The sequence below is a fragment of the Macrotis lagotis genome, chromosome X, assembly GCF_037893015.1.
Source record: "Macrotis lagotis isolate mMagLag1 chromosome X, bilby.v1.9.chrom.fasta, whole genome shotgun sequence".
In the NCBI taxonomy this organism is placed as follows: Eukaryota; Metazoa; Chordata; class Mammalia; order Peramelemorphia; family Peramelidae; genus Macrotis; species Macrotis lagotis.
In genome coordinates, this window is record NC_133666.1 from 254,544,122 (window position 1) to 254,688,300 (window position 144,179).

At 37.5% G+C, this 144,179-nt stretch overlaps 1 long non-coding RNA gene across 2 annotated transcripts; it reads right to left on the reverse strand.

The window, feature by feature from the left end:
• Positions 1 to 61,011: 61,011 nt before the first annotated feature.
• Positions 61,012 to 90,789, reverse strand: LOC141502387 (uncharacterized). Of its 2 annotated transcripts, none has more exons than XR_012472509.1 (3): positions 90,589 to 90,789; positions 77,165 to 77,242; positions 61,012 to 62,188 (listed from the first exon to the last, which is right to left on the reverse strand). It is a non-coding gene; the product is annotated as an uncharacterized LOC141502387 (long non-coding RNA). The 2 variants fall into 2 exon arrangements; XR_012472510.1 differs by lacking the exon at positions 90,589 to 90,789 and adding an exon at positions 89,798 to 89,886.
• Between the last annotated feature and the right edge of the window lie 53,390 nt (positions 90,790 to 144,179).

Genomic DNA, 144,179 nt, shown 5'->3' on the forward strand with positions numbered 1-144,179 from the left:
TACAAATAAGGAACTGAGACAGTTAGGTGACTAGCCCAGGGTCACACAACTAGAAAGTGTCTGAATTTATGAAGTGGTGTCTTCTCAAGTCCAGTACTCTATCCATTAAGTTACCTAGCTGCTCCAACCAGAAGTACATCCGTGATTATTCCTTTCTGTAGATATCAGAGTCAGTCATCCCCTACCTTCATTGACCTATATTCCAAGAACATTGCTAAGAACCTATAGTCTGAGACAGTGAAGAAAGCCTGAAAAGATTTCTACTGAGCCTGGAAGGGTTACTTAAAGGAAATAGAATAATCTGGGTGGATAGATTGATAACCAATTCCATGATGTGACTAAAGTGATATACCTGAATGGAGTTAACCTCAAAGTAGGAAAGGCTAATGAATGATGATGTGGGATAGGGGTGGGGAAGGGCAGCGCAGGGAAAATTTAGAAGGGTGAGGAACAAGAAGAATGGCTATTTCTCCCTCTCCTGGCCCACAGTGTATGAATGGGGAGGAGGAAGGAGCATGAAAGGTACATCTAGTACTACAAATGGTATCTAGGAATGAAGTATCTTCCAAGGGGAGCCAAGTTTCCATGATAGCAAGAAAATAGAGAATCGAATCATGCCTACAAAGTATATTTGCTAGGAGGAGCCTGACAAATGAAGGATCAGAGGTACATGAACAGAGTGTGTTTGTGTGTGTGTGTGTGTGTGTGTGTGTGTGTGTGTGTGTGTTTAATTTGGAATAAAACATAATCCTACATCTTCTTGGCTGGAATAAAAATCTTTTTTTCTGAAAGGTTTCAAGAATTTCTTTATAGAGTACAATGAGTTAGAAGATCATAAATTAACCTCTAAATGGGAAGTATTTTATTTGCTTGGTAGGGGCTCCTTGCCATTACAAATATAGAAACTGAATATTTCTCAACCCACATGGACAAATCTCTCCCTGATGATGGTGAGGAAATTTGGGATCATACTAGAACAATGATGATTATTCCAACATTTGGCTGGCAAAAAGAAAAAATATGTTATGCGGGGGGGGGGGGGGGGGGCAGAATCTCCTCCCAAGTTAGATTACAGCATAGCCATTGCCAACTTTGTCCAGCATACTAGAAAATGTAGACAGCCTGAGCCAAAAATGAATATCCATGGAGGGGTTTAGTTCGTTCTTTGTAGAATGAAAGAGGCAAAAGAGTATTACTCATGACCAAATACCCCCCGGTCTTGGGCTATTATGAAGCAAGTCTGGTGGAGTTCCTATACCATCCCCTCCAACCTGCAAATCACCAGCTCTTTGATTCATATGTTCTATACCCAGAGTTTATGAAGAAAAACTTCTGAATAAGTTTGGGTCTAGATCATGAGAGATGCAAATAAAGTCTCTCCCCAGATCCCATATAACCACTCAGGGTAATTATTTAAAGAGAGAGTGGTCAGGGATAAGGTGATGATGAGGATGATGTTTGTCCTTCATTCTTTTCATATTTTAGGTTTTTTGCAAGGCAAATGGGGTTAAGTGGCTTGCCCAAGGCCACACAGCTAGATAATTATTAAGTGTCTGAGGCTGGATTTGAACCCAGGTCCTCCTGACTCCAGGGCTGGTGCTCTATCCACTGCACCACCTAGCCGCCCCTTGTCCTTCATTCTTGAAGAAGATCATGCCATCAGGGAGTTGACACCATGACATGCCCATGAATTGTATTTGAGTGAGGGGCTGCTATGCTAAATCACCAACCTCGCTTTTTCTAATTGTGGTTGAATTGGGGTTCAGGACTGGCTCTTCCCTTGACTGGACATGTGACTCTAGATAAGTTACAATCTGGGGCTCAGATTTTCATCTATCAAATGAGTCATAATAATTGTGCAACACACCTTGCAGAGCTATTGTCCTGTTAGTCATTCTTTTAGGGGGAGGGAAAAGTCCAATTGAAAATTAGGATTTTCTTTAATTATTAATTTAAAAAATATGATTCTGAGAAGGGGACTATAGATTTCATCAAATTTTTAAGAAAAAACTGATTTATGTATTACTACTCCAAGTTATTATGACTAGTTTTCCAGTTGATACAGTCTAAATAGAAACCAAATCAAGATGTGTTAAGAAAAGAATATCAGTATTATAATTTAAATATCCTGATTGTTTTCCCCTATTTATTTTCCAATTACACGCAAAGGTAGTTTTCAACATTCATCTTTTTTGCAAGCTTTTGAGTTCCACATTTTTCCAACCTCTTTCCTTACAATCTCCCTACCAATGAGAACAAACAATCTGACATAGGTTGTACTTGTAAAATCTCATTTAACATATTTCTATATTAGTCAAGCTGTGAAAGAAGAACTAGAACTAAGGGGGAAAATATGAGAAAGAAAAAACATAAAAAGTTTTTTTAAAAAGTGAACATATTTCTCTGCATTCAGAATCCATAGTTTTTTTTTTCTCTGTAAGTGGGTAGCATTTTCTTAACATGCCTCTCAGGAATGACCTTAATAATTTAACCAATGAGAGGAGTTGAGTCTATCATAGTTGATCATTTCACAGTGTTGGAGTTAATATGTACAATGTTCTCCTGGTTCTAGTTACTTCACTCAGCATCAATTCATGCAAATCTTTCCAGACTTTTCTGAAGTAATGTTGCTCATGATTTTTTACAGAACAATAGCATCCCATAATATTCACATACCATAGCTTGTTTAGACATTCTCCAAGTGATAGGCAATCCCTCAATTTCCAATTTTGTGCCACTGCAAAAAGAGCCAATATAAATATTTTTGTACATGTGGGTCCTTTCCCCTTTTCTATGATATCTTTGGGATATAGACCTTAGTAAGTGGTATTCCTGGAATAAAGGATTTACACTGTTTTGTTGCTCTTTAGGTACAGTTCTAGATTGCTCTCCAGAATGGTCGGATCAGCTCACAACTCCACCAACAGTGCATTAGTGTCCCAGTTTTCCCACATCCTCTCCAATATTGATCATTTTCCTTTTTTGTCATTTTAGCCAGTTTGGAAGGTATGAGGTGTTACCTCAGAGTTGTTTTAATTTGCATTTCTCTAATAATTTGGAACATTTTTTCATAATTCTATAGATGATTTTAATTTCTTCATCTGAAAATTGCCTGTTGATATCCTTTGACCATTTATTAATTAGAGAATTACTTGTTGTTCTTGTAAATTTGACTCATTTCTCTATATATTTTAGAAATGAGTCCTTTAATCAGAAACAACTAGTCATCATTCTTATATGTATTATGTGATTCTGATGTCCCCATATGAAGTGGTCAGGATGGCATAATTTCACCATCATTCAGATTCTCAGCTAACCCTGAGATAAGATGAGACACATATTGAGAAGAGTATAAGTCTCTGGAGTAAAGAATATATATATATATTTGACCCAGCAAGAAATAACCTCAAGGGTGAGAAAGGTGAAAATGATAGAGAGGTAATAGGAAAGAAGAAATATACAGCCCCTGAGAGGCTACAGGGTTACATCCATCAATTGAGACAGGGGCAAAATACATTATGAGTGTGGGTAACATTTGTTTCTATTATGTTTTTCAAAATACTTGTAGGCTTGGTTCTCCCCATGAGAAGAACTAAACACTGAGGTGGTGGGGGCAGGGAGAGGCAGTCACTAGCCACGGTTACAAAATAAGCATCATCACCTCTCCCTGGCAGTTGGTTTAGATTTCCTAAAGGAGGTAGACCCTAAGAGAAACTGTGAAACAAAGGAAGGAAGTGGAAAGTAGAGATGGAAGGGGGACGAAGGAAAAAGAATGGGTCCTAAAGAAGTATTGAATGACTGTAATGCATCAGTGCCCATTAGGAAAAAGGAAAGTAAAGCCATTCCCCCTAGCAAGGGTAGCTCGAATAGGGTGGGGAGGTGGTATGGAGGGAACCAGACCTTAGTAAGACATGCATTCTGTAGCTTTGTGTGAGAAAGGAAGATTATCCATCCAAGCCAGTCAAAAACCTTCAGGTCTCTTAAGTCATTTGGATTTGTGCAGCCCATAGCTCCTCGTAAATGCTTTCTGAGAATTCAGCCTTGTCACAGGTGATATGAACCCATAAGTTTGTAATTCATGAGGCAACGGAACAAATGAAAATCAAATGAAAAAAGGCAGGAGAACTCCATGCTGTGTGTCAAGAGACAGGGGAAGCAAAAACATAACCTTGTAATGAAGTGATTGAAAGATTGTTAAGACATCCCATGTACAAGATAAATCAGCAGCTCAACAACATGATTGCCTGGTTCCCTGGCAGACGGTTTCCGCTAGGTGAACTCCTCCTTTGCAGAAGAAAGCAATCTTGCCCTGAGACAAGACCAATCTTCCTGTGAATTGCAGAGGAAGTGAGAAGTGCCACTCTGGATCAGGAATGGAAAGTACCTGTCACGCATGTTCTCACAGCTTCCCGTCTCTCCAAGTGCCTGGATGCCAGCCCAGAGAATTGCTTCTTGCATTTATAGCTAATCTAGCCCTACATTCAAGAGGAAGGTGGAATATGAGCAGGCAGAGACTGGTCCTTGGTACCCACCACTCCCAGGGGATAGCAACTCCACAAGCCATATGGTCATTCAGTCAGCCACATTGTCATCAGGGGAGACCTGAGCAGATGTCCCCAGAGGATTTCTCCTGCACAAGTGGACTGGACCACTGGCTACTCTCAGAAAAATTCACCCTCTAAAATGCAAATGGTATTGTCTTGGCACCTAAGTGGGGATTGACTGATGATAAAATTGAGTGTGATTTCAAACAGACCATTTCCTTTGACTACTTCAGGGAATGGCTATAATGAGGAGTGTTTTTAAGACCAAAGAGAAGTAGAGATGGTCATTAAGCCTAATGAGTAGCTGAATGTGGATAGTGTTTTAGAAGTATTTGCAACAATTATATTATTATTTATACATTTCCATAATAAGGCCTTATATCCAAGGGAACTCAGATTGCTTTACAAATATTATTTTCATAATACTTATAGCATCCATGGGATACAGATTAGAGACTAATTTTATTTGCTCTTTTCAGACACATACAAGAAAATTAGGCAGAAAGAAGTTTTCTATCCAGGTCACTCAGCCAAATGAGGTAGAGAGATGGGAATGTAACCCAAGTTCTTAGTCTCTATCGAAAGAGAGCCTTCATGAAGTAGACCAGAGGCAAAACAAAAGCTTCCTTATCAATATGGTCATGGTAAAAAGAGGTATAAACCAACACTTTGATTTTTCACGGTAGCCAATAATTGGGAGCAAAATAGGTGACTATCATTTGGGCATACATGCATGCAATGGACTATGGTTACACTGTAAGAAACAAGGACTTTGCAGAAGCATAGAAAGACTTACCTGAACTAATGCAAAGTAAGATAAACAGAACAAGGAAAAGAATATACACAAAGACAAAAATGTAAATGGAAACACTACAATAACAATCAGATCTAAACACTGCAAAATTATTATGACCACATAAGTTAGTGGACTTCAGAAAAACCTGAAACGACTTACATGAGCTGATGCTGAGTGAAGTGAACAGAACCAGGAGAACATTATACATGGAAAAGCAACATTATGATAGGATCAACTATGAAGGATACAGCTCTTCTCAGCAGTTCAGTGGTCAGGTACAATCCTGAGACCTGTTGAGAAAAACACAATCCTTATCCTGAGAAAAACCTATGGAATCTGAATTTAGATCAAAACATACTCTGTCCACTTTTTAAAATTGTTTTAAATGTTTTCCCCTTAGTTTTAATTCTTCTTTCACAGTATGACTAATATGGAAATATGTTAAACACAATTGTACATTTACAATCTGTATCAAATTGGTCACTGCCATGGGGGAGAGGGGAAGGATGGGGAGGTGGTAGAAAATTGTGGAACCCAAACATTTCAAAAGAATGAATGCTTAAAATTATCTTTGCATCCCTAACTGGAAAAAATAAAAAAATAAATAATTTTTAAAAATTTTACTTGACCCCAAAGAAGAGAGATGAGATGTAATGTTGCTGTTACCCTCTTTCCCAGATTCTTCATGGAGGAGGTGAACCATCCTTCTACAAATTGTACTCTGGAGGTCCTGGATCACCCTGAACCCTTCTTATGCCTCAGGTCTTCATTCTGCGAGCTCGCTCCAACCTTTGAACTCATACACTGGAAGAACTCTTCTCCCTTGCACCCTCACTCTTTGGTTAGATATTTCCCCCCAGAACCTCCATTTAAAGAGAGTGCCCAGTCCAATACAATGTTTCTCATTTCTCTCCTACCTTTAATCAGGACTTCGTCTACCACACCTTATACCATTGTCTCTATCTACTCCACCTTCCTTTTCAGCCTCTTTTTCTGTGTTATCTTCCCTCATTAGAATGTAAGCCCCTCAAAAGCAAGGAATGTCATTTGTCATACTTGCATTTGGATTCCCAGTACGTGGCTTAATGCTAGCTTAACTGACTGACCACATGAGTGGAACACTGTATATAATCTCAAAATTGTCAATATGTTATTTTTGATGAACTTTTTAACTTTAAAAAAAAATCTTTATTGTAAGGGATGGCTATATGGGAGAATATGGGAGTGTAGGAAAGGTATGAAGGAGATAGAGAATGACACAAATATTTAAAAAAAACAATTTTGGCATCACTGATGAGGGAAGAGATATTGAAAAGAGCTATCCCCCTGGAGGAGGAGGTCAGGATTCTGACTACTTAACTCCATTGGTGGAAGTTCTTTAAAATAATGACTCACATTTATAAAGGGCTTTAAGATTTGCAGAAATCTTTCCTTCTTAAAAAGGAAGGTAGCACAAATATTTCTCCTTTACAGAAGAGAAAATTGAAGTCCTAAAATACTATATGCCTTGCCCATAATCACCCAAGTAGTATCTAAGGTAGAATTTGCACCCAGATCTCCTGATTCCAAATCTTACACATTCCTCATTATACCAGGGTGCCCTCATAGGTATTAATCAAAATCCTTTTCTCAGCTCTGTACCATTCATAATTCATCATCTCTGCTCTCAAAAAGACTATCCATCATAGTGAAACAGGGGGATCCTAAGCTCTTGACTTTGAAAAATGAACAATACAGATCTCAAAAGTCAAGGTAAAGATTCACTCAACAAAAATGGGAAAGTGGAAAGAGGTCTGCCAGAAAATAAGTTTAAACTAAGATCTCACAGACTATACCACATTAGACTCCAAGTGGATGATCCAAATATGAAAAGGGTACATCAGGAGAAAAAAAATAAATGAGCAAGAAAATTTCTTTTACAACTCTTAACACAGGAAGAGTTCATTACCAGATAAGGGATAAAGAGGCTGATAGATGATAAAATGGAAAGTATGATAAAATGGAAATTTTGATGGCATAAAATTGAAAAGTTTTGAATGACCAAAATAAATATGGGTAAAATTAGAAGAGAAATAGTTAACTAGGGAAAATCAGTTCCTCTGATGAAGTTAGACATGCAGATAATTCAAATCTATAGCAATATTTCAAATAATTCAAATATATAAAAATGATACTAATTCCCCTCACATAAATAATTGAATGATATGAACAAGCAGTTATCAAAAGAAAAAATTTAAATGAAAACCCCTCTGAGTTTTCAACTCAGATCTATCAGACTGACAAAAGTGAAAAAAGAACATGATCACTGTTGGAAGAGCTACAGGAAGACAGGTACTGTTGGCAGAGTTGAAAGATCTATTGATTCTGGAAAGCCTGAGTCACTAAACTCATACCCTTTGTCCTTGTGATATCACTAGTAAGCCAAAAAAATTAAAGAAAAAAGAATATAAATTTAAGAAAATATTTATAGTAGTAGCTCTTTTTGACATAGCAAAAAATTATAAACAAAAAGGATACCTACCAATTACAAAATGACTGAAAAAAGAATGGTAAACAAACAATGAATTGTCAATGTACATTAAGAAGAGACTAGGAAGTGTGTCAGAGAAACCCAGGACACCATGAATAAACTAATAAATGAGGTCACCAGAATCTGGAAAATATTTTCTATAGTAATAACAATGCTAAGAAAAGCAACTTTGAAAGAATTCAGAGTTTTCATCAATGCAATGTCCAACCACAACTAACGAAAAAAAGAGTAATGGACTCAAGGTGCCAAATATGACATATTTTTGGGCATGGAAAGTATATGGATTTGTTTTGCTTGACTATGCTTATTTGAAAATGCTATAAAATAAATGCTAATCATTATTGTCATATTACAATATTCATAGTTTTTCTTTTTTTAATTTGGGGAGAGAACTTAGTGACAGTTTTGCTTCTTCCCCTCAAAAAGGAAAAGAAATAAAAGAAGATTTTTGAAGTATTTTGTAGATTTCACAGAAGAAAATAGAAGAAACTTCAAAAGGAAATGAAAATGAAGACAGCTTTAAAAGTTACATGTTGAATTTATTATATGCTTTTTAAAAAGCAAGCTATGTGTAGTAGAGCTTTATATTTTCATTTATAATCTCCCTTTTCAATTCTACCTTATATGGAAAGACTGGAGATAGGGGACTGAAATTCAATAAGTTCAGAATAAAAGAGATTTTTTTTTAAAGCCCAGGCTAAAGGCCAGTGGTATCAAACTCAAATAGAAATATGGGCACTAAACCATACCTAAGAATCTGTGTAAATTGCATGTTGACTTAAAAAAATTTAAATTATCATTATTAATGTTTTATTGTATTATAAATTAATTTTAAAAATATTTCCCAATTCCAATTTGGTCTAGTTTGGTGGACTCTAGGGAGTGTTGCCCAAGTTAGAAACCTCTCCTGTGGACAGTCATTCGGAAAAGACAGGCAAAGATGAGTGGAGGGGGCAGCAGTGAGGGAGGAGGTTCTTCCAACTGGAAAGAACATTGAACTTGGGAGTCTGAAGACCTCAGTTCAAACTCCAACCTTGACTTACTACTTGTATGATCATGGATAGGTAAGTCATTCACTTCTTTGGGCCCCGATTCCTCTATATAAGAAAAAAAATCTGAGCTTTGGCTTTATGTTGTGTTGTATTTCAAAGGCACTAAGTCTTATATAAAAACCTTCAACCCATAAATCCCTGTCACTATCACTAACATTCCTCAGAATCCATGTTACTTTTTGGTGACTTTTTTGTTTGTTTGTTGGCTGGTTGGGTTTTTTTGTTTTTGTTTTTGTTTTTTGATGACTTCTTATCACCTCCAAAGCTACTCTTGGAAATTTATTTGAACCTGATTTTACTCTACAATTCTGGTATTTATAGCTCCAACCTCTCATGTTAAGATGATGACAGAGCTGAATGAATAAAAATTATTTGAGGGAATATACACATTTTCCCTTGCAAGGTGTGACCTAACTATGAGGACCCTTACCCTGGCTTTGGGCTTCCCACAGGATTTAAAATCATAGATTTCAGAGTGGGAAGGACCTCAGACATCAGTTATTCTAACCTCTTCATTTTATAGATAATGAGGCCCAGATTGGTATGGGGACTTGTTCAATGTCATATTGATAATAAAGAGAAAAATCAGGCTTATTCTAATCATTATGCCACTGAATGTTGGGGAAGCAACCTAGGTTGACAGAATAGCCCAAGAATCTTCCAAGATTCCTGACAGCTCATGCCCCTTGGCTTAGTTGCAGCCTCAGCCCACCCACGGTGGGCTATCCTTGCCCAGCTATTCTGCAATGTCAATAGGACAATGGCATTAGGACACCCACCCACAGTGCATTTGTTTACTCAAGTAAATTTAGAAGTTAAACTGGTTTGAAACAAGACAAGAACATAATAGGTAGAGACAGGCTTCCTCCTGTTCTATTGACCTTTATTTGGAGAACAAAGGGTTTTAGAGAAAAATACACACACACACACACACACACACACACACACACACACAAATATCTAACACCAGACCTAGTCTTATTGCTAGGAATAAGATAACATTCTTGAAATAACTGCCCTTTCTGCTCACTTGCCAAGAAAAGGGCTAGAAGAAGGTTTCTAGTTTTAAATTTTAGACTCCAATGAGGGAATTTGATACCTAAGCAGTCAATCAGCTATAGAAAGTATCTGAGACCTTTGAATTCAAGTTTCAAACCTACTGCTTTATCCACCAAACCACTTAGCAACCACAAATTGAAGAAATTAAGGTTGAGAGAGTAATGTGACTTGCCCAGGGTAACACAAGCTAGTATGTATCTGAGATGAGATTAGAACTTGTCTACTTGACTCCAAACCCAGCAATCTATCCATTGCACCTCTTAGCAAACTCCTCTTTTTACAGAAAAGTAAACACATTCAGAGAGGGAGAGGGAATTTCTCGAGGTCATGCAGATGTGTAACAAATTGAAGAAAAGAACCCATCCCTGACCTCAACCATCACCACCACCCCAGGTCCAAGGCTCCACCAAGTATAGCTTACTACCTTTCATATCCAAGAACAAAATTCTCTATCCATTCTAACTTCAGTAGACAGAGGTGCTATAAACAAGACATAGGTGGATCGATATAATATTACTGAGGAAAGTCTACACATGTTTTTGAATTTTCCTTCCCTCTTCTGTAGGCTTTTCTTGGACTTAAATAGCTCCTTAACTTCCAAGTAAAGAATCTGCAAATGCTTCTTGTCATAAACAAGCATATTTTTATTTAATATTTTATTTTTCCTCAATTACATGTAAAAACCATTTTTAACATTTGTTTTTAAAATTTTTTTGAATTCCAAATTCTCTTCTACCCTCCACTCCTTTTCCTCCCCTGCCCCGTTGGGAAGGCAAGTGATTTGATATAGGTTCTATACATGCATCATATTTCTAAAATGGGACTAGGACAAAGCAGAAGGAAATGAGCTTTCCCACTGGTATATTGACATGTATTCAGTTAGAGTGGGCTGGATGTTTCTATCAATGGAAAATAGCTGTCACAGGACCAGCGTCCACCTAGGAAAGCAAATAAGTAGTCAGTATTTGGGGGGGGAATGATCTCTGTGAAGATAATTCCTCAGTATGCTGCATGCAGGTACATGCATCAGGAGAAAACTTGTTATTAAACATTTAATTTGTGAAGACCCAGTGATAACGGATATTAATCACGTGGGTATTGTTTGGCTTGGACTTTCTCAAGTGAGATTGAAGTTGGTAATCGGTGCTTCGTTGACAGTACAGTAGCTAGAAATATGCACAAGCAGCTAATTCTGAGTCTCTGCATGGTGCTTTTTTAAATTGAATTTATCTTGAGTGTGCTGGTACTTCCATTTCTATTTATAAAAAAATCAGAGCGCCAAAGGAAGCCAAACCTAGTGAGCTTTAACAATTTAATACCCTGGGGAAGGGGGAGGGGGGAGGGGGAGAAGGAGAGGAGGAAGAAACCCTCTAATCAAATATTATAGATGCAGTTTATGGAACAACCTGTACCTTGTGAGTTGAGGAGGGGACTGGAATGGGGTTGGGGAGGTGGATTGGGAGCATATTGTGTCTTGTGAAGTGCAGAGGAGAGGAGCCAGGACCATTCTTAAGTCATCTCTGCTCCTGGATCCATTATAAGGAGATAGATGGGTGGACAAACAGACAGACAGATGGGCAGAAGGACTGGCAGGTGGATGGATAGATGGACAAATGGATGGATGGATAGTTTGATGGACAGGTGGGTGGATGGACGGATGGATGGATGGATGGATGGATGGATGGAAAAATGAATAAATAAATGGACAAAAAACGAATGAAGAAATGAATGAATGAATGAAAAGGTATATATTAAACATTTACCATAATCTGCAAATGATTGTGCTAAAAGTCTGGGATACATGTAGAAAAATTAGATAGTCCTTGTTCTCAAATAGTTCCCTCATTAATAGACAGTATAAAAGTGAGGCAGCTAGGTGAACAGTGACTAGATTGTTGGACTCCCCTGGGTTTGAATCCTGCTTCAGACTTGTATATACTAGCTGTATGACCCAGGCAAGCCAATTAATTTTTCTCAGTCTCACTTTCTCACCTACAAAATGGGTCTAATAATAACACATATCGGAAGACAGAAGGCTGTGTGAGTTCTAAACTCCAATCCTAAACTTAGAGTTGTACAATCAAAAAACATTTATTAATCTCCTACTAAATACAATTCACCATGTTCAATGCCGGGAAAACAAAGGCAAAAATAAAAAAAAAACCCTTTCACTTTCAGGTTCAAATATAAAATCCTATTTGACTTTCAAAGCCCTTTATCACCTGACTCCTTCCTACGAGTCCAGTGTTCTCACACTTTATTCCTTACAAATGATTTCAGGGTTTTTGGCCAGCTGCCATGCATATCTGGACATTCTCTTTACACACCTTAAAATAGCCTACTGGTTTCCTCTACTTCTTTCAACCCACTCATATCTGCCCTTCTATGAGTGGCCCTCACCTCACCCCACCCCATCCCACCCCACCCCCAGCCCCTTGCCTCTGAGATCACCTTCCGAGGACTCAGGGTGTGTGGGCACTTTTGCTTGTCTGTGCCCTCCCTCCTTAGACTGGGGCCTTCTTGAGAACAAGAAATGAATTTTTGCCTTTTTTTGTATCCCATTACTAAGCACAGCTGTGGTTCACGTGTTCAGTCTTCTCTGACTCTTTGTGACCCCATGGACTTTAGAACACCAATGCTATCTATCCATGGTGTTTTTCTTGACAGATACAGAAATGGTTTGCCATTTCCTTCTCCAGCCCATTCACCAGTGAGGAAACTTAGGTAAACAGGGTGAAGTGACTTGTCTAGGATTACACAGCTAGGAAGTGTTTGAAGGGAGATTTAAACTTAGGTCTTCCTGATGGCAGACTAAGTTCTCTGTTATCTGAATCACCTAGCCTTCATCTGGCACATCATGAGCTTTAAAAGTCAAATAGGATTTTATATTTGAACCTGGAGGTGAAAGGTTTTTTTTTTAATTTTTGTCTTTGTATTCACATCCTTTCAATTGACTAACTACCCTCAAGGAGCTTCTAAAGGAGGAGAACAGAACAGAATTTCGGTGGTTATGAAGTATGTATATGATCTGAACCCCACTGAGTACAATTGTCTGAACTTCTTCCTCCTCTATGCCTCAGGAAGTAGGAAAGTTAAAAATATCATTTACATTTATATAGTGATTACTGTATTTTATTACTATTTATATATTTGCTGAACATTACAATTATTACCTCATTTGATGCCCACAATGATCCTGGGAGACTGGTGATCTTATTCCCATTTTACAGATGCAAGAACAGAGATGGACATAGGTCAAGAGACTCACTCAGGGTCATACAGCTAGGAAGTGTCTGAGTTTGGATTTGAACTCAAGCCTTCCAGACTCCAGGCCTGGCATTCTATTCACTAACCTAACCTTTAATGCTCCAGCCTTGGGACAATTATGCATGAATCTGTACAACTTCAAGGCCACGGATGACAGAAGGAAACATGGCAGGCTGGTCTATGCTAGGCCAGATCAGGCTGGACCTGATCCCAGTAGTCAATCCCCAAGATTATATTTAGGATACGAACAATTTCCTTCAGCTCTGATGAGTAAAAATGAGACAGTGAAATTGTTTTTATGTTTATGAACTAGAGAGAGAGTTGGCAAACTTCTCTAGTACCTTTGCCAAGATCCCAAAAGGGGTCATGAAGAGTCAGAAACAACTGTTGAAGGGAAAACTCATCAAGTAAGCATTTATTAGGTACTTGTTGTATACCAGAGACTGTACCAGACATTAGTGATATAAAGTCAAAAATGAAATGACCTCTGCCCTCAAGAAGTTTGCATTCTATATTGAAAGGAAATCTGTGCACATTAAGCTTATGCAAGATGCATATAGGTTATCCCAAAAGTCTTAGTGAGGTTTAAGCTTAAAACATTTTAAGTTAAGCTTTAATTTTTGTTTCAATTGCATATATCAGATATGAGAAAGAGCCCATGATGAGGGATTCAAATTGATACCAGGTTAATAGAACAGTAGGAATCAAGCCAGTTGAACTACGTTTCCCTGACAACATAATGCCCTGAGATAGATTCTGCCAGAAGTCTGGGGGTGTGTGGGTAATTTCTCTGTTCTGTTTACATAATTAGAAGAAGTTCTTAGTTGCTGATTCTTAATAGTCAATGTTGGTGGGGGCCTTAGATGTCATCAAATTCACTAATTGTCAATTAGTGAAATTGTCTGTCATCTAATTGTCAATCTATTTATCCCATAAAGGACTTCATTTACATTAGATAAGCATTTGTTAAACTTCTTGCTTAACATGCCAGACAAAATTTAAAAGCCCCTGACCTCAAGAAGCTTCCTTAGGGATGCCCTCTACAGCATCCCTTAAAATAGTCCCTCCAGTCTTTATGTCTTGGGGATCCAGTCTTAGGGGTTCACCTACTCAGCTATCAAACACTGAACTGAAATATACTTCCAGGGACCACCATTTACAAATCCTTGTTCTACCTACTACAGCAGCACATCTCAAACCTTTTGGTCCCAAGACCCCTTTACACTCTTAAAAATTATTGAAGACCTCCTCTTCCTCCATCAAGAATCTTTTGTTTGTAGGAATTTATTGGAGTCAGCTCCTACTGCTCACCAAAAAGTGACTGTTACATTTTTCAGTGTGGCTAATGTTAGAAGAGGCAGCTAGGTGACTCTGTGGATAGAGCGCCGGTCCTGAAGTCAGGAACATTCAAGTCCAGCCTCAGATGGACCCTGAGTGAGTCACTTATCCCTGTTTGCCTCAATTTCCTTCTCAGAAAAATGAGTTGGAGAAGGAAATGGCAAACCACTTCAGTATCTTTGCCAAGAAAAACCTAAAAATCTGTTCACAAAGACGTGGACTGACTAAAATGATTGAACAATAGAGCTTATTTTTTTGTTTGTTATCAAGAAATAAGAAAGTGATGGAGAAAATGTTAATAATGCAGATTAAATATGAAAGTCTAGGGGGAGGAGAACAACTCCATCTCCTCTGGAGATCTTGTTAAACATTTGCCTGATTATTGCTATTGATATTTACCATATTGCAATTAAAATGTCATTGTATTATAAAAAGTTTTGACTTTGAAGAGCTCCTGAAAGGATGTTAGGGGATCCCCATACCATCCTTTAAGAACTGCTTCTCTAGAGTAACATGGAATAAGTTTACTTCTTGTTGTAGATAAAGAGTGCTGATTCTAAAATCAGAGGAAAGGATGGAGGGAGGGATAGACAGAGGGAAGGAAGGAAGGAAGGAAGGAAGGAAGGAAGGAAGGAAGGAAGGAAGGAAGGAAGGAAGGAAGGAAGGAAGGAAGGAAGGAAGGGTGGGAGGGTGGGAGGGAGGGAAGAGAGGGAAAGAAGGAAGAAGGGAGGAAGGAAGAAGGAAAGGAGGAAGGAGGGAGGGAGAGAATGAAGGAGGGAGGAAGGGGGGAGGGAAGAAGAATAAATGAATGAGTGAAAAGGCATATATTAATCATTTACTATGAGTCACAAAGTACTATGCTAAGAATTGGGAATGCAATTAGAAAAAGTAAAACAAGCCCTCTTTGCATCATTCTTTTTTTTTTTAGGTTTTTTGCAAGGCAATGGTGCTAAGTGACTTGCCCGAGGCTACACAAGGCTAGGTAATTATATTAAGTGCCTGAGGTCAAATTTGAACTCAGGTCCTCCTGACTCCAGGGCCAGTGCTCTATTCACTGCACCCCCTAGCTGCCCCTCTTTGAATCATTCTAATGAGGGACACATTTTAATGAGGGACAAATCCCATTTGTGTGACACTGGGCATCTTAATCTCCCTGGACTTTATGCTCTTCTTCTGTAAAGTGAAAGGGGTGGACTGGATGGCCCCTGAAGTTCCTTCAAGCACTAAAAATCATGATATTATAAGCTCTGAGCATCTGAGGGTAACAATCATCACTGTCTCCCACTGTGCACTGCAAGACTTCTTGTCTCTAGGATTTATTCATATATATGTATATATACATAAATATGTTTCCCTTATTCTTCATAGGGCATGATTTTTGGATCTTTCATTATTATGACTCCTTTTCTCTGGATGTTCCCTAGTTTGCCATTACATCAAAGCAGAATACAATATATATATATATATATATATATATATATATATATATATATATACACTAGATTTCTACTAATGCTACCTAAAATTGTACTGTATTTTTTCAGGACAGTTATTTCAAACAATTGGCTCATATTGAGTTTACAGAGCAGGTAGATGGCACATGCCAGGCAGGAAGACTCCTCTTCCTGAATTCAAATCTGACTTTAGACACTTACTAGCTTTGTGACTTTGGACAAGTCACTTAACCCTATTTGCCTCTGTTTTCTCATTTGTCAAATGATCTGGAGAAGGAAATGGCAAACCACTCCAATATCTTTGTTGTTGTTGTTGTTTAGTTTTTTTGCAAGGCAATGGGGTTAAGCGGCTTGCCCAAGGCCACACAGCTAGGTAATGATTAAGTATCTGAGGCTGGATTTGAACCCAGGTACTCCTGATTCCAGGGGTCAGTGCTCTGTCCACCGCACCATCTAGCCACCCCTTCCAATATCTTTGACAAGAAAATTCCAATAAGTGGTCACAGAAAGTTGGACATGACTGAAATGACTGAACAACAAACAATTCTTTAGACATTTTTCAACTAAGCTCCTTTTAAACCAGGTCTCCCCTTTGTGATTGATTTTTTAAACCTAAGTATATCATAGTTTATTTATTCTCCTTTAGATTCATGTCCTTGTTTGTGAACCTATCATACCTAACCATTAATTTTTGGTATCCTTACTTTGTTATCTGGTATATTGGGTAGCCATCATCGTATTTATTTCAGCCCATTGTTCTGTCATCTAATGTATATGTTATTCCCTCCTCCCAGTTCCCCAACTTTGGGTCATCCTTAAATATGATATGTATGCCCTCTTTGTTATCACTCAAATCAGGATAAACATTGAACAGGGCAAAAACCCAAGACAAAGCTATATGGCACATAACTAGAGTTTACCCCACAGATAGTCTATCCTACAACTTATAGAAAACTATTTATGGCTTAATTTCCATACACTCTGCTGAGAAGATGAAAGAGAAAATAAGTTTACCATTCCAGGTAATGTAATCCAACCAAGAACATATTCAGAACAGAAGCTAATTTCTCTTCCTTCCCTTCAAATTTAACATATAATCAACATTTATTAAGCTCTCACTATTTGCTAAACACCAAGTGATTCGTTGTAATCAATCTGAAAAATCAGAAACTCTTATTTACTATGTAACAAGTCAGACTAAGGGCTCTAGTTAGACCATTTACTCTGAGGTTACTAGGTTAAGGGGATCATGGAGAACAGCAGTGTTGGTAAAGCTAAAGGATCAATCACTATGAAGAGATAAGATTGGACAGTTGTGGAGATGTTGGATTGTATGATGTCATAAATGGCTGTTGGAACTAGGCAACAGGAAGCCACAGAATACTGTTGAGCAAAGAAGTGACATAACCAAATGGATTTATGCTTATATGATATTGCAGTGTTTCAAATTGTGTCTGACTCTCTGTTACCCCATTTGGGATTTTCTTGGCAAAAATACTGCAGTGATTTGCCATTTCTTTCTCCAGCTCATTTTGCAGATAAGGAAACTGAGGCAAACTGGGTTAAGTGACTTGCTAAGGGTCACCCATTTAGTAAGTATCTAAGGCTTGATTTGAACTCAGGTCCTCCTGACTTCAGGTCTGGCATTCTACCCACTGTACCATCCAATTGTCCTCTATATATTATAAACTACATATTTATTGAGGATGCCTTAAATAGGATTCCCATTTAGATTGGAATAGGTAACTTCTGAGCACTCTTTCAAGTCAGAGATTCTAGGACTCCTCTCCCTTGGATATCGATTCAAACCAGTGCCACAAGGTATTTTGGACTCCTCAATCACAGTATTCTTGATATTCCTTTTTCTGACAAGGACACAGCCTGCATCACTAACATCAAAGCAAACAGCTGAAAGGTAAAAAAAAAATGTAATCTACCACCTGGGTGTTATGTCTGTGTGAATGCCGAGCAACAAGTTAGAAGCCTGATTTTTTTCACTACCTTGGCTGCATGTTTTGACAATCTGTAAACATGGACAATATCTGTGTATTATGATGTCAAACACAGCCAGTTTAGGAACAGCTGGAAGTGGAAGGTTAGGGTATATTCTCAGAAATTTTTACCACTAACAGTAAAGATTCCCTCTTCTCCCCCAGGAGATGGAAAGTCAGTACCTGGGTCAATAAGACCAAAGTTCAGGACCTGCTTTTGACACTGTATTGACTGGGTAGGACCCATTTAAACTCAGTGCCTAAGGCAACTCTCTTAAAACTATAAATTAAAGAGAAGGTGCATATCTGCCTTGGTAGAGGGATATTCTGAAGGAGGCACCTTGCACTGATGAAACTCAAGATCCAGTAAAAGATAAAATGACAAAAAAATCTAAGAAACTCCAACCAAATTAGCATTAGAATGAGCTTCACTGCTAAGCATTTTTTTTTGGGAGTCATAACAGAGAGATATATTAAGATTCACTTTTTATTGGACAGACATTTAAAGACTGCCCCTGTGAAAATATGCTTACATGATTACATATGTATAACTTAGATTGCTTATTGTCTTGGGGAGGGAGGATGTTAGGGAGAGAAGGAAGGAGAAAAAATTTGAAACTCCAAATCTCATAAAAAATAAATGTTGAAAATTATCTTTACATTTTTCCCAAAAAAATGACTACTCAGAGCAGACTATCATTTTCCTCTTTCCTCCACCAAGTCTCTTTCCATGGCCAAATTGTACACAGTTGTCCAAGTATGACAGTGACAAAATTAAATAGACAACACCCTACTTTGGGGAGCCTAAAGCTATTAGAGTCCAGAATGAGGAAAATGAGCTTTTCAACAGCTAATCTGTAATAGAAATCAACTCTGTTCCTACTTCTGACCAGTGGGGTTTGTCAGGGTCCAACTCTCCAAATGAACAGTTTGTAGATGCTCAGATGCCAAGCTAACCATATTGTAAGGAGGTGGGAGGAGGCACATGTGTGCTGTGGTCGGAACACGGGCAATTAATACTGAAGTGTTTGCTGAAACAAATGATCGGCAAGAATGGGAACCCAACTTGAAGGGTGCTGGGGTGGGGGTTGCAAAAGGTTGTCAAAGGAGCTTGGCACCAGCCTGAGGGTCACAAAACAAAACTGTCAGTCAGCAGGCAAGGCTACCCAGGATGGACGCCTGGATAATTGTGATTGTGCTGGGACACATGGACAGTTTTCATTAAGATCAAGACAGCATGGCAGATGGGAAGAGGTCTCTGGGGCCTGCTCCTGGGGGAGGATAGATGGGAGAGAGCTAGTGTGTGTCTGTGTGTTTGTATGAGACTGTGTGTGTGTCTGTATCTGTGTCTCTGTGTGTGTGTGAGTCTGTGTGTATATGACTGCGTGGTTGTCTGTGTGTATGTGAGTCTGTATGTGTGATCTGTGTGTATGTGTCTGTGTGTGTGAGTCTGTGTAGGAGTCTTTATGGATGGAGTCTGTGTGTGTGTGTGAATCTGTGTATGAGTCTGTGTGTGAGTCTTTATGGATGAGTCTGTGTGTGTGTGAGTCTGTGAGGGTGAGTCTGTGCATGTGATTGAGTGATTGTGTCTGTGTGTATGTGAGTCTGTGTGTGTGATTTGTGTATGTGTCTGTGTATGTGAGTCTGTGTGTGTATGAGTCTGTGTGTGTGTGTGTGTGTGTGTGTGTGTGTGTTTTCCGGACCTGGGCACTCAGAGCTCCTCTCTTTTAAGGGGAGCCAGGCCTGAACAGACCAAAGAGGCAAAGCCAATATGTCCTGCCTGAGTCACTTTCAAGCTGGAGAATGTGAGAATGCAGTAATGAAGCCCCAGGAGAGGAGACCACAAGCCGGGCAGAGGGGAGCTCTCCCTCCTCACTAGACACTTCTGGGGGCTCCTTGCTTTGGGCCCATAGGGCAGAACAGAACAGGCTCAGCTGTTCTTTATTCTAAAAGTGATTCTCTCATTTTTAGGTGGGGGGAAAAAAGAGATAAATATTCACAAAATGTAATTAATGGCAAAGTACTAATCTATGCAAAATAAATTGGGCTAGAGAAAGGCTTAGTTACTGTCACCGTGGTGATGTCGGTGTCATAAAATAACCATACTCTTGATACCACACGTCTCAGTTAGAGGAAGATCATAGAGTGAGAATCCCAGAGTTCAGGATATACTCAATTCCCTGAGGCGTGTCTTAATGATTTAATAAACCTTGGAGTGAGTAGATGCACTTCTGTGTGCTGGAGAAGCCAGTCTATGTATGCTGTCAGAACCAGAGAGTAAATTGGAAATAGTTAGAAATGAGGCCTGGAATTTCATTAGTATGGGGGACTCCTGCATGAGAAAACTCCATTTCCCAATGAAGGTCTACAGCTTCTCTGAAACTCCAAGTTTAGAGAATTGCCCTAGAGGAAGGAAGGAAAGGAGGAAAACATTAAGCCCCTACCCCGTGCTAAGGGTTTTACAAATACTATCCCATTATATCCTCACAACAACACCAGAAGATTGAGGTTATTATTATTATTATTATTATTATTATTATTATTATTATTATTATTATTATCATCATCCCTGTTTTACTATTGAGGAAACTAAGGCAGAACAAACTGAGGTTAGGTGACTTGTCTGGGGTCACACAGCTAATAAGTGTCTGAGCTCAGATATAAATTCAGAAGACTTAATGTCAGGCCTGGCAGTCTTTCCACTGTGCCAGCTATCTGCCCAGGAAAAAAAAGGGAAATGCCCTCATCAAGACAATGATATAAATAACCAGGTGTTCAGTCCTCAGGCTCTTTGTGACCCCTTTTGGGGTTTTCTTTGCAAAAAACCACTGGTTCCTTACAGATCTGAATCCTTTCAGTACAGGAGAAGGGGAAGGAAAGGAGGAGCTACTTAATCTGTGAGAGAAGATCATTGTGTTGGTTCATTTTGCCTGTTTTAATTTCCCCCCCCCCCCCAGAGGAGGAAGGGGTGGTATATATGTAAGCGACTATGATGTCAATATAAAATGTATCAATAAAACGTTATAAATGGCAATGTGTCATCAAGAACAGAATTTTAGACCTTATGAAATATATACATTTCTAAAAAGAAACGTTAGTGTCCTACCCATCCTCCCACTACTGCACATGAAGGTCCTTTGTATGATAATTGTGCCTGGAATATTTGAAGAGGTTCTGTTGATATTGGTCCAAATTACTCCTAATTTTGCCACTGAATCTCCCACATACTCTTTAAACCTGGGAAGAGTAGTTGATAATGGAGGGCTGATAGAAGATTCAGTCTTTGCAGAACCTATCTGAATTATATTATCTCAGCTAATGACTGGTTTCCATTCCTAGAACAGGACTTCCCCAACAGTGCAGTCCTGAGCAATCTGGCACTATCTAGTCACCATCCCTTCTCTTCTATGGACTCTACTGAACAGAAGACTGTGATAAATGAGGAGACAGGACACCCCTGGATTATACCATGGGAAAGCTGGTATTGCTCTTAGGGAAGGAACCATTATATTTTTTTTTTTGCCTGGGTAACCCATTTTGACTGAACAGGCAAGGCCACCCATGCAAAGCCATTTATTTCTTCACTGATTCAATTCCTTTGCTTACAAAAAGTCATGACCCCTATTGCTAATAGTAACAGAGAACTTCTTAAATTTCCAGTATATTGCCAAGGCAAAACAAAAAAGATCTCTGGCCTTCAAGGGTTCCCTCGGAACTCTTTGCTCCATAATGTGATGAAAGCAGGATACTAGTCTGAGTTCAGAGCAATATAAAAAAATTAATTTTAAAATTTCCCCAATTTCATATAAAATTTTTAATATTTTGAGTTCTAAGTTCTCTCCCTCAGTACCTTCCCTGTCCCCTTATAGAGACAGCAAGCAAGTTGATATAGGTTATAATGTAGAGGCATGCAAAACATTTTTCCACATTATGTTATAAAGGAAACATACATACACACAAATAAAAAATGAAGAAAAATAAAGTTTTAAAAAAAGGTGTGCTTGGGGGCAGTTAGGTGGCACAAAGGATAGATTACCAGACCTGGAGTCAGGAGAACCTGAGTTCAATTCCGGTCTCAGACACTTAATAATTACCTAGCTGTGTGACCTTGAGCAAGTCACTTAACTCCATTACCTTGCAAAAACCAAAAAAATAAAAATAAAAATAAAAAGGTATGCTTGTCTCTGCATTCAGTCTCCATCAGTTCTTTTCTCTGGAGATGGGTAACACTTTTCATCGTAAGGTCTTCAGAATTTTCTTAGATCATTGTATTGCTGATAATAATTGTCACAGCTGTGCCCCCTGGCTACATATATACTTCTAATTGTCCTAATAATGAATTATCAGCACCATCAACTTAAAAAGGATTATAAACAGTTTAACCTTATTAACTGTCATAAGATTTCTCTTTCCTGTTTACGTTTCTACATTTCTCCTGAGTTAAAAAAAAAAATATATATATATATATATATATATATATATATATATATATATTTGAAAGTTAAAATTTCTAGGCAGCTATTCAGCTCTGGTCTTTACATCACTAGTGCTTGAAAATCATATATTTCATTGAATATCCATTTTTTCCTCATTTCCATTTTTTTCTTGGTTGTTATCCTAGCTCCTTTGCACCATGGAATATCATATTCCAAGTTCTCCAATCCTTTAATGTAGAAACTGTTAGATCTTGTATTATCCTGACTATGGTTCCATGAAAACTGAATTATCTCTTTTTGACTGTTTCTGATATTTTCTCCTTGACCTAGAAACTCTGGAATTTGGCTAAAATAGTTCTAGGAGCTTTTATTTTGCAATCTCTTTCAGGAGGTGTTCAGTGGATTCTTTCAATGTCTATTTTTATCCTCTGGTTCTAGACTATCATGGCAGTCTTCCTTGATAGTGTCTTTTAAAAAATATTTTTCCAATTACATATTAGGATAGTTTTCAAAATTCATTTTCTTGGTCAGATTTTCAATTCCACATTTTTCTCCTTCCCCTCCCCCCCTTGGTAGTGAGTAATCTGATATAGACTATACATGAACAATCATCTTGGGAAAGAAGATTCAGAATGAAAGGAAAAAAACCTTGAAAAAGAAAAAATATACAACAAAATCTAAAAAGTGAAAATAGTGTGCTTTGGTCTGCATTCAAGCTATGTAGTTCTTTCTCTGAATTTGGCATTTCTAGCACAAGTCTTTTAGAATTGTCTTTGATAACTATATTGCTGAAAAAGACTAAGTCTATCATAGCTGATCATCATTTAATGCTGCTGTTGAGGTGTACAATGATCTCCTGGTTCTATTGGCATTACTCAGCATCAGTCTATGTAAGTCTTTCCAGGTTTTTCTGAAATCTACTGCTCATGGTTTCTTATAATAGTATTCCATCACATTCCTGTACCATAATTTGTTCAGCTATTCCCCAAATGATGGCCATTCCTTCAATTTCCAATTCTTTGCCACAACAAAAAGAACTGTTATAAATATTTTTATACATGTGGATCCTTTTCTTTTTTTATGATTTCTTTGGAATCTACCACAGACCCAGTAGTGGTATTGCTGATCAAAGGATATTCAGTTTTATAGTCCGTTGGACAAAGTTCCAAATTGTTCTCCAGAATGGTTGGATCAGTTCACAGCTCCACCAGTAATGCATTAGTAACTTTCTTTAGTCAGGAACTTTCCTTGCTCTTTGCTCATTTTGTACCTATTTCTTGATTTTTAGCTCTATATTAAAGTGGGGTTCTCCTCTCAGCATGAAGGGAACACTATCCCAAGTTTCAGATCTTTTCTTGCTAATGCTCTCAGAAGCAGTTCTGGGTGTCTGTAAGCTTTCAGTTCTTTCAAGGTTATAAGATCTAAGGAAATATGTAGTCACTGCTTTCCTGGCCTGTGAAAAATCACAAGCACTCTTTTCCACCTTGAAACTTTGACCAGGCTTGCCATTCCCCAAGGCCAAGACTGTGAACCAAGATCCGTGTATCTTCAATTGACTTGGACTCAAAAGAGTCCTTCAACCAGTACCCACAAAGGAGCCCCTGAGAACTCTGGAAATCACTACTGCCACACTGATTCAGTCCTCTCCAAGACATACTACTAGTTTGCTAGGGCATAACCTGCAATGACATAGCATGTGACTGGCATGCATTCCACTCTCACCCTAGTATGACAAACCTATCCTACCTACTTTTTAAGTTGTGTTGGGCTAGAAAATTGTTTCATCCTGTCCCTTTATTGGATCTGCCACTCCAGAATTCATTTTGAGGCATTAGTTAAAAGTTATTTGGAAGGGAATTTGGGAGAGCTCAAGTGAGTCTCCCTGCCTTTTCTCCACCATTTTGGCTCTGCCACACTGAAGGCAATTTGGACTGCTAGAGAGTCATGAATCTCTAAATCCTCTAATCTAAGGTTCTTAGGAGCATATACTATTCCCCAAAATCAAATTTAATTTTTAAAAAGATTTCTACTCAGGTTTAAAAGATTGTAGAAGTAAGGATAGTTATAGTTAAGAGAGAAGAGATGGTTTCTGGTGATGCTGCTTCATGTCTATTTCTGGGGTCCAGTCATGGTACACATTAGGTTCTTAGTTAAAAGCTTGTTGGTTGTTGTATAATTGAACATCTCTCCTGACAGTCACAGGGGCCTGTGAGGAGTGGGGAGAACAATGAGCATGGAAAGAAAAGGGACTTTTGAGTGAGATTCTCAAGACAGAACTGAAATGAATGACAAATAAGAACAAGGTCCTCTATAAATTGTACCAACCACATCAATCTGTGACCAAACCATAATTTCCCCAAGGTAAAAATGCCCCATTTTGAAAACTTCTCCATTTCTAAGTTTTTTGTCATTTCTTTTTTTCTTATTGCTTCTATCAGTTAATTAAGAAATTTCTTTTTGAAAAATCCCAGTGTTATTTTGAGATGAACTAAGTAGAAAGGCAATTTATCTATATTTAAGTCTCTATCCCTAGGGAAATGAAAGCTCTCCAGGAGTTGGGAGAGGAAAAGCAGACATCTCAGTTCTGGGTTGGAAATGAAGAAACTTGAGTGTTAAATTGGAGGCAGGGTGGGCCAGCTAAGTGGAAAGTAAATAGAGTATTGGAATCAGGAGGGCCTGAATTCAAATCCTTCTACAGACTCTTACTACCAAAGTGGCCCTGGGAAAGTAATTTAACCTGATTGTCTCCCCCAAACAAATAAATAAATAAAGTGGAGCAGGAAAAAGAGTTAGGGGACTTTTGTGATCTCATCCTACTCTCATTTTCCCTTTTGTGTTTATATTAAGAGCATTAGCACTAGCTTCACAATCCCAACCCCTTCTGCCATTTAAGTTAGAATAATTTTTCCCAGAAAGTCCTGGGCCTTGATTAGCCCAGGGGATTAAGGCTCAACTTGTAACTCCCTTGACTTGCCTTTGGTTCTATGGGCTTGGTTTCCTGTGGCCTAAGGGTATGAAAATACCCCTCTAAATGAATCAGTGCCCTTCAGATTTGGCAGATGTCCCCAAATTAGAGAAGGCACCATATCTTGCCCTGCTGAATGTGTTTCTATATGGAGATGAGGGATGCTGTATCTACTCAAAGTAAGGATGGGAGTATGTTTGTTGATTTTCTGGCTATGCTATTCCATAGCATGGATTGTTGATTGTTGTATAATTGAACATTTCTCTTGACAGTCAGAGGATCCCGTGGGTGGGGGAAAGTAAATGCTCATAGAAAGAAAAGGGACTTTGAACTAACTGTTAAATGATCTACCAGTGGATCATTTCATTTCAACATTGAATGTGAAGGAATTGTGGGCCTCCTTGCCCTAAAAGTGTCTCTGCTTGGACTTATTCTGGGTAATGAATCATTGGGATCTTAGACACCATCTGGTCCAATATTTCCATTTTATAGATGAGGAACTAAGGTGTAGATGAATGAAATATCTTCCCCAAGGTCTCTGGTGGTAAAAGGGAGGGATGATAATTGAATTCATGCCACCTGACTCCAAATCCAGGATTCTGCTTTTGGAATATAAAAGGGTCATCTTTTTCCCTTAGGCTAGAGGTTCTTAATCTTTTGGGTTTTTTTGGTCCCAGACCCTTTGCAATCTGGTGAAACCTGTGAACCTTTCCTCAGACTAATGTTTTTACATGCAAAAAACAAAAGATGCAGGATTATAAAAGAAATTAATTATATTGAAATATCTTATCAATTTTTTTTCCATTTAAAAGTTCACTGAATCCCTAAAATGTATTCACCAACTCTGGCTTTTACAGATCTCTTGGTCTCAGATATACTTTCTACACTCATGTTTCTGTGTCCTGGCTGACCCCTAGATTCATAATTTATGGACCACAATTTAGATTGTTAGTCTCCATTAGATCCCTCAGTTCTGACTGGTTAAGTTCTTCCTTGCAAAGTACATCCTGCTACCTATGTGGTCATAATGGCTGCTACCTTTCCTCAAGTTTCTCCTTCAAGTGTTTCCTGATTGAAGTAAAAGTTGGTCTTACACATAGGCAGACTATGCAATAACTACCATGATAGGTTTTCAAGGGTTCTGGGTAAATCCATGTGAACCTCACCCCAAACCCTTCCTTCCCAGTCCTGTTTCTGACTTCATGGACTATCTCTACTACTGTCTTATATTGGAAATTCCTTCAGTGGTTGGGGGCTCCATGTTCAGGAACATACTATTGTCTTTGCTGCTTGCTCACCCAGGAATATCCCTCCTCAAGACCCATCCCACCCCATCCCCTCCTTCCATTGGCAAGCTTCTCCTGGAGCCTCCATTTTGTGAAGGGGCTTAGGCTGGTCTGGTTTTATGAACTTCAAAATTGTCATGCCCACTCCCCTCACTCCCCCCAAACTATGCACCTTCATTCCCTCTGCCCTTTCAACTCCCTTTTGTATATTGTTTTTCTCCATTAGGATTTAAGCTCCTTGAGGGCAGGGGGATAACATTGTATTTGTTTCCCCAGTTCTTGGGATAATGTCTAGCACATACTTAGTAATGGTTTCCTTCCTACCTTTTTCCTCCCAACCCACTACTTGAAATTACTTAGAGTTTCTTCCCTCTTGATTTTAGCCTATTAAAATGTATAAGAAAGAGGTAATAGACAACAGTAACTGTTACCATTTAGCCTTAATAAGAATGAAGCAAGGGGCAGCTAGGTGGCACAGTGGATAGAGCACCGGCCTTGAAGTCAGGAGGACCTGAGTTCAAATCTGGCCTCAGACACTTAATAATTACCTAGGTGTGTGACCTTGGGCAAGCCACTTAACCCCATTTGCCTTGCAAAAAAACCTAAAAAAAAAACCAAAGAATGAAGCATATAGCACTGCTGGTGGAGTTGTGAACTGATCCAAACATTCTGAAGAGCAATATGGAACCATGCCCAAAGATCAATAAAAACGATTATATTCTTTGGCCTAGCAATACCAACACTACACCTATATCCAAAAGAAATAAAAATTGGAAAAATATCATGTTCAAAAATATTTATAACAGCTCTTTTTGTAGTGGCAAAGAACTGGAAATTATGGGGATGCCCATCATTTGGGAATGGCTGAATAAGTTATGATTTATGAATGTTATGGAGTACTATTGTTCTATAATAAACCATGAATGATCGAACTACAGAGAAGCACAGAAAGAATTTCAATGAACTGATGAGTGAAGGAAGCAAAACCAAGAGAGAACATTGCACATATTAACAACATTGTGATTTGATCAACCTTGATGTTGGCAGCTCCTCTTAGCAGTTCGGAGATCAAGGACAATCCCGGGAGACCTGTGATGGACAACTATATCCACATCCAGAGCAGAGAAAACTCTACAGAATCTAAATGAACATTTGTTCAGTTTTTAAAAACTTCTCTCTTTTTTTCCTTCTTATCTCATGGTTTTCTTTCTTTCTCCTTGGTCTTAATTCCTCAAACAAAATAACTAATATGTAAACATAAGAAACACAAATGTACATAAACAACTTTAACCAGACTGTTGACCACTGAAGGGGGGTGGTGGTAGAAAAATGCCTAACTTACAAATATGTAAGTGAATGAATGTTGAAAAACGTTCATAACCTGTCATTGGAAAACTAAAAATATCAATCAACAACAACAACAAGAATTTCTCTTGTGTTTTTCCTTCCTATTTCATGGTTTCCTTTCTTTCACCTTAGTCCAATTCCTCATACACAAAATGACTAATATGTAAACATGTTAAACACAAATCTACATGTACAACTTTTGTTGGACTGTTCAGTGCCATGGGGAATGGGAAGGGAGGGAAAGTTGGTAGAAAAAAATGCGTAATTTATAAATTTGCAAATTAATGAATGTTAAAAAACTACCAAAGCATGTAATTGGAAAAATAAAATAAAGTATCAATAAAAAGAATGAAATATATATATGTGTGTGTGTGTGTGTGTGTGTGTGTGTATGAATGTATTATATACATATTTTTGTAAACATAGGGAAAGAGACAGATTTTGATGGGGAAAGAAATCACAAAGAATCCTAAGCATCTGGGACAGAACCAGAAGGCTGAAAATACTAAAAATAAATTTTGCCTATTTCATGATTTACTTAGGACTTGACTGTAGGGTATGGATTATGATGTCAGAGAAATTTAAAAAACATTTATTAAGTAAAATAATATAAAATGTTTTGAAGAACACTAAAACTTGCAAAAAATATCAGTTATCACTACCATAATTATTGTATTGTGTCTACTGAGAGAAATATTTTTGCTATTAAGTAACCAATTATTAAATTATAATCCAGACTTTTCTCCTTTTATTTCCTCATCCTTTCCTCAGCCCCCATTAGAATCAGCTTCTGAAAGACATGACTGATAAGATTTTGGTGAAAATGGTCCTCAATCTTGGGTGGGACCCCACCTAACTTAACTAGGAGACCTTACTTCTGTTTATAGGAAAAGAGCCCCTGTCCTTGCAACCCCTCCCCTGGAATTAGAGAGACCTAGCTAAAGAAGGAGAAAATCAACCAGAGTGGTCTGATTGGAGATGGATTTCCCTGTCCAGACTGCTAGAGGTAACTCTCAGGAGGAGCTGAAGATTTATTTATAATTAATTGTCCACCCATCAGGGTTGAGTTTCACTTCTCAAGGGTACCCCTTTTTCAAAAAGAGCCTTTCAGACTCTCCATGGTTTTGTCTCTAGTTTTCCAAGAAAAAATCACTGACCATCAATTTATTGGCTATTAATAAACTGATTATCAATTATTCAGAAACTGTCTCTCAAAGATTCATTTGTCATACTACTATTTCAAAATGGCTTAGCAAAGAGCTCTAGATTGAAAGATTTGGGTTCCAGTCTTGGTTCAGCCTATAACTTTATATTTGACCTTGGCCAACAAAATTAGTATCTATCTCTGCCTGAGATCTTTCAGCTGTAAAATGAGAATAAGAATATTACCTACCCTCAGGTACCACTGCAAGGCTGCTACATAGATCAAATGAGATAATGTGTAAAAAGTGCTTTGAAAGGCATAAAGTTCTACCAAGGCAAGGAATTATTAAATCATTCTTCTCTTTGCCCATGGGGGGGGGGGGGCTGATAGCTGGTGTTTTGGAAAGATTTGAAAGTAAGTGAAAAAGATTCATTGGCAATTCTAGTTTGAACTGTACCAATGAGCTCTAAAGGTCTGTCAGGTGCCTCTGATGATATAATACTGGATTTAGCATCAAAGAAATGAATTTCAAATTCTGCCTCTTAATACTTCTAAGAACTTGGTTAAATCATTTCATGCCTTAAGACCTCAGTTTCCTCCTCTGTAAAATGAAGAGATTAGACTAAATGACCTTTGAGTTTCTTTGTCTCTAAATCTAGAAACATGAAGTTTTAGGCAGTTATTCCTCATTTCACAGTTCAATTTGCACAATTGCATTTCAGCTAGATACTTTTATCAGACCTCCAGTTAAGATGCTATAACAGGGGACTGGCCATAAGCCCTATCCTTGTCGAGCATGTACAGAGGGCATTAACGGATTGGCCAATGGCAGTTCCCCATGTGGAAAGGACTAGGACCTCATGATGATCTATAATGGAAGCACTTTGGGGGAGGGACAGGGGGAAGCAGCTTAGGAGCATTTCCAGACATTCTGTAACTGGTTTCAGTCTGCTGATCATATGGTAAATGGTAGCCTCTTTGACTGCATTTGCAGAAACAAAATCAAAGGCACCCAGTTCTGGTGGCAAACAGCCCCACAAAGTATTAGAAGGGTACCAATAGGAATAACCAATAAGAACAAAGAACAAAAGGAAACACTAGTAATTTCTTCCATTGAGTCCAGGAAGACTGTATAAGAAAACAGAAAATATTGAATGTGGGTACTCTGAGAGGTATACTATAAAATCAGTCTGATCTTGGCTAAGTAAGGTCTAAATCAGTAGTCTTTTATCCCTGGACTTCTGGGACAATAGGAAATGGGCAGAGAGAGTAAAATAAGTTCTGAGTGGATCACCAAACAAGTATACAGGCTGGGTAGTGCTATTATGCCTCAGGGGTCCCCAAAAGACCTGAGAGAGGGTCCTTCTTGGAGTCACAACAGGAGACAGAGCCAGCTCCCTGCTGATGATGTCCAGTGTTCAGTTAACCCTCTCCAAAGGAAGCTCCAGGAGATGAGACCATCTTAGCCATCCAGCTAGAGCCTATCAGGGGGCAGCTAGGTGGCGCAGTGGATAGAGCACCGGCCTTGGAGTCAGGAGTACCTGAGTTCAAATATGACCTCAGACACTTAATAATTACTTAGCTGTGTGGCCTTGGGCAAGCCACTTAACTCCATTTGCCTTGCAAAAACCTAAAAAAAAAAAAAAAAAAAAAAAAGATGATTTAGAGCCTATCAGGGTCTTGAGCCAAAGACTGCAGCAGGTAGAGATCAGGACCAGATCTAAACTGAAACAAGGAAAGGTTAGGAATGTGTAGACTTGAGGAAGAGAGAGCCAGAAGGGACTAGTTCTCCCACCCAGTGCATTCTGAGACCATTGCTCTTAGAAACAAAAAATCCTAGATTAGAGTCTTGCTTCAGCACTTATTCCATCTAGGGGGAGTCATTTAATGTTCTTGACCCTCACCTGTTAAATGGGGATAATAATACTACCAATATCTTTGTCACAGGTTGTTACAAGAAAAGTATTTTGTAAAGCATTAAACGTGAGTTCATGCTTCTGTTGTTACTGAAAACTAGATTGGAACTCCAGACTTCAAGTTGGCCTGTCTCATGACTTTCTAAGAAAGAGAATCATGTGCTTTTGCTAAGGTCCTCTGTTATTTTGTTGTAATGATTATTAAGAAATTCAAGCAACCTCTATCCTCAGTGTTTTTATATATTTTTAATATCTAGAATCAGTGAATCAATAAGCATTTATTAAACATCTACTAGATGCAGGGCATTGTACTCGTCACTGAAGATGAAAGTATAATGAATGAAACAGATCTTGCCCTCAAAGAACTTACCTTCTGTCAGGAGAAGAGTAGGTCCACATTTGAGCAGAAGTGTGCTAGTGCCAGCTCGAATCTCCACAAGAGAGCAGATTGTTAAATTTCCAGTGTGTGCATTTAAAACTCAGAAATCAGCAAATACTACAAATCAGGGATTAGTTTATTGCTTTATTGGCTGTCTAGACTTAAGAAAGTGATGGAGAAAATGTTGGTAATGTAGATTAAACCAAAAGTACATCTGGTCAAAAAAAGCTATTTGGAGATTTACCAGCACAAAGCCACACACATGTATATATGAGAAAAGTAGAAGGAAATTTTGCAGAAAAGGCACAAGTAGTTAATGGCATCAAGATAGTCTTACTATGTAGGAGGTGACACTTGTGCTGAGCTTTGAAATAAAGTAGAAATTTTAAGAGTCAGAGGTGAGGAAGGAGGGCTTTAAAGGCATCAAAATAAAGCTTTTGCAACAAGGTGATGGAATGTTGTTTGTGAAGAGTAGCAAGAAGGCCGGTTTGGATTGATTAAATTGGGGGAAAGGTAGTAATGTATAATAAGGCTAGAAATTTAGATTGGAGCCAAGTTGTGAAGGGTTTACATGTAAAATAGAGGAGCTTATATTTGACCCTTGAGGTAATGGGGAGCTAGTGACAATTATTGAAAGGGGTGGTAACAAGTCAGATTTGTGATTTTCTTTTCCACATACAAACCTTTGCTCATAGTTCCTTGTGTTTGAAATTCCTTCTCTAGCTTTATACAGATATAGACTTCTGACTACATATGAAATTCCAACCACCCTTTAAAGCCCAGCTAAAATATTCCAGGGAAGCTAAGTAGAGTTGTGGATAGAAAGCTAGGCCTAGAGTAAGGAAGACTCATAAAATCTAGCCTCAGACACTTACTGCTGTATGAACATTAGAAGCCAGTTAGTCCAACCTCACTTTCTAGTATAGTGGAAAGAGCAACAGTCTCAGAAATAAAAAAAAAAATACTAGAGTCTTGCTTCAGCACCTGATAACTTCCTTCTAGGGGGAATCACTTTACCCTGTTTGCCTCAATTTCCTCTTCAGTAAAAGGAGCTGGAGAAGGAAATAGCAAACCTCCCCCATTTCTTTGCCATGAAAACCCCAAATGGGATCATGACTGAAAAATGACATAAAAATATTATGTCCTCTAGGCAGTCCTCTGGAAGAGGAATTTTCCCCTTCCCCCCAGAAGCTTGAGCTTCATATAGCACTTCCTAATATCTCTATAATGGGGGTCAGGGGAGGCACAGCTAACCAATGAAAGCCCAAGTCCTTAGGAACATGCATAGCATACTCTAAGTGGTGCAATCCCCTATGTGGAAACTGGGGGTGTCTGAAAGTGTGCAATAACTTGGAATGGTGAGTCCCAGCTCCCCACTTCTAGCACCTGTAGGTAGGTATTCTGTAGCTGTTTATTCATAAACACAGTCATATTGATTACAAACATAAGCCATAACTAAGCATGCACAAAGACAGGCACTAATAGGCCAAAGTGAACTCTAGTGAGGAAGATGAGCTGCTGTGGCCTCTAACTGGGGGACAGGTCTTGTCCCTTCACTCACCAAGGGGTCAGGAAGCCTCAAGAGCAGAGCAAATCTCTTTTTTCTATCTCTGTCCTGCTTTTAGATGAAGGTAATAATGGAGATGACTGCAACCTTGTAAACTTCAAATGTTCTGAAGGGCACACTGCCAAAGGTCCAGGACCCAGGCTCCAAACCAGATCTCAATCCTCCTTTGCAGCCTTGAGAGGAGTCACCTGCTTGACTCAACCAAGTAGTCTGTAGCAAGGAAGGGACTCAAGGGAGAACTGCTTTGTAGCATTAATTAAAGTTTAATCCTATTGTCTTTAGAGCTCAAGATGGCACAGGGGAGAATGTTCCCCTTGGTTTAGAGGTGTGTTTGTGCGTCTCTTCTTGCTATATCTTTTCAGCAAATATTTCTTTATAAAATCTAATTGATCTTAACTGATTAAATGATATGAAAACACTATTTACAGGAACAATGAATGGTAAAAGGAATATATTAATTAATTAAAAGGAATATATTAATTGGTGGTTGAAATTTGGGAGGGGGGAAACCAATAACATTAGAAATATAGCTAAAGTCCCTACAGAGATACAGCTATCCTCTCAGGACTCAGTGCAAAGGAATGAGGACCCTCAGAGTTTTGTCAAGTGTTTTCCCAGACCTTTAATAGCTGTGTGACTCTGGATGAGTCGTTTAACCTCTGTGTATCTCAGTTTAATCTTCCACATAAGAGGTGTGGATCTGGTGGCCTCTAAAGTTCCTTCCAGTCCTAAATCTATTGTCCTCTGATCTAGGAGTCTATGTAAAATTAGGCCTGCAAACCTAAACCATCAATGTATATCTTTTTTAGTCTCCTGACAGGGAACCATTCTTAAATAAATAGTTCACAAATTGTGGCTATTAATGAACTGGGGTGCCGCCAAATGCCACATAAAATCTGACTGCTCTAAACAGGGATAACCACAAAAGCAGTTCATTGTGCAAGGAGAACAGCTTTAATCTATCAAAGGAAGATCAACAGCTACTCTTTTATCTACCTCAGCTCTAATTAGTTTTTCAGTATTGACAATACTGGCTTCAAACCAAACCCCACCTTGGCTTTCATTGTCCTCTGAGTACAAGTGAAGGGCATATCATTTTGTTTCCCTTGTAGATGGTTGGCAGTTCCAAGCATAGGTATTAATAACACTGTGACCCAGACCGCTCTGTTTTCATCAGAAGCTGCACATCAAATGAGACACAAGCTGATGATAACCTGACATGGCTGTCAAGGAAAAGAACCTTTCATTACAGAGGTCAGTCCTAGGGTCCCTCTGTACAAATTTCTGAAAATCAGTTTGAGTCAAACAAAATCTCTATCAGGAGGTCTTAAAACTTTGATAGTAGGTGAAAATAAGAGACACTCAAGATCTGTCCTTCCTTGGAAGTTTGATAAAAGTCACAAGAGCAGAACAGGGAGTGAGAAGGGACTTAGTGAAGTCAGCTAAACTACCCCTCTACACCTGAGCCATCCTAGAGAGAGACTAGCTTTTAAAGACTTCCAGGTAATAATCTAGCTGTGTGACCCTGGGCAAGTCACTTAACCCTGTTTGCCTCAGCTTCCTCAACTATAATATAAGAGAAGGAAATGGCAAAACACTTCAATCTCTTTTCCAAGAAAATCCCATGGTCATGAAGAATTGGCCACAATTTAAATAATTAAATAAACAACAAAGGTAAGAATCTGCAGCTTCTTTGATAAATGATGACCATGACTGATGTCACTGATATCATCAGTCAGCTCCATTGACACTGGAACTGGAGTCAGGAAGTCCAAATATAGTTTTGGTTTTAGAACATTATTAGCTATTTAACCTTGGGCAAGACATTTAATCCCTCTTAGCTTCAAGTTCCTAGTATGTATATTGGGATAATAAAAGTACCTAATTCATAGGTTTGCTGTGATTAAATGAAATAATACATATAAGGTGCTCTGCAAATCTTAAAACACTTTGTAAATGCCAGGTGTTATTTCTTTATTCTTAATTTATCTAAGGCAATGGGGTTAAGTGACTTGCCCAAGGTAATACAAACTAAGTAATTATTAAGTGTCTGAGGCCAGATTTGAACTCAGGTCCCCCTGACTCCAGACCTGGTGCTCTATCCACTATGCTATCTAGCTGCCCCTCAGTTATTATTTTTTAATCTATAATTATGACTTCATCATTGTGAAGGAAATACTAGTGTGGAAACCATCAAAACAGCCACTGAGATGACAATAATACTTCCCCCAAAGATTTGTTCTGAAGATAAGATGACAGAATATTATTAAAGACTTAGAGCAAAGCCTGGGACACTAGGTAAATTAGCACTAGGCACTATGTAAATGTTAGCTAATGCTATTACTATGACTACTACTGCTACTACTACTACTACTGCTACTACTATTATTACTACCACCACTACTACTAATACTAGTATTTCTACTAATAACCATTACTACTACTACTAGTACTACTATTATTACTACTGTCAGTATTAGTACAATTACTACTACCATTATCATTTATTACTTCTACTGTCTTCAAGAACTGACTAGAGGCATTTAGAGATTAAGTAACTTGTCCAAAATCACAGAGCCAGTATGTATTGGAAGTGGCACTTGAAACTGTATCTTTATGAATTTAAGACTAAGTGCTGTGCCAACAGTTATAATCATCATCATCATCATCATCATCATCAAACCTAAATTTCTTATGTTTCATTTTAACCTCATTTCCTCTTTCTTGATTTTGTAATTGTTAGTGGCTTATGTAGGGATTTGGGTTTCTTGGCAAACTAGCAATCCATAGTTCTGTTATATATATATATATATATATGCTACTGTGTCTGTAATGCTAATTATGTTTATAAAACTGTATGTGCAAACATGAATACACTTTAAGTATATATATATATCAATGGGTTATTGAATATATAATTATATATATATACTTGCTTTGGCTTACTTTGTAGTTCTATACATTTGCTTGCAGTCTATGAACCTATATGTAATACCATGACACATACATGTAATGTCTGTCCTGTATGTTATTTAGACCTGAAGTCACTGAAACAATCTGATAAATGAGGCTCTCAATTCTGCTATAGCTATTGTATTTGTTGATGTATGTTTTCAGTGAATGGCACTTTGAGTTGATTACCCGGGAAGCTGGGTTAATCACCCATATTATGTTAAGGGCTGATGCTTATTTTGATGCTTCAATGTGTAATTGCAGGTGTCAAGTATAATGCTGATAATTTTTCAAAGGACTACAAAATTTCTTATTCTGGAGAAGCTCTGTAGAATCCTTTGGAGCTGCTTAGCAATAAAGACTACTGGAAAGGAACACTTGATGGTTCAGGCAAAAATCCCAACCAGCATTTCTCCCCTCCTTTACCACCAGAGAATTTGCTCTAACCTTTGATTAACTGGGGCCAGACTTTGACAGACAAACTAGCCCCTCATTCTGAGGAAGAGAAGAGCACAAACCACAGAGAAGAGAGCACACGTCTGAACCAAGAGGAGTACATGAGAGAAGTTACAGAGGAGGGGATGAGGTTGTCCCAGGGGGCAACAAAGTTTGAAAGAAGGGGAGCAGAAGCTTTGGAGAGCAACAACCAAGCAAGCCTGAACAAAGATGCAGTGATGAGGGCACTGACTTGGATTATGGCTGTTTGTCTAGATGCTAGCTTTGTTCAGCTCACTCAGAGAGGCAGCATACAATACTGACAATTCTTCATTCATTACTTTTCTTTCCCCTACCTTGTCCTTCTTAAAAGAGTGTTTGTGTCTGTCTTCAAAATTCATTCTTTTGAGTTTATTTACCTTTATGCTCATCCTGTCTTTGTGACCCCCTTTTGAGGTTTTTCTTGGCAAAGGTTCTGGAGTGGTTTGCTATTTCCTTCTCTAGTTCATTTTTTAGATAAAGAAACTGAGGTTAAGTAGGGTTAAGTAGCTTGTCTAGGGTCTCACAGCTAGCAAGCATCTTTGGCTGGATTTGAACTCTGGTCTTCCTGACTGCAGGCCATCACTCTATCCACTGAATCAACTAGATGCCCAGTTTAAAGCTAATTTAAAGTTATATATTTTGTTAATATACATTAATAAAAATATACATTTTAAATGTAATATGATATGGTATGGTATGGTATGGTATGGTATGGTATGGTATGGTATGGTATGATATGATACAATAGAATACAATTCAATGTAATGTACTGTAAGATAATTATAGTGTATAGTATATATATATACACTATAGTATATAGTATGGGATGGGATGGGATGGGATGGTATAATATGATATAATAATATAATATGTAAAGACAAAGATAAAAAGAGACACTAGGTGATTCAGTGAATAGAGGACCCAGTCTGGAGTCAGGAAGATCTAAATTCAAATGCAGCTTCAGACACTTAATAGCTATGTGACCCTGGACAAGTCATTAACCCTGTTTGCCTCAGTTTCCTCATCTAAAAATGATATGGAGAAGGACATGGCAAACTACACCAGGATTTTTGCCAAGAAAACCTCAAAAGAAGTTACAAAGAGTCAGATATAACTGAAACAATTAAATTGAATTGAGTTGGAAAACTAGACAAGATTCAGAGAAAGATGGTCAAGGTGGTGACAAGTCAAGCAACCATGTCATATAATTCTAAAACTCTTGTGATGGAAAATGCCATCCACATCCAGAGAAGGAACTATGGAGTCTGAATGCAAACCAAAGCATAATATTTTTAATTTTTTATGCTTTATATTTTTCCTTTTTGTTTTTGGTTTATTTTTCGCTTTTATTATGATTCTTCTTTCACAACATGACTAATAGGGAAATATGTTTATTTTTGTTTGTACACACACACAAACACACATATACATACATATACACATACACACACATATATATGTATATATATATATACATATATATATATCTATATCAGATTACTCAAGGGGAAGGGAAAAGGAAAGGAAGGAGGGAGAAAAATGTGGAACTCAAAATCTTACAGAAAAATTAATCTTTGCAAATATTTGAAAAAATAATGATTTTTTTAAAAAAAGAAACTGTCATAAAAGAAATGGTTTTGAGAACAAAGAATATTTCTTTTAGAAAAGAAAGACCTATAGTATAAAGATGTTTGTCTTCAAATATTTGAAAGGTACTCATGTGGAAGAATGATGTTTAAATATGGTAATGTTGAATAGATAATGTTTAAAATGGTAAAATGCAGAATTAGAACCAATGAATAGAAGTTTTAGGAGAGATAACATGCTCTTAATGTAAAGATCTTCTAAAAAATAAGTAATTGTGAACTATAAGGGTTGCCCCAAATGGAATAGGAAGTAACCTTTAAAGTGTTCAAGCAGAGACTGAAAGACTTCAGATGCTATAGACTGGATTCCTTCATTGAAGGTGAGGTTGACCTGTAAGATTCCTTCCAAGATTCTAAGGATCCATTTGGGAATATGTATATAAAAATAGGTAGAAGCTTATTAAGTGTGGAAAGGACCTCCAAGGTCATCATCTCTTCACCATTCACTTAATCTTCACTCTCTCACCATCAAGCTATTGAAACTGCTCTCTCCAAGGCTCCCAGTAATCTCTTGGTTGATTCATGTCCTTCATAATCAAAGAAGACCAAAACATCAAGATGTTTGGGACAAATTACAGCCTGTCCAACTGTGGCTGATCAGATCAATACAAGCTCAGAATGCTCTACCACAGATTGGGCACAAATAGTCCATATGAACACCCAGGGTGGGTACTCTAAACATATGGATGTCATGTTTCCTTTGACTTGCTTCAATTCTGCCTTCCTCATAAAGTGCAGCACCTTTACTGATGAGGGCATGCCATGCTGAGTGGTTCTGTGCCAGTGTCTCCTAAGCTATACAATCAATTCTAAAGTTCTTAAATGAGACCTTCAGGGGTGTCTTGGTATCACTTCTTCTGACCCCATCCCTCATGAGCACTTACCCTGTGTGAGTTCTCCAGAAAATAGTTTTTTGGGCAAGCATACATCTGGCATGTCCAACCCATCATAGTCATAGTCTCTGTAGTAATGTTGGATTGCTAGGCAGTTTAGCTTGAGAAAGGACCTCAGTGTCTGATGTCTTCTCCTGCCAGGTGATCTTCAGAATCTTCCTAAGACAATTTAAATGGAAGCAATTCCTGATATGCTGGTAGACTGTCCAGGTTTCACAGGCATATAGCAATGAGATCAGCACAACAGCTCTGTAGACCTTCAGTTTGGTAGTCAGTCTAATACCTCTTTTCTCCCACACTTTCTTTCGGAGCCTCCGAAAGCTGGTTCTGGCAATGCATGTGTCAACCTCATTAGAAAGGACACTGCCAAGGTAAGTGAACTTGTCCACAGTACTCAAAACTTCTCCATTTGCTGTAATCAATGGTTCCACATACGGATGATGTGGTGCTGGCTGACGGAGCACCTGAGTTTTCTTGGTATTAATTGTTAGCCCAAAATGAGCACAAGCAGCAAAGAATCAATCTATATTCTCTGTCATCTCAGCTTCTGCTGATCTACACTCCATCTGATTCTAAGAAAACTAAAATATTGCCTTTTCCAAGAGGGGACTGGAGAAAGCAAGGATAGAAACCATGAGTCAGAGAGAAGATGAGCAGGCAGGCAGGGAGTCTCTTATGGCATAAGTAATAGGAAGGAAAATCTTACTAACCCCAGAGTAGAGGAGTAAGCAAGTCTCTTGTTAAGATAATCTTTTACAGGTAAGGAATGTTTTAAGTTAGAAATTTGTAATTCTACATGGATGGATAGCTGAACTCAAAGTCTGAAAAACCAGTGTTCTGATCCCATCTCTAATATATACTGAGTGTGCCATCACTTATTATCTCAGTGTCTCAGGTAACTTTGTAAAGTTTTAACTAGTCAAGTGGTCAAGCAGGTGCTAATTGGTATTAACAGAGGGAGTTGTCTCACTGGAAATTCCCTTTGCCAATGAAATCACATATCTAACATCATATACATACATGATGTTAGATATGTGATATGTATGATGTTAGATATGTGCTATATATATACATATATACATAATCCTGAAATATAATATAGATATTCAGGACATTTTATTCTAAAATAGGCACCAGATAGAATCCTGACATTTATATAATGCTTCACACACTTTATATACATTATCTCACAACAACCCTGTGAGATGGACTTTTTAGATATTTTCATACCATATTACATATTTGTTTGCATGAACTGCGGATTCCTTGAGAGTAGGTCCTGTCTTTTACCTTTCTTTGTTTCTCCTTTGTTAATCTACTTAATAAATGCTTGTTGGCTGACTGAAATAAGATCTGTTTTTAACAGTCTATACTGAATTAGGACTATAAATAAGCATGTCTCTGTATGACATTTACCTTATAAAAATGTTTTATTCTATTCACATGGTACAGAGCTAAGTGAAACCTTCACAAATCCATTGCATTGAATAACTAATCATATTTCCAGGCACATAAAAATGATTTGGAAGATGGTGAGGATTAGATCTCTCAGAGGTGCTTCTTAGCTCTTGGAAAGTAACTAAAGCTTTCTTTTTCTCTCTTTCCCTACAGCTCATTACTGCCAGAGATTTCCTGACTATAACCTCTCTCTCTTTTCTGGAAATTTTCCCCACTGAACAAATATAATGAGAAGCTTTGTGAGAGGCCAGTCTCAATTCACCTTAGACTGTCTCCTTATCCATACTGTTCAATCTTTGCTCCTAGGGACTCCAATTCATTTGCTGGATTTCCCCATGCTCAACATTCCCTTCCCTTCCCTGATGGTAATGTCTTATACTTCTCCTGCTCTGGGTAGGTATAAACAGTGTCTCATCATGGCAAGACTATTCAAACTTTCAATGGTATAGAACAACCTAAGTCTGTGGAAGGAGTCCATGTAGTTTTTAACTCACAATCAGGATGTACAGTTATACATTTTCTCTCCTTGCAAATTCTGAATTTTGAATAAAAAATATAGTACTCACATAATCTTTTCATCCTGTTAAGGCTGTAAAGATGGTTGAATTCCTCTAAAAACTTGGGAAGAACAATTGCAGAGTTATAAAAATGAAAGGCTAATTGATTAACTATTGATATCTTCTGTTGTCAAGACTTTAAGGAAGATTTATCCTAATTATCTCTTCTCCTGATTTGATTGGTAAAACATCTGGTAAAATGAGGGATTGAGGGGCATCTAGCCAGTGCCATGGAGAAAGCACTAGCTCTAGAGTCAGGAAGACCTAAGTTAAAATCCAGCCTCAGACACTTGATACTTACTAGCTGTATGACCTTGGGCATGTCATTTAACCCTATTGTGACACAAAAATAAAAAAAAATAAAATGAGAGATTGTGCAAATAAATAGGATCTGTGGTACTCTTCATATTTTAGTTTAGAATAATTTCTTCCAACTTTTTTAAAACTTTTAAGACATGAGGCAGCTAGGTGGCACAGTGGATAGAGCACTGGCTCTGGAGTCAGGAGTACCTGAGTTCAAATCCGGCCTCAGACACTTAATAATTGCCTCGCTGTGTGGCCTTGGACAAGCCACTTAACCTCATTTGCCTTGCAAAAACCTAAAAAAAAAAAAACTTTTAAGACATGTGCAAAAGTCATACTTTTATGTGATTAGTTCGTTATGTCAAGTGGAAGAAATAAAGAAACAGCTAGTTTGAGACCATGACCTTGGTGGGGGAGGGGGGGGAATGAATGATGGTGCTAATGAAAGAAAGGGTCTGGCTTACTTCATCCTGGGGGGGGGTGGAGGGGGGGGGCTTTCACATTCCTCTAGTCTCTAACCCCTTCACAGGTGTTAGAAATCTCTTCACTGGACATTCTAAAAGATTGTCATCAAATCTTCCTTTCTTTCAAACACACCAGCAACAATGGAGCAAAAGAAAATGGATGGATTAAAAAAATGAAATAGATAAAAAAGGAAATCCCAAGTACTAAACTATTCATTCAGTAACTAAAAATAATAATGAATATGCAAATTCATGGAATTTCAGAACCTTGACATGGAGAGTCTTTTCATACCAGTATAGACCTCCAAGTGCTACCAGTTGCTGTTTCATTCCCAAGGCATACCTGCCCCTGACTAATTTTTAATCCCTCTTGTATGTACTGAGATATATATGTTTATATATGTGTGTGTTGTGGAGTATATATATATAATTCATGAATATGTGTTGCATATATACATGTATGGGTATATGTCTCTGTGTCCACATGTGTGTCTACATGTACACATGTGCATTTATATATATATATATATATATATATATATATATATATATATATATTATGTAGTCTTCCTTAAATGAATTATAAGCATCTGTAGGGCAGGAACTATTTCATTTTTTTTACAATATTCATTATCCCTGTGACTTCTTTGACCAAAGCACCTCTCTTTGACTATCCTGTTGTTTTCCTGTATTTGATAAACTCCTTGAAGGTCAGGACTGCCCTGCTTTGTTATTTGTATCTTCTGCAATTACTAAAGAATCTGACATATAGTAAGCATTTAACAAATGATTCTCATGGGGACAGCTATGTGGCACAGTAGGTAGAGCACTGACCCCGGAGTCAGGAGGACCTGAGTTCAAATCTGTCCTCAGACACTTAATAATTGCCTAGCTGTGTGACCTTGGGCAAGTCATTTAACCCCATTGCCTTAAATAAAAAAAATTTTAAAAATGTTTTTCATTCATTAATCTCTCATATCTAACACAGTGCCTCACACATAGTAGACCCTTTATACTTAGGCAGCAAAGCTGTCCAGTGATTTGAGACCCAGGAGTAGGTAGCCCTGAGTTTGAATGCCACCTCCTGGGCAAACCACTCAACCTCTTTGAACCTCTTTTGGTCATTCAATAATCATGTGTTAAATACCTATGGAGCAGGCATAAAGATTTCCTCATTTGTATCTCCTCTTAGATATAGCTTCCTCTGACATAAGCATTAATGTGGAAACCTGAGACTTACTTTCTCGGTCTGGCTAAGATTTATAGTTATTAGTTCCTGTGAAAGATAAAGCTAAAACCCTGAGGTTTCAGACTAGGGATTTCCAGTGCAGAATAGTGAAGAACTTGGATTCTACCTAAAAGGTGGGACTGTGCAAACAAATGGGAGCTGTGGTACTCTTCAAAGTTTAGTGTACAATCAGTTTTTGTTTCTTTTTCACAAGGTAAAGGTTAGATTAGATGGCCTCAGAGGTCCCTTCCAGCTTTAAGGCACAAAGAATACTACATGCTAAAGCCATGATGTGTGAGATCTCTCTGCGCTTCAGTTCCTTCAACTCTAAAAGGAAGGACTTGGACAAGATGGCCTCTGAGGTTCTTTCCAATTCTGTATTTCTAGAATCCCATATTGAAGCCTCACCTCTTTATTTAATGCTCTTTGAGCTCTGAATACTCACGGGGCCTCAGAAGCAAAATCTTGTATCATATTATAAGAATTCATTATTTTTGCCTCACACTTCCATCCTGGTTTTTGGAACTTTAGTTCTGTGCTCTGTTGCATGGGGGCCAGAAAGTCAAGTCATCAATAAGCATAAATTTGCTATGAGGCAGACATTAGGCTAAGGAAAGAGGAAGCAAAAGACAGTCCCTGACCTCAAAGAGCTTACAATCTACCGGGATGGGATGACATATAGTAGAGACAGAGAACAGGGTTTAAATATTGACAGCCAGCATTCAGAATCACTGGGATGGGGAGGATGGGAATTTGTTAATCACTGAAGAATGATCTCAGTAGTTTATCAACCTCCTTTAGTGGTAGACCTCAGGATGAAGCCCTCTCAGGGCCTCAGGTAGTTCAAGTGAGAAGACAGGTCAAGGAAGCTGAGAGAATGATATTTCTCCTCCTCCCATAAAACTCTGGAGACTAAGAAGTAGATTGCATCAGCAATAGAAATGGTGACCCTATTTTCACATATGATTAAAAATTTATATACCAACCTTGTTCTACCTCAAAAGAGGAGGGAGAGAAACTCTAGGAAGAAATTAATAATAAGACTCTACAAATTAAATCAACTCTCCCTTTGATATTCAGTGAATTCAATGAAATGATGGGAGAAAAAGGTAATGATGATAAGATATCTTGAAAAGCATGGGCCAGGAAGAAGGATAAGAGGATCTAAAGATATATAAACTACAAAAAATGTTCATGACTTTCCATAGAGAATAGTTTACTTGCTAAAGACAGTAAATGTTAAGTATGTTGAATACCAAATGACAAAATAAAAAATGAAATTGATTATATTTTATTTTTTGGGTTTTTTTGGTTTTGGGGGGGTTTTAGGTTTTTGCAAGGCAAATGGGGTTAAGTGTCTTGCCCAAGACCACACAGCTAGGTAATTATTAAGTGTCTGAGACCGGATTTGAACCCAGGTACTCCTGACTCCAAGGCCGATGCTTTATCCACTACGCCAACTAGCCACCCTGATTATATTTTAATAAACAAGAATACTCATTATTTTGGAGGAATGTCCCCAAATTAGACTTTTGTGAAAAAAAACAGATCTCCAGTTTTCCTGAGCAAAGATCAGAATTCATAAAAATCTAGAAAAAAGACTAATAATGAAAAAAAAAAGATAAGGGTTATAACTAAAACAACTGACCCTTGAACTATTTTAACCATTTTATTTACTTAATAATGAAAAAATGAATAATAAGCAGTAGAAATTTTGTTGATTGATGTAAAACAATCACCATAACAAGTAGACCAAAAGAGTCTTTAAAAAAGGAACTTTGTCAGTACACACCTAAATGACAAGCATAGATACATGGTGGGTAATATCAATACAGGTTTTGAATATAAACTTATTTAAAACATCCATCATTCAATGGATGATTCTAAGAGACAAAAGAAGCCTCATGTGGAAGGTAATGCCAATTTAAAAGAAAATCTTGGCAAGAGATCCAACAAAGTCATCCCAAGGGAATTTAAGAATGAAAATGGAAGAATAGTAAAGACACTAAAAATGGAAAACATTTTTTATAATTAACTGGTTTTTCCCCCATCAAGGAGTAGAATTATCACATTAAACTTAAATATACCAGTTTCTTATGTACTTATAGCTGAAGATGTCTAAATGTTGCTAGAGAACATGAAGACAGTAAAAAGTCAAATTGAACCAAATATATAGAGAGAGATCAGTACTAAATTGCACAGTGTTAAATGTCTACAAAATTGTGAGGACATAATACATCAATTCACAAGGTATGGGAAGTAGAGAAAGAAATCAAAGTGGAAAAAATCTCAAAATATTAAAAAAATATATCAAAAAATCTTTTATAAAAAATAATATCAAAAACCAACATGTCTTTATTCCTACTTTCCTAACTCTACAAATTTTTTATAAAATTCATCTACATGATTAAAGACATCTTTGATGAGATTATTAGTAAGGAAAAAATAGGCTTTCACAACATAATACTCTATGGTGTACCACATCTTTACCATTTCACAATTGATTAAAGATGTAAAGAAGAAATCCCATGGTGTTTATTGCTGATTTTTTAAAAGCATTTGATTTGGTAGAACAAAATGTTTCCTTAAAGGATTTCTTCCAATAAGATATTTCTTATCCATACTTAAAAATTATTCAAGATTTTCTAAAAGATGTAACAATAGAAGTAATCCTGTTTAACAGCTCTTTGATTATAAAGATCAGGTGAGACATAAAACTGAAGGACATATGCTCACCAAAGGTTCTTAAACTCTGTGACGGAGGAAATTCATTTCAGAGTCCAGATTGACCAGGGATTCCTTGTGGCTAGTAGTGATATGTGATAGATTTTCCTGTTTGTGTATGTTATTGTACCAAGTGTATCTAGACCAAGAACACTGAAGACTCTCCTGGAAGCAACTGGTAATCAATTAAAATAGTTTTTTTTCCTGATCATCCACACAGGAAATATCAAGTAGAAAAAAATTTCCATTACCCAGACTACACTGTAAAATTTATCATCATTAGCTCAATGGATAGAGCACTGGGCTTGGAATCAGGAGGATCCAAGTACAAATCCAGTCTCACACACATACTGGCTGTGTAACCCTGGGCATGTTTCTTGCCCTCTGTTTGCCTGAATCTGCTAGAGAAGGAAATGGCAAACCACTCCAGTATCTTTTCCAAGAAAACCCCATGGACAGTATGGTCCAAGAGGTCATGGAGAGTTGGAAATGACTGGATGACTGAATGACCGAACAACAACAAACAAAAAATGTATACCTGGGACAGTCATTACAAATGAGCAATGATTGAGATTCAGATAAAGGGTTGGATTTAGAGTCAGACTCCACTTTTGAATCCTGGGTCTGTCATTTACATGTGCAAGAACTGATTTTTAACTCAGACCTTCCTGACTCCTTGTCCAGCATACTCTATACTGAACAAACAAGTTGCAAAAGTTGATCATAAGATAATATTGAATCCTATTTTCCATTGACTTCTCTTATGTGAGCAAATATATTATCTCCAACATGATGATTTCTTATCTCTCCAATAATATTTTTGCTTTAACATGGTAAGATACTATTTGTATTCAAAGAGAACTAATAAATAGAAGTATGTATAGGATGCTTTGCAAACATGCATGTGTATGCATACACATGTAAACACATGTATCCATACCTATGTATACATATATTTTTGTCTAATGGCAGTTATCTCAGGGGTGAATAGGAGGGAAAGAAAGAAACAAAGGGAAAAAAGAAATTTTCCCCCTGCTTTCAAAGAACATCCAGGAGGGTCAGAAGAGGTAGAGAATTAAGTAGAAAAAAATCATTTTTCTTGTTTTCTTCTCAAATTGTTTGTGGAGGTGGAACGAATGGGGGGGCTTCATAGGGAAATTCACAAGGGGTGCAATGCATCAATAATTATGAGTCTATTCGTTTAGAGAAGATTTTGTCCCCAAGACATAATGGCAGGTGCATTTAAGAATGCCTATAAGCCTTTTTAAAATTAAATTGAAGACATTTTCTGATAAAATGTTCATTCTCAAAATGAATTTTAAAGTACAAAGTAGATAAGGTGATTTTTATTTGGGGCACAATAGCTTTAAGGTCTTTCAGAAAAGCATCAGCTTAACTGAACATAACAGTCTGGACAGAATCATCATTCAGCTCTCATTAAAGTCTGCCTCCCCTTCTCTCCCCACCCCCAAAGTGCCTAATGGCATGAAACTTTTCATTATCAAAGTTCTTATTTCCTAACACTATCTAAAAGCTATGGGCTAAAATGAACTGGTTCATCTGGGCTGAAAGGATTTACATTTGGATTTGGCATTCTGAAGGACAAATAGCCCCAGGCCCACTTAGACCAACCCACACATGTAAGAAGACACTTAATTTCTTGGTGCCTCTCAGATTAGACCTGTACCCAGGTGGACCATAGCAAGACCAGTCCTTTCATTTCCATATGAGGAAACTGAGGTCTAGCAAGATCACAGGAGTCTTCAAACCCAAGGGCCCTGATTCAAGATCTGGGGATCTTTCTCCTGCTATTTGATATAAAATGTGTAGCAGAGGCAATCAGGACTGCCAGGTTATCAACCTGACCCTTCTCATATGGATCAGTCCCAGTTCAGCCCACAGCCGACATTGTGTTGTTCCATTTAGGTGTCTTTGGATTTGGAGAGGGAGCAAATGAGGACTCCAGTCTCCAGGCTGACTGAACCTGACCTGTAAGCAAAGGTACTAGTGCCAGAAGCAGGCTTAGTGGCACCACTGCCTCAGAGATCTTAAAATGAAAATTAAAAGATGGATGAAGCCAGTGGTGGTAAGTAATGGCAGAGCCCAGAATCAGCTGCTGGCACTGGCTTCTCACTGAAAGATTTCCTGCCAGGGACTCATAGCCATGGATACAACTGACATTTCTTCCATAATCCTTGAATAAGCATGAACTGTGAGAAATTTTTGGAAATCTGGGGTGTTAAGGAAGATTGAGGTGTTGGCAATGGAGAAGCCAAGGACTGTAGTTTTGGCTCTGTCCCCTTACCAGCTCTGTCTTTGAGAGGTCATTTTCCTTCTCTCTGTTTCTTCATTGATAAAATAAGGTTGAACTAGACAGCCTGTAACATTCTATGGTTTTTATAGGAAACATAATTTAATATAATAATATATTCACTGATACGGACTCCACTAATTTGACAATTATCGTCATTGGAGCAACTAGGCTGCACAGTTAGCACCTGAAGTCAGCCTCAGATACTTACTAGCTGTGTGGCCCTGGGCAAGTCACTTAACCCTGTTTGCTTTAAAAAAAGACTTACTACATTATCTTGTCCCTGGCTTCACAGCTCACATGTCAGTAGTAGGAACTGAACCCAGGTCTTTCTGACTTCAAGAGAAACCCTTGATTTGCTAAACCATGCTGTCTTTTCATTCACATATGATTATGAGAGGTAATGGTTGAAAATAACTTCATATTCTATAAAGTTTCCTAAAATCAACAAACCAGGGAGCTCTGGAAACTCTTACTGGGCATTTGATTTACAGATTCAATAATCAGTGTTTTATGTGGAAAGAGCTTTTCTATTGATAATACTAACATGAACTGTGTGGTCTGCTTGCCTGGCTGGTCCTCCATCTCTCTCCAAAGCTGTCCTGTAGATTCAGCCCTTCTCTGGTCCCTGAGGCGAAACTGAACACAGAACACTGGGGTCCTGCTCTAAACCCATACCTAGTTCCCATAATGAGGTCCTTGTATTGTCTCCCTGTGCCTGAGTCCTAAACTTGGTTCCCTACCCAGTCATAGGGTCATAAACCTCAGCTAGAAGGAATTTTAGAGATCGTGGAGGTCTTAAAACCACCTAAAAGTCTCTGCCACAAAACAGAATGTTGAAGTCAAAGAAGGGAGGCAGAGGATGAGAAAAGACACCTGAGAGCTGAAAGGGACCTTAGTTATATTCTATCCACTGTCTAGAGGGTAGATAGGTGGTGCAATGGATAGAGAGCCAGTTCTGGAGTCAGGAAGACTCCTCTTCATGAGTGCAAATCCCAGCTGGGTAACTGGACAAGTCACTTAACTCTATTTGCCGCCATTTCTTCATCTAAACAAGATGACAGAGGAAATAGTGAACTGCTCCAATATCTTTATTAAGAAAATCCCAAATGGAGTCTCGAAGAGTTGGACACAACTGAAAATAACTAAACAACAATGAATCAACTTTCTGGTTTTAGCATCAGGGACAGTGACTTTTCTAAGGTCACATCAATCCTGGATGATGGTGAATCAGAGGCCCTTAGTCTGAGTTCCACCTCTGCTTCTCACCACCTGTGTGACTTAAGGTAAATCACTTCTCTCTGGACCTCAGTTCCCCAACCTAAAAGTGATAGAACAATGCAAAGACAAACGACTCTGAAAGACTCAAGATGAAACAGGCTGCCCACCTCTCCAAGGAAACAGCAGAGAGATAGAAATAAGTATTTATGTTTATACATATATAAGTGGGTATTTAAATATGAATATTCAATATATGTTTGTGTGTTTATATAATACATATAACATAAAGAATGAGGGGAAGACAGACAGACAGACAGACAAAGACAGAGAGATTTTGAACAGGGTTTACCTCCTGGTTCTGAACTTTCTCCACCAAGTCATAAATAGTCTTATCACCCAGGAAGTTCCACTGATCCCTGTGAACCATTCTTCTGACTGGTCAGCTCCTCCTAGGACCTCTATTTTAAAAAGTGTCCAGGTCAATCAGATCTTCATTCCTCTCTAGACTCCACTCCCAATTTTCCTCATTCTCTACATGATCCTTGTTCCATATCATCTTTTTTCCCTTTTCAGTTGGGTTTTTTTTTGTATTTTTTGTATTTTCCCTTTCCTTCCTTCTTTTCTTCCTCCCTCCTTCTTCCCTCCCTTCCATCTTTCTTCTTTCCTTCCTTTCTTCTTTCTTTCCTTTCTTCCTCCCTCCCTTCCTTCTTTCCTTCCTTCCTTCCTTTCTTCTTTTCTTCCCTTCCTTCTTCCCTTCTGTTCTTCCTCCCTCCCTCCTTCATTCCCTTCCTTCTTCCTTCCTTCCTTCCTTCCTTCCTTTCTTTTTTGATATTTTTTTATTATTAGAACCTAGCATAGTGCCTGATACACTTAATAAATGCTTATTGTCTTGTTCAACTTGACACTGCATATTTGTTAAAAGGTTCTTACTTTCCTTTTTTCCAAGCTAAAGAGGAGAGAGGAAGAGGGAACAAATTTTTATTGATTGAAAAAATAGATTTTTTAAAATGAGGGTGTTCAGTAGATTACCTTTGAAGGTTTCCTGTAGTTTTAAACCTTCTCATTTTACAAATGAAGAAATTGAGGTCCAGAGAAGTTAAAGATCCATGATTTATCCTTTAGGGCTCCCATCTAGGGAGAACATTGACTCTCCAAGCATTAGTGGGTGGTTTCATGAGTTGTTTTTGTCAAAAAAAAAATAATCACTTGTCAATTTATATCAATAGGTTGTTCACAAGGATACCACCAAGCAAAGCTGGAATTCAAACTCAGTCCTTTGACCCAAAGTTCAGGTGCTCCACTCCTCTGGGATTGTGATCCTATCTCACTGACTAAACTCTGGTCTTTATAGGGATTAGGAAATCTGCTCTTGACTATTGTCCCCAGGACTGTTCCTGGTACCTCCTAAGACCTACTAACCACTAAGGTGAACCACCTCTTTTACTCATTATTTGGTACTTCCCTAATAACTAGCTGACCCCACTCCTTCTGACATGCCCAGTTTCCAGGTGCTGGAGAACCCTAGTCCAGCTTTTTCTACATTGACCCTAGTTCGGCAAGAAAACAAGAATAATAGCAGCAACAATAATAATAACTAGCTTTTCTATTGGGCTTTAAGGTGTGCCAAGTGGCACATTATTTCATCCTCTGAATAACCTTGAGTGGCAGGTATTATTCCTATCCCTAGTTTACAGATGAGGAAACTGAGTAATAGGAAAATTGACTTGTCCAAGAAGGCAGGATTTAGACTCAGGTCTTTAAGTCCATTACTGTGTCCTGTTTTACCTAGTTCTCTTTCATATGCTGAGCTGTTTGTGATTTTAATGGTGGCAATTTATATCTCTTTAAAATTAGGCAAAGGTCTAGCAGAGTTCTTATTTATCTGTATGGTATATATTTAAAAGCAATAAAACTCCTTATTTCAAAACGTCAAGGAACTGTGATTTTTATCTTTCTGAATATTCCTTCTAGCTCAACAGATCACAGCTTTTCCATGTTTTGGTAGATGGTTTGATGAGTAGCTAAGGTTTTTTAAAAAATTTAATTACTTGGCAACCATTCCCTCCAAACTCAGTCTGTTGAAGCTACTATCATTGGATATGGAAACTTCCAAAGAGGATACAGACTGGTCAGTGATGCTCAAAGCAATAGCCTTTATCTATTTAGTGTATCCACCCATAGCTTGAACTTGAGATACTGGAGGTGAGATAGAGATAGAGAATGGGGAGGGAGCAGGGGACAAAGGGAGCAAATGGAATAGAAAAGGAAGCATCTGGATCAAAGTCAATGGAGAAACAAACTTATATATAGATCTCTGGAGGGGCAGGATACATTCATGATTTAGCCAGCATTGGGGGCAGCCCAATGCTGCCTTTGTTGAAATGATCTTCAGATCATGGCAAGGATCAATGATCAGTTGAGAGGTCCCATCCAGACCCACTTCATTCCTTCTAGTCCTGGGGTTCTTTAACTGCTTTTGATGTTATAGACCATTCTGGCTATCTGACAGAATCATAGACTTTTAAAGGCATAAAATAAAAAAATGCAGGATTATAAAGGAAACCAATTATATTGAAAAAGATATACTTTTTTTCCCCATCCAAAATCATGGAGTCCTGAAATCTATCCAAGGTCCCTAGGTGAAGAACCCCACTGAATTCGAAGCAAGAATTCCTGGGTTGTCCCATACAATTAGGATACTGATAGATGCAATAGGGTAGTGGTTTCCAAACTTTTAAAACCACATACCCCATCTATAATTATTCTTCTTTGTGGGCGGAGGGGGCAATAGAAGGGAGTGGAAGGACATGAAGGAAAGGGGGAAATTATTTTCCAATGACACCGATGAAAATGCTAAGATTAGGCTATAATTACCCTGAGGAATTGATGCTGAACTCAAAAGCCTAACTGTGGGAAGGAGTGGAATGAGTGAATAGGAATGCTGAGTTATAAAAAAAAGGATAGGAAAAAATTTAAAAGAAGGATAGGTGCAGTTATGCTGGAAATAAGCCTATCCTGGGGAGGGTGGGAATGGGTCGGATCACCATTTTCCAGAGTTCCCACTTCCAGAGTCTATGCTTGGAGGGCAAGATATTTGGGGGAGGGAAGAATCTCACTTAAACTCACTTATGTCTAAGTGAGTTTCCTACCTTCTTTTATGACAACTGCATGTCTCTTTGGTTTGTGCTCTTGCCTGACTTAATGATGCCTAAAAATCACTTAGTAACCATGTGACTCTATAACAATCACTGGGAATTAATCAATTAGCAAGCATGTATTATGTCTCTATGATGGGTCGGGCACTGTGGTAGGTGCTGAGGATACAAAGGCAAGAAGAGTACAAGTTCCTACCCACAAGGAGCTTTCATTCTACTGGGGGCAAGAGATAGATAGACAGACAGATGGACAGATGGATGAATGGATAGATAATCGCAGACAGATAGACAGATGGATGGATAGATATAGATAGATGGTTGATTGGATGGTTGGATGGATGGATGGATAGATGGATAGATAGACAATAGGTAGATTAGATAGATAGATGATAGACAGATGATATTTAAATAGAGACAGATAAATACACAAAATAAACATAAATACAGGAAAATTAGGAGGAGGTGAAAATCTGGGAGGATCAGGAAAGGTCTTGGTATAGGGGGTGGCTCTTGAATTGTACTTTAGTGGAACCTAGACATTCTAAGAGGCAGAGATGAGTAAGTAGTGAATTCTAGGCTTGGGGGACAATTTTACAAAGGTACTGAGGTGGGAAATGAAGTACTGTGTGTAGAAAGCAGCAAGTAGATCAGAGAGATAATTTACATTAAGCCCAGAAAGGTAAATTGGACATCATAAAGGTCTTTAGGCATCAAAGAAGTTGGCATTTGATCCTAGAGTAAGAGTTCTTACCATCTTTTGCAAAGGCCTAGAGGCCTTTGGCAGTCTGTTGAAGTCTATGTACCCCTTCTCAAGGGAATTTTTTAAAATAATTAAAGAAAATATTAAATTTTTGTTCAAAGTTAGTAGAAATAAAACTGTGATTTTTTTTTCCTATCTGAGTTCATATACTCCTGAAGGCTGCCATAGGGTAATAGGGAAATACTGGAGTTTATTGAGTAAGGGAATGGCATGGTCAAACCTGCACTGCAGGAAAATGATTTTTACCCTTGAGCAAGATGAATCAGAGAGAAGAAAGGACTTGTGGTAAGAAGGTTGGACAGGATGAAGTTGCAATAGTCCAAGAAAGAGATGAACAAGACCTGAACTTGAGTGGCTATCTGACTGAAACTGTGTCAAATCTTTCTCCCTTATTAGCTCTAAGATCCTGGATGAGTCCATCTAAATCAGTTTCCTTATCTATAAAAGGGGATAAAAACAAAACCTAGTATATAGGGTTGAGAATGCATGTTTTGCAAATCTTTAAGTCCTATATAAATACTATTTGTTGCTATAATTATTAATCATTCAATTTCCATATAGGCATAAATGGGGAAATGATACAAGGACAACAGATATCACAGGATTTTTTCAAAACAAGTACTTTGAAAACTCATAAAGCACTGCAAAATTGAGTTATTATCATTATTAACATAAAAGATTTTGAATTTTGATTTAAACTTGTTTTTATGGCACTTAAATCTGCCTCTCCTCTCTCCATGGATGTCAGTCTATTTTTTGAATACTTGTCCATGAAAGCCCCTTTCTAGACTAATGGACTCCTTGTGTTTAAGACCCCTTGACTTCCAATCATGACTGTCCATCTAGATTTATACCCCTGGCCTTCCTTGTTTTGGACTGATCCCTGACACCACCTAAAGCCCAGTCATCATCATCATTATCATCATCATCATCATCACTATTCTTTACAGCCTTTTCCATGGTGCTTTAAGATTTGCAAAATGTTTTAGATACATTTGGCTACAATAGGTTAACTGATCATTACATACAACCTTGTAAACTAAATGCTTCAGTCATTTTCTTTACTGTGACTTTCCTAGTGCGGGGTGCTCTTGTTGAGGAAACTTCCTCTACCAAGACAGAAAGCAACTTCTGTGAGCTTTAGTTTTATAACTACCTTGTTATTTAGGGATAAAGTGATTTGCTCAGGATCATAGCTAGATGGTGCAATGGTCTTGGAATCAGGAAGAATCATCTTCATGTGTTCAAATCTGGCTTCAGACACTTACTAGCTATATGACTCTAGGTAAGTCACTTAACTTTGCTTCAGTTTCGTCATATGTAGAATAGGCTAGAGAAGGAAATGGCAAATACCTCCAGTATCCTTGCCAATAAAACCCTGAATGGGCTTATGAAATGTCATATATGACTGAAACGACTCAACTACAACACACCACTATGTATCAGACTTGGCTCAAAAACCAGGTCTTTCTGACTCCAAAACCAATGATAGATTGGCTCTTCCACCTCCTATATTTTGGGTCTATCAGTTCTTATTTCCTGAAAGGGTCATGGGCACATTGGTGCCTAAAGTTATGATTATCATTATTTTACAATTGAGAAAAACTGAAGATTAAAGTGCTTCAATGGATCTGCCAAGGATCACATGGTTAGTGTGTATCTGAAGTATCATTTGAACTCAGTTATCCTTTCCTCCAAATCCAAAACATCTCCTGTGCTATGTTTCCTCTCAGTTCTGTCTTCTCTCAATACAGAATTGGATATTAGAAGTTATGAAAAGATAGACACACTAATACATTATTGATGGAGCTGTGAATTGATCTTACTATTCTGGAAAACAATTTAGAATTCGTTGAAGGAAATGAATAAAACGTCTATACTCTTTGTCTCAAAGATTGTACTCAAATAGGTCTATGACAGGAAAAAAGGGCTCTAAATCTAAATCTAAATATTTAAAGCAGTTGTGTGTGTGTGTGTTTGTGTGTGTGTGTGTGTGTGTGTGTGTGTGTGTGGTAGCAAAGATGCTGAAGCAAGACAGATACCCATCAATTAAGGAATGGCTACACAGATTGTAGTATATTAATCGAATGAAATATTACTATGCTATAAGAAGCAATAAATATAATGAATACAGAGATATAAGGGAAGACTTAAGTGGCCTGAGAAGTAAGTAAAATGAAAATCATATGTACACAATGACTATAGCAGGGCAAGTGGGTGGCACAATAGATTAGAGTATCTTCCTGACCGCAGGAATATCGGAGTTCAAATCCAGTCTAAGATACTTACATGCTATGTAACCCTGGGAAAGTCACTTAATCTTGTTGGCCTCAGTTTCCTCATCCATAAAAGAAGCTAGAGAAGGAAATATCAAACCACTCCAGTACCTTGCCAAGAAAACCTCAAATGAGGTTCTAAAGTGTCAGATACAACTGCACAACAAATTAGTAGAATGACAGAAATAGAACAGCAGCACAATTGAAACCAAATCCTGCAAAATTATGATTACCAAACTTAGCCCAAAGGAAATGAAATGATGACACTTTTTCCCTTTCTTCTTTGCAGAGGTGGGAAATTGAACCACTACATATAACATCAGATAACTTTGATATGCTGGTTATTTTTTATTTTTGCTTCTTTTTTAATAAAATTCTTTGTTACAGGAATGGTTCTCTAGAAGCAGAGAGAGGGACAGATCCAGTGAGAGATGTAAGTGATGCATTAAACAAAAGAGAGCACTAACATTTTTTTTAAAGTATCATTGGAATCTCAAATAAAACCCTGAAGGAGAGGAGCTCCCTCTCACCACCAGCTGCCTCCACAGTTGACTGCAAGCTAAGCTCAGCCCTAACAATGAGTGATCAGAAGGAAGAAGGAAGAGACAGAACTCAGGGAAAAGAGAGTGCAAAGTCACTTCTGCCTTCTTTCACCCCAGCCTGCAGCAAGCTCCTGGCTAGGACTTTAATCTAACTCTCTTATTCTCCTCTCAAGGTCAAAAGCTTATTCCGCTTTCTGGGAAAGGGTTTACCTAATGGAAGAATTTGGTTAGGGAGCAATAGGGAAGGGCTTCAGTCCTCCTTATCTAACTTACTCTGCCTTAGCTGGGAAGGTGAATCAAGCTCTCAAATCCCCCAGAAAGCCTTCACTTGGGACTGGACTTGTCACTGCCAGGATAAAAGAAAAGGAGGGAGAGAGAAAACTCTTGGGGTGCCAGAGGACCAGGGGCTGGAAGGGACCAGAGAACTCATCTTGCTCATTGGCTTATAAGGAAACACTCAAAGAGAGGGAAGGGACTTTCCCAAGGTCACCCTTTGATACTGTGAAATAAGCACCAGCTCCTAAGGAGGAGTCTGTTGGTAAATGTTTAATAATTATTTGGGGGTGAGGGAGTAGGTGGTGAGTGTGCTCACAACACAGGTCACAGTTTTAAGTTTAACCTCCACTCTCAATATATTCCCATCGCTTTATTAAGGCAGTCAACAAAACAGTAAATCAAACCCTGGTTTGTAGCATTTGCAATTTCTCTGATGCAATCTGAGCTGACTCAGCATCCTGTTATATTGAGTTGTCTTTGTTGTTGTTGCTGCTGCTGTTATTGTTGAGTAATTCAATCATGTCCAACTCTTTGTGACTCCATGGACCATATAAGCACACCAGGTTCTCCTATACTCCACTATCTCCCAAAGTCTGCCCAAGCTCATGTTCATTGCTTCCATGACTCTATCTATACTTCTCATCCTCTGATGCCCCTTTTTCTTTTATCTTCAATCTTCTCCAACAGCAGGGTCTTTTTTCAATGAATACTGTCTCCTCATTATGTGACCAGAGCTTCAGTATTTGACCTTTCAATAACTAGTCTAAGTTAACATCTTTAAGTATTGATTAATTTGATCTCATTGTCCAAGTGATGCTCAAAGGTCTTCTCCAACATCATAATTCAAAATCCTTGATTCTGCACACTCGGCCTTCTTTTATAGTCCAACCCTCAGTGTCATACATCACTACTGGAAAAAAAATAGTAATTTTGACTATACAGACCTTTGTCATCAAGGTGATGTCTCTACTTTTTAGTACACTGTCCAGGGGACCTCATTGAATTTCTAGTTCTGCCATTTACCACTATTTAACCTGGGACAATAATTTCTCCTCTCTGGGTTTCAGTTCCCTCCTCTGTAAGATGAGAGAATAAAATTATATGCCCTTCAAAAGTTTCCTCCAGTACTGAATCTATATCTTAGTTAAAAAAATAGAAGTAGTATTTGTATCTAGTTCTCCTGACTCCAAACTCAGGCACATCTTGGAGGGAGGGAGAAAATTACATGAGGCTGGAAACCGGAATATACGAGAGTAAATACGGACTGAGTCACAATGATGGGAATGGAAGTTATGACTGATGAACATTAGCACTTTATAGATATTTCCAGAATTTTACTATCACTGAAACAGTTGTTTTAGAAATGAGGGTTCATGGCGTACATATACCCTCACTGCAACAGAAATGATTCAACTGATAGACTCGGACATTCTGATTCACTGGCACACACCTAAATAGATTAATGAATAAGAAAAACAAAAGAATCAGGCTGCTGCTGATATCCCTAGCATACACTTCCAAAGGTGGCAAATCCATCTAAACTGGTGCCATCATGGCTTTTAGTTCATTCTTTCCAAGAATCCCTCAGCACTCTTAGATTTGTTCTAGTTCCTTATATTGTACCCTCAAATTACAAACTAGATTTTATATCAATGAGAATCTACTGGAAGGTAATCAAAAACCTTTTTAAAAATAGACAGAAACCTTAGCATGAGGAGGATTTTCCCCCTACACCTGTACAAACTAGATAGGAATTGTGGCTAATTCTACTATCAACACTGGAGAGTTGAGTATTCATCCTTTTTTTCACGTCCTGTCCAAGAAAACTCAAGTGCTCCATCAGCCAGCACCACACTATCTGTAGGTGGAACTATCAATTACAGCAAATGTAGAAGTTCTTGAGTACTGTAGACAAGTTCACTTCCCTTGGCAGTGGCCTTTCCAAGGAGGTACACATTGACAATGAGGTTGACACACACATAACCAGAGCTAGTTCAGTGGGAAGTTCCTAAGAAAGTATGGGAGAAAAGAGATATTAGATTGACCACCAAAATGAAAGTCTACAGAGCTGATGTGCTGACCTCATTGTCATATGCCTGTGAAACCTGGACAGTCTACCAGCATGGCCATGTCAGGAAAGTGAATTGCTTCCATTCAAACTGTCTTAGGAAGACTATGAAGATCACCTGGCAGGATAAGATACCAGACTTTGAGGTCCTTCCTTGAGCTAAACTGACAAATATACCAACAATACTACAGAGAGTACAACTACAATGGGCTGGACACAGAATGCCAGACGTATACTGGCCAAAAAGACTATTTTATGGAGAACTCACACAGAGCAAGTGTTCACAGCAGGGTCAGAAGAAATGAAGACACCCTGAAGGTCTCTCTTAAGAACTTTGGAATTGATTGTGCAGCATGAAAGACACTGGTACAGGACCGCCCATGCCCTCATCATTGAGGGTGCTGCTCTCTGTGGGGAAGGCAGAATTGAAGCAGCTCAAAGGAAAAGTGAGGTACATAAGTTTAGAGTCACTACCCCAGGTGTTCACATGGATTATTTGTGCCCAACCTATGGTAGACATTCTGAACTCATATTAGTCTGATCAGCCAGAGTCGGACACACTGTAGCTCATCTCCAACATAGTGATGTCGTTTTGATCTTCTTCAATAACAAAGGACAAGGAACCATCCAATCATGTCCTGTCCTTACTCCCAGGGCCCTGAGGAGCAGAGAGAGAGAACTTCTGAAAGGAGAAAAGAAAGGAACTAGCAGCATGGAATGAGTCACCAAACCTCACATAATGTTATTTTTGGGATCTCAGAAGGTAAAAACTGTTCTAACTAGACAATAATCCAGAAGTAGAGATAGTGAAGTGTGTATTTTTGTCTCTCTAAAAAGACATGAAAATACCTTCCATCATTTCTATTCCCTCTTTAAATTAATTACTGACTCATTTTTTCCTTTTTCAGTGAGTTCCTGATTGTAATTTTTAAAAAGTATATTGGTGATGCTTACAATATATAGAATTATAAATATATATATATATTTATATATTATATATTTATAATTATATATGTATGCATACATATACATATAGATAAAGAGACCTTGGAGATCAACTCTTTCAACCCCATCATTTTACAGATGCGACAACAGGTTCAGACCAATTAAGCAATGTGCTAGTAATGCAGCTTCCAAATGGCAGAAACAAGACTAGAATCCAGGTATTCTACTTTGTCAATCCAAAAATAAGATTTTTAAAATAAATTTTAACTGATTTCTTTTGTTTTTATATTGTCTAAATTTGCCTCAGCATCCCTCTTCATCTCTCTTAGAGAGCCATCCCATGTTTAAAAAAATCTAAGAAGAAGGAGGAAATGGGGCAACTAGGTAGTATAGTGGATAGAGCACCTGCCCTGGAGTCAGGAGGACTTGAGTTCAAATCCAGCCTCAGACACTTAATAATTACCTAGCTGTGTGACCTTAACAAATTGCCTTGCAAAAACCAAAAGAAGAAGAAGAAGAAGAAGAAGAAGAAGAAGAAGAAGAAGAAGAAGAAGAAGAAGAAGAAGAAAGAAAGAAAGAAAGAAAGAAAGAAAGAAAGAAAGAAAGAAAGAAAGAAATAAGATGGTCAATATACTCAGAGCTTAGAATGGTTCACAGCCTCTGATAAAACCCCCATCTCTATAAAGGAATGAGAGAGATGTCTTCTCATAGCTCTTCTTTGTAATTTTGAGCATCTATTTTTATTTTTTGTTTCATCGGTGTTTTTTTCATTTATATCACTGCAGACAATATGTATTTTGTTTGGCTCTGCCTAATTTTACCTTGCATCAATTCAGATATCTTCCTAATGTTTTCTGTATTCATCAGATTCATCATGGTTTACTGCACAGTAAATTTTATTACATTATTACATGTATACTAAAGACAGCAAGGTCACTCACTGCATCCTGAGCCATTGCCAGTCATCTTGACTTTTGTCCTGTCCCTAGACTTTGATGATTCTGGAAGAGAGAGTGAGATAGATGACATTGCACTTGTGTAAATCCAGTCAAAATATTAACCAAGATGTCATTGGTCCTTTTCAAAAAATAAAGGACAAATAACAATAGCCCAGGACTATTCTTAGCAGTAGGTACTTCATAAATGCTTGTTAAGTAAGCAAATTAACTTCATTGACATTGATTATATGTATAGACTGAAATCTTGGTGTAGGAGATTCCCTGTTATAAAATAATAATTTAATGATCTTACCCCTAAGAAACTGATTCAATCTGTAATTTTCAGCACTCTAGAACTGGAATCTGTGTGTCACATGCATTTTCAAAGATGTTTCAGATTTTCAAACTTTAAACAAATTCAATAGAAATATTGTTTTTAAACCTGTTCTGCAGTCAATTCAAACAGGAGTCTATTTCTGAGAAGAACTAAGGCAAGGATATTATCATCCATCTCTGAATAATTGCAAATTTGCCTTGAAGGGGCAACTATTTCCCTTCCAAAGATTAAACTTTGCACAAAGAAAGTCAAGTTGAAAAAAATAGAATGCCAAAAAGAGTCTAACATTCTCTGGAATATTCAGTTCTTTAGAGAATTTTCAATTTGATTGTGAATCAAATGCATTTTCATTCACTTTAAAAAGCTCTTGCCTTTCAGTGTTTTTCTCTTGAGATAACTAATGCACACAGAGATGTTAGACTCAAAGATGAGGTATTATTTATTTAAATTTTGTAAAGATGAAATCCCACTCTGAAGGCAAGTTCTAAATAACCAAGCTGCCTTTGTCCCAGGAAAAAAAAGTGGTCTATTGATCTATTTATAACAAATTCTTTACAATAAATATTGCTATGTAACTGCTGCTTTCTCTGGTGTCCATTCATATAACAATCATCTCCTATATCAAAAAATACTCTATTCTATGATAAGATAAGTGACAGAGTAGATAGATTTCCAGATCTGAAGTCAGGAATATTCATCTTTGTGAATTCAATCTGGCCTCAGACACTTACTAGCTTTGTGACCCTGAATGAGTTATTTAAACTCTCTTTACCTCAGTTTCCTCATCTGTAAAATGAGCCAGAGAAGGAAATGGCAAACCAGTATTTTTGTCAAGAAGAATCAGACACAACCGAAATAATTGAATAACAAACAAGGTAAAGATCTCCTCTGGCATGAAAATTCTCCAAAACAAAATCTGTATTCCAGTTCCAAAGTACTCAGGAAGTGAGCATCCACTCAACATCATAGCTCATTATCCCTCATCACCTCCTTAACTTTTACCAGTCAACTGGAAGTCACTTTAGTTCAAACAAAAAAAATTTAATCAAACAGCATGGAAAATAAAATGATGGGCGGCTAGGTGGCATAGTGGATGGAGCACTGGCCTTGGAGTCAGGAGTACCTGAGTTCAAATCCGGCCTCAGACACTTAATAATTATCTAACCATGTGGCCTTGGGCAAGCCACTTAACCCCATTGCCTTGCAAAAAACTAAAAAAATAAAATAAAAAAATAAAATGGTGAGACACTAACTAGTAGTGAGAACATACAAGTAATGAACACATACTTGGAGAGCATATATTTAGGGAACATGCGTGAATAGGACCCATGCAAGAAGAGGTCATGCATAAGGATCAGGAATACCCAGGAGAATCCATTCCTTCAGGGTTGCTGAAGTCCTCTGGTGGTGTCAGCTCATCACTCTCTCTGTTCTCTGATGAGCACCTTGTTTTTGTTCTTCATAGCTCTACTGGTCTCTCCTGGAAAGTTTCACTGGTGTAATTGCTGACCTATCACTTCCTGGGTTTCATCTCTTGAGGATCTGCTGCTCCTTATCTCGGCTAATATTTGCAGGAATACAGCTACCTGAAAGCAGAAGGTAACACCTCTTCAGTCATATATATGAGCTACCACACCAAGGGAAAGGACCTTGGAACCAAAGCAAGATCGAATGTGTCTTCTCACTTTCTGTGACTGGGGCTAAATCGTAGTCTATCATCTGAGACAACAATCTGACTTGGGGTTAGAAACTTCCAAGTTCCTCTCTGGCTTAAAATGAGAACGTTAGCACAAAAGTTAAAGCAAAGTAGAAAAGTTCATTCTCCTCCACTCCCTTGGACTAAATTCCTATCTTTATTTTATATGTGTGCTCATATGTACATATATAAAATAAACATATACTGTGATGTATATTTTATACACTGATAATATTTATATGTGTGATATATGCTGATATATGCTTTATGTATATAAATATATATATGAATACATGAATACATATATATGCTGAGATATATATACATATATATATATATATATATATATATATCAGCAAAAAATTCCAGTGACTTTGGTGTCTTACTTTGGTTGATAAAAAGCCTTATCTCCCTGCTTTGTAAAAAAAATTTTGGAAGAAGGGAAAGGAGGATTGTCATCACTCAGTATTTATTCAAGTCCTCTCACCTTTTCCTATCTTAATATTTCAATCACTTCCAGAAAAATATATATGAACTCCCAAGTTACTCAACAATTTAAAAAAAGTCACAAGATCCAGAAGTTTAGAAAAGTAACTCATCAAGTCAAGCATTAAGATCACCCTATGCATCAAGCAGGACAGTTAGATGGCACAATGAATAGAGCACTAAGCTTGGAGACAGAAGTCTCATAATATGAGTTCAAATCTGACTGCAGACACTTACTAGCTGTGTGGCCCTGGGTAAATCACTTAACCTTGTTTGTCTCAGTTTCCTCATTTATGACAAACCACTCCAGTTTCTGCCAAGAAAATCCCAAAATAAAGTCACTGAATCAGACATGACTAAACAACAGCAGGTGCCAAGCCCTAGGGATACAAAGAAATTCAGAGAACAGTTTTTGCTTTCACAGAGATCACCATCTAACAGGTATAGATAACATGCAAACAGCATCAAGGGGGAAAACACAGGCAGAATGATTAACTAGAGGACTATTCTTTTTTTAATAATAGTTCTCTTGCCTTTTTTTCTATGAAAGTTTTTGGGGTTTGCTTTCATGTAGACTTTTCCTATTCCTCCAATGCCTTGACCCAAGTTCAACCCACAGTAAAAATCTTTTGACCCTTCCTAGGAAAAAGGCCATAGGATTAGACATTGCCCACATGTACTATCCCCCCACCCAACTTTTACTCCAAATAAAATGTTTTTCTTCTTCAAAGATTCTTCATTCTTTCCTAGCTCCTGATTTTTCTCCTCTATATTTTATTATTCCTCAGGGCTCTTACTAAGAGTCTAGTGGATAGAGGGATGGACTCAAGAGAGGAAAATGAGCATGGATTGCATGTCAGACACTAGCTGTGGGAGTTATTTATTCCCCTCTGACTCAGTTTACTCATTTGGACAGAAACATAATTCAGTTCTTTCCTAATAACATCTCTCTCACCTCTTTCATTTGTCCAAATAGCCCAGAAATCTTCAGTGGTGGAGGTCTTGTTTCCTAGTGTTTTTTGGAAGCCATTAGCTTTTAGAGATGAGCATTTCATCTAGGTTAAAGGGAAGAGTATACACAGAAACATATCTGGGGAAATTATTCAATCCGAGAATATTAAGTGAAAAAGCAGGGAATAATTTTACTGAGATATAGAGCTAAAGAGAGCTGAAAATTCTGTGAAGTCATCTTCAATTAGTACATATCATAGCATAGTGGATAGACTGGTGGGCTTGGTTGGAGTCCTTACAGATTCTTCAAGATCACATTCAGGTTTCCTTGGCAGAGATTTTAGAGTGTTTTGCCATTTCCTTCTACAGTTCATTTGATATAAGAAGAAACTGAGAAAGAATGAAATGACTTGCCCAGGGTCACATAGTTGGTAATGTCTGAACTGTATCTAAACTCATGAAGATGAGTCGTCCTGATTCCAGGCCTTGTGCTCTGTTCACTGCACCCCTAGCTGTCCCTTCTTCAGTGCAAAAAGCTATATGATCATGGGCAAGTTACTTAACCTTTTTGTAATTTTCCTCATCCCTAAAATAAGGATATTGAAGCTAATGGTCTCTAAGATCCTTTGGAAGACCCAAATAGTTCTATATCTATGATCCTTTGATCCCATTTTGCTCCAGGTACTATACTAAACAATGGAAATACAAGATATCTCAGGGTGTCTACTACATTCAATAAGACAGGTCTTCTCAATGTGTAGTCCATGAACTTTTTTATAACATTTTTATTGGCTTACAGTATAGTTGTTTTATATGTCTGTGTATTTTATTCATTTAAAAATAATATTCTGAAAGGGTCCTTGGGCTTCACTAGACTGCCAAAGAGGTTTATGACCTAAAAAAGATTATGAACTCCCTCTATAAGTTTTGGAAAAGGAATCATTTCTAAAATATATAGAGAACTAAGTCAAATTTATAAGAATGCAAATTATTCTCCAATTACTAAATGGTCAAAGGATTTGACAGGCAGTTTTCAGATAAATAAATTAAAACTATCTATAGTCATATGAAAAAATGTTATTGATTGTAGAAATGCAAATTAAAACAACTCTAAGGTACCATTCCATACCTATCAGATTGGTTAAAATGACAAAAAAAGGAAAATAATCAATATTGGAGAGGATGTGGGAAAATTAGAAGTAATGAACTGTTGATGGAGTTGTGAATTGATCCAACTATTCTGGGGGATTAATTTGATAATGTTTTAGCCTTCATTCTTGAATAAAACCATGTCATCAAGGAAGTGATACCATGACAAGCACATGAATTGCATTTGAGTGGGGGAGGGGGGCTGTGCTAAGTCACCAGCCTCACTTTCTCCTCCAGAGCCATCTGGCCAGGTCCAGTGGCCAGATATGAATCAGAATGACTGGAAGATGGGTCTGGATGTGAGGCAATCAGGGTTAAGTGACTTTCCTAAGACCACACAGCTTCCTGGAAAAGAAGCAATTTGTCCTGAAAGGGCTAAAAACAGCTCAGCTGGAAGTGAGGAAAAAAGGAAAGTGTGGGCAAGGGCCTGAGACTCTGGATCATCCATTTCCTTCCCTCTTGACTAAAATCTCTGCTCTGCTTTTCCTCTCTGTGAATAGTAAATAAATGTACATCCTTTGTGTATTTCTTCATAGGGCCCACAATAGATGGTCCTCCATTTGGTGAATGGTATCTAAAGCTAAGAACCTGATCCTTCTGGAAGGGACAAAACAGTAAAGCAAGAAAATAAAAGCAGCTGAATTGAACAAGTGGCCCTGGCCTAATATGACTATTTATTTTAGCTATCTCCCTAGGACTTGCCCAGTTGATATACATCATGATTATGAAAAATACAGATTTGGAACACTCAAGACAGGCATTATTTGGGGAGAAGATCAGATTGACTTTACCCTGACTCCCTATTTAATTAGGATATGGGCACACTGCCTTTCTTAAGGTTTAAAGATCAGGCAGGATCCAAAATAGGTTACTTAGATGTCAGGGTCACTGCAACAGTGCTATCAAATGTCATAAGTGAGATAACAAAAAGAGTTATCCAAAAGGAGACTCTACTGTTGATTGTGACAGGGAATTCCCTATCTCTGAAAGACTTTGAACAGAAGTCAGATCATTGTTTGTAGAAAAGGCTTCTCTTCCAATTTGTACTAGAGGAAGAAGCCATTGTTGTTTTCTTTTGTAAATTAAATTTTATTTTATTTTCAGTTTCCAATTTTCTTCTGCCTTGTACCCCTCCCCTATTCATTGAGAAAAAAATAAATATTATGCACAATATACATATGGGGTGTAAAACATTTCGACATTAGCCACATTCTGAAAAAGATTAAAGCAAGAAAAATAAAGAACATAAAAAATATGCTGCATTCTAAAGACTATCACTTCTCTATTTAGATGTGAATAATAGTTTTTACTATGAGTCTTGTGAGGTTGTGGCCAATCATTGTATTGATTAGAATAACTGAGTTTTTCACAGTTGTTCAGTCATGTCCAATACTTCATGTACCTGTTTGGGGTTTTCTTGTTAAAGATAGTGGAGGGTTTGCCATTTTCTTCTCCAGTTCATTTTGCAGATAAGGAGCCTGAGACAAATAGTGTTTTTGCTTTTTTTCTAACTCACTGAATTTGAATTTGAACTCAGAAAGATGAGTCTTCCTGACTTCAGACCCACTATTCTATCAACTACTCAATCAACTGCCCTTCACTATCTTTGTAACATTGCTATTACTCTGTACATTGTTCTTCTGATTTTGCTCACTTAGAGTTGCATCACTTCATACAAAACTTCCTAGATTTTTCTGAAACCATTCATTTTTCCTTTCTTACAGCACAATAGTATTCCATCATATTCATACTTCTGATGTACCCTAACTCACCATAATTTGTCCAGTCATTTCCTCATTAGATGAGCATTACCTCAGTTTCCAATTCTTTGCAAGGGTTTTTAACCTAGGGTCCATACATCCCAAAGTGGTCCATGGCTAGATTTAGACAGTGCAAGAATTTGTATGGGGAAAATTTGCATCTTCTTTTACTCACTAACTTTTTGGTTTCCTTTGTGTTCCTCTGCACTTTATTTTATACATTTAAAAAACAGTATTATGAGAAGGGGTCCTTAGACTTCTTTACATTGCCAAAGGGCTCCATCACACAGAAATGGTTAAGAATTCCTGCTCTAGACGAACTCTAAGTATTAGTATAAATACTAACACTGGTATTCTATTATTCAATATCTTCATATTATTCTATCATAGTCATCAAAACACCAATTACTGAGCACCTTCTCTGTATAAGGCTCTTTGCTAGGTACTGAGAACACAAGGAAGCATAACATAGAAATCCTTCCTTTAAGAAGCTTACAGCTTAGTGGAAGGAGAAGTGAAGAGCTGGTTAAGAAACTTGTATTTGAGAACAAGATTCATATTTCTAGACCATAATGAAAGATACAGGATTTCCTGAGCCAGTAATAGAGAATACATGAGAAAGGCTGATAAAATACATTTGGTTGATGACTTGTAGATTTTATCAAAAGAACTTTAAAATGAACATGGAGAAGTAAAGACAAAACTTCTTACATATATCCACTAGAGAGAAAAATAAACATTATTTGAAGAAGAGCAGTGGTGAAGACCACTAATTCATAGAAAGCAATGTCTGAAATGAGAGTCATGAAAATAATGACTTCAGAAATCTAAACACAAAAAACTAGATTAATCTCACAGTTTTCACCAAGAATTAGTCACAATTCAAGACCAAAATATTATGGTAGGAGATTATACATTCTTCATTCAAAAAGAACAATGAAGAAATGTGGAGAAACATTACATATTAAGATGACAAACTCATATGAAGAAATCCAGAAACTGGATGGAAGGAAATATGGTAAAGAAGAATTGGGCAAGGATTACTATAAGGGGGATGTTAGAAAGAGAATTTACTACAGAACACCTATGTAGAAGGAAGAAATAGATCATAAATTTGAGAACTAGATCATAGATCCCAAAGATGGTTTAATTTAATAAGGTGGCAGCCCTGGAGTCAGGAGGACCTGAGTTCAAATCCAGTCTCAGACACTTAATCATTACCTAGCTGTGTGGCCTTGGGCATGCCACTTAACCCCATTGCCTTGCAAAAACTAAAAAAAAATATGGTGGATGGGGGATGAGGAGGGGGAAAAGAGGTTAGGTTTCAAATATCCAAACATCTATTAGAGTTCTGTCTCTAACAAAAATAAACCATCAAATTTATTACTTATCTTAATAACCTCATTTCTTTAAAAGGTAGAAAAAGCAATGGAAGAAACTGCTTGTCTGTAGCACCACTATTCCAAACTAAACTCATAATGGTTTGAGAAGATTCAATGAATAGCTCTCCTTTAATCCTCACCAGCCTAAGCTACCAGATAAGGTTCTATAGGTTGCACATGAGATGAGAGAAGTTTAAAAAGTGTCTACTATGTATGGTAAATTCTCTTTTGATGTTTAAGTTCAAAATAAAGAATAAAATTTAAAATTTTTTTCTGTGGGTAGACAACAGAAAAGGTTCTCTTGGTGGGGAGCCCAGTTTTATTTCATCCCACAGGAAGAACCGAGCAATGATTTGATTAGCATAGCTAGAAAAGAGACATCTCATGTGCTATACACCAGTGTAAAAGACCCTTTTGTTTGAAAGGAACATTAAACACAATTGAAGGTACAATTATCTGTTGCCTCTCAGATGATGTTTTGAGTAGGAAAATTAGGGAAGGGATATTTTATTTAGGTCTACTATATTTGGGGGGGGTGTCCTTGAAATGGAAACTACTTTGTAAGAGATGGAGAGTTACAACTGGCACATCTGTTTTCCAAAGTAGACAGTCATAGAATTGGTTATAAACTCCAGTTGTGGGGCCAAGTTTCAATATTTTAGGTTTTTGCTTTATTGCTTTCCTTTGTCATGAGAGGATTCTTCATGAAAGTATGTACAGGTGAGGTATAACTGAAACAGACAAAAAAATCTATCAATAAAATGTATTTTTAATAAAAATTGCAGCTACACAATACTTTGTAAAAGAGAACCAGCTCCTTTCTCTTGGAATAGAGAATTTAAAACACAATACTGAATTAGGAAAGGATTTGACTGTCTCTATGGAGATCAATATTTCTGACTTCATAAAAACAGCTGACAGCTACAGAGGAGAGAATTATTTGAGAATATGTACTTTCCTTCTTATTCATACTAAAAGGAGAAAAAATTATAAAAACACTCAACCACACAAGGACAAAAGGAGTTTCTATGATATTCTAAGTTAAGCTATAATTGACATTATCTCATCAACTTTGGAAATAGGTACAGTAGGTCCCCTTCCTGGATCCCTACATGCTTCCTGCAAGCTTTGTTCACATTGCACAACATTTTCCAGGTCATTAGCACTGTGCTTCTGCTGGAATTTACTGTAATTAGAGAGAGTGGTGATGCAAGATACACATTAATGACCTGGGGTCTAGACCCACAACAGCATGATTCAAGTGGGAAGGAATAACAAAGGAAAAATTGAATCATCATCAGAAATTCTCCCCCTTCCAGTTACCTAAAGAAAAAAAAAAGGCTTCCCAGGCCAGTTTGTTGTTCCAGAGAGGAGTATACTGGTCATTGATTGTCATAGTGGTTATTCAGTCATGACTGACTCTTCATGATCTTATTTAGGGTTCTCTTGGCAAAGATACTGGAGTGGTTTGTCATTTCCTTCTCCAGCTCATTTTATAGATGACATAATGAAGCAAACAAGGTTAAGTGACTTGGTCAGGGTCACACATTAAGTGCCTGATTTCATGAAGATGAGTCTTCTGATTTGAAGCACAGTGCTCTATCCACTGCACCACCTGGCAAGGACTTGGCCAAAAGTAGTTTCTGCTGTCTGTTGTGAGAATAAATTTCCATCCCTGGAATTTTGTAAACAGAGAGTAGATGTTGTGGCTCTAGTTTGAACTAGATGAATGCTAAGATCTCTTCCATCTCTGAAATTCTATGTCTGCTTTTGTATGATTCCATCATCATCTCCGTCATCACTGAAAGCAACAACTTTTATTGAGTATGCTCTCTTTGCAAACCACTCTGCTAGGATATAAGGAGGCATAAGATATTGTCCTCACCCTTAAGATTCAGTTTGCTTTTTTTTTCCTTCTCTCAAGATGGCAGACCCAAATGAAAAAGGACCCAAATAAAAAAAGGGTTAAAGAAGGAAAAGAAAAGATGTGACTGAAAATGTGAAGAGATCTCAAAAGCATGGCAGATGGAATCCAATTCTTGCCTGAAGAGGATCTGTTCTCCCTCTGACACACACAGACTGTATGACCCCAGGCAAGACAGTGCTGCCCACGATCATCCAAGACTACAAGTTACAGAGAAGGTATAGACCAGCATTTGTAAAAGATATGTCCTCGCCCAAGAATTTCCTATACTAATGAAATTACAGACCTATTTCTGATTCCCTGTCTACTGAAACATTTGGCTAGTGGCTTGCTACTGGTGATCAGACCTCTGACCATTAATCTTGTTTTTCAGCAAAAAAACTATCAGAAATTTTTCACTGCCACCTTTGATAAATTTAATCTTTTATGTATAAAAATTCCAAATCATCTTACTGATACTTCAAGAAAAAGAGACTGTGTAAATCTGGTCAAGAAGAAGGAAAGATTTTTGACAAAGAAAAAGGGTACAAGAGTACAAAGCAGCAAGAGGCTGATCAGAAAGCAGTAGTCTCTTATCTTCACAAACTACTGTTTTAAATACTTTGCAAGGAGCTCTTATTAAAATATTTGGAATAGAAAAAAGGCAACAATTACTTGAGAGATGAGACATATATGTAAAAAGAAAGAAAAAAATTCAAGCATAATCTAAATACCAAAAAAAATGATGCAATAATAAGTGTTATTGAAATTCAGAGGAAAGAAGAATTGACAGAAATTAGAATGGTTGAGGAAAACTTTAAAGAAATTTAAGCTAGATCATGAAAGAAGGGTAGGACTTAGGAGGAAATAGGGAAAGAGAGAAGGGCATTCAAGGCAAGCAAACAGCATGAGCCAAGTATTAGGCTGGAACTGAATATGGCAGGGTCAGCGACCAGGGGACTGGGAGGAAAAATAAATACTGCATTCCATTTTTGTATGCTCTGGGGCATCCTTACTTCAACTGAACCTCTCCCTGGGGACTTCACCCAGGGGAGTTCCCCAAGTATTATCAGTCAGGAATCATTTTAATCAATCAGTTTTAAGCAGCTTTTAGAGTAAAGTGGTACAATAAGAAAAGTAGCAACAAAATACCCCCTCCTCCTCTAAAAAAAAACTGTTTCAAACTCTATCACAAGTAAGTAGATGGTCCAAGGAAAAAATGGAATCAAACTTTAGAGAACGTATGTGGAAAAAATATAATTCACATATCTTGGCTGCCATGAATCCTTTTCTGCCATTTAATGTTTGTCCCTCATTTTCAAAGATCAGGGAGGTGATGCCATGACAAGGACATGAATTGGATTTGAGTGAGGAGAAGCTGTGCTAAGTTACCAACTTCATTTTCTCCTCCAGAAACCCTCTGATGTTCAGTGACGAGATAGGAATCAGGACAATTGAAGTTGACCCTGGATACAAAACAATGAGGGTTAAGTGACTTGCCCAAGGTCACACATTGCTTTTTATGACATTTCATGGCTCAAGAATTTCCTCTAATTATGGTTAAATCTTTGTCCAGGTGTCCTTGGCTTCAAATACTCTTGAAGCTGTTGTCTCAGGAGGACAGTGCTAGATGTTGATTGAAAGATTGGAAGTCCAACATCCACTAGACCCTTCAGAGCTTGCATGGTTCCCTTTTAACCAAATGGAAAGTAGGGGACAAGGAATCTCCTGTGAAGACCAGAGTGGTGGCCTTCTCCTCCCCACCCCAGTCAGTCCCTCCTTGGGGGTTTCCTACTCACCACTTTCTTCCCTATTCCCAGTTGCTGCTTTAATACAAACCCCAGAAGGTGTGATGAAACTCTTCAGCCAATTGGAATGGACTTCCTGACTGGTATCTAAATTTACTTTATCTAAAGACATTTCCCACTTAGTATAAAGCTTTTGATTGGTTAACTGATTGATAGATTGAGGCTCTGGTTCTTCTACTAACTAGTCATATAATTTGAGGAAAATCACTAAACCCAATGAGACAATATGGTGTAGTGGGTCTCAAAGTGAGGAAGATCTGAGTTCAAGTTCTCCCTCTGACACACACTGGCTATGTGACCCCAGGCAAAGCAGTGCTCTGGGCAATCATCCAAGACTGCAAGTTACAGAGAGGGTACAGACCAGCATTTGCAAAACATGTGTCCTCAACCCAGGAATTGTCTGTACTACTGAAATTACAGACCTAGTCCTTATTCCCAATCTACTTAACCTTCTTAACTCTATTTCCACATCTGGAAGATGAGCGAGTTAGACTAGATGACTGTGAAAATTGAATTTAACAAATATTCTGTAAGCATCACTACAAGCAAGTCACCTGGGAAACAAAGACAAAAATGAAAAAACTCCTGTCCTCAAGGAATTTACATTCTAACTCTGAACAGATTACATTACATGTACATAAGTAATTCAAATCAATCAATCAACAAGTCTCTATTAAATAGCTTACTATGTCCCCCACCATTATACTGAGGAGACACTGGTGAAACAAAGGCAGAATCAAAATAGTCTCAAACAGCAAAATTCTATCATGGTGGTAATCTAAGTGGAGTTTTTAGAAAATTAATCCCACAACACAGTGTTAGAGATAGCAGAAAGGAGAGTCCAGTTAAGGGTAAGCTAATTTAGAACTGAGAATAAAGGGTCATGAAAGAAGATTAATACTGGTTTGGTGATAGAATGAGGTAGGGACTAATGTAGAGAGAAAGGAAGAAATAGATGGGAAAAATCTTGTGGGGGAGAACCAGCAAGTCTGGTGTTTGAATAGTTTGGGAAGGAGGGATGTATGGAGCGGAAAGAGTCCAGGGTTTTGCGTTCAGATAACTCAGAGAACAATTGTCTCATATAGAAACAAGCTTTGCATTGTAATTATTTTTGGTCATCAGATTTGGTCTCCATACTATTCCATATCTGAGTAGAGACTTGTTATTTACACGGTCAGCAAGGACTCCTAGAGTATTTACCTCATCAATATGTAATTTTAAGATAGTTGATGGCAACTGTTTAGGATTTTCAGAGACACTAAAAAGAACCTCTCAAAAGTCAAAATCAAAGTCACCAGGTCCTTACAGTAAATGCACATTTAATTCAAAGGAAAATCACTCAGACACTCTCTCACAGTATAATTTATAACCAATTCTAACATGCTTGGTTTTCTTGTTTCCTGGTCACAAAAGATTAAAAGTAACAAATCAGAAGTGGAGAGGAATCACTAGAGATATACACACTAAAAGAAACAAGAAATGATGGCTTTTAGCAAATACCAGGATCCTATAATTTCTGATAGTAGGTACACCTGAAAGGAGAGGAAAGTTCAAAGATATTTTCAAGAACACAGTTCTTGTTAACTTTGCAACACAGATTCATTATTGCCAAATTCTGAGGTGGTTCTTGAGTCAAAGACCTAGAGGCACTCTGCAACATAGTCTCGGATATAAACCTTCACCAGGAATATGCACAGCATAGATTTTGCTGTTCTTTCTTTATTTCAAAGATAATTAGCTTTGCAACAACTAGATTGGGCCAGTCTATGAAGCAGCCTTGATAGCTTCTTCCTGCTTTTGTTCATTGACCATAAGACAACACTATAAAGACTAGTTATCTCCTCAGGGATATTAGTAATACTATTGCTGACATTCCATCCCCAAAGGTCATCTGCCATGCCTTCCTTATTATGGTCACAATAGTTAAAAGAGAAAAAAGAGATGAGGCAGAAAAAAAAATCTATAAAAGTAGACACAAAAACTTAAAAGAGACAGAAGTATAGGGCTAGAAATGGGATAGATACAAGTAATAAATGATCCCATTTACCTCAATAGAACCTGATAGCAGCACTATTTTATGACATACATTAATAAGATATTATATTATATTCTTCATACAAGAAGGCAGAAAGTAGATGATATACTTTGTTTTTAATATTTTTCCTATGACATATAAAAACAATTTTAACATTTTTTTAAATTTTGAGTTCCAGATTCTCTTCCTTTCTCCCCTTCTTGAAATGGCAAGCAATTTGATATGTTAAATATGTACAATCATGAAAAACATGTTCATTTTAGTCATGTTGTGAAAGAAAGCAGACAAAAATAAAGGGAAAATTGTATGCTTCAATCTGCATTCGGAATTGATAGATTCTTTCTCTGGTAGTAGATAACATTTTTCATCATGAATCCTTTGCAATTGTTTGGAATTTGTTATATTGCTGAGAAGAGCTAAATCATTCATCATACAATATCACTGTTGCTAAGTATAACATTCTCTTGGTTCTGCTCTCTTCACTTTGCATGAGTTCATGTAAATCTTTTCAGGGTTTTCTGAAATCCATCTGCTTATAACTTCTTATAAAAAATGGCACACTTTAGAAAGAATTTTTAATTTTTTTAAATGAACATTTTAAAAGCTAGTTCTGTATGAGTCACGTTTATCTCCCTAGGCTTGTTTCCTCATCTACAAAATCAGTAGGTTGAATTAAATAATTTCCAAATTTGTTTTTGAATGATAGTATCCTAAACTTACAGCTGGAAGGGATTGTATAGGCCACATCATACAACTCCCTCATTTTACAGATATTGAAATTATGGCTACCTAATGTCACACAGGCAATATGTAGCAGAGCAAGGATTAGAAATCATGTCTCAGACTCCAAATTCAGCATTCCAATGACCTGGAAAATTCATATAACTGGAACATTTAGAATTAGGAGTTAGAATGTAGTGGGGTTTCAAAAGATGGTTATTCATTGAAAAAGATTTCTGTGTTCATTTTACATATAAGAACATGGAAGGGCCATAAAGTTAATTTGCCAGATCCTGGAGCAAGAAGATAACAGAGCTTACTCCACTTAGTAACACACTGATTATCCCATCAAACTGGGATCCACACATAAGACCAATTTTCTGCGGCTGTTGTAGTTATTTGCTGGGGTATCAGACTCTTTCCAGCTTCCTTCCAAAAACAAGAGGGTTGTGTTCAGAATAGAAGGATAATCAGGGAAGTTTTCTTAACAAGTGGGGTATGATTGGTAGCAATAAGACAAGCTACAAGAATTTGAGTAGACTTTCTATTTGGCAGCCAACCCAGGAGTTGAAAGAAAAAAGCAGTGTCCCTAGGGATGAATCCGATTTGTTCCACACCAACTCCTTCAGAACATTCAGTCGGCAAGGAAAGTAACAGAGGGATGAGAAGGCCACAGAGTCATACTTTAATATGGTGATTAGAGCCTGTGGCCCACATTCTCAGGGCAACTAAAATCCCAGAGGAGATAGTACATAGAAAAAAGCTTCTCATTTTCTCTCTTCCCCATTTGCCATCTATCCCATTTCAAATTATAAAATCTGAAAGTTAGAAGAGACTTTACAGGACATTGTTCATTTATTTATTCACTTATTTTCTTCAATATTTACTATGTCAATAAGTCAATCAACAATCAATTGTTAAGTGATCACTCTATATCAGACACTATGCTAAGTACAAACGATAAAAGAATGAAAATTTCCTGCCAGTAAGCTTATATATATATATATATATATATATATATATATATACATAATATATAAATTTAATATAAAGAAAGTAAGTAAACTACAAGGTGGTTCGGGAAGTAAGGCACTTTGCCTAAAGTGAATGAATTTTCTAAATAAGGAATAGGGAATACAAAAAAAATTTTTTTAGATATATAATCTCTACTCTGATAGAAATGATAATGCTGTTAGTTTACATAAAAATCAGAGCTTTATCAAAGTATGTGCTGAATAAAAAGTAGTATTCTCATCAAAAAAGTTTGTTTACACTAGTTTCTTTCAGTTATTCATAACTGAAGCAATCCTATACAGTCATAAAAAGGTGCCACCATTGTTCTGGTGGCAATTATCTAAAGAGCAAGCCTTAAAGAGCATAAGAACTTTACACTATATACACCAGAAATTCAATCTGAAATATGTGAAAGAGTTTATTAACTATAAATAGAGCTTGATTATTTCCTCCTTCTATCTCACCTTTCCTTCATCCTTTTAAGAAGCAAGCACCTTACTAAGAACTCAGAACCGCCTTTAGTGAAGCAAAGTGGATCCTTTATTGAAATGTTCTTAATATCAGGTGTCCAAACAGAAATGAGCACACAAAAGGCACAAAATCATGGCCTTTTTATCTCCTGTCTAAACACACAAGTCCCTCCCATGTCCCCAGTTGGCTGGGTATTGCATAGGTCAAAGGCCTATCCCAAGTATCCAATTCTCTCCCCACATGGGTTCCATTTCCTTATCAAACCTCTCTTTCTCCACAATTTGGTAACCAGGTCTTTGAGAGTATAACACAGATATGTGAATCTTACACTTAGACTGGCGCCGGTTTATTCACCCAACCTTCTAATTCTATGATCCCTTGCTTTCCTCTTGCAAGTTGATCTACTTCTCTATAGAGTTCCCATTAAGATGTAAATTAGCTTGATTTATATCCTTCAGCCTAAATTCCTCACTACATGGTCTCTGATTCTCCATTAAACCACTTTAGTTTTTTCCTTATCCTCCCTAGCTGTTTCCTCTATAAGATTATAAACTACTTTCCTCAGTTTCCCATAACTAATATAGAAATGAAAACTAATCATTTATCACAATCCTCACATACAACACAGGGGGTGATGACATCTGCCTCTTCAGAGAGAAAGGGACACCTCACTAAACCCTGATTCTTGCTTGCTTGTCATCATCATCACCCTCATCATCATTATCATTGCTGTTTCTTCAGTTCTTGAAGAGGACCAATAATGTCACAGAGTGATATCTTGACTTTCCTTTAAGTTGGATTTAGGTAAGGCAAAATTATACAAAGTAATCTTACCTTTGTTGTTTTCCCCATGGGGGACAGAACCACATGAATAAATGAACTCAAAAAATTGAGTAATCATTTTTTCCTAGTGTATGTCTACATCAGATTTAAAGCAATTACCTGATGTGAGTATTAGGAGAATACAAAAATTGAAGAAAGAAAGAAAAGTTAGGACCATTGTTGGTTTTGACTGGGATTAAACCTGATAAAGGGGAGAAGGCAAAGCAGATCAACCCATTATACTTCATTTCTTTTCTCTCTAGCAAGAAGAATGATTTTTTGAAATGGCAATGAAAAACCAAAAATGATTAATAGGAAAATGATACTCAAGCTAGAGAGTATCTAGCTTCCCCACTATAACATACCTTATGAGCAGTCATCTAATCTTGATGGAAGACATCCTCTACTTCCCAAGCTATGAGGTAAGTAGACTGCATATCATCCTATTGAACAGAAGGAGATACAGTCTCAGAATAGGTGAAATTATTCACTGAGTGAATTTGAGTAAATGTTTCTCTGAGTCTTGGTTTTCCCACAATAACAATGGTGCCATGTATGTAGTGCTTAATATAAATGACCTCATTTGAACCTCAGAAGTCAAGAAATGCAACAATCATTTAAGTGCTTATTATGTAACAGACCTGGGAAAACAAATACAAGCAATAGACAGTCCCTGTCTTTTAGGAGTTTACATTTGAATGAATGAAGACAGTGGAGCTAGTGGGACAAGGAGGGAGAGGAAGAAGATATTCCTGGAAGCTATGGTAGAGAAAGTCTAAAAAACAAGAGCCAGACCCAGAGAGGAAGGAAGACATGATTGGTGTGATCATTTTCCTGAAAAAAAAAAAAACACAGCTCTTTGAGGAGGGTAAGCCAGTATGACTATCCTCAGATGAGGAAAGAGATTCAGAAAGGTCAATTAACTCACTAAAGATTACTGAAGGATGAAAGCCAACATTCAGATTCAGGCTTTCTGATTCCAGATTCAGTGTTCTTTATAAGTGAGCTGAGGCAACTCCTTCATATGTATCCTTCACCAAGGACCCTTAGAACTGATCTCTAGAGAGATAATGTTGTCCTGAAGATAGATGCCCAAAAAGGAGTTGGGAAAAAGCAAAGTTTAAATATTCCTACCAACAGTTATGAAGAAAGCTGCCTAATCTCTCTAAGCCAGTCTCTCCTCTGATACTGCTACCATCTTTGTTCAGATTTTCATCACCTCACATTAAAATTATTGTAATAGCCTACTGGCCGATCAGACTATTTCAAGTCTCTCTGGACTTGACTCCAACCTCCATTCAACTACTAAAGTGATTTTTCTAAAACTCAGGTCCAATAGCATCACCCCCTTATTCAATAAACTCCAGTGGCTCACTATCACCTATGCCCTTTAACATTTAAAGCCCTTCATGACCTGGTTCCCTGCTACTTTTCTAGTTTTACTATATTTGCTACCCAATTTGTATTCTTCAGTCCTGTGATACTGGCCTTTTGTCTGGTACATGAAAAAATACTCTATGTCTCAGCTCCAGGCTTTTTCTCTGATTATCTCCCTCCCTCCTCCACTTCAATTACTGACCTCCCTGGCTTCCTTTAAGTCCCAAATAAAATCTCACCTTTAGAAAGGCCTTCCTCAATCCCTCTTAATTGCAGTTCCTTCCCTCTTTTATTTCCTACTTACCTTGCGTATAGCTTACTTTGTATATATTTGCTTGTATTTTGTCTCCCCATTAGATTATAAACTCCTTGAGGACAAGGACTGTCTTTTCCCTTTCTTAAAAATCCTCCATACTTAGAATACAGTGCCTGAATCTTAGCAAGTGCTTAATAAATGTTTATTGAATTATTTATTGAATTAAATCTTCATCTGCAAAATAGGGATAATGCTTTGTAGAATAACTACCTCAAGGGCAGAGGCTCAAATCAGATAATATGTGTTACATGTATAAAGCTATCTCAAGGTGGTGGTGGGAAGAATTCAAAATTCAAAAATTTTTGTTAAAAATTGTTTTGACATATACCTGGGGGAAATAATATACATACATAAAATATATATATATATACATATGTAAATATATGTTAGTATGTGTTAGAACATTTACACATTTTAAGGAGTGAGATTGGTCTGATTCTCTAACCGACCTTATATACAATGCCTCCTCCACTATTTAAATTGATCATAGTGACTGAGCTAGTCCAGATTGTGTTATGATATCTTACACTTTCTATACAATTCTTATTGTATCTCCAGAAGCTTTCAGTAGGTTAGGCTCTCCTGTAATTTCCAGTTCATCCCTAAGGAACCCTTATATTCCCTGGGTCTAGATAAGCCTCATGGCCACAAGGCCACTCTGGCAGAGCTGAAATAGTATACCTAGATAGAAAAGGCTTCAGGCGAGCATCACTCGGGTGCCACTTCTTTAAACTTAATGAAAATCTTATTCTCAATTGCTTCTCATCCAATATCAAACAGCACTTAATGCCAAGACAAGACAGATTTAGACCAGGCAAGTTTTGTACTGGCCAAATATTAAATATCACTTAGCAGATGGATTTGAGAGACAGGCACAGGTGCTGTGTCTGTGCATATTTATCAGTGGCATAGAAACCAATCATCAGACCCTCTTCACCAAAATCTAATGTGACACAGGACAAGTATTTCATGCAGCTCATCTGATCCCCTCCAGAGAATCGATGTGATTATGCAGAGTCTCGAAGACTCTGAGAGCTCAAGACAATGAAATGTCTTATACCCGTCGACCAGTGAGTGACCAGCTACGCCTGCTTTCCCAAATGTCATCATCCCTGGATTATTTGACAGGAGAACTTGGTTGATGTCAGGAGACTGAGAGTTTTCAGATAACAGTCAACTCAAGATTGTCAGCCCTAATGGAGGGTGTGATGTGGCATAGATGATCCATAATGGTGAATAACTTCCAAAAAATATTTTACTTTGGAATATTTTCTTTATTGTATAGAATTGTATAGAAAATGCAAGATATCATAGCACTATTTGGACTAGTTCAGTCACTATGATCAATTTAAATAGTGGAGGAGGCATTGTATATAAGGTCGGTTAGAGAATCAGACCAATATCACTCCTTAAAATGTATAAATGTTCTATTTGAAAATGTGTCTAAATTTTTGAAATTGGGAAATACTTCAAAAAATTGTGAATTGGTTGATGTGGGACCTCCATTTTCCAAGGCAGATACTGTCTATCTATCAACTCAGAAAGTTACCTGAAAATGATTAAGTGACTTTGCCACAAAGAGCCAAAAAATGTCAGAGGGAGGAGTTGAATGCAAAATTCCCTTTCCAAAGTCTAACACTGAATCCACTCAGTTACATTGCCACATTCAGTATTTTTTCCTGGCCCCACTTGGGGTTTTCTTGGCAAAGATACTGGACTGGTTTTTCATTTCCTTGTCTATATCATTTAAAGATGAGGAAACTAAGACAAAGAAGGTTAAGTGATTTGCCCAAGGTCTTCCTATTTCCCAACATTCTACCCACTACACCACCTAGATGCCTTTGGGTGATTTTCTTTACCTCATCTTGATTTTAACTTACTTAATTTTTCTTTTAAGGTGAGGGTAGGTATATAGAGAGGAGGAAAGAAGGAATGATAAGAAAAAGACCATAATTCTAGTTCTTTTGAATTTCTTACTCTTTTTCTAGGAAAAAGTTAGGAAGGCCATGCTAGTTATATACAATTTATCAGACAATATAAGAAACATTAAACAAATACTACGGGCCAGACACCAAACTAAACACTGAAGATACAAATAAGGAAAAGATAGACAATTCCGCCCTCAAGGAGTTTACAGTCTAACTGAGGAAGACAGTTTGTAGAAGGAAGCTGAAAAGAGGGAGGAGGAGAAGAAAGAAGATATTCAGTGTAGGGTCATGATGATGGTAAAGTGGAATCCAAGGGGTGAAAATGGTAAGAAATGAAGCTATTTGATTTGTTAGGCAGAATGCAGAGTACTGCAGTCAGCATCAACTAGGTGGCATAGTGAATAGAGTACAGGAACTAAAAGGATAAGGAAAACCTGACTTCAGACACTTGTCTCAGAAATTTAATGGCTTTGTAAGATGAGGCAAGTCAATTAATCTCTCTCAGCCTCAGTTCCCTCATCTGTAGAATGGAGATAATGATACCTATCATAGGGTTTTTGTAAGGATCAAAAGAGATAATATATGCAAGCCTTAAAGTGTTATTGAAAATGCTAGTGATGACATTATTGTTTTCCATGAAGAATAAAATTTCTCCAACCCTTCCTTCATAAGTCAGATGGACAGAGATTGGGCATCTGATTTCAGCAAGCAGCTGAACAATGGTCAGAACAGAGAAGCTATACAGCAAACGACTGATAGGGCTGGGAGAAAAAAAAATGAGTCTCCTGATAGGGAAGCCCACTCTTACCCTCAGCCTGCTACTTTTGCCATTCTCCCATCTGGCAGTACCTGACCAAAGGGAGCAGAGAATGAGACAATGCCCAAGACTATCCAAGTCTGCAAAAATTAACACTCTGGCCTAGTTTCTGGTAATTGTTTCAATTTTCTGCTTGGCCTGAGGAGATGAGGTTTATTTTATTTCTTTTTTACCAAATCACCTCACAAGCCCAATTCTCAGCTCCTTACTCACTTAAGTTCATAGCATTCTGTCCATACTTGTAGTTTTGGTAGTATTTATTGGAGGGGGAAATTTCTGCCCATGTTTGCAGCTTTGGTAGTATTTTTTATTGGAGAGGGGAAAACAAACACCATGGCATTCCAAGAATTTCTGATCACAATGTAGTCCTTGCTTAACATGATCCTACAATAAAAGATTCATTTTTTTAAAAAGAAGTGTGGTCTCAAACAGAAATGGAGACCACTAATCCGTAAATAAGGATCCCTGGTGATGCCTATTAACTTTAAAAACTACATATTAACATTATCTGTTTTATTGTATTTTTACTTATTTCATTAATAATTTCTAATTAAATTTTAACCTGATTCAGGCAGCATTTGAGGAGGGTTATGGGCCAGATGAGGCTGTTTGTCTAACATCTCTGCTTTAAATGAACAATTCCACAAAACCCAGTTATGAAGAATTACCTTATAGCATTTTTTCCTTTATTTTCTTGGGGGTTTTTTTTAACATGGTTAAAGCAGAAATATGTTTTACATGATTGTAAATATGTAATTGATACTGTATTTCTTGCCTTCTCAATAGGTAAGGGAAGGGGGAAGGGAAGGAGAGAATTTAGAACAGAAAATAAAATAAAAAGAAATAAAAGAAATAGAATACTGTTTATACCCTGAAATCTTGCTGTTCTTATACATGAAAAGAGACTACTAAAAAGGACATCATTTTTGCCTGACTTTATTCCTGCTTGAAGCTTTTTTCCTTCTTTTTTTCTTAAGTACATCTTATTTCTGCATGGTTTTGTTCAATTTTCTGCAAGCTTTCCTATCTGGCTCACTTATCTCCCCTTATCCCTTGAAACCATCTACAGTAATTCCATCAACTGCTAGGAGACATCTTTCTGACAGTGAACAGAACGGATTGGCTCCCCGCTCCACTGCCACTCCCCCCCTGTCCGCTTACAAACATTCTGGATCCCAGAAGAATCCTCTGCTTTTTAGGTCAATGGGGACTTTCTGGACACCAGTTTTTGTTCCCCTTGAGTTGGTCCAGATCTAGCGACATATTGGTACTGCTTTTTTATTTTTGGTTTTGGTTTTTATTTTTTCCACAGCTTAGCATCCTTTTCTCAATTACCTGTAGAACTACATTTTTTCTTCAAAAAAAAAAAACCAAGCCAAATTTAAAAGATTGAGATTCTTTAAAAATTTTAAACGATTCTTTAATTGAATAACGGTTGGTAATCATAATTAGACTATTGTATATTAATTTATCATAGATTACTATATAATAAAATCATTAATAACAATTAGATTATTTAATCAAATAATTATATTTTTAATCATTACAGGCTATTATATAATATAGACTAATATAATAAAAGATATCTTAATGATAATGTGGATGTTGTCATATTATTATCCTAATAATAGGGTTGTCATTCTATTATTATCCAATGACAATGTGGTGATGTCTTATTATTATTCTGTTGATTATAGGATTATTTAATAGAATTTGTATTCCCCAAGAGTAGATTATAAATAATAACCACATTAAGAATAAGTTAACAAGGGGCAGCTTGGTGGTGTAGTGGATAGAGCACCATCCCTGGAGTCAGGAGTACCTGGGTTCAAATCCAGTCTCAGACACTTACTAATTACCTAGCTGTGTGGCCTTGGGCAAGCCACTTAAACCCCATTTGCCTTACAAAAAAAACCCTAAAAAAAAAAAGAATGAGTTAACGAAAGCTCCTCGAGAGCAATAACTGTTTCTGTTTTTTGTCTTTGCATCCCTAACTTCTACTCCGGTGACTGACACCTAGGGATAGAAATTGGACTTGTGAATTCCTTTATATAAGGAACTCCCAAGTAAGGAAAATCCTTGTACCAACAGAAGTCAGCACCTTCTTTCTAAATTATCATCTTAGATAGTTGTTTAGGTCCCCGAGAAGGTATGTGACTTGCTCAGGGTCCTACAGACATTCTGTGTCAGAGATGGAACTTGCACTGAGGTCTTTAGGAAATCAACATTTGTCAAGGTAATCTCATAAATAATAGTCATTATACTTAATTGAATACTTAATTGACATGCAATATATATATATATATATATATATATACATACATATATATATATGGATTTCCTCCTTCAATGAATAAAATTGTGTCTAGGGGAGTAATATGGAAAAAGTGGTCTTGTTTCAGTTTTCTCTGTGGTTTGAGAAGGAAGAAGTGTGAAGGAGAGAACCTAGAATTGAAAATAAAACTGAATTTTAAAAAAGAATAAAATAAAATATATAATACACATTAATCATTTTATGAGTAGTTAGATTTTTTTCCTTGGTTTTTTTCGTCTTTTTCAGTTACATCTGACTCTTTGTGACCCCATTTGGGGTTTTCTTGGTAGAGATACTTGGAGTGATTTTTCAATTTCCCTTCTCCAGCTCATTTGACTGATGAGAAATTGAAGCAAATAGGGCTAAGTTTGATCCTTGACCAGGATCACAAAGCTAGTAACTGTCTGGGAACATATTTGAACTCAGATCTTCCTGACTCCAACCCAGAGCTCTCCCTACTGCACCACCTAGTTATCCTTATATATAACTGCATATATAGAACACAGGTGCTAAAATAGTGCTCGCTGAACTGAATTCAGTCTAGATCAAGAAAGGCCAGGATCTGTGTCTGACTTCAGAATATGGAGGAAATGTTGATTAATGTGTACTTAGGCATTCATTGAGTGTTGTATCTGTCCATGAGAAGATCACTCCATAATAAATCCCTATCCTAAGATAGGATATTTTTGCTTCTGAGAAATATAAACTAATAAAGTACTTAAATCAAAATAAATTTATTAGCCACATAAACAACACATATTTTCCCATACATGCCTCCTAGTGAAGTCCCATTGGAATTCAAATAAATACAAGGCCACAGATAGGTTAAGGAAGCAACCACTACCAAGGTATACCAGTATTTCAATAGATCTGCCTCTTATTGGTGTGGGTGATTCCCCCAAAAGATATAAATATATCTGTTTCAAGATGAATTCTATTTCAAGAGCCATTTCCCAATAGACCTGAATATGCTCTAGATCTCAAAATAAATAATATATATATATATATATATAATATATAACATATATTATATATACATTATTTGAGGTTTTTAATAAATAAACAACTGACATTTATCTTATACCTTATAAATTAGAAAAGATGACCAAAAAATTATAAGTGTTCTAAGAAAAGCACATTACTACACTATTGGTGGAACAGTAAATTGGTCCAATCATTCTGAAAATTGATGCAAAATTATATCTTAAAAGTGACTAATCTATTCATACCTTTGTCCCAGAGACCTCACTAATAGGCATATACTCTTTTCCAACACTCAGGCACTCACTGTAAATCATTATACTCATAACACTTTTTAGGGTAGCAAATAACTAGAAACTAAGTGGGTGCTCATTGATTTCTGCTATATTAACATATCAGAATATTACCAAGCAGTAAGAGAGAATAAAGATAAAGAATTCAGAAAAACTGTATAATAAGAGATGCAGAACTAAAAAAAAAAACCCAAAAATTCATTACCTACTTCAAGGTAAAATGAAAAGGATTTCTAAGAGGAAGCCATAATCTGAGTAATTGAAAAAAAAACATTCTGGAGAATAGATACTTCTCCCCAGCAGAGGGGTAAGAGATTACTGAAGCAGAATGTCATACATATAGTCAACTCTGTCACAGCATCATGTGTTTTGACTTGACTGCTTCTTTTTCCCTTGTTACCATGGAGGTATCAGGGAGGAGAATGCAGGAGAATTTCCAGTAATTACTGGAAAATATAAGTAATATAATAAACACAATATGATTGTAGATAATAATATAATAAAGTAACATAAAAACTAAAGTATAATTTATTTCATTTAAAAAAGTTTTTGTTACATTTTGAACTCCAAATGATCTCCCTCTCCACCCTGCACTAGAGGATGCCATGTGATGCAGATTTAGAAATAAATGTAGAACTAAAATGTGCATACCTCTATTGATCAGTTCTTCCTTCCTAGGTCCTTTGTAGTTTGAGTATTTGTCATTGATTATTTGCAATTATTTTCCAAATAATATTGTTTATCATGTCCTCTTGGTTCTCCTCAGTTCACTTTTCATGATTCCTTGCAAGGATTTCCATATTTCTCTAAAATCAACCAGCTCATCATTTCTTAGAACATCATAGTATTCCATCATAATCATATACCATTGTTCTGCCATTCCCCAATTGACTGGGAATTGAAGTACCAGTTCCCTGCCACCACAAAGAGAGCTACTAGAAATATTTTAGAACATATAGGTTCATTTCCTTTTTGCCCTGATCACCTTGGGAAACAGACTTACTATTGATATTGTTGGGTCAAAGGTATACATAGTTATATAACTCTCTGAGCATAGTATTTTTTTAAAGCCAAACATCCAGAGGAAGAAGGAGAAGTAGAGTCTGGATCAATCTCTTCTTTGGACAATCAGTCACTAAATCACTGAAAGCTGGCAATAAGCTATCTGATTTGATATCGCCGCTAAATCAAGTCACTTATTTAGTTCATTTAAACCATAGGTTAATATTTTTGTTGTTGTTGTTGTTATCATAAACTCCTTTGGGAAGTCTAGTGAAGTCTTTGGACATCATCTCAGAATAGTGCTTTTAAATGCACAAAATAAAATACATAAGGTTATAAAAGAAACCAATTATATTGTCATATCATTATCAGTAGTACAATGGATAGAGTTCCCTGCCAGGAATCAAGAAAACTCCTCTTCAGGAGTTCAAATCTTATTCTAGACACTTAGTAACTCTGTCTACCTGGGCAAGTCATAACTCCGATGGCCTAAGTTTCCTCATCTGTAAAATAAACAGGTGAAGGAAATGACGAATTACTCCATTATCTTTGCCAAGAAAACCCCAAATAGGTTTGAGAAGAGTCAGCAGACTGAACAATAACAACAACATCCAGGAATAATAAACAGAATAAGTCTGATAGAGCCTTGTGGGGCAGGTCCAAGGTGACAGGTCTTTAAAGCAAGGGTGCTGCACTCCATGAGGATGGCAGAATTGAAACAGCTCAAAGGAAACATGACATTGGTAAGTTTAGAGCACCCACCCCAGGTGTTCACATGGACTATTTGTAGAGCATTCCAAGCTCGTCTTGGTCTGATCAGCCAGTCAGACACACTGTAACTTGTCTCAAATATAGTGATGTCATTTTGGTCTTCTTCGATAAGGAAGGACAAGAACCAACAATCCACCACTTGGTTCTCTTCTGAAAAGTGAGACTTTGTTGGCGCCCATTAATGCGTCCAAAGCATTATTAAGGAAAACAATAATTAGCCTTCACAGGAAGGAAGGAAAAACAATCACAATATATTACTTGGCCTGGCTAGCATTTCCTCCTAAATCAAGACAGCTGTTCTCAGTTCAATAAATAAACAAACCATTATGTTGAGACCTGAAAAAACAAAACAAGTGATGGGCCCTTTCAAGTGTTCTCTTTCTATAAGATCACTCACCCTTCTTCCTGATGAATAAGGTGCTAGATAACATTTAAATACTTTTCCATTGTCTTGCCATGAACAGGTAATGTATTTTCTAAAGAGCATGATACAGTAGAAAGAGAAAGACAACGAAATAGGTTCAATGCCTGGTGCTTTATTGTCTATGTGATGTGGCCTCCTCAGGGCTCAGTTTTCTCATCAGTGAAAGGATGAGTTTGGACTGGACAGCTTCAGAGGTCTCTTCCAGCTCTGGATTTATGATCCCATGGACCATCTTTAGTCACAGATGAATGTGATTTTTCAAAGAATTCAACTAAAAGGTGCTTCCTTAACTAGAAAACAACCCTTTTGAATCACAAATGATTGTGCTAAACAGTGTCCTCAGAATATTAATATGGGAAAAAGCTATTAAAATGTCATCATTAACCTTTTCAAAATCTAATTAAATTAAAATAATAATAAGTGAAGAGGCTTGACTACACAGAATCCTGTTTTCACCGGAGACCCTTCAAACCTTTGGTGCTAAGGAAGACACCTTGAAAAAGGGGGTCCAGGAGCCAGCTTTAGCAAAGCAGGCAGACAAAGAAAACAGCAGACTGTGCAAATGCTGTGATTAACTTTTTGGTTGTTGGTATTCAAGTTAATTACTGTAGCCTGCTTAAGGGCAGGGACAATTTACTTGCCTGATCACACCTAATAAGATGCATTTACAGATGGCAGCAGCCCCTCCCCATAATCAGCCAGCTACTAAGACAATCAATGCCGCCAGATCCTGTGTCCTTGGATTTTTTTCCCCTCCCAAATAAAATAGATAAAAACCCAGGAGCAGACTACTAGGGCTCAGAAAGGAGAAACTCACCTGGGGTGTCTCTGATCTTCCTGGAGCTGCATTAACAAGACCCTCAATGCCCCCTCCAGGCCCAGTGTTACAGAGAGCTCAGTTTTAGAGGAGAAATTGTACTCTCAGTCAGGAAAAACATCCTCCTTCATGATGCCTCCTATATCTTAGGATCAGCAAGCTCCAGTAAGCTATTAAATGGGACTTACCCCAGAACTCTCCCCTTCTCTTACCGAAGAATCCACTACTTTTGCTACATTTATTGGTCTCATTCTCAATCCAGAGAGAATGGTGTTTTGTATTGTTTTGGTTTTTAATGTGCACAGTTTGATGGGGCTGTGAGAGATTTTCACTTGATTGAGTTTAAATGTTTAGCATCCTCATCATTCTACAATCTAGATTGAGAGCTGATCATCCTTCATTTTAAAGATAAGAAAATTCAGAAGGACTGAATGTCTTGCCCAGTGTCATAGATGGCAGTCAAGTCAATACAGACCTCTTAAGAGCCTACTAATATCAGACACTCTGCCCTTGTCTTCTAAAAGCAACCTACTACTGTAGTGTTATTGTGGTTGAGTCATTTACAACTCTTTTGTGAGCCCATTTGGTGTTTTCTGGGCAGAGATTCTAGAATGGTTTGCCATTTCCTTCTCCAGACCATTTTTACAGATGAAGAACTAAGGCAAACAGCATTAAATGACTTGCCCAGGGTCACTCAGCTTGTAAAATGGTTGAGGTCACATTTGAACTCACTTCTCATGTCCAGGTCCCAATGCTCTAGCCACTATGCCACCTAGTTATCAGGGCTCCCCTCCTCCCACCCTCTCCCTGTGCCCATTCCCTTATTGGGCCCTCCTTAGGCAGTCCTATTCTGGAAATTTCCTAGCATTAGTCATTAAAATTCTACTATATCCCCCCCCACCCCAGACAGTGCTAGGTAACAAACTGCTTATCTGATAAGCTAAGAAAATATCTGGCTAATGAATAGCTCATCCTATTCCTTGTCCAATTCATATGAGTTTTAGATGGATCTTCAAACAAAGGAGTGACTAATGGTGAAAATTTGAGGAACCACAGCAGGGCAACTAGAGATGGCCTGGGAAGCTAGGCATTCACCATTAAGTGACTTACTTGCCCAAGGTCACACAATGTCTGAGGCTGGATTCAAACTCATCCTCCTAAGTCCAAGGCCAATTCTCTATCTACTGTGCCACCTAGCTGCTCAGAACTCTACCCCTGATGCTTAACAATTGTATGATACTGGGCAGTCACCTACACCTTATGAGCCTCCATTTCCTCAGTTAATAGATAAAAAGCATACTTTTCTGTCTGCCTGATGGTTTTCTTTTAAGGAGAGTCCTGAGTAAACTTTAAAACACTTTACAAATGTGAGCTATTTTATTAATCGTTCCAAGTTAACATAGAAGTAATATCTAATCTTCTCTTGCATGCTCCAATTATATGAGATAGTATCCCCTACTCTTTCCCCACCTTTCCTTGCCCATTCCTTTTTCCTTCCTTTTCCTTTCTTCTTTAAAATCACCAAAATTCACAAGATAATAAAAATACTTCTAGGATCTCTCATTTTATTCCTTATATGATCACTGATGATCATCTCCCACTATTAAAATGTAAGCACTTGATCCTTGTTTAATCACTTGTGACTGATCACTTATTTTACTTTGTTAAGTTTTGCTTGATTCCTTTATATTTCAGTTTTTACTCAACTTTAGTCTCTTCATCAGGAATGCTTGGAAGTTCTCTTTCATTAAATGGAAGATTGTTGAGCTCTCAACAGTTGACAGAAAAGTTTGGAAGGGAAGGAAGATAGTTCAAAGGGAAAAGATGAGTTTCGTTTTGACCATGTTGAGTTTAATATCTTACAGTGCCTCTGGTCAAGACATCTAATTGGTACTTGGAGATGTGAGACTGGAAGTCAGCAGAGAGGTTAGGGCTGGATAAGTAATTTTGAGACTCACCAATATAGAGATAATCCATGGGAGCTGATGAGATCACCAAATGAAATAGTACAGAGGGAGAAGAGAAGACAGTCCTGGACGGAGTCCTGTGGAAAAGCTACAGTAAAGGGGAATGAATTGAATGAAGATCCAGCAAAGGTGACGTAGAAGGTGGAAAGAAAGTCAAGTAATATTAGTATCATGAAAACCTAGAGTGAAGAGTATAATCAGCAGTGTCAAAGGCTGCAGAGAGGGCAAGAAGGATGGGGATTCCAAAACAATGGTTTATTGCCTATATTCTTGATTGAAAAAAATTATAAATTTCAGTTAAAGATTAGAAAAAAATGAAGATGTAATTTTTCCCCATCCAGTTTCACAAACCCTCTGAAAATGTTCACAGTTTCCTTGGGGCTCCCAGGTTAAGAAGCCCTACATTAGAGAATTTGTTTTGCTTTACTATATACATTTGTAAGAGGAGCTCTGTAACAGGGGGTTGGTTTTGTTTTTTTTTTTTTTTGAATGGGAGATGGGAAAGAGTAAAGATGGGTTCTCGTTTATTGAAAAGAATAAAATTTAATTTAAGAAAAAATCTTTGCATTAGAGCCCTACCTTGTGTGACATAGTTATCACCATTTTTTTCAAAGAAAACTCAGAAAGTTTAAGTGGTTTGTATATAGTCACTCGAAAGAACAAACAGGAAAATTTGGATCCAGGTTTTCCTGACCCCCACCTGAATAGCCTCTCCCCTGTGGAATATCTCTAGAATTCCTCTCAATTTATTTTTCCCCAGGGAAGTTTAGATAGTTCCTTACCTCAAGGAAGAAAAATACCCAAGCAACTAAGTGCCAGTCATAGATCCTCTCATGGAGCCAGTCACAGATCCTTCTCACTCCACTTTGGGAACCGGAGAGAAATCAGAGTTGTGGGCTGGTATGGTTCCTGAATCATGAAAAGTAGTGAGCCTTGTAGAACCCAGAAAACGGAGCCCATTTTTATCCCAAGCTGTTTCAGTCCCAAAGTGCAAGCTGTAGTATTTACAGCAGATTGAACAGAGGACCCAGGGAAGAGAAAAGGCTTGGAGCCAACTTCAAAAGTTGGCACTGAAGGGATGTCACAGTAGAACATGAGATCTGGGAAAGGCAGAAGGTGAAGCTGCCAGACTCTCTGCCTTCCCCTCTAAGTTAGTGTTGACCTTTAATGGGCTCTGAATGATTTCTTCCCAAATTGATCAGCCTCCAGTGTCTTCGTGGGTTGGCCTAGTTTGGGACAAGACTATCATTTCCAGGTTGGAGCTATCATTCCAAGCATTGAATACCTTTATGTATCTGTGAACTCAAGCTGACCTTAGGGATTCAGTTAAGATTCCCAGGACAGGGAAGCAAAAACAGTCAATATTTTGCTACCTGAACTATAATCCCTCCAAGGTCAAAATGAGCCGCTTCTCAGGATCAGGCAAGTAGGATTTAAAAAAGGATCAGCATTTTTGAGATTTGTCACCAGGAAGTCACTGTCATAGGACAGTGAAACAGAGAATGTACTCTGAGCCCATGGGCACATGGTATCTCTTGAAGTGTAGGCAGGTATTTCCTCCCTGCTGGGTTTAATTTCAAAATCCAGTGCAATCACTGAAAAAAAAAACAGAGCTATTTGCTCTTTCAGCTACCAATTTTCATCAGCATTCTCCAGGGACAGCAATCTTGGGCAGTCTCTTAAGTGCCTTTCCCTGCTTTTTTCCTACATGGACAACCATTCTGAGAAAACCATTTTTTCCTAATGGCCCACAGAGATCTTTCTCTATTTGGGGGGATGTTGTAGAAGGCCCTGTCCAAGAGATAGGATTTTCTTTCTCCAATCAAACCTGTCTATCAAAATTTCCCCAGAATATGAGCCTGGCTCCTGTACTTCTTCATGTTTCCCAATCCAGCTCAATTGCCTCTTTCTTTCTTTTGCGTTATTATACAGAAATAGTTCAATATTCTTATGCACAAATATGCATTTCAATTTTGAACATATATGTATGACTTTCTCCAAGTGATAAACTCATAGTGTTATCATTACAGAAAGACCCAATACCTCTTGAAAAAGGAAAAAAGAAAGAAGAAAAATATTCTTTACAAGTGCTTTTATTTTTAGCTTAGTACTCACATTTCTGCCTCTTTTCCTTTCCATTTGTGTGTATGTGAGAGAGAGAGAAATAGCAAAAGACAGAGACAGAAAGAAAAAGAAAAAAATTTATTTTTCTAAGATCCTCACTTTTAGGTTTTGTTCTGTATTGGAAATGAGTGATAAGCCTAAATAGTCACATAAATATCAGCACAGAAGGGTTTAGGTTGAGGGGTTTTTCAGCTGCCACTAACTACAGGAGGAAAACGGGAGCATGGATGTTGCTACAGTTCACACAGATAGGCCCAAGAGAATGGGATGTTCTAAACAGCAACTCCAGTTAACAGCAATGTTCTCAGCATCTCATCATTTCCATTGTAATTCCAAACAGAGAAATCCCCTATGGCCACCATGTGCACATGTAATCAATTTTACACATTATTTATGTAAAAATCTGTCCTGTTGAATATTCTGGATTTGGAAGTGATGGTTTCAAAATGAGATTTGCCAACAAAACCCCCTTTTCCCAAAACAGTGAGAATCAGCAGAATGTCCTTATTCCTCTCAATTTATTCTTCCTCATAAACCAGGGGAAAAAGGAACCCAGCAAAGTAAGACTCCAAGTCACACAAAGAACTAACCTAATTCCATTCAAAGCAAACAAAGGAAATGAGAAAGTAGAATCAAGGTTTAAACCAAAGGGGGCATTCTCAGGCCTGGGGAAACTGGTTAGTCAGAGAAACACCTAGATCAAAGTTAGGGATGAACTTCTAATGGGATATCTAGTGTTAAGTGCCTTGGAATAGAGTAACAAGCTTCAAAAACAAAACCCTTAGTGAATACTACTCATCTGAGACCAATGAATACTTCTACTGGATTTGTGATATGAGGGATTCAAAAGGAAGTGGTAAGGAGCAGCTGGCCTTGGAGTCAGGAATACCTGAGTTCAAATCTGGCCTCAGACACCTAATGATTACCTAGCTGTGTGGCCTTGGGCAAGCCACTTAACCCCATTGCCTTGAAAAATCTTAAAAAAAAAAAAAAAGAAAGCAGTAGGACCAGGGCTAGCAGATATTCTATATATGATCAGCAATATAGACTCTAAGAACTGGAAATCAGGGTAGCTAGGTGGTGTAGTGGATAAAGCACCGGCCTTGGAGTCAGGAGTACCTGGGTTCAAATCTGGTCTCAGACACTTAATAATTACCTAGCTGTGTGGCCTTGGGCAAGCCACTTGACCCCATTTGCCTTGCAAGAAAAACCTAAAAAAAAAAAAAAGACTGGAAATCATCTTCAGAGATAATAAATTCAACAGCCTCCAAAATAGATCCAAAATGCACTTGAAACTCAGGGTAGTACTCTTGCCTCTAAACTAGCATCTTCCATTTTAGGGAAGTTCAATGAAGGCAAAGGCAGTGAATTTAGAATGAAAAAAATTGAGTTCATATTCCAGCTTTACCATTTATTACATGTGTGACCTTGAACAAATTACTTCTGTTCTCTTGCCTTTGTTTTCCTCACCTGTCAAATGCAGGGGTTGGACTGGACCAGAAATCATCAGTATAGAGCTAAGAGAGACTTATCTCTAAGGTACCTTTTGTCTCTCAATCCTATGACTATAAAATGATATTTTTTAAATCTCAGAAAGGGCTATTTTAGGACCAAGAATGGTGGCCATGTGCCAAATGGACAAAATGTTACCTTAGTAAAGAAATTGGGTTCTTTTCTTTTTTGTTCTCCAATCTTTACTCAATCTCTCAACTCAAGAGTTTTCCCAATTTAATCACAAGGAAAAATATTCTTACCTTCTACACTTTCTCACAACAATCATCTCTTATATCCAATTCCACCACCACTAGGACTCTTATTACCTCCTGTCTATACTGTGGTCCTATATTCTTTTTCCAGTAAAACTCCCAAAGGAAAAAGATGCAATTTATTCTAACATCTTGAAATCTCTCTCCTATATTAGTAAAAATCTCTTTTAAAAATTATTTATATCTTTTGGGGTTTTTTTATGTTGCCTACATTTACCAATCTATCTCTACCACTCCCAGAGAACTATCCCTTATAACAAAGAATTAAAAATAAGAGGGGAAAAAAGTTCAGCAAAACTAATCAATACATCAACCAACATTATCTATAATGACATTATATATATATATATATATATATATACATATATATATATAAAATATTCCACACTCAATATCCTCTTTTTCTGCATAGAAGGGAAGAAAGGGTATTCTCATTGACCCTCTTTTTGGGTGTCAAGTCATTAGAAATCATTATAATTTCATGTCATTTAGTTTTGTTTTCTTGTTATACTTTCCACTTATACTTTTATAGTACTATTGGACATTTTTAACAATATTCCCTTCAGAATCTAAAGCTCAACACATCCAAAGGAGAATTCATTACCTTCCCCATTAACACCACCCCTCTTTCAAAATTCTTTGTTTCTGTGGAGGGAACTAGCATTGATCTATTTATATAGGTTCACAATCTAAGAGTCATTCTCAACTTTCCTTTCTCCCTCACCCCAATCTCACAATATTCAATCAGGTGTTAGGTCTTGTCAATTCTACCTGCACGTCTTTCACATGGATCCCCTTCATTCATGCATCAACACCTAAAAACGCTTTTCTCCTGGACCACTCTAATAGACACATTATGGTCTTCCTTGCCTCCCTTTCCAGAGATCAAGTTCACTTCATATAGTTGTGGTTCAAGGAATTACATTGGGAGCAGCTATATAAGGAACTGGATAAGGAGCTGACTTCAAATACAGCCTCAAATATTTCCTAGCTGTGTGAACAGGGCCAAGTCACTGAATTTCCATCTGCCTCAGTTTTCTCGGTTGTAAAATGAGGATGATAATGGCAACTACCTCACAAGGTTGTTGTGAGAATAAATTGAGATGATATTTTAAAGCACATAATAGAAAGCCTGGCATACATTAGGTACCTAATAAATGTTTCCATTGATTTCCCCCCCACCAGGCCTCAAATTTTCAAAACATCCTACACAGCATGGAATTCTGAGGAAGTGTACCTGGAATGTAGATCAAAGGCTATAATGTTATTCTGCCCTGGACTATTTCACACAAGGACCATGCTTTCCAACACTTTAGAACCCTTTCTACAAGAAAACCCCACCCATCCTCTCCATACCAAGCAAAACTATAATTTTTACCAGAGACAGCACAAACCTCCCTGAGGATGAAACATGTCTTTAAGTCAACTTTCTAACCTAAGACTGGTGGCCATAGAGATCTGATAGAGAACAGGAGGGATGAGAGGGACTGAGAGTTGGGGGGAGCAAAAGGCAGAAAGGAGTTTAGCTAGTGATTACCCTTAGAAGGAAGTTCAGGGTTCTGTGGAAGCATATCAGCTTGTAACTCTCTATCTTAAATACATACTTATGTGTGTGTTTGCACATTTTTTTTTCTCGCCAGCTAGATGTTAAGCTCTCTTATTTCTATACTGATAAAAGACTATAAGTCTTTCTGGTACCCTCTAAATTTGGCACCCCGTACAAAGCTCTAGTTGTCCCTCCTTAGTTACACTGTGATACCATGTCCACCTTGGAAGTTGTCACCTCACTCTAGTGAGATAAGAAGCACAGAGGTTATAGACATAAATTTAAGACATAAATTTCCCAAGACCAGAGTAAGTGATAGGAAATAATCTGGCCTCAAGACATTTTGCAACCAAGCATTACTTTTATCTAGAAAAGAGAACTGATTGTGGGAAAGTCAGTAGATAAAGATATTGTGAGGAGCATGTGATGGCTTTTTTCCCAGCAGCTGAGTGTGATGCTGCAAAAGCATGGCGTGTTTCCCTTAGGGCTTTTAATATGTTTCTCTTCCTCTCTGAAGTTCATTACTGCTGACTGCTCCTCTACATCCTTGACAACAGACCCTAGAAAGATCAGCACCATGGCCAGGGGTGCTGAGGAGGATCCTTTCTTAATGTTTCTTCCTTTGGGAGATGAAAGAGAAGGGGTTTCGAATCAAAGGTAAAGAACAAGAAAAAGTGGGACTCTGAAGTATGTACAGACAAAGGTGTTGAAGGGAATAGTGGAGGGCAAAAGGACTGTTAAATGGAGAGAGAAGCAGCTTCATGGACCTGACACAAGCAGCTTCTAAGTGAAAAAGAAGGAAGAGAAATGCAAGCCCTTTGCTTATCACCTGCCTCCCTACAGAGCCATCAGGGGCACAAAGTGGGGAGAGACCTGGGAACTGATCTGCACAGTGTCAGCATGAAGGATTTCCTGTTCATCAGAGCCGGTGAACTGGAAACCATGAATACTTAAAGTAAAGATAGCTACATCCATCTCAGAAGAAAATAGTGCAGCAGGAGAGAATAAGGAGATAATGAGATTCCCATTCATACAAAGACAATCTCATCATATACCCAAAGGAGAGTTGCTCTGACTCGGAGCAATCAAGTCTATGCCCCTTCATTTCCCACCCACCCCCATGTACACACACAAACATATAGTACACATTCCCTGACAGTATGCATTTGGGGAAGACCGCTAAAAATAAAAGATCACCAATTTGGAATTACACATTAAAAAGGGACTACCTCAAAGATCCCATTGTATACTCAAGGAGGTCAAAGATTCCATATACACCAAAATATTCCTATTAAAACTTTCCATAGTAGCAAGGAATTGGAAACAAAGTAGAATCCTATCATCTGGGGAATGGCTAGGTAATTTATTACATGAATTACATGGAATAAGAAATGATGAATACCAAAAATGCAGAGAAGCATGTGAAGACTTATATGAATGGATACAAAGTTAAGAAGTCAGAAAAACAATGTGTAATACATAATGACTACTATCACAATGTAAACAACAATAGCAAGATAAGATTAAATGCTGTGTAATTTTAAAGATCAAACTTGGTCCCAAAGGTGAACTGAGAAAAATGTATTTCTCTCTGTTCTTTTCAGAGTTAAAGGATTTGGGGTGCAAAATAACCCATGTGCTGTCATAATCTATTGCTATATTGATTAGTTTTGTTGAACTCTTTTATTTTTCCTCTCTTTTTTTACTCTGTTACAGGGAATAGCTTCACTCAGTATATAAGGGGAAAAGAAATATATTGGAAATTAAAGTGATGTAAAAAACATGTAAAAAACAAAAAGTAAAGTTTTTTAAAATGGCTCACAATAGTCTTTTAAGGTGTGCCAAGTAGCTAACATGTATTATCTCACTGTGTTCTCACAAAAATCTTGTGAGGGAGGTGTTATTTTTAATGTTCATTTTAAAGAATAGTAGAATTTGAAGGTAAGAGAGAGATTAAAATTCTACTATTTGGTCCCAGAAGGAAGAATCAGGAATAGACAAGGGGGGATGTTGAAAAGAAGCCAATTGAACCTAAAGGCCAGAAAAAAAGGAGCGGCCCAAAATTGGAATAAACTACCCTGAGAAGTGGCAAGTTCCTCTTCATTGGAACAGAGGTTGAGTAACCAAGTGATTATGAACATGGTTTAGTTGTGAGGGAGAAAAGGGGGATTGTTTGTCAGGTGTGATTTGGACTAACCTGATATACTTTCCATTTATGAAGTGTTGTCTAATTCTGAATTCAAGGAAAATATGCAGTTGGCCCAGGATTGCATACTAGCAAAAATGTCTGCTTCAGTATTCCAATTCTTCCTAGTTCCAACACCCCATCCACTAGAACTATGCAGATACCTCTGCATCCCTTTAGTTGTTCCAGTCATTCCCAACTGTTTGCAATGCCTTTGGAGGGTTTTCTTGGCAAAGATCCTGGACTAATTTCCCATTTCCTTCTTCAGCTCATGTTATAGGTGAGGAACTGAGGCAGATAGGGTTACATGACTCGCCTGGGTCACATAGCTTGTAAATGTCAGAGACCGGATTTGAACTTATGAAGATGAGTCTTCCTGATTCCAAGTGCCCTTTATTCACTGCATTAACTAACTATCCAACTAGTCAGATATAAAATGAGCCTCTGGGAGTGAATTTTCAACCATCCTTTGTACTGCTAAGAATTAAGTGGCTGCAGCTTTTGGATAGATGAAATGTAACCATGGCTTCCCAGAAGAGAACACAACTGAAATCTTGGGGTTATCAAGAGAAGAATGAGTCCATGACTGAAACATATCTCTCCCTTCCTTCTATCATACCAGCCCACCACATAAGGCAATATGAATGCATGATATTTCTGTTTCACACTACAGTCATCAAGTATTTATTAAACCAGAAGCTAGGGATACAAGGCACAATCTTTATTTAAAATGAATTTGCAGGGGCAGCATAGGTAGTTCCAGATAGAGTACTGGCCCTGGAGTTAGGAGGACCTGAGTTCAAATCCAGCCTCAGACACTTAATAATTGCCTAGCTGTGGATCTTGAGCAAGCTACTTAACCCGATTGCCTAAAATAAATTTTAAAAAAATTTTTAAAGATTGACAATAAAAAAGAAAGAATTTGTATCTTAATGGAGAAGACTATATATACATATATATATATATATATAATATGTAAACAGCATAAATACAAAGTGAATAAATACAAATAAAGTCATTTGGAGGGAGGGCACCAACAATTGGAAGAATGAGGAAAATCATCATTTAGAAGATGGTCCCAAGGGCGGCTAGGTGGTGCAGTGGATAGAGCACCAGCCCTGGAGTCAGGAGTCCCTGAGTTCAAATCTGGCCTCAGACACTTAATAATTACCTAGCTGAGTGGCCTTGGGCAAGCCACTTAACCACATTTGCCTTGAAAAAACCTAAAAAAAAGCAGATGGTCCTTGAGCTTCTTTTAGAAAGAAAGGGATTCAATGAATGGAGATAAGAAAGAAGTACTTTCCAAGCATGTGGGACTGCTAGAGAAAATGTGAGGGCATGAAGAGATGGAGTGGCATGTCTGAGGAACAGAGAGAAGGAAAGGAAGAAAAGAAATAATCATTTGTTTGTCAGGGTGAAGGGTTTTACAAATATTATCTCATCTGATCCTCACAACAGCCTTGGGAGGTAGGTGCTATTATTATCTCCATTTTACAAATAAGAAAATTGAGCCAGAGAGAGGTCAAGCAATTTATTTAAGTTCATACAGTTAGTGTCAGAGGTCACATTTGAACTCAGATCTTTTGGGCTCCAAGTCCAAGGTTCTATCCTCTGGGTCATCTAGTTGCCTCTAGTTTGGCTGATTCATAAGCTGAAAAATAGGGAATTACAATGAAGTTGAAAAGACATAAACCAGGTTGGGAAGAACTTTAAAGGCTAAATGGAGAGAGTTTATATTTTATCCTAGAAGCAGTAGAGAATTGATGGACTTGGTTGAGTAGGGGAGTCTTATGATCACATCTGCACTTAAGGAAAATTATAGTTTGTCAGTAGTGTATAGAATAGATTGGAGGCAGGGAAATCAGGTAGGAGACCTCTCAAGGATAAGAGATAACAAGGATCATTGAACTAGGGGAGAAGTTTAGTGATGGAGAGAAGGGATCAGATGGCAGAAACTCTGAGACTGTGTCAGGAAACCCATAAAAACCTCCCTCAAAATAAATTTCCTCCTTATTTTTTCTTTCTTCAATTCAAGTGATACAGCTACCTACATATTCATACTCTTTGCAAGAGTTTGCAAAGCACTAAGCAACCCTCTCAGAATTCTCTGAGAACAATTATTATTCCCCTTTTATATCCAAGATCATTAATTTTCACAAGTGTTTGACTGCTTCTGCCTGTGATGATGTCCTAGGGTCAGAGCAAGAGAGCACAGGGCATTTGTGGCTCCTGGGAGAGTGGCAGTTGTTTTAATAAGTTTTAATCACAAAGGTAAATTTGAATATATGTAAAGCTGGAGAAGAGTCAGAAGTATTATCAGCAAATCTAAGAGTCTAAAGGTACCTTGAGAAGCTTCCAGGCAGTACTTCCAACAAATCATAGAAACTTAGCTTGAAAGAATCATAAAATCAGAAGCAGAGCCAAGACTCATTGGAGTTCTCCCCCAAACCACATCAAATACCTTTAAATAATGACTCTAAACAAATTTTAGAGTGTCCAAACCCACAAAAAGACCAAGTGAAACAATTTTCCAACCTAAGACAACTTGCAAGATCAGTGAGAAGGGTGAGAAAGGAGCACGGTCCAGCACAGGCCTCAGCAGCACAGACCTTGGGACCCCCTGACTGAGCAGAGGCAGCTACTCTTGGAGCTCTCCACAGATGGTAAGTGGATCAGAAGGAGATTACAGGAGTCACTTTGCTATCGATGGGGCAGGACTCTGTTACTCCATACTCAAATCTGGGTTGCAGTCTTGGATCCCATCCCAGGAAGAGGAGCAGAAGTACAACAGAGCTTACTAGCATAGCAGAGCAGGGACTTTCCTCACAGTTGTAGAATAGAAAGTAATATTTATGATCATTCTAGGCCAGAGCATAGTCCAGGATAGTAGTCAAAACTCCTCCTTGCATCATAAGAACTTGAAAGAACTGAAAACATTCAGGTCCCTAGAAATAACTCTGAAAACAGCTGCCGTTTAAAAACCCCCAAAAGTTGAGACAGTGCATCCTCTAACCTGGAAGCAGAGCCCTTCCTTAACAAAGAGCGAAAATCAAGTCATAGACTGGAGAAATGAGCAAATAACAGAAGGAAAAAAAACTGACTATAGACAGTTACTATAGGATTAAGGAAGATCAAAATACACACTCGGAAGAAAATAATAAAGTCAAAGCTTCTACATCTGAAGCCCCCAAGAAAAATATGAATTGGACTCATATCATGGAAAAGCTCAAAAAAAGATTTTGAAAATCAATTAAGAGAGGTAGAGGAAAAAATGGGAAGAAAATTAGAACGAAGTGGAAAAAATCATGAAAACCGAGTCAGCAGCTTAGTGAAGATAACAAAAAAAATATACTGAAGAAAATAATAGAATTGGCTGAATAGAAAAGGAGATACAAAAGCTCACTGAAGAAAATAATTTCTTAAAATATAGAATTGAGCAAAAGGAAGCTGATGATTTTGTGAGAAATCAAGAAACATAAAATCATAAAGTTAGAACTAGAAGGGGGATTTAAATGACATCTAAACCAAACTCTTTAATTTATAAATGAGGAATCCAAGACCCAAAAAAGTTTAACTATTTTCCCAAGGTCACACAGAAAGTGTAAGAATGCTAAAATTTGAACTCAGATGTACAATTTTTTCCCACAGAGATAACCCACTCTAATGTCTTCATTTTGCAAACAAGGAAACTGATATCCAGATTAGTGAATGACTTGACCAAAGCCGCCCGGGCCATTAAGTGACAGTTGGGATTCCCACACAGGTGTTCTTACTTTGAGTCTAAAACTTGTCCTTCAACACCACAAGCATCTCTGTAGCCTTGAAAGACTCACAGACATGGCAATTCACAAAAAAACTGCACCTAGCACCATGGAAAGCACTGACAACTGCTGCCATCTTTTAAGAACAAGGAATCAAGAATCTATATTGTGAGGAAAGGCATTGAGAGATTCCTTTACTTGAAACAATTCTTGCATGCATTCTGTTAGAATGAATTGGCACACAGGCTTTGATGATTCAATTCACCTTCAATTGTTCCTTGATGCAAACAAAATCTTCTCAATATCGAAAGGAATCAATATTACAAATATGAGAAACACAATTACTGTACACAGATAATTTGATATTGAGCCTTCATATTGCTGTGGCTGGTTTACAAATTGTTCATTTTCAAGGTCATCCTGAGAGATTTCATATGTTAGTTGAGGTGTTAGCAAATGTAGTCTATCTGGTATAAATACCTAAACAAAACTACCTCAGTTTATCAGAATAATAGAGTCAAATTCTAAGCTTTTGGAAATATGAATGGGTTTACCATAGCATATCATGAAAGTATCATGGTTTAGGGGATAGAGTTGTTCAGTCATCGTAGTTGTGTCTGACTCTTCATCATTCTATTTGGGATTTTTTTTTAACAAAGGTACTGGAATGGTTTGCCATTTCCTTCTCCAACTTATTTTAAAGATGAGAAAACTGAGGCAAGCAAGGTTGAATGACTTGCCCAGGGTCATATAGCTAGTAAGTATCTGAGGTCAGATTTGAATTCTAGATGGAGCACAAGACAGGAGATCAGGAATACCTAACATCAAATTTCACAGTGTGAAAGTAGTTGGCCCAGCTCATAATGCACTAAAGCTCATTCAGAAGACAAATTAGGATTCTCTGGTGGTTGCTCAGAAACATCCTTCTCTGAATCTCAGGAACAGGCTAGTACTACAGAGTTCCTGCACAGTGCCAGCCTTTCTCTTCATGGTTCACTAGCCTTTTTCTCCTTCATCTTTTATCATATTAAAAACATCCTCTGAATTCAGATATTCATTCCACAGGATTTTGGTCTTGGAAACTACATGGGAAATGTAACTGAACTGGAAATACAATTTAATGTATCCCTATTACATAGATATTGAAAAACCAGGCTTTGTGCCAGACTCTGGAAATACAAAAAGAAAAGTGAACCAGCTCTAGCCCTCAAATATCTTCCATTTTCTTTGGGGAAAAGGGGTAAGGGAAGCAGGGAGAAATAATTGCACAGTTAAATTAATCTAGAATATACATAAAGTAATTTGGGGGCAGAAAATTGGGAGGGGGCAGGAAAAGTTTCACACAGGAAGAAGCATCTAAGCTGAATCTTGAAGGGATGAAGGAGAGTAATCCAGGCATGGGAAACAGACTATACAAGGACATGGGTACAGGAAGCAGCCAGGTCGTGGTTCAGAATTAAGATTAACAAAAGAGATCAAAGGTTCTTGGATGACTCTGAAACCTTTGACCTGTAAATTCTATCTTTCAGAAAAGTCATAAGGCACTGCATATAAAGAATGCTGAAATGGTGCATAAAAGTGCAATTGATTATATCCGGAGGTATATAGGTAAAGATTTAACTCTCTAAAAAAATTATACATAATGCATTTTTAAGTTTATTTTGGATTATTCACATTTTTACCATCACAAGTCCAGATAATCAACAAAACAGTAAATCAAACTCTGGTTTGTAGCATTTATTGATTTCTGGGGTATAAATGCTTACATTGAAAATCTAACAATTGACTCTAGTACACCCTGATTTTATATCTTAATAGATGAGAAACCACTGGTTCCTAATAATAGAAGTCATTTCTAAATCAGCTGTCAGTGTGCAGCATTTTACCTGTTAGAAAAAGGTCAAAATCAATACCAAATTAGAAGAAAAAATAAAGATGAGAATAAAGACTCTTAAATTTTAACAGCACAACTTCACTTTTTTTAAAAATTGTTGATACCCCAAAATGAGAAATGTATAAAGGAAAAGACATTGACTTTGCTTATCACTATTTCCTACAGAAGTTTAAACAACATAATCCATCCTAAGAGGAGGCCAAAAGAAAACCAGGCAGCAAGCACTTGAATTCCTCGCCAAGTGGAAAGACATGGAAGTCAAATGCAGTAACAGTTTAGAGCATTCCAAGACCAAAAAAAATATGGAAGAGGAGGGTGGTTGAGGACGAATATTACCTCATTGATGAAAATTAGTTTTCCAACAAACTACCTGAGAACTAACTAATCCAGATCATCCTGAACATTTCAGGATCCAAAAGGGGCAGCTAGATGGATAGAGAATCAAGAAGATCTGGGTTCAAATCTATCCTCACTAGCTGTGACCCTGGGAAAGTCACTTAATCCTGTTTTCTTCAGTCTCTTCAAGAGCAGCTATGGGTACAGTGAATAGAGCACTGATCCCCACTGTGCTCGCTGAGGAGATTAAAAATGGCATTTAAGAAAATGTGGTTGAGAGCAGCAGTTAGTTTTTGGAATGGATAGAGTACTGGAGTCAGAAAGACTTGAGTTCAAATCTAGCCTCAAACACTGGTAAGTCACCTAAACTGTTTCAGTTTCTTCAATTATAAAATAGGGATAAAAATAGCACCTACCTCCCAGTGTTGTTGTGAGGATCAAATCACATATTAGTATTATTATGTTTTGTTGTTTTTTATTTTTATTAATTTTGTTAAATATTTCATAATTACATTTTAATCTGGTCCAAGCCAAATTAGGAAATGTTACTGATGATCAGGGTCCAAGATGTTTGATATGTGTGAACTAAATGACTTTAAAAATCCCACATCATTTTAAAATCTAGCATTTTAGGGAGGCGAAGTGGTTAGAGCACTGATCCTGAATTAAGGAGAATCTGAATTCACATCTATCCTCAGACATTTACAGCTGTGTGACTCTTAATCACCTAACCCCAAATACCCCCCAAAAACAAACTAATGCCCTCTGGCCAGAAGCAGGATTCAAAGCCAGTTTTCTCCTTTCTCCTTTTCCACTACAGTCACTCTGTTTTCTAGGATTTTCCTGAACCTGAACTTGGTGGTACCTAGAACATCTGATCATTTCCCCAAGGATCAGGATATTCAAGGCAGCACAAAGCCAGCAAGTGCCTTCCCTTCCCTCTTCCTATTGTGCCCAACTCCTTTCTCTACTCACCCCAACACCTGAGTGCCAGAAGGAGACTTAATTAGGGACCTTGAAGGGCTGGATGGGGGTTCACGTGTGCCTTTGCTTCTATGGCTCCCAGTCCTGCTACCTGAACACATGTTCCCTGGCTGGGGCACATTCAGCAAATACAGATCTTAAACAGGATTAAAAGGAGCACAGCTCTGACAGGGAAAGCACATTATTAATCTTTGGTTTCTTTATCGCGGTTCTTCTCCTATAAAACATGGCACTTGGCTCTGTTTATTTTAGCATATTACAGCCTAGGTAGAGCCTCAAATCCAAACTAAATATATTCTTCAATGTCAAAGGGACACACAGGAGAAGCATTTACTAATGAAAGATTTATCTTTGACCTGGCAGTGGTGATTGAGCTTGTTCTGATCTCTTCATCTCTTTCTCATTTAAAAAAAAAAAAGTTGTGCCAAACTATGGTTTGTTAGAATAAAATCTTTTTTTTTTTTTTAAAGGACAGCTATATCGTCCTTACCACTGTAATCTCACTTGGAGATCATGGGCTATTCATTTTATCACTGCCTCCCAATTTGCCTTTTGATATTTTTCTTTAGTCTGTTCAAACAGTCTCATGATGACCCCGGCTCATCACAGCAAGGGTCTTCACTAGAGCCAGCCTGGCTGACACCAGCACCATGTCAATCACACACCTCATGTTCTGGTGTCCCACCTGTCACTGTCAGGGAGCTTTGAAAACATCCTAAGTGCTCCTCTTTAAAGATTCCTCTCATTCTTATCCCCTGTGACATCTTTTATCTACATATCATGTCAAGGGTTGAAGCTTCATAATCCTAAAAAAAAATAAAAAAATAAAATAAAAATCTGCTGAGTTTAATAAAAAAAAACCTAAGGAGAAGGAAGTTGATGGAAATATTACAGAATTTTACCCAGCCTCTTGACAGAAGTCCCTTGTGTGCAATTCACAATTGGACTTTTTCCCCCCACTGGTTCCTTTTCCTATAGCTTCCTCTGCATGACTCTTTAATGATTCTCCAAGACTGATTTTTCCCAGCAGGGAGGAGGTGTATTCATGGAAATGACCTGGCTTAAAGTGACCAGATGACAAAACTTTTGTTTCTCGGATTTCTTTCATCCTACAGATTCCTCTTAGCTCCTGCTCCAATGTGACCCCACCCCAAAGTCCTATATTCTATCAGTAAGATATTCAAAAGCCTTCACTAGGGCTTACCAGAATTATTTTTATTTTTCAAAAATTATTTGCTTGCTTTGGGGGGTCTTTTCCTATCAATTTCCCAGTAATCTGCTCCACCTCACATAAAACCTTGTCTCTCTCTCTCTCTCTCTCTCTCTCTCTCTCTCTCTCTCTCTCTCTCTCTCTCTCTCTCTCTCTATATATATATATATATATATATATATATATATATATATATATATATATATATAACAAAGGAAATACTTGAGCAAAACCAACCAACACTGAGTCTGTATCTAAAGCATCTCTAATCTCTCACTTTTCTGATGAGGGGAGAGATGGGTGTCATCATCATTGGTTTCTGGAACCAAGACTGGTCACTGTATTTCATTTGAGTTTCCATTTCTCTTTTAACCTATTGTCATTATTATGGATATAGTGTTATTCTGGCTCTGCTTTCTTTGCTTTGCAACAGTTCATACAAGACTCCCCAGATTTCTCTTAATTCCTCTCATTCACCATTATTTACAATGCTGTAATACACCATTATATATATATATATATGTACATATACATATACATATATATTCATTATTCGGCCTTTACCATATTATGACTATATAACTGAATCAGGAGTGTTAGGAGACTCAGTTAAGAAAATGGATATGAAGCATTTAACAAACCTTAAACTATTGTATATGTTGGCTATCATTATTTCAATACTATGATTATGATTATTATTATTATTATTATTAGCCCACAATCATCAAACCTCTAGTCTGATGACAGCTTCATTCCCTATGCCTTCTATTTCACTGCTGCTAAGATCAAAGCAATAGAGAGGTATGCTGGTAAATGTTTTTAACAACCAGGTTCTAAGTAATATATGCAATATACTTTCAGATTTAATTTCTATTATTTATAGTGTCTTAAGTTGATTTTTTGTTTGAAAAAAATATTTTTATTAACAATTGGTTTCCTTTGTAACCCTATGTATATTTACATTATGCATTTACAAACATATTTTCTGAAAACGATCCTTCAGCATCACCATACTGTCAATGATACTCTGCACACAACAGAGGTTAAGATTCCTTGCATTAGTAAAAATGTTTTCGCCCTGAAGGCAAGGTCTTTCACTTTTGCTTTTGTTTTTTTTTTTTTAGGAAAATAATTTTTAAACATTTCTCAAGTTTAGAAAATCAACAAAACAATAAATTATATGTAGTAGGACAGCTAGGTTGCACCGTGAATAGAGCACTGACCCTGAAGTCATGAGGACCTGAGTCACTTAATAATTACCTAGCTGTGTGACCTTGAGCAAGTCACTTCACCCCATTGCCTTGCGAAAAAAAAGGAACCACATATAACCAGGGAATTTCCAAATCAGAAGGGAGCTTAAGGAATCTTGTCATTTTATGATTAAGAAACTATAAGATTTGGAGCTGAAAGAAATCCTGAGGTCATTTAGTCCAAACCACTCATTGTCAAAGATGCCAAAATTTAAACTCCAGTCTCTTGACACCAAAGTCATGGAAATTTCTACTCAAACATGCTATCTCCCTCACTGTCAGGCATAATTTAACCTTCACTAAGTGATTTTGAATTGAAACAAGGCTCAAGGAGTACACAAAGGCTAAGCTGGCTTTTTTTATTCTTTTAAACTATATTGATCACAGAGAACTTTAAGTCTTGTTAGGGTGGAAAAAGAGGTAGGAAACAGCTCAACATACTAATTTGTGTCTTATTTAACATACATTTGCATGTGGAGTTCAAGATGCTCAGATTCCAGCTAGTAAAATAAAATAAATTAATGAAATTATTATACAATTTTATTTAAGTCCAATGTTTTAAAATGAACATTTTACATGGGAAACATATAGACAGCTTGAAATTCAGTCAGTAAAATCACCCACGAGGTTAGGAGTGGTGAAAGTCCAGGAGTAGCTGTACACTGTTGTTTATGGTCCTTGTTAGAGGAAGGCAGCCTCTCTTGCCAAATGAGACAGATGTCAGGTAGTCCTGGTGACTCTAACAAAGCTGCCGAGTGGACACTTTTACCCCAAGGAGATTCAAAGGGTCTGTAGGTCCTCTCTTCTTTAGGGAAGCAATGCCTTTTTAGAGAAAAAAAAAGCAGACTGGGAATCAGAAGACCTGGGTTTGTGGTCAGTGAATGAAATGAATTAAATAATTAATTGAAAAGCATTTCTTAGAGCTTCCTAGGGGTCGAATACAGTTCTAACCACAGGGTATCCAAATAGAAAAAGAAGAAAGTCCCTAGTTTTAAGGAGCTCAAGCTCTAATTGGGGGAAACATATAGAGGAGAACTTTGTCACAAGACAGAAAGACTTGGTGATCCTAAAAAAGGTTCAGTGGTTAGGCAGGTGTCAATGTCAATCTGTTCTCAAGGTATTAGTCCTTCACAATAAGGAGACTGGAGGGGACCAGCCCAGTGTTGGGAAGAGTCTAAATACGCTAGAGATTCTGGGTTCCCTCCAGCAGAGGCACTCAACCAGGAGGAAAAATCGAGGAAGAAGGAATTGGCAGAAAGGCTGGGGTGGGGTCACTCTCTGAGGCCAGAGAGAAGGAAGAAGAGGGATGTCCTACTTAGTGATAAAGGTCCAGGATCTGCTGATTGCTAGTCCTGAGACCTCAGACAAGCTCTCTAAATTTCATTCTCCTCATCTGGAAAATGAATATAATAATATTTTAATATCTACAACACAATGTTGTAAGGCTTAAATGGGAGGTGTATATAATGCTATGTGAGTAACAAATGATGTAGGGTTTGATTGAGTGGGGTCCTGTTCCTAGAGTTATCATTGGAGTATGTCCTAGATACCTCAAACTCAAGATTGTCCCCTGACCACCCCACTAACAAACACCTCATCTTCTCTCCCTATACTGTGATAGCATTTATGTTTCACCATTTAGAGGTCCGCTCTTTTGAATATCAGATTAAGGCAGTAGCAAATAACCCATTCTGGTGATGGGATACCTAGACTCTTTCAGCCCTGGACCACACTTTCTCTGGGAGGGGGGAGGGGATCAAAAGTACCCCAAAATACTAAGGCAGTTTCTCTTTGACTTTTCTTAGATCCCAAAGTAATGCTTCCATCTGCTCCCAAATGACCAACAACTGGAGAACAAAGATATAAAAATGATGCCTGTAAAACAAAAGCATTATGTATAGGTTAAATACAAAGCTAGCATAAGCTATTATTTCTCTCAGGAACTTTATATTTTCTTACCCATTTCTGTTTTTCTGTTGCCCTGTTTGAAAGCTGGTCATACTTGATTGGTGAATTTGGTTTGGTAAAGCTGATCATGGGTCTGAACCTTCCGGAATTTTCTCCCCTTGGAGCTAAGTGTGAAATCCTAGGGCCTTAGGTGGTCTCTTCTCTTCTCCCATTTCCTAAGTTCAATTTCCCTTTCCTGGGAGTAAGAATTTCTTTCCTCAACCAAGATTTATTAGCCATAGTATTGGAGAAATTCCCTAATCTTCTATTTGAGGGAGAGGATAGGGCTGATGCATAGTGATGGTAATGCAAAAAAAAGGAAGGAAGGAGGGAAGGAAGGAAGGAAGGAAGGAAGGAAGGAAGGAAGGAAGGAAGGAAGGAAGGAAGGAAGGAAGGAAAGAAGGAAGGAAGGAAGGAAGGAAGGAAGGAAGGAAGGAAGGAAGGAAAGAAGGAAGGAAGGAAATTTCAGCAACAGAAGGCTGCCTACCCTGGATTCAGGAAGACTTATCTTCCTGAGGCTTCATCTGTCCCTGGGCAAGTCATTTCACCTTGTTTGCCTCAGTTTCCTTATCTGTAAAATGAGCTGAAGAAGAAAATGGCAAGTCATTCCAGTACCTTTGCCAATAAATATCAAAATGGAGTCAAAAAAAAATGAACAAGACTGAAAAATGACTGAACAACAACAGATCTCATTAAGGAGGTTATAATCTGTGACAATCTACATAATATTGGGGCATTAAAGTATGAAGTAATCAATATTATGTCATATACCAATGGGACCATCTGGATAGGATCATCATCTATGTGGAATCTCTCCACCATTTGGATTTTTATAAGAACAACTCACTTTTACTGTACTTGCTATTAATGATAAGAGAATTTTCTATATTGTTGTTTCTGGGAAAGAAACCTATATGATCTTAACATATGCAAAGAGAGACTTTCTTTGGTCCGCATTTTGCTCAACTACGTAAATTGCTGGGGGGGGAGGTAAATGAACTGGCAAAACATATTCTCTAAAAAAGAAGGATATGGAAAAGGAAGAGGATAAGAAAAGAAGACAAAGGAGAGAGGAGAAGGAAGGAGAAGAAGGAGAAAGAGAAGGAGGAGGAGGGGGAGGAGGAGGGGAGGAGGAGGAGGAGGAAGGATAGATTTTTTAAAATCAAATTCAACTCACAAAGCCCACATACATAATAAGTCAAAAAGGACCGTAATCTATATCAGTGGAGGCACTTCCTGCACTGATGAAATCAAGATTATTATCTGTACTATCTGTTCAAAATCTTTTCTAATTGTAAAATGGGACTGAGAAAACCAGTCCACTGGGTTAGGAGGGATCATGAAGTGTGCTCAGTCTGCTAAGAGTAGTGGTCTGATTGATGGTAATAGAATAAAGGTAGAAACCAGTATCTGCTGTCTGTTCACCCTACCACCCTCACAAATTAGCCAACAAGAAGGGACTTGTCTTATTCAGCTGATAAACACAATACTTAAGCAGGACCCTATTCAGTCTTCTCAGCTTGGTAAACCTTTTGAGTTATGGTCTCTGATGGTCCAGTTCTCAAACATCTAGCATCACCTCAAAGCCCTCATAAGAAACCAGAGCAGCTACTCCTCTGATATGAATGAACTCAAGTTTCTTTTCTTGGGAGTTACCAGTCTCAGGGGTCAGCCCCATAAGTGGACATGAGCCAGAACCTCAATTGACCAGGTCAGTAGCAAATAGAGTTCCTAGGTAAAGCCTGAAAGGTAGGCAGACACACAGTTATTTATCTTCCCAACCTCTAAATAACCTAGGTACACCCAGAGCTCATGTAGAGTATAAAACAGGGATAGCAGCAACTGACATGTACAGAGTTCACTAAATAACTGGGGTTTGTTTGACCAAGGCTCCTGCCTTTTTATTGTGGCTTGTACTATGACTTTATCAATTTTACTCTAAAGGTAACTCACTGTTTTGTACCTTTTATGGGTACATATAAAATTCTATAAATGTGTATAAAAGCATAAATTGATGTAAATGGTACATATTCAAGAGCAAAGAAACATTGACAGATTAAATTAGAGTATTTATTGAATACATTCACCTTTGGGGATATTTCTTAAGGTTTAACAGGCTCATTCTAAGGGTAAAAATTCCTTTTCTCCGTCATCATTCTCCCTCTTCAATTCATTTCTCTTCACCTCCAGGGGACTATTTGTTGGTCCATTATCAAATATTTATTGAACACCAATTATGTGCAAAACACTAGAGAAATTCAAAAGCAAAGTTCCTGACCTCAAGGAGTTTGTAATCTAGCAAGAGAGACAAGTCATTCATGCAAGATAACTAGGTATACTAGATAATTTATGGGAAGTGCCAAGTGAATACTTTGATGATTGTTGCTTGTATAAAAATTCATCTTTCTATGGGACTTTAAGGTTTACAAAGCAATTTACTAAAAACAAACCAGGGAGACAAATACTGCAAATAGTATCTTCTGTATTTTCCAAGTATGGCAACTGAAGTTTAGGTCAGAACTCTAGTCTCTCCAGGCTACAAGTCATTGTTCTTTCTACATTGTCATTTTCCAGTAATGTCCTTCTTTTTTGATCCCATTCAGGGTTTTCTTAGTAGAAATTTTGAATTGGTTTGAGATTCTCTTCTCCAGCTCATTTTTTTCAGATGAGGAAACTGAGGCAAAGAGAGTATAAACAACTTGTTCAGGGACAGGAAGCTACTCATATCAGAGGCTTCATTTGAACTCAAAAAGATGAGTCTTTTTGACCCCAGACCCACAACTCTATCCTCTGTTCCTCCTAAGTCATGGGATTTTAGAGTTAGAAGGGAGCTCAGAAGAAGCCCAAGGAATTCCCACTCCAATAGAATCCTAGGGAATTGTGTTGCAATAAGAAAGCTGCTTGGTTTAAATACTAAAGACCTACATTTGAAGCATGACTTTGGTACTGATTACCTGGATGATCTTGGAAAAATCATTTACCTCTAAAGACTCAATTTCCCCTCCATATGCATCACTTTCTTCCTCATGGGGTTAAAATCTGATAGAAAATGTGAGCTGTTTCCTTCTCTGGACCTTTGTTTCCTCATTTAAAAAGATTGGAATTTATCACCTTCTAAAGTTTCTGCCATAGCTAAATGATAGGACTACTTAAATATCTAGTCATAGACAACTCACTACCTAATAAGTTTGTCCTTTCCATTTTCAGATTCCAATTGTTAGGAGGGTTTTTACCCTTGTATTCAACCAAAATATGTCTCACTATACCTTTTACCTACTTCTGACCTAAGGGGTCAAACAAAATAAATCTCTTCCTTGCAGAGGCATACTGGTAATCAGCTCTCCAAAATCTCACTTTAAAGCTCAATCTGCTTTATTAATACTTTCTTAATTCTAGATAGTCACAATGAAATAAGTCAAACCTGATTTTTAGCATTTTCTACTTTTGATTTATAAGTAGTAATAGTAGTTGTCCTTCCATATCAGAGAAGACCATGACATCAGGAAAGTGATGTTATATCTGGCACATAAGATCAAGTACAAAGACACCACTATCCTGTGTGAGCCCAGTGGCCTGACATAGTAAGATCAAGATGATTAGTGAACAATGTGAGACCTTTACCTTTTAGAGTCAGGTAAAGACTGAGACTCTTCCATAGTATGATATCACTTTCAAAAGTAGGGTAAAACTAATCTGACTCTCGATGGTCTATTCTATTCATCTCTACCATCATAGCCCAAAAAACCCAGAGGTTGTCCTGTGGGTCTTGAGAACTTTGCCTTGGGATTGTTAGTCTCACCATTTACGGTTGGAACTCCAACAGTAACATCTGATCATCTTTGAACCTCCAATTTTCATTTTTGATTAATAAAAACATTCTTGGCAAATGCTCTCTCTAGTCTATCTTGCACTTGACATTTACTTTGAAATAATTAGAGTGTTCAAAGCAGTCTCAAGTCTCCTGGGTATCCCAGTTAGGAATAATAAAATAGCACCCCAGTCCTATTTTGTTAGTTTTTGGGAACTGAGGACATGATTAAGAGGACTGACAGGCATTCATATTGTTCCACTAGAGCTAAAGTAGGAGCTAGGTGTAAAAGAAGACTAGGCCCGTAATCAGGAAAACCTGAATTCAAATCCAGTCTCAGACACATAATATTGTGTGATCCTGGACAAGTCACTTACCCTCTGTTTGCTTTAATTTTCTCTTGTAAAATGAGGATAATGATAACACCGGGTTATTTTCAGGTCCAAATGAGATACCTAGCACATAGCCTAGCACATAGTAAAAATTACATAAATGTTAGTTACTATTAAATACTCAATCTGTAAATTTAATGTCAGCTCTGAGTCATATAAGATTCCAACACACACCTGCTTTTCTATGATTGCTCTTCAAATACTTGAAGACAGAAATCAAGTAAGCAGTTCTCCAAAATCTTTTCTTCTCCAGTCTAAAGATTCCCAGTTCTTTCTACTCTTTCCCATCCAACATATCTTCAAGTACCCTCATTCCCAACAGAGCAAATATATTTGGTCCTCCAAGGAGCAGTAAAGGTCAGGAATGTGAAACACTGACAAGGACTGCACAGCTAAATGGGAGTCATCTTAATTACTGACAGAATGGAAGAGGGATACCAAGAAGGAGGAAGAGGGTGTTTGGTTGTTAAATTCCTTTAAATTTTGGTCATTAAATTTAGTTATGGTTCATAAAGCTTTTTTTGCCATTCTGTCTAACTTCATGACCTCATATGGGGTTTTCTTGACAAAGGTACTAGAGTAGTTTGCCGTTTTTTCTCCAGTTCATTTGACAGATGAGGAAACTGAGGCAAAATAAATGAAGTGACTTGCCCAAGGTCTAAGGTCAAATATGAACACAAGATGAATCTTCCTAACTTTAGATCAATACTCTATTCATTGCACCACTTACCTGTCCCTATAAACAACTATGTCTCAATTAATGCAAAAAAAAGATAGTCATATTATTTACATTGTATTTTTCTATTGGACTCGAACCAATTTACATATTTAACAGAATTATAACTTTGAATTGTGTGAAGTGGGATATATGGAATCATTTCAGAAGTTTCATATTAATACTAACCAGTACGTGGTTGTAAATATTTTTAGTAGTCCTATATGGCTACAGCTTGAAAAATCTAATTCCAAGCATTTTAGCAAAAGAACCTAATCCTTATTAGAGAGTGGAGGTATTTACTCCTCTGATGTTGATAATGTTGTTAAAGGATCATTCAATGAAAATTAATCAATAAACACTTGACTGCAGGACTCCTAACTTTAGGACAAACTTGAAAAAATTTAGGGACTGGCTGGTAGGGAAGCTACTCTTTTGGAGGGTGGTGGCTCAAAGAAACACAGAATTTGCAAAAATCTTCTAGCATTGTGATGTTATTATAAACATTTCCTATATATCTGTGTGTTCTCATTGTGTGTAAATGTATATTCTCTGAATAATACATATATACATACACACATATATATGTGTCATATGTGTATATTCATATATACTCTTTCTGTTTTGTCACAATCAAGGGAAGGCACGGGGGTGGGGGGGACATCAGGGTATAATAGGTATATTCCTGCTCATCAGCTATGTTAGGATGCTCAAATGACCAGCATCCTAATCAGAGTGAATATGATTATGATAGGAATAGAGAGAAGATAAAATGCTCAGACTGTAGAGCATTCTTGACCTGGATTCCATGAATTTGGTTTTTTAATATTTTGATATTTCAGTATAATTAGTTTCCTTTATAATCTTATGTATTTAAAAACAATATTTTGAAAAGGGATTCATATGTATCATCATTATGTTGAAGGGGTCATCATGGTGTTACAAGGAAGCTGTGAACAAGGGGCTTTTAATGAAAGACTAGAGGTCCTAGAGCTGTAGACAAATCCTCCTTAGAATCATAGTAACCTCCTGAAAGAGTTAAATAGAAGCTTAGAAAAAACCCACCCTGAGTCACTCTGTCAGAATAAGATCAATAATAGTGGCCCAAAGTCCCCTTTCCAACCTACAATAAATTTGAATATTAATTAGTTATCAATTTTCACTTCAGTCCCCCAGCATTAGTCCCTAGTCTTTGACCTTACCCCACAACCCAGGCACTACTCCCCTGTCTCCTATCCCCAGTGCCTGGTATTACTAGATCCAGATAAGAACCCTATAAAAATTCATCCTGCTTTCCTCATATTGGTGACTAATTTCATTGAGTATCCCAGAGGTCTTACTCTCATGTATCTATTTTTCTCATCACCCCTTTCGTGATTACTTTATATATCTCTCCTCAGTAAAACTTTTTTGCTGGACCTTTTCTATGTCCATTTCTTTCCCAGGTTGCTTATATTTTAGTTTGGTCAGGGGTTCACTGCCTCCTAACCTTGCCAGTTCTCTAGATCCAATACTATGATTAGTGATTTGGCAATTACACCTGATTTCCAAATCTTTTGACTTAGGAAATACAGAGAGAAAGAACTGAAATAGAAAGCACATGCCTCATCACTGCTCTCCTCCTTTCTCCCTGATGCCAGAACTATGAGTAGGAGCTGGGTTTTTCTTCATGGCAAATAAGAGAGATTGTCATCTTTCTCTGTACAAGACCAAATGTATATTAAAATAGCTTGAATACTAAGAAAGGTACAAGATGAATTAGAAAAGTATGTTATATTAAAGGTTGGAGAGAGGATTAAGTAATTAAATTCAGTAAAGAGTGAAGTAAGGTAGTTTAATTTCCTTATATCCTGCTCTAAATTAAGAACTGCAGATGAAATATAGTAATTAAAGATTAATAAATGTTTATACTCTAGTTATAGCTGTTTTGAATAAAAGTATAATTAAATGGAAAAGTATGCTATAATTTATAACATATAATGAAAAAATGAGGTCATAGTCAAGATGCCCCCTTTCACTTTGTGATGGTGTATGGGGTGCCTAGGGAGGACTAGTATCTCTAGTGTGGAGGTTTACTGAGCTTCCTTCATCCTGAGCAGATGAGGGCTGCTCATCCACTTTTGGTGTCCACCTATCATCCAGCCCCCACCCTTTACTCCAAAGAACTGTAGCACGGGGCAGCTAGGTGGTGCAGAGGAATCGAGCTCCAGCCCTGGAATCAGGAGGATCTGAGTTCAAATTTGCCCTCAGATACTTAATACTTACTTAACTATGTGACCTTGGGCAAGTCACTTAACCCCCATTGCCCTGCAAAAAAAAAAAAAAAAAAAAAGAACTGTAGCATGCATAGCAACCCATGCTGGTAAATCTTCTTAGTCAATGGGCTAAAACCAGTTGAGAGCTCCAAATCCGCAGGTAAGTTAGGGAGCTGGCTATCTACCCCAAACATGTGAAAATTTCCCCAGACAGAATTGGTAGATGAGAACAATTTGTTCTAGGTTAGAAATCATAGACTGCATCCTATACAGGTCTTTACCAGTTATCCTGACTTCACTCTTGCCACTGGACTTCAATGACTGGAAGAGTGAGAGGTTGGTGACTTAGTAACTCTACCTCACTTAAATCCAATTCATGAGCAAGATTTCTTCATTTGTAAAATAAACTGAAGAAGGAAAAGACAAACTGCCTCATTTCCTTTGCCAAGAAAACCCCAGTCATGAATAGTCAAACACAACTGAAACAATTGAACAAAAAGAAAGACTCATCTTCCTGAGTTCAAATCTGGCCTCAGATTTTCCAAGACTTGACTTAGGAAATATAGAGAAAAAGAATTGAAATAGAAACCAAATGTTTACTAGTTGTGTGACCCTAGCAAGTTACTTCATTCTGGTTGCCTCAGTTTTCTCAACTGTAAAATGAGCAGGAGAAGGAAGTTTCATACCACTCTAATATTTTTGCCATGAAAATCTCAAATGGGACAATGGTTAGCAGGACGGACTTGAATGGAACAATTCAACAAACACATTTCCTGAGAAAGGGAACACTATCAGCAGATTATCTTACTAATTAACATTTAGGTCATGTTTTTCATCAGAAAAGCAAAATATTTTACAGAAAATCACTCAGTCCCTGAAGCAGAAAGAAATGAGTGAAAGGGGTTATCTCTTGGTCCCTGAATCCAACCTGTATTTCCAAGAAGAACAAGTCTCTTCTGACAAACCAGAAAGCTATATCCACATCCCCTGCATTCCTCTCCATCCCCTCCCAAACACCACCTAAGAGAGGAGTGAATAACTGTCAGTCTAATGATTTGGCTTGGCAAAGGCATTCACGTTTAACTTTCCAAATTCTTTCCCCTTAATCAAACAATTCTGAAACCTCCATTTCGCCTCATTGGTTCTTCTCCCCGCCCTTGGACACTTTTTTGTGGTTGTCTTCCAAACTCCTTTTCACCTATCTCTTATATTATGGATCTGGAACTGAATTCAGTCCTTGAATCTATCTGGTCCTGTGTATAATGAGAGGATTACTACTTTTGCCCAAGGGCTGTGCCACCTCACAACAGCCAGAAGTCACAAACTGAGAAGTGAAGTGCCTTGGACAAAGTGAGGGTGATTCTAGGATCAGATGACTCCTCCTCTGTACTTTTACCCTCTGCTCTGAAGCTTCTTACCTTTTGACATTTAGGAATTTCAAATCAGTCTACTGTGTGAGAGGTACTGTATAAAAGAAAAATTAGGAGCTTGGGAGAGCAGAAGGGTTGGTAGGCAACCTCACTCAACCCTCTTGAAAACTTAGTCTGGCTCCTATATCAGATCACTAACTATCCTAAGTTGGGGGAGGGAAAGATGGGAGGGAGAAAACTTAACAAAAATGAATGTTGAAAATTATCTTTACATTTAATATGAAAATAAATACATACATACATAAAGATATGAGGGGGAGGGAATTGTTCCTGCCTGCCTCCTAGCTGAATCCAAACCAGACTTTACTGAAATTTGTATCTCTCTTGCCCACAAGCCTCTGAATTTCACTCCTATAATGACAAAGAAATTAAAAAAAATTGCAATTGAAAGATCCCTCTGGGAACACAAGATAAGTCCTCTACTCTATTGGCTGACTTCCTGATGAATACAGATATTTCCAAGATAGTCTTCTTCCTATTGACCTTGGTCCCAGGAGATGGGTCAATGAAAAAAAAATGGGGTGGGGAGGCAGATGAGGGACCTGAGAGGTAGCAGAGAAAAGCCTTTTGTTTTAATAAATACCTCCTTTTCTATAGAAGCCCTTAAAATGAGGATTGATTTTCATCTCTCAGGGATGGTTTAGGCTTGGCCCTTTCTGAAGGCAAGATGACCCCTCAAGGTGCCTCCTTCTCAGTTCCAAGATATCAGGAACCCTTATATAAACAGGGTGAATCAAGTTTAGAGTTCTTGACACTAAGACCTGAAAATCCCCTCTGAGAACAAATGTTCCCCCTCAGATTTTAAAAAAAATCAAGCATGCACATCTTTACCAGGTCATTTTAATAACAAATGAAATTCTGAATGCATTCTTTGAGCTTGGAAATTTAGTCCCATCTAAATGGAAAACTGGCTTGCAGTAAAAATAGGATAAAACAGTTTCCCAGGAAGGAATGTCATATTAAACATAAAGAATTCAGAAAATAGTGATGCGTAAAATGTATACGGTACAAGTACAGTTTTGAAATATTAATGGGGGGGTCGTTAATCTTTCTGCAGAGGTGAGTGCTCTGATAAACTTAGCCTCTAGTGACATCTCGTGGTGTGAACTTGACTAGCCGACAGAAGTGAGCTAGCCTTTTGCTGGTTCCATTTTCAGCAAAAGCAAGGGGTTCCAAAACCCACCATCCTGTGCTATTTTAGACACCTTGTAAATTCCCACCTGTCACTCTCCAGGCCCATGGAAATGGCCCTTTCTAGAAGGGTATCTGGTCCCTAGAAATGTTGGCAGTCTGGTTATACATTCAATTTTCATTCAATTTAACAGCCCTCACACTGACTTCTTAAAGGCTTACCAAGCAAATAAAACAGCTTTTTATGGCAAATCTGCCAGTCCATGCTTGCCTGATACAGATCAGTAGAGATCTGGTTAATATTAAATCAACTGAAAAATTTCAAGAGACCGGAAAAAAATAACACCTACTCCCTGCTCCTCTCCCCAAGGAATGAGGCTCTGGTGTTTCCATTCCACTTTGTGAAGTGTGGACATTTTCTCCCAAATGGCTGCTATCCTGCCATTCACCAACAACAACCTGCTCTTGTTCTTGAATACTTTAATTAGAGAATACAAGTCTGCTTGTTGCTGATTCATCAAATCTCGATTTAATGAGGCTTTACCATAGTAGTAGATTGAGGCCCTTTCCTTCTTGGTTTAAAACATTCAAGCAGACACAGACACCAATAACCAAGAAGCTTGTGCTGCTGATCCCATATTTCAATGGTGCTCCAGTAAGCCATAACTATAGAGTCATCAGGCTGGTTTTCCTGGGAGGACAATGGCATATTTTATTCTTTCCTGGATCATAGAATCCAATGCTAAGGCTCAGGACTCTTAGTAGGAAAGAAAGTGTATTTAATACCCCTAGAAGCAGCCCTCAAGACCCCTATTGCTAAAGGAATTTAAAGTTCTATTTTGCATTTACAAATTACATTATTAATATTTGCCTGGAGAAGAGGGGGAATTTTTTTTATATAGTAACAAGATTTTGATTTTGATTCTGAAGACCTAAGTCTGAATCCCTGATCTTCCCTAATGATCTGTATCACTTATTGATTGTGGATTTCAATTTCCTTATCTGTAAAAGGAGGTTGTGTTAAATTACTTCCAAATACCTAAAATAAAATATATTTTTAAAGACTACAGAAACCTGATAAATATGGTGATCAATCATAACTTCAGAGAGATGATGAAGCTTGTTACCTCTATCTTGGTATCATGCTGATGGACTAAAGGTGCAGCACAAGAGGTAAAATTTCAGACATTGTCAAGGTATTGGTTTGCTTTGCTTGATGATATTTATTATAGGAAAAGGCTTCCATTGGAGATGAGAGTGAGTTAGTGGGTAGAGACACATACAAAAAAGAAAAAGAATATCAATAAAATATTTTTAAAAGAATACTAAAAAAAAAAGAAGTTCAGAAGGAAATACTAATGAGGAAATATTACTAGTATGCTAAATTTAATATATGCTCTAAAAAATTGAATGGAACAGAAGTTGGAAGTTTTATATATAATCTTTTCTTATTCTTTTATATTGGAGGATTGTTGAATTCAAAAAGAAATTTTTAAAAGAGAACAGAGCTAGGAATAATTAATTTAATTTGCAGAGAGAAAGATTACAGTTGTCCATGAGAAAAACCTTCTCAATCATGAGAGCTGCCCCAAAGGGGTATGAACCATCTTGAAAGGTAGCTGGTTCCAATTATGGAAGATCTTCAAGTAGAGACTTGGTAGTCCTTTGTTGGAAATATTTTATAAGAGATTCTTGCCCACATCTGGATGATCTTGTATATAACTTCCAAAATTTGAGCTTTTATAATCTATTTAGTTCAGGCACTGCAGCCTAAGTACAATCAGTGCATGGAAAGGAGAAGACCATCCACTGTGGGGTGTTGACCCCCCCCCAAAGTCCCAGGTAGATTTCAGGGAAGGAAAAATCTTTTCCCTCCCAATTCTAATCTGACTGTAATGCCAACTCCCTTGAGGACATTAGGAGCCTTCTCTCCTCTCCAGCCTCCCCACTAGTAGTCTGCTGCAAAGAGGTGGTTCTGGATTTCTACTGCAATATCAATCAGCTAAAAGGCATGAAAGCCACCACCGCCTTGAAAACAATAAATAGTACAAACAGTGGCATGGTCCTTTTAATGATGTGATACCTGTGAGTTGCATTAGATAATTCAGTGTAGATAATTGTTTAATTCTAGTTCTTCTATTAACAACCATCAGTTAATTGCCTATTGGATTATCCAGTTATACCCAACAGATACCAAATATGCCTTTAATAGTTCTTGTTTAATCTCTAAAGCAAGGTATTTCCACTCACCTCATATGGTGGTTTGCTGCCTTAAAAACAAGGCTTTATCCACCTGGATATTCTATCTACCTATCCACCCAGCCACCAATCTTGGATTGGTTTTCTTCTGGAGGGGCTAATTACTTAATTATTAATTGACCAATGCAATGTAGAAGAGAATAAGGTGACCCTCCTAGGATGGATTACTTTTAGTGAGGCCTCTTAATTTAGCATTGGTAAAAAGGTTGTGATTAGGACATTGGACTAGGAGTCAGGAATATCTAGATTCAAATTCTGTCTCAGATAGTTACTAGCTGCTGACTCTGGGCCAGTCTCTTAATTTCTTGAGATTATGATTTCCTCATCTGTAAAACAGGAGAATTGTACCCCAAATTGACTTCCTTATCTTAGTATCTATAGTACCTAGCACAACTTCTGCAGAAAGGTCTCTTAACAAATGGCTGTAGAGTATCTTTCTTGTCATTTTTATTGATATTCAGTCATTGTCATGTCTAACTTTTCATGACTTTATGGACCTCAGCATTCTATTCTCTATTCTCCACTATCCCCCAAAGACTGTCTAAGTTCTCATGAGTTGCTCCCATGACACAATCTGTCCTTCTCATCTCTACCATACCCTTCTGTTTTTGCCTTCAATCTTTTTCAGTGAGTTCCATCTTCTCGTTATTAAGCTTCAGTTTCAGTATTTGTCCTTCCAACAAATAATACAAATTAATTTAAAGATTGACTGATTTGATGTCCTTGCTGTCCAAGGGATCCTCAGAAGTCCTCCAGCACCACAATTTGAAATTATTGATTCTTGTGGCACTTGGTTTTCCTTATAGTCTTCTCTCACAGTCAAACATTACTGCTGGAAAATCCATATTTTGACTATACAGACCTTTGTCAACAAGGTGATATCTCTGCTTTTTAGTATGCTCTCAGCTTTGTCATAGTTTTCCTTCCAAGGAGCAAATGTCTTTTAATTTCATGGCTATAAATTGCTTTCTGCAGTGATCTTTGAGCCCAAATATATATATAATCAAACACTATTTCCATTCTCCTCCCCTATTTGTGATAGGACCATGATCCTAGTTTTTTTAATGTTAAGTTTCAAGCCAACTCTTTTACTCTTTTCATACTCATAAGAGACTTCTTTTTAAAATTTTTTTTATTTTTTAGGTGTTTTTCAAGGCAATTGGGTTGAGTGACTTGCCCAAGGCCACACAGCTAGGTAATTATTAAGTGTCTGAGGTCAGATTTGAACTCAGGTCCTCCTGACTCCAGGGTCGGTGCTCTATCCACTGTGCCACCTAGCTGCCCTGAGAGACTTCTTAATTACTCTTCTTTTTCTGCCATCAGAGTGGTATTGTCTGTATATATTTTGTTGTTGATATTTTGAAGTTGTTTATATTTTCCCCGGCATCCTTAGTTTTGGCTTTTGATTCAGCCAGCCTGATATTTCACATGATGTACTCTGCATATAAGTTAAATAAAGTGACAATATATTCATACTCTTTTTCCAATCTTAAACCAATCCCTGTTCAGTTCTAACTGTTGGCTACTTGACTCACATTCAAGTTCCTCAGGAGAAAATAAAATGACTTGGTACCTCCCATCTCTTTGAAGACTTGTCATATTTTTTTGGTTATATCCAGGGTCAAAGACTTTAGTGCACTCAATGAAACAGAAGTAGATGGGTTGGTTGTTTTTTTTTTTCTGGAACTTTCATTCTTCTCCATAATCCAATGCATGTTGGCAATTTTTGTCCAGTTCCTCTGCCTCTTCAAAAACAAGCATGTACTTTTGGTAATCCTTGGTTTGCATATTGCTGAAACTTAGTTTGTAGAATCTTAAACTTGTTTAACCTTGGTTGGTGTGTGAAATGGTCACAGTTGTTCAATAATTTAAACAAGCTTTGGCACTGCCCTTCTTTAGGACTGGGCTGTAAATGGACCTTTTCCAATCTAGTGGTCTCTGTTGGGTTTTCCAAATTTGCTGGCATATTGAGTGCAACATTTTAACAGCATCATCTTTTAGGATTTTAAACAGTCTGGATGCATGACTCTAGGTCAGTAACCAAACCATAGCAGTATCAGTGTTATCAGTCTTTCTCCTTTAGATTTTCAGTGTATCCTTGCCTCCTCTTCTTAGGCTCTTCTACTTATTAAGTCTCTATAGTTTTTGTCTTTTTTTAAATCCAATTTTACATAAATCATTCCCTTGATATCTCTTAATTTTTTTTGAAGAGATCTCTGCTCTTTTCCATTCTATTGTTTTCTTCTATCTCTTTTCATTGCTCATTTAAGAAAACTTTATTTTTCCTTGCTGTTCTCTGGAATTGTATATTTAGGTGAGTATATCTTTCCCTTTGTCCTTTTCCTTTCATTTTCCTTCTTTCCTCAGCTATTGATAAAATCTCATCAAGCATCCATTTTGCATTCTTGTTCTTTTTCTTTAGGATTTTTTGTTGTTGTTGCCTCCTCTACAATTTTGCAAATCTCTATCCATAATTCTTCAGACATTCTATCCACTTGTATCTAATGCCTTAAATCAATTCATCACTTCCACTTCATATTCATAAGGGGTGTTATTTCAAATATACTGATAGGCTGATGGTTTATTCCCCTATTTTCTTCAATTTAAGTTTAAATTTTACAATAAAAGAAACTTATAATCTAGTAACAGTCTGCTCCAGGTCTTGTTTTAACTGAATGTATAAAGTTTCTACACTTTTGCTTGAAAAGGACATAATCTGATTTTGATACTGCACATCTGATGTTGTCCTTTTGGGTTGTTAAAAAAAAAAAAAACGTGTTTACTATGAGCAGCAAGTTATCATGACAAAAGTCTACTAGACCTGATTCATTTTGTATTCTAAGATCAAACTTACTTGTTACTCTAATTATGTTTTGATTTCCTGTTTTAGCATTCTAATTCCCTATGACAAATGTGACATCTTTGTTTTTGGTTTTATTTCTAGATGTTATAGGTCTTCTCAAAACTGAGCAATTTTGGTCTCTACAGCATCAGTGCTTAGAGTACTGATTATAATGCTGTATTGTTTTACTGTAATCTTGCATTACTGTAATGTTGAATGGTTTGCCTTGGTTTCAAGAGATCATTCTGTCATTTTTGGTAGTATTGCTTTTCTCACCCTTTTTGACTATAAGGCCTAATTCATTTCTTTTAAAGAATTCTTGCTGAGAGTAATAGATGTAGGGACCACCCATACTCAAGTTCACTGACACCCAAGGTATTTATGTTTAAATTTTTAATTTCCTGTTTTACCCCATCCTGCTTACCCTGGTTCATAGATCTTACCTTCTTATGCATCATTCACATTTACTATATTGGACTTCTTTTCATCACCAAACATATCCACAGCTGAGTTTACCTTTAGCCTTGGCCTAGTTGCTTCATCCTTTTCTGAAGCTACTTGTATTTGTCCTCTATTCTTCCCTAGTAATGTGTTGGACACCTACAGACCTGAGGGGTCCATCTTCTCATGTCATAGCTGTTATCATTTTAATACTGTTCATGGGGTTTTCTTGGCAAAGATACTGAAGTGGCTTGCTACATACTTCTTCAGTAGATCACCTTTTACCAGAACTTTCCGCTATGACCTGTCCAGCTTGGGTACACCTACATGGTGTAGCTCATAGCTTCAGTGAGCTACTCAAGCCCCTCTGCCACAATGAAGCAGTGATACTGAAGGGGTGCCTTAGAAAAGAGAAAATTGGAATGATGAAATCAGAGGAGTATAGTAGGGTGGGAAATGATGAAATGGCTTCCTTGGGTGACCTTCTTCAATGGAGGATGTAGAAGTCCTGCTCTGTCCATTCTCTGCCCTTTCAAACCACAGGAAGAATAGGATCCAAAGAGTGAAGAGCACTGGAGAGGTGTGAGTTTCTGTGATGGAAAAAGACAACAAATGGAAGATATTTGGTGGGGGGGAACCGCAAAGATTCTTATAACACAATCTTTTTGTCACTGAGAAAAGTGGAGGGGCCATATTTGAACTCTAATTGATAAATATATAAAGGAAGTAGGTGAAATAAGAACAATAGTGGGAAAAGAAGCTGGATTAGAACAAATAAAGCTGGAGGAGAGTACATATGGTGGTTTTTAAATTTTAAATTTTTCAACCTAGATATGACATTTAAAAATAGTATTTTGAGTTTTTCAATTACATCTAAAGATAGTTTTAAGCATTAATATTTTTATAAAATTTTGAGTTCCAAATTTTTTCTGCCATCCATCCTCCCATGCTACTTTCCCAAGATGGCAGGCAGTCTTATATAAATTACACATGTGCAATCATGCAAACATATCCACAACTACAGTAGCTTTTATGTGGAGGCAAAGAATTGGAAATTGAGGTAATCCCCAACAATTGAGGAATGAATGAACAAGTTGTGGTATATGGATGCTATGGAATATATTATTCTATATGAAATCATAATTTAAGAAAAACCTGGAAAGATGCTGAGTAAAGTGAGCAGAAAAAGGAGAAAATTGTATACAATAACAGTAACATTATGTGTTGATCAACTTTGATAGACATAGCTCTTCTCAGCAATACAGGGACCAAAGAAAATTCTAAAAAACTCATGATGGAAAATGTTATCCATATCCAGAGGGGAAAAAAACTATGGAGTGTGAATGAAGACCAAAGCATATTCCTTTCACTTTTTAAAAATTTGTGATTTTTTTTGTTTTTTCTTTCTCATAGTTTTTCCCTTTTGTTCTGATTCTTCTTTCACAAGATGACTAATATGGAAATATGTTTAACATCATTGATTGATGTCTTGGAGGAGGGAAGGAAGAAGGGAAAAAATTTTATAAAAATGAATTTTGAAAACTATATTTACATTAATTGGAGAAAATATTATTACAACAAAAAGTTGTATAAATATTTTTGTTTTATAATATCTTTGGGATACAGACCTAGGAGTGGTATTGCTGGATCAAAGGGAATGTACCTTTAGATTACCCTTTGGGTATAGTTTATGGAGGCTTTTTTTTACTGCTATAGGTCAACCAATAAGCTTGTACAAAGAGCAGCTAGGTAGTACAATGAATAGTAAACAGGCCTTGGTTTAATCCAGTCTCAGACAAAGGTGTGACCTTGGACAAGTTACTTAACCCAGTTTGCCTCCATTTCTGCACCTGTCATGTGAGTTGGAGAAGGATATTGCATTCCACTCTATTATCTTTGCCTAGAAAACCCCAAATAAGATCATGAAGTCAGATACAACTAATCAACTAAAGAACAAAAACAATCTACTGTAAACCCCAGCCAGGTTTTTTTCATGTAGATTGTCTTTCTCTTCCTCTTATACAATTTTTCAACCTAGATATGACATTTTATTTATGTGTTAAATTTCGTCTCTTTTAGATTTATCCTCATTTTAACCTATCAAGATCTTTTAGATTCCCTATTCTTTTATCATTTCTTAATTACCTACACTGTACCAAAGGGCAGCTAGGTGGGGCAGTGGATGGAACACTGGCCTTGGGTCAGTAGGACAAGAGTTAGAATCAGACACTTGACTCTTACTAGCTGTGTGACCTTGGACAAGTCACTTAATCCTGATCGCCTCATATCCAGGACTGTCTCCAGTCATCCTGATTCATATCTGGCCACTGGGCCCAGATGACTCTAAAGGGATAAGTGAAGGGGAGGGGAAAGTGAGGCTGGTGACTCAGCACAGCTATGATCATTCAAATCTAATTCACATACTTGCCATGGCATCACCTCCCTGATGTGGTCTTCTTCAAGAATGAAGGACAAAAAAATACATTATTATTATTACATTATACTAAGCACTATGCCAAGCACTGGTTCTAAAATGGCACCATAATGGTAAGGCAGAAGTTAAATTTAAAACAAGTAAGTTTTAAAAGTTAGACAAGTAAAGAAACAGTGTAGCTATTCCCCCACCACCACTTTGCTTTGACTGAAAATTCAATAAACATGTCATCTGACATGTTTAAGATGATTTCATTTAAGACATTGATAAAATGTTGAATAGAATAAGGTTAAGAAGAAAGTCCTGTTTGTGTTCTATTAGCTTCTTCCAGGAAGGAAGGGAGGGGGGGAAGGAAGGAAGGAAGGAAGGAAGGAAGGAAGGAAGGAAGGAAGGAAGGAAGGAAGGGAGGGAGGAAGGGAGGGAGGGAGGGAAGGAGGAAGGGAGGGAGGAAGGGAGGAAGGAGGGAGGGAGGGAAGGAAGGAAGGAAGGAAGGAAGGAAGGAAGGAAGGAAGGAAGGAAGGAATGGAGGAAGGAAGGAAGGAAGGAAGGAAGGAAGGAAGGAAGGGAGGGAGGGAGGAAGGGAGGGAGGGAGGGAAGGAGGAAGGGAGGGAGGAAGGGAGGAAGGAGGGAGGGAGGGAAGGAAGGAAGGAAGGAAGGAAGGAAGGAAGGAAGGAAGGAAGGAAGGAAGGAATGGAGGAAGGAAGGAAGGAAGGAAGGAAGGAAGGAAGGAAGGAAGGAAGGAAGGAAGGAAGGGAGGGAGGGAGGGAGGGAAGGAGGAAGGGAGGGAGGGAGGAAGGAGGGAGGGAGGGAAGGAAAGAAGGAAGGAAGGAAGGAAGGAAGGAAGGAAGGAAGGAAGGAAGGAAGGGAGGGAGGGAGGAAGGGAGGGAAGGAGGAAGGGAGGGAGGGAAGGAAGGAAGGAAGGAAGGAGGGAAGGAAGGAAGGAAGGAGGGAAGGAAGAAGGGAGGGAGGAAGGAAGGGTGGAAAAATGGAAGGGAGGAAGGGAGGAGGTAAGGAAGCAGGAGAAAAGGAAGGGGAAAAGGAAAGGAAAAGGCATTTATTAAGTGCTTGATAAGTACAAAGTCCTATACTAAGCTCTATGGATACATAAAGAAAATTAAGACAGTCTGTTTTCAAGGAGACTATATTCTAATAAGTGGAGAAAATAACTATGTGTGAAAATAACTATGTGTGAAAATAACTATGTGTGAAAATAACTATGGTAACATGTCTTTTTTACTGTAATTTCCACTGATGAAACCATATCTATTTCTGATGTTGAACTCTTTGACAATGCAAGATCTTAGAAAGTGAAAGGTTTGTTTTGAGGGTCTTCAGTAGCTACTGAGGAGGCAGAAGCAGCAGAACAATTGCCAGTTTGCATCTCCTCCAGCAGTCATTCCCTGGGTGATTACTGTGGGGTCTGAACCATAGTCATTGAGGAGGCTTTCAGACCCATTCATTCAAACACTTCTAAATATAAATGGCACATAATGAAAGCTTAATAAAACTTTGTTGAATTTAATTTACAGGTAGGCACTAAAGGTTACAAAGTAGCATACAAATGGCATTAAGTCCACAATTGTATATAAAACCAGAGATAGAAGGACTCAAGATTTTATATAGTGAGTAAAAGTCTGTTGCAGGGAAGAGGGTTCTGGAGCTGTAGTCAAAATAGATCAAGTTCAGTCACTAGATCTCATTTGTCATTTCTCTGAAAATCTCTGCCTTTCAAAATTCAAATTCAAGGCCTAGCTCAAATGCTACTTTCTCCTTATAGCCTTCCCTAATTTCCCATACTATGTCCTCTTCCCCTTTCATTTAGCCTTCCTCATACCTTCTCTATATTCTTTTTTTTAAGATTTTATTTATTGTAAGTTTTACAATTTTTCCCCTAATCTTACTTCCCTCCCCCCCACCCCCCACAGAAGGCAATTTGCCAGTCTTTACATTGTTCCCATGGTATACATTGATCCAAATTGAGTGTGATGAGAGAGAAATCATATCCTTAAGGAAGAAACATAAAGTATAAGAGATAGCAGGATCAGACAATAAGATATCAGTTTATTTTTCTAAATTCAAGGTAATAGTCCTTGGTCTTTGTTCAAACTCCACAGTTCTTTCTCTGAATACAGATGGTATTCTCCATCACAGATAGCCCAGAATTGACCCTGATTGTTCCATTGATGAGATGAGCAAGTCCATCAAGGTTGATCATCACCCCCATGTTGTTATTAGGGTATACAATGTTTTTCTGATTCTGCTCATCTCACTCAGCATCAGTTCATGCAAATTCCTCCAGGCTTCCCTGAATTCCTGTCCCTCCTGGTTTCTAATAGAACAATAGTGTTTCATACATATACCACAGTTTGCTAAGTCATTCCCCAATTGAAAGACATTTATTTGATTTCCAATTCTTCGCCACCACAAACAGGGCTGCTATGAATATTTTTGTACAAGTGATGTTTTTACCCTTTTTCATCATCTCTTCAGGGTATAGGCCCAGTAGTGGTATTACTGGATCAAGGGGTACAAACATTTTTGTTGCCCTTTGGGCATAGCTCCAGACTGCTCTCCAGAAAGGTTGGATGAATTCATAGCTCCACCAACAATGTAATAGTGTCCCAGATTTCCCACATCCCTTCCAACAATGATCAATGCCCTTTTTGGTCAAATCCTTCTCTATATTCTTAAAGTACTTTGCTACATCTCTCTTATGAAATCAATGTCTTTCTAGTGCCCTTTTATGGTAAGGAAAAAAATACTAGTCTCACAACTGATGAATATGGTGCATTGAGCATCTTTCTACTTCTCCCTTTAGGGGAAACCTTAGATATGGTTTAAGGAAATTATTCCCAGGGCTCTAGAGTAGCTTTTAGTAAGTCTAAGAGGGAGCATAACCTATCTCATTAGAGGTAAGGTTTGCCCAGGGCTGAACCTGATTCCACTCTCTGAATCAATCTAGTGGAAGGGGCCACTGAGTGGAGAAAGGAGAGTCACGGTCCCTTGGACTCAGTTCTTTTAATATATATATATATATATATATATATATATATATATATATATATATGTATATATATATATATATATTTTTTTTTTTTTGCAAGGCAATGGGGTCAAGTGGCTTGCCGGCTAGGTAATTATTAAGTGTCTGATGCTGGATTTGAATTCAGGTACTCCTGACTCCAGGGCCGGTACTCTATCCACTGTGCCACCTAGCCGCCCAGTTTTTTTTTTTTTTTAGCCTATATTATGTTGTAGTTATTTGAGTACTTGTCTTTTCTCACCCACTAAGTTATAAGCTCTTTGAGAACTGGAATTAAAACAGTCATCTCTGCATCACTGCTGAATTGTCTATTAAATTGAATTAAGGATCAAGACCCAGCTGCAAGGGTGTGCTGGAGCCAGCTCTGACTGGCTCCAGAGAGCACGTTATTAAATTTTCATTGTGAGTTTTTACACCTTAGAAATTGGCAAACCCTATATTTCAGAGCTTGATTTATTGTTTTGTTGACAAGATTTAACAAAGTGATGGAGAAAATTTTAATAATGCAGATTAAATTTTAGAATATGTCATGTGTTTTCTGAGAGCCCTTGCTGAATTTTTATCAGTACACTGTGTCAGATTCAAGAGTATGTAGATACATTGTGATTACAGACTGAAGTCAGAGAGTCCACTTCTTTACTACGGACTGACTGACTGGATTATGACCTCCAGGATCGACTTTCCCCAGTTCTCTCACTGTGAAGAAGACTCTCCTAAGATGACCCAGGCTTGGGAAGCATCCTCTCTCCACCCCGTTTGTCTGAGAGGCTCACCTGGGAATATCCGAGTGGTTTTAGCTTCTCTGCATTTGTTTTATCTCAGCTATAATCAGGCAATGGAGGTAGAAGAAGTCAGTTAATGAATGCTAGGGCCCCAGGGTTTAGCTATCACCTGTAATTCAAACCCAGGATTTTAACTCACTGCAAAGCCATAGCTACTGCAGAGTATAAGGGCAGTGGCAACCTTCCCTGCTTGTTCCAACTGGCTGGTTGGGTACTTAGAAAGCTACCCTGCTGGAAATTAAAAACAAATTTTCTCCACTGCTTAGATCTTCTCTAAGCCTTTGTCTTTGTCTTTGTTGTTGTTTAGTCATGTCCAACTCTTCAGGACTTTATGAACCATAATGTCAATATTGTCCATGGAGTTTTCTTGACAAAGACACTGGAGTGGTTTACCATTTTTTTCCAGTGGATTAAGGCAAAAAGAAGTTTAGTGACTTGTTCAGGGTAACATTGTTAATAAGTCTCTGAATTTGAATTCAGGTCTTCCTGACTCCAGGTCCAATCAACTGGGCCACCTAACTGCCACCAGTATTTGATGTCCCACCAAACCATTAGAAGTGAGAATGATGCTGTTTTTATTCTTCATTCTCAAAAAAGACCATGACATCAGGGAGCTGATGCCATGACAAGCACATGAATTGGATTTGAGTGAAAGAATGCTGTCCTAAGTCACCAACTCACTTTCTCCTCCAGAGCTATCTGAATCCAGTGACCAGATATGAATTGGGAGGATTGGAGATGGCCCTGAATGTGAGGCAATCAGGGTCAAGTGATTTGCCCAAGATCACACAGCTGGTAAAAGTCAAGTCATCCTCTTGATTCCAAGACCACTGTGCCATCTAGCTGTGAATAATGAACTGAGCAGGCCATGGGAACCAGGGCATGAAGCCAGGTAATGTTTGACCTGAATAAACCTTGAGTAGCTTTTAGAAGTTCCTTTCTTTGAGATAAATCTGAGAAGTGTGGAGCATTGGAGAGGGTGGAACAAAGGAGAACTGAAGAAACGGAGTCAAAGATCTAAGTCTATCAAATTCTGCAAGGCTCCAGACTCTTTCGTGGAACCAGGGAAGTCAAATGACTTGACTAAGGATACATAGAAAGTAGATCTCAAAGATAGGACTTAGTTCCAGGTCCTCAATTCTACACTCAGTACTCTTTGTGTGTGTGTGTGTGTGTGTATTTCAATGTGAAGACACACACACACACACACACACACACATATATATATGTACATATATATGTACGTATATATGTACATACAGAGAGGTTTATAGGTGAAATAGGCAACAAAGACCCCATAGAATCCAAAAGATAGAAAAGATCTTGGAAGTCATCTACTTCAACCCATTTCTATTAAGAATCACCTTTACAAATCCCCCAAATGAATTATCCAATCCCTGCTTGAAGACATTATTTAGTGAGGAGAACTGACTGTATCCTAGGTCAACGTATTCAACTTTAGTCTAATTCTAAATATTAGGAAAGTTTACCTTCCACATTGTGGTGGAATTGGCATCTTTAAATCTTCTTCCCATTGCTACTTGTTCTAGCCTCCAAGGCAGCATCTGGACTATCTCCATTTCTCATGATCTATATACAACCAGTGGATTTATATGGTTCAGGAGGAGAAAATGAAACAGGTGACCCTGCACAGCTCTCCCTCATTTTAAATCCAATTCACTTGCGTCTCATAGCATCACCTCCCCTGATGTCATGGTCCTCTTCAAGAATGAAGGACAAACAATAATAACAACCCTCTAAGGCCAAACCTAACAAATCTAATTTATGTTCCATAGCTCCTCTCAGCAATTCAGAGAGCTTGGACAACCCTGAGAAGCCTATTATGGACAACACCATCCATCCACATTCAGATCAAAAACAAAAGCAAAAAACAAAGAATCTGAATGTGCACTTTGTTCACTTTTTTAAAAATTTCTCTTATGCTTTTCCTTCATGTCCCATGATTTTATTTCTTTTCTCTTAGTCCTAATTCATCATTCACAAAGTGATTAATATGTAAACATGTTGAACACAAATGTACATGTACAATGTTCACTAGACTGTTCACCCATGAGGGAAGTGGGGAAGGGAGTGTGCAGTTTATAAATATGCAGGTGGATGAACGTTGAAAATATTTCATATCATGTAATTGGAAAGATAAAATATCAATAAAACTATTTGATCAGGAAGATGTGGTCTTTTATAATAAATCATTTGCAACATCCTGTCTCATATGTTCATCAGAAATATTCTTGATATGTGAGTAAATCATTCTCATAAAGATTTTAGAAAGATGAGCAAGGTGACAAAGTTGTTCACTTGTGACTGACTCTTTCTGAACCCCTTTGGGGTTTTCTGGGCAAAGATACTGAAGTGGTTAGCTATTTTTTCCTCCAGCTCATTTTACAGATGAGGAAACTGAGGCAAACTGGATTAAGTGACTTAACTAGGGTGACATGACCAGTAAATGTTGAAAGTCAGAGCTGAACTTAGAGATGAATCTCCCTGACTCCAGGTCCAAGGTTCTATCCACTATACCAACTAGTTGATCCAAAGATATACTCTTGAAGAACAAAAAGGGTGTGTGTGTGTGTGTGTGTGTGTGTGTGTGTGTGAGAGAGAGAGAGAGAGAGAGAGAGAGAGAGAGAGAAGTCCCATAATTAGAACTCCTTAAAAGTGAAATGAGCTATTGAAGGGGAAGAGCAATAATGGGCCCCTCTTCTAATAAAGGCTGAGGATGTTGCAGGGAGGATTCCTGGTTCTGGTTACAGTAGATAACCCTTGAAATTCCATCCGGCTCCGAGATTCCAGGATGCCTTGTCATTTTGCAGCTTGTTTTGTTAGATTATAACCTAACAAGGCAGGGACTGGTCTTTCTCTTTATTAATTATATTCCCAGTTTAGCATAGTGCCTGGCTTAATAAATAGTAGGTGATTAATACATGAATATTGAGTTGAATTGAATTGGCAATGTTTCTTTCTGGAAACAGGAGTGTAGGTGAAGTTTCTGATGTCAAAAGAGAATCAAATTTGGCAGATGACTGATACATATATATATTATATAGTATATTATATATATGTGTGTGTGTGTGTGTGTGTGTGTGTGAAAGAAGTCAGTAGATTTAGATTTCTAGTCCCAACTTCACTAGTAAAGCAATGGTGACTTTGGTGAAAACATTATGCCTCTCTTAAGTTTTGGTTTCTTTAATCTATAAAATGAGAGGATTAGATCAACTGATCCCTAAGGTCCCTCCTATTCAATGATTCTAGGAATCAAAAGTCCTTGGGATAGAGCATTGCTGTTATAATTTAGCAGATCAAAATAATAATCTCCATCCTCCACTTTGACATATGCAGATTATATCCTTAAAACAGTCACTCCCACACTGATTATGAATCAGGATTGGCCTTTGCGTATTTCCTACTTACTGAACATCACTATACTTATGACTCCACTGCATCAGAACAAGCATATGAATAAGAGGAGATGATGAGATGGAGGTGGGAGCAGTTACAATGTCCAGTCTCCCTGTCATTAAGACCAACTCTAATTAGATAAGCTAGTTAGATGAATGATTGTCTGAAACTTCCTTTATCAGCTTTCAGAGAAGTGAATTTCTCTAACAATTTATGAAGTGGCAGGTTTAGAGCTTCATCTCCTGATGAAAATGGTAACACCTACACATGTATTCTCTGGTAATTACCATTTTATATTTCCTACAAAATGAATACAGGGAGAGGGATAAAAATGCAGAGAGAGAGAGAGAGAGGCACAGAAAATAAGGGTAAATCCAGAGAAGAAAGGCCAATAATGTTTCTTTTTTTCCATCTGAAGTGCCATTTGTGTTTTTTTTTAAAAAAAGAAAAATATACTCTTGAATATGTATTTGTATTTAAATCATAATTAATTCCTTAATTAGGTCTCCCAGTTTTAGACAACCTTACCAGCTGCTAGATTAAACAAAAACTTTTGTGAGATAGTTTACTGTCTCTAGTCCCCCCTGAACAAAATTATCCCTCTCTATCTTGAAATCCTATCACTGAAGATTCATTCCTTGTAATGACCAATCTTGTTCCTAGATAATGGATAATGAAACTACCATCCCACTTCCCTCAAAAGAAAGGAGGTGGACTGAAGATGAAGAATACCTTATGCACTGTCATTAGTACTCTTAGTACTAAGTGGGCTACCTTCTTACTATAATAGAAAGGTTAATCCTATGTCCAGGGGGTGATGATGATGATTATGATGATGATGATGATGATGATGATGATGATGATGATGATGATGATGTTTGTCCTTCATTTTCATCATCAGGGAGGTGATGCCATGACAAGCACATGAATTGGATTTGAGTGAGGGTGTGGCTGTGCTAAGTCACCAGCCTCATGTTCTCCTCCAGAGCCAACTGGATACAGTGACCAGATATGAATCAGGACAACTGGAGATGGCCCTGGATGAGACTTGCCCAAGGTCCCATAGCTAGTAACTGTTGAGTTTCTGAGGCCAAATTTGAACTTTCATCCTCCTGAAAACCAAAGCCTTTCTTTGGTTACCTAGTTGCCCCAAAATCCAGGTTCTATAACAGAGGTGACAAGGATAGTTCAAAATGAAGTCCAGACTATCAGAACAGCTTTGAAAACTATAGACCAACTTTATTATTTCCTTAAAAAGAAAACTCTTCTGTTAATAATGGAGACTTGCAGTTTCACATTTAATCATCTTTTCTTCTGTTCTGCTCTGTACATATATATGCAAATGCTTATTATATTTGTTTGTTTATAAGTTCAGAATAAACACTAAAAATGACATAGTCACAGAAGTGACTATGATGTAAAAACAAAAAACTCAATAAAACATGACAAAAAAAAGACTCATTCTATAGGTCAATCAATCATCAAGATTTAATTGAATATCTGCTATATTCCTGTCCACCCCTTTTAGACAACAGACAGAACAAAGAAGTACAGTATAGAATGTGATGCCTACTCTTTTAACTTGGGCCATCCTGCCTAACTCCACATCCATTGCTCTATACACTGAACTACCTGGTTCCATCCAATATAAATGAAGTAGCTAGGTGATACAGTACAGATCATGGGGCCTGGAGTCACAAAGACTCATCTTCCTGGGTTCAAACCCAGACTTGGACACTTACTAGATATGTGACCTGGGCCAAGCACTTAACCATGTTTGTCTCAGTTTCCTCATCTGTAAAATGAACTGGAGAAGGAAATGGTAAACCACTCCAATATCTTTGCCAAGAAAACTCCTAATGGAAACATGAAGAATCAGACATGAAAACAAGTTTGAAAAACTTCAGTTCTGCTGAATTCAGTGACCAGTTATGATTTCAGAAAACTAAGGATAAAGGAATAAAGGTGATTTCCCACTTTTTGACAAATAGATGATAGACTAGCAGTTCTGAATGAGACATAAATCTTCAAATATAATCAATATGTTGAATTTTTTGCTTTACTATAGTTCTTGCAAAGAAAGGCTTCTATTTGGTGAAGAAGAGAGTTGATGGGTAATAACGAGGTAAATAATTTCAACAAAACATTAAAAATATCCAGAAGAAAGAAGACAAAACCTCAGAAGAGGACATAAATGAGCAGGATCATAATCTTTGTGGCTGTAAAATACACTTTTTAAAATAAACCATACCAAAGTTCACAGTTTTATATGCAATCCTTTTTTATCTGTTCTTTGTATATTGAAATGCTCATATTTAAATTCTTAATTTCAAAGAAAAATATGTACTTGTATGGAAAGAAATAGCTGTCTCAGAGGAAAATATGGACATAGAAAACTAATGAATTCCTATTTTTAAGAGTGGACAGAAAATGGATTAAGTAATACATCTAACTGAGCAGCAATATAAGATATAGCTAAGTTTTATGAGCATGAAGCTGGAAACACGAAAACTTGGACCAAGAAGGACTGGCAATAAGTTCTAAGAACAGCAGAAAGGGTGTGTTTTCCACTTTGTTGGGAGCAAGAGGAACTCAAAGTTTGGGTGGAATTATAGCAGATAGGGAGAGGGAAGAACTACTTGGGTTGCAGGTTAAATGAAGAGGAGATTAAACACCTAACCAACCCTATCTCAGAAAAAGAAATTCAACAAGCCATCATTGAACTCCCTAAGAAAACATCTCCAGGGCCTGATGGATTCACAAGCGAATTCTACCAAACATTTAAGGAACAATTGGTTCCAATTCTATATAAACTCTTTGGAAAAATAGGGGAAAATGGAACTCTGCCTAACTCTTTCTATGAAATTAATATGGTGCTGATACCTAAACCAGGAAGAGTTAAAACAGAGAAAGAAAATTATAGACCTATCTCCCTAATGAATATAGATGCGAATATCTTAAATAAAATCTTAGCAAAAGATTACAACAAGTCATCACTAGGATAATACATTATGATCAAGTAGGATTTATCCCAGGAATGCAGGGTTGGTTCAATATTAGGAAAACTGTTAGTATACTCAATTATATCAACAACAAGCCTATCAGAAATTATATGATCATATCAATAGATGCTGAAAAAGCTTTTGACAAAATACAGCACCCATTCCTATTAAAAACACTAGAGAGAGGAGCAGCTAGGTGGCGCAGTGGATAAGAGCACCGGCACTGGAGTCAGGAGTACCTGAGTTCAAATCTGACCTCAGACACTTAATAATTACCTAACTGTGTGGCCTTGGGCAAGCCACTTAACCCCATTGCCTTACAAAAAAAAAAAAATAAAAAAACCACTAGCGAGTGTAGGAACAAATTCATTAGAATAATTAGCAGTATCTATCTGAAACCATCAACAAGCATTATATTCAATGGGGAGAGGCTAGAAGCATTCCCAATAAGATCAGGGGTGAAACAAGGGTGCCCATTATCACCACTACTATTCAATATTGTATTAGAAATGTTAGCTTCAGCAATTAGAGAAGAAAAAGAAATTGAAGGAATTAGAATTGGGAAGGAAGAGACAAAACTCTCACTCTTTGCAGATGACATGATGGTCTACCTAGAGAATCCCAAGAAATCATCCAAAAAAACTACCGGAAATAATTAGCAATTTTAGCAAAGTTGCAGGGTATAAAACAAACCCTCATAAATCCTCAACTTTTCTATATATGTCTAGCAAGTTACAGCAGGAAGAGCTAGAAAGAGAAATCCCATTCAAAGTAACCTCAGACAATATAAAACACCTGGGAGTCTATTTGCCAAGACAGACTCAGAAATTTTTTGAAAACAATTATAAACACTTCTCACACAAATTAAATCAGATTTAAATAACTGGTCAAATATCAACTGCTCATGGATAGACACAGATATAGACACATACATATAGATATTTTATATATATATATATATATATATATATATATATTATTAGGTTATACTAGTATAACATAATGTGTATAGAGAAACAAGCTACATCATAATAAAAGGTTATTATAATTCTTTAAAATTTGAGAAGTGCTTTGCATACACTATCTCACCTAAGCCTCACAACAACACTGTGAGGTAAATCCTACAGGATAATAATGTAGAGCATTATACAGATGAGAAAAACTGAGGCTCAGAGTTAAATCACCAACTTGCTTATGATTATACAGCTACAAAGTATCAGATGTGGAATTTGAACCTAAACTTCCCAAATCCTAGTTCAATTCTCTATATGGCCTCTTAAAAGAGAATATTTTATAAGATGTATATCTTTAAAAAAGATGCATATCTCTATATGCACACTATTATTAATTAGCATCTATCTTCTCTACATAGCTATATAGACATATACTTTATATGTAGTTAAATATTCTTTCTCTCCCTCTGTCTCTCTGCCCCACTCAAATTTTCTTAGTCTCTTCTGCCCCCCAATTTCTCTCTGACTCTGACTCTATCTTTGTCTCTCTCTCTCTATCTATCTATCTATCTATCATCTATCTATCTATCTGTCTCTCTCAATAGTGAAAGAAAGAAAAGAACTACAGACCAAAAAGCATATGTTCACAAGAAAATGAGGAAATCTTTTATAGAGACAAGATCCCATACAAAAGAAAAACCAAATATATCATCGTTATTTCAAAGATTCTCTGTTGACTTCATAATTAAGCATAGGTGCCTAGTCTCTATCTGGCCTAAATAACTTTAAATGTGGTATACGCATCACCATAGTGACTTGAGCAAATCACTTAAGCTCTGTTTGTCTCAGTGTGCTCAACTGTAAAATGGAGCTAATAAGAGTTCCTCCTTCCCAGGGTTGTTATGAGGAACAAATGAGACAATAGTTATAAAAAGCATTTGGCACATAATAGGCTCTATATAAATACTTATGGATTTGCTCTAAATGAGAACACAGCAGGGCTATCAATAAATAGCTCTGGGAGATGGATGTTCCATAGCCCAAGAAGTTGCTGACTAGGCTACTTGCTCCTCCATTTCCAACAGCTCCTGGCAAGAAGTCTCTCCCCACCCAGGGTAGGCACCCTAAGCATTAAAGCAGGATTAGATTTATGGGAAAAGATACAAAAGTAGCAATAAGAGGAAAAAGATGGTGGGGGATTTCTCCCCTGATATAATTTCTTTAGTTCCTGTTGATTCTCAATGAAAAATATTTAATATCCTATTCTTATTCCTGTCTGTTCTAGAAAATACTTTTTTGCCTGCTGTTCTATACTCTTCCATTTAGGGTCTTTGACCCTGAATCAATAGTCTCTCAGCCAGCAGGTGTCACCACAATGTAATGAATACCAAAGAGAAAGAATGACTAGTTTCAGAGGGATTGGGGAAATTCAAATATGAATTATAAACAATAAAGAGCTTATATTTGAATAAGAGAAAAATGCCTGGGAACATGTTGCTTACACCCCTAAGAGGCAGTGATTGGATCAGTGCCCTGCTACCATATGGAGGTTTATCTAGGAGTTATTCAATTACTAAGGCAAGAGGCATGAGAAATTGAAATTATAGAAGGAAGAGAAGTGCAAAAAAGGAGTGATGTTTCCAAAGGGGACCTGGAGTAGAAGTCAAGGCATCATCTTCCCCCACCACTCACTACTGCCTTTCCCCGGTGTGAAAGAATGATTCCATCACCTCTATGTGTCTTTAATGCAGAGAAAAGGGGAGTATTTCTAGACTTTGGATTTCACTGGCCTCAGCTTCTGAATAAAACAGACAAATTTGCTTTAGTCTCTCAAAAAACATTTAGTGATTTCTTTCTCCCTTCATCTCCCTAACTTTGTTCAATCTAACTAAAATTGTTATTCATTTTTTAAGGCAAAGAATTGCACATAGGTGAACATTTCAACATGATGGATATTTTCTCCTCCCTCTCCCAAGGTTTCCAGAAATGATGAAACCAATTTTGTGCTCCTGTATGCAGGGAAGATAGTCACAGGGAAAGTGTTGCGGAACTTCAAAGGACTCACCTGACTTGCAACTTCTTTGCTGTTCCAAATACTTTATTCTTAACATTAGCTCAGAGAGGGGTAAATTGTCATAAGGCCTGAGATGAAAAGGATGGGAAGGAATTGGGAGTGTGGTACTAGGGTAAAATTGATGAACTCAGAGTCATAGCCTCTGATTTCATGTCCTGATTCTGCTATTTCTACCTAAGGAACTTTTGCATGTGTTTTAAGCAAGTGTCCCTGAAGAGATGTCTATAAGATCTCAGATCTTCCTTCTATCTCTCATTCCATAATCCTGTAAATGACCAAGAGGAGGAGGATGGCCCATGTAAATTTTTCAGGCTTATAAAACATTTGTGGATGTAACCTCTTTGAAGCTATCTGCAAAATTACATAAGAGGTAGAATCCTTCTTTCCCCATCACAGAGGTATTTGAAACTGAATTTTGACCAACTGAGAAAAAAATGTAAATTTCCCAGGACTAACTAGCCTCTTGGGACCTTTCCAAAGCTTGTTAAAGTCTGTTCTCTGTCAGCCAAGCTTTGACTTTTATGAAGTATTCTTCTGCTCAATAGAGAGGCAGGGAAAAGATGAGATTGTAACCATCTATCTGCTTCCATGAAAGCTTTTGTTTCCTCATCACATTTCTGTCTGAACATTCCCAAAGTCCTTTTCAGAGCAGTAGAGTTAGTGTGGAAACAATCCTGGTTCTGGTGTTGAAACCCTTTACCTGAAGCCAGTCTGATAAGCTCACCTGTCAATCTGCTGCCATAAAGACAGGAGAACAAAGAAGGCCTAATTTGTAGCCTAGAGTCATGATTTAGGCAATTATTTCCTGTATTTTCTTTCCTTGAAACTTGGAGAGAATCCGCATCAAATGATTCAAGCTCCAGCTTAGCACAATATTTTTAATTAAGCCACACACTACATATTATCTATTAAAGGCAACATGGCATTGTAAGTCAAGAAGTACTTATTTTTTTAACATTTTACAATACATACAGAGATAGTTTTCAGCATTCATATTTTTATTTAATTAATTTATTTATTTTGAATTTTAGAATTTTTCCCCTAATCTCACTTCCCTCCCCTCACCCCACAGAAGGCAGTCTGTTAGTCTTTACATTGTTTCCATGGTATGTATGCATGGATCCAAACTGAGTGTGATGAGAGAGAAATCATATACTTGAGGGAAAAAAATAAAGTATAAAAGATAGCAAAATTATATAATAACAGTTTTTTAATTAAAGGAATTAGTCCTTGGTCTTTGTTCAAACTCCACAGTTCCTTCTCTGGATACAGATGGCATTCTCCATTGCAGACAGTCCCAAATTGTCCCTGATTGTTGCACTGATGGAATGAGCAAGTCCATCAAGGTTGATCATTGCCCCCACAACATTCATCTTTTTTGCAAGCTTTTGAGTGCTACATTTTTCTACCTCTCTCCCTTCCCTCTTCCCTCCCCATAACAGTGAGTAATCTGATATAGGTTATATATGAATTATCGTGTTTAATATTTCAAATTTAGACATGTTGTAAAAGAATCAGAACTAAAAGAAAAAAGGAGAAAAAGAAAATCATAAAATAATTCTTTAAAAGTAATCTGCATTTAGTGATCTGCATTTAGACTCCATAGCTTTTTCTCTGGATGTGGATGGCATTTTCCATCACAAGTCTTTTAGAATTGTCCTTGATCACTGAACTGCTGAGAGGAGCTAAGTCCATCATAGTTGATCATCGCACAATGTTGTTAATGTGTACAAAGTTCTCCTGATTCTGCTCACTTCACTCAGCTGCTCATGATTTCTTACAAACAACAGTACTCTATAACATTTATATACCATAACTTGTTCATCCATCCCTCATTTGACGGTATGTACAGTTTTATTGTCAAGGCATAGTTCCAAATTGCGCTCCAGAATGGTTGGATCAGTTCACAACTCCAACAATAGTGTATTAAAAACCCAGTTTTCCTACATCCTTTCCAACATTGATCATTTTCTTTTTTTATTTTAGTCAATCTGATAGGATGTGTAATAGTACCTCAGAGCTATTTTAATTTGCATTTCTCTAATCAATAATGATTTAGAGCATTTTTTCATATGACAATAGCTTTAATTTCTTCATCTGAAAACTGCCTTTTCATATTCTTTGACTATTTATCAGTTGGAAAATGACTTTCCATAAGTATTTATTAAATGTTTCTGCATGTCAGACTCTGTGTTAGAAATGCAAAGGGAGGCAAATATCTTTAAGGATCTTTCTTTCCAATGGGAGAGACAACATGTAATAACTGAGCTCACAAAAGAGTTATGTGGAGTAGGTGACATCAGATCTGAAAGGGGAAGACATTAGAAACTGGGGGAGCCTAGAGACCTCCCAGAGAAAGTGGAATCTGAGCTGAGGTTACTAGCTTTGGAATCAAAAAGAATCGGGTTCAGAGGAACATCATACACATTAACAGCAACATTGTAATGATCAGCTATCATGGACATAGTTCCTCTCAGCAGCTCAGTGATCAAGAACAATCCTGAGAGACTTGGAAAATGCCATCTACATGAAAAATAAAAAAACTATGGATTCTGAATAAAGAACAAAACATATCATGTTCACTTTTTAAAACTTCTTTTATGTTGTTCTTTTTCTCTCATCTTTTTTTCCTCTTAATTCTAATTATTCTTTTACAAATGCCTAATATGGAAATATGTTAAACATGATTGATTAGACATGTACAACCTATATCAAGTTTGCTGCCATTGGAAGGGAGGGTGATAGAAAAATGTGGAACTTAGGGCAACTAAATGCTGCAATAGATAGGGCACCAGTCCTGGAATCAGGAGGACCTGAGTTCACTAGCTATGCCACCTTGAGTAAGTCACTTAATCACACTGTCCCATTTAAAAAAAAAATGTGGAATTCAAAAGCTTGCAAAAGGATGAATGCTGAAAATTACCTTTGCATGCAATTGGAAATAAAGAAAAAGGAAAAAGAATTGGGTTCAAGTCTTATCTCTGTGTTGCCCTAGGCTATGAGTTGCTGAATTGTGAATAGAGGTAGTTTCCTTTCATGGAGTTCCCTAAGCATCAATAAAAATCATGAGTAAGGTTCAGAAAAGGCCAACAAATAAACATCTACTCTGATTCTGCTTCATATTCCTTTTAGGGTCTTTCCATAGCACTGTGTTTTCAGAATCACTCACCTGTGGATGAGAATTAACAGGAGATATCTGAATGTGTGCCTTTATTTGTTTTTTGTTCCTACTGCTCAGACCTAGGGAATCTGTATCCTCAGCTCTGCCCCAGGATGCACATGGTTCATACCTTTAATGGGCTAATACAGAAAAATGAGGCCTCACAATTCGTTTCTGATACTCAGTCTCAAGATATAAGATTCCCTTTCAGGAGACAGTATGAATTATGGAGCCGAACTCAGTAGGAAATAACAGACCATTCCAACCCATAACTCAAAATGAAAAGAGCACAGGGCAGGATATACCACATTTCAGTGAAATAAGTCTACTCTGTCTCAATTTTCCTGAAGAATAGTCAAGGGCTTAATATCTTCTTACAAAGCTCATTCAGGCAGGTTATCAATATTTTGATCCCAAATGGATACTTTCAGCTAAATTAGTGCCTTATTTTAGAAACCTTGGAAAATCACAATAGACCCAAAATGGTAAAAAGGAATTCTCAATTTGTCAGCTTCTTCTTCCCCTTCTGTCACAGGGATGGTGTTGCAAATGATGAGCAAAATGTCAGAGTGGATGTTTACTCCAATAAGATCCTAATCTAAAAAAAAACATATAATTATTAAAAGCTGGAGCCAAATCTATAACAAGAGCTGAACCAGCAAAAATAGAGAGAAATATTATATAATGTAAAAACTATCTGAAATAATATGGAAAGTTTTAAATACTTAAAGCTCCCACACACTCTACACCTCCCACATTGTGTCAGGTGACAAAAGTCTACCCAGTCCTTCCCTGGCACTGACTTGGTCTGAGCCCTCCTATAGAAAATAAGAATAAGAATTAATATTTATTTGGAGCTTACTTTAGAGTAGACATTGAACAAAGAGCACTTGTGATAATTACTTTATAACTAATGTCCAAGTTCTCTCTCTCTCTCTCTCTCTCTCTCTCTCTCTCTCTCTCTCTCTCTCTCTCTCTCTCTCTCCCTCTCCCTCTCCCTCTCCCTCTCACTCTGTGTGTGCTTTTGTGTGTGTGTGCATGTGTGTGTGTGTGTGTGTGTGTGTGTGTGCGTGTGTGTGTGTGTGTATGAATCTAAACTCATGATAAGAGAGATTGTTAAACTTCAGGGAAGCTCAGGTTGATGCTTCTCAAAAAAAATATGAAAGACTGGCATTTCTCACAGCTCTTAGGTCATCAGCAAATTCTTCAGCTATTGAAATGGTATCAATATG